The sequence below is a fragment of the Tiliqua scincoides genome, chromosome 6 (assembly GCF_035046505.1).
Source record: "Tiliqua scincoides isolate rTilSci1 chromosome 6, rTilSci1.hap2, whole genome shotgun sequence".
NCBI lineage: Eukaryota > Metazoa > Chordata > Lepidosauria > Squamata > Scincidae > Tiliqua > Tiliqua scincoides.
This window is the reverse complement of record NC_089826.1, coordinates 16,159,661-16,303,839: the sequence shown is the minus strand read 5'-3', so window position 1 is coordinate 16,303,839 and position 144,179 is coordinate 16,159,661. Positions and strand designations below refer to the sequence as shown.

The 144,179-nt window shown below is 43.4% G+C and overlaps 1 protein-coding gene across 2 annotated transcripts; it reads right to left on the bottom strand.

Annotated features, from left to right (window-relative positions):
• Positions 1 to 24,494: 24,494 nt before the first annotated feature.
• On the bottom strand, positions 24,495 to 98,545 carry SMARCAD1 (SWI/SNF-related, matrix-associated actin-dependent regulator of chromatin, subfamily a, containing DEAD/H box 1). 2 transcript variants are annotated; one of them, XM_066631684.1, is made up of 25 exons: positions 98,311 to 98,545; positions 92,046 to 92,390; positions 91,803 to 91,901; positions 76,306 to 76,480; positions 66,833 to 66,992; positions 65,519 to 65,582; positions 61,041 to 61,132; positions 58,950 to 59,033; positions 58,506 to 58,590; positions 56,473 to 56,867; positions 47,595 to 47,797; positions 45,882 to 45,972; positions 44,581 to 44,680; positions 43,629 to 43,688; positions 43,398 to 43,473; positions 42,142 to 42,277; positions 40,007 to 40,147; positions 39,240 to 39,335; positions 38,940 to 39,057; positions 38,649 to 38,770; positions 35,411 to 35,599; positions 33,903 to 34,021; positions 28,999 to 29,181; positions 26,872 to 26,981; positions 24,495 to 25,075 (listed from the first exon to the last, which is right to left on the bottom strand). In XM_066631684.1, the coding sequence occupies exons 2-25, from the start codon at positions 92,299 to 92,301 to the stop codon at positions 25,014 to 25,016; spliced, it is 3,216 nt and encodes a 1,071-aa protein (XP_066487781.1). In that variant the 5' UTR covers positions 92,302 to 92,390; positions 98,311 to 98,545; the 3' UTR covers positions 24,495 to 25,013. The 2 variants fall into 2 exon arrangements, with proteins under 2 accessions (XP_066487781.1, XP_066487782.1); XM_066631685.1 differs by lacking the exons at positions 56,473 to 56,867; positions 58,506 to 58,590; positions 58,950 to 59,033; ... (5 more) ...; positions 92,046 to 92,390; positions 98,311 to 98,545 and adding an exon at positions 55,815 to 55,879.
• Positions 98,546 to 144,179: the final 45,634 nt, after the last annotated feature.

The window sequence follows — 144,179 nt, the reverse complement described above, 5'->3', positions numbered from 1 at the left end:
TGTGGCTGCATGGCTGCTGGAAAATTGGATAGGATTGGGCCGCTACTTACCTACTTACTAAAGATATCTTTTACTTAACTCTAAGTAGCCTGGATGCCAGTGCATCATCTCCTTGGAGCCATCTCAGCTATTTTGCACATATAAATCTGAGAAAAGGAAGTGTTGGGCTGGAAAAATTGGGATTGGATCCTAGCAAACACTGTTGCTGATGAGATCCATCCTCTACTACCCCTGAACCACCCTTGCCCTGCCCTCCTCACCCCGAACCTTCTCCAAATGGCCCACGACCCTCTCTAGACCTGCCCTTACCAACACTTTACCTGCTCTGGCATGGGCTGGATCTGTCAGTGGCAGGCACACGGAGCTGCTAGCTATTTGCACTGTTGGTTCCAACATGCACTCAGCAGCAGCACACAATTTACAGTGCTGCTGAGACCTTTCAACAGCAGAATGCAAGATCTGCTGTCATAAAGTGCCCCCTAGGATTGGGTTGTAAGTTTGGCCATGGAGCTGGTGAGGACCTCTGGGGTTGGGGATCCTTCTTTTGTGTTGCTGACAACTTCTTCCCAAGTCAGGACAATCCTGGGAGACAACTTTTTTTCCCCTCAGGGTTAAATGTGCTGTGTGAGCAAGGTGTGGTCAGTCACCAATGGAGTTTCCCAAGGAGCAGGCAAGGTTCTATCCAAGCCAGTCTGGTTTGCATTAGCTATCAAAATTGTGCCCTTCCTCTAGGCCTGTGAATCTGAGGCCTCTTGCCATCAGTCCTGTTGTTGGAACCATGTCACTGACCTGGATTCTGCTCCTTTAGCAGGCACCCAAGCACCATGTACACATGCATGCTTCAAATAAAAAAGGCTGTGAGCAAAAGGGGTGGTGAGCATAGAGAGGAGGGTGAGGTGGGGTCAGGATTCTGATTTGACAATATTTACAGGACTATTGAGAAAGAAGGCTGTACGCAACTGCGCCATGATTTACTGATCCAATAATAGCCCTCCAAACCGGACATCTGCCGAACTAAATCTTGGATTTAATTTTAATCCATCTGACTTCCTCTGGATTTAGTTGGTGCTTTCAAATAAATAGGAGAGCCTCAGAATTCATCAAGAAAGTATGCCATTTAATTAATGTTCTCATCTGCTTTGATGTAGCCTTCCTTTACATTCTCTCCCCCTCCCCCTACAAAAATGTGAACTAGCAGCGACTGTAGCAAAATCTTCCCCACACCAGTGGCTGTCTGCACAGCAGTAACCGTAGCATAAGGAAAATATGTATGCATTGCATTGTCTCAGCAAAAAGAAAATGTATACATCATGCTCTGTTTTACTGGAGTGTTTGGAAATATCATTAAAAGCAAATGACAATTGATTCAAGCACTCATACTAAGAGTGGCAGCACCTGAAAAAATATATGGGATGGGGAACACAGGGTGGAAAGTGCATTTTGGGGGAGGGCTAGCTTTCTCCCACATTTCTGAAAAAGGAATACCAGCAATATTTTACATCAGTGCTCCTCAACGTACTGGGATCTAGTTTGTTATTCTTTGTAAAGTAAATAGCACTTAATAAAATACAATAACAACATACTGATGCTCTGTATTATTTTGATAGATGTTAAGAAAGAAAAGCACTCTCTGTGTGAAAATTTCCTTTCCTTCAAAGAACTGTAAGAGGTTATTTGAAGATAGTAATGTGTATAGGGTGAGCTACACTCATTTCCCACTCTGGTGCTACCTAAATTATTATTATTATTAACAGTATTTATATACCACTTTTCAACTAAAAGTTCACAAAGCGGTTTACAGAGAAAAATCAAAACTAAATGGCTTCCTGTCCCAAAAGGGCTCACAATCTAAAAAGATGCAAAAAGAACACCAGCATACAGCCACTAGAAAAGACACTGCTGGGGTGAGGTGGGCCAGTCACTCTCCCCCTGCTAAAAAGAGGAGCACCCACTTGAAAAAGTGCCTCTTACCCAGTTAGCAGGGGTTTCTTACCCAATTAGCAGGGGTTAACCAACTAAACCAACTAAAACAGCAGCTGCTGCACACTGCTGACTCATGTTCATCTTGTGATCCACTGCAGTTCCAAGAGCTCTCTCACATGTTGTGCTGTCAAGCCAGGTATCTCCCATTTTATAACTGCGTCTTTTGTTATTTTTGCCTAAGTGTAGAATCTTGCATTGGTCCCTGTAAAACTTCATCTTATTCATTTCAAGCCAGTACAGACAAGGCAATCTTAGTTCAAATCTTGCCTGTGCCATGAATCCTGTAGGTCAGTGGTTCTCAAACATTTAGCACCGGGACCCGCTTTTTAGAATGAGAATCTGTCAGGACCCACCCGAAGTGACATCATCAAGCAGGAACATTTTTTAACAATCCTAAACTGCAATCCTACCCACACTTACCCAGGAGTAAGTCCCATTTACTATCATGGTTAAAAGCATATACATTGTAGCCTATTAAAGGTACAGATGTGTCACATTTCCGCAAATGCAGTCACATATCATGGTAGCATCAAGTCAAATATATTAAAAATAAAATATTGAAATGAATGGGGACCCACCTGACAATGACTCGTGACCCACTTGGGTCAGAAATCTGCAGAAAGGAGATAACCCTTGCATCAACCCTGTGAGACAGGTGACTGTTATGTCTGAGATAATCTGTGTGCACACTTTATAATCTGTGTTTTTAACCTAAATAACTAATGTTTGTTTTAAGCTTAAATAATCTAAATTGCAATCCTATACAGTAGATTTTTTTATAAGTCTCCCTGTCATACATTTCCCTACAGAGATGTCTTCAACTTTTTGAGGACGTTGAGTAAACATTCCTTGACTTAAGTCCTCCATGTCTGCCAAGCTCTCACCACACTTGCGCAGTGCTGTTGCCAAAGTGTTCCCCCCAAAGTGTTGCCAAGGTGTCGACACCTGCCACGGGATACCCCTTTCTGTTATGAGCAGCCTATGTTGTGAGCAGTGGCAGGTTGGGCCCTGGTACACAAGTGTGGTACACAAGTGTGCATGGCACACAAGTATGAGGCACAGTATCCAGAAATTGTTTGGCAGTAACATGACGACATCAGTGCATCATTGCACCACTGCCAATTGCTTCTGGGGTGCTGTGAGTTCCGGCCATTAGGAAGCTAGGGCAGGCAGGAGGGCCCATCCACCACCAAACATGGCACAGAGTTCCTCTCAGCAGGGGCTTAGGTGGCATGCCTGTCACCTTCACACTGACCCAGGGCGTGGCACCTGAGAGCGGTCTGCCTCACACACGCACCCTCAGTGACACTAGTGCCTGCACACTCTTCTCCCTCCACCAGCAGGAAAAGAAATAGGGAACCCTTGTGGGACAAGTCTTAATTTTGCTAGGGTGCAATCCAGCTTTCCAGCACTGACATAAGGGCAATGCAGCTCTGAGGTAAGGGAACAAACGTTTCCTTACTTTGAGGAGGCCTGAATGAGTGACACCCAACGGCAGGATGCAACACATGTCCCATTGGCACCGCTATGCCAGTGATGGAAAGCACTGACTTAAGGGGTAAGGATTGCACCCTTAATTTGTTTAATGTACAGTATTGGGGGATGGTGTTTATATGGGATAGGGCTCAAATACTTTTATCTGGAACACATCCAGGAATGGCCAACGTATCTGGGCACAGCTGGCAAGACATTTGACTTGCTGCTGACCTCTGCTCCTTCCGATCTGCCTTCAAACATTTGTACTGCCATGAATCACAGTAGCCTACAAAGGCTGGGTGACAGAAGCTCCTGTCCTGGATGCAGGCCAGACCTGGTGGGGAAACACACAAAACTGTAGCCAAAGATTGTGTTGATACACAAAAGTAGTTACTAATGGAATAACTAAGGATGTTTTCCAAGACAATTAATGGAAAGCCACATAATAGGTTGCTCAGAGGTTTAGTGAAGACAGCAAGCCAGGCAGAATGGCATGATTGCCGTGCTTTTCACTGGCCTGGTCTGCAGCCTCCTAACACATTAGAGCACATTCAACCAGTGAGCACTTTGGTGTGGGGTGGGAGGCATAGAAGGAGATGAGCAGAGTCGGGTTAAAATGAACAGTAGCAGCTGGTAAGATTTTTGCCTAACCATTTCTGAGCTCTGAATTTCAATATGCAAATTGGCCATAATTATTAAAGCACAGCAAGGACAAGAAAGCTATACTGCATAATTGGAATGAATTATTCCTCCTGCAAAACGGAAGTGCTTTGTGCCTGCTTTTAGCAAATGTTCCAAGCCTCGAGGAGCGCTGTGTAGAGCTGCGCAGGGCTCCCTGCACTCCCTGCAGCCTGCTGCAGCCCTGCCTTCTTGAAGTAAGTGCAAAGCACCCCCCTCGCCCCCCCCCACTTGCCTCCCCTTTCCCCACCCCTTAAAGGAACGGGGAAGCGTTACAGGAACTGGTGGGTCACGACCCACCAGTTTGAGAACCACTGCTCTAGTTAATAGCGTACTGGATTCCTAAATACTGGATTCCTAAAACTGAAATAATTTTTCTTACAAGTTGAAAAACCAAAGAACTTTTTTTCATGTTTTTATACCACCCTTCCTCCATGGAGCTCAGGGCAGCACACATGCCACAGATACTCGCCTATATGCAGATCAATTATGCTAAATCTAAGATAATGATATTTGCTAACAGATGGAAAGCTTTTAAATGGTCTTGTAATGGCAACAAAATGGAACAGGTTAAGCATTTCAAGTACCTGGGTGTCAACTTCCATTACAGGCTCACATGGGCTTTTCATCGCAAGGCAGTGCAGAACGCATCCAAACTAGCTTCCTCAGCCATTTCCCGTCTCTTTTTTTTACCTGCAGCAATGGTTATGTTCCAGCCGCTCTGGAGGCATTTAAGGGAAATGTTCTTTCCCAGGTTCTTTATGGCTCTCCTGTCTGGTATAAGGTTATTAATCAACCATTAGAACGCATCCAAGCCTCCTTTTTACGGAAGATTTTGGGTTTACCCAGGTGCATTCCCTACTCGGTTCTGTGTCTCGAGGTGGGGTTAATTCGATTAAGGACTACTGCATGGTTAAGACAACTGAAATTTTGGTTTAGGATTTTATTTAACCCTACCTCCTCTGGTCTAATGCACCAATTATCCAGTCCTGCCTTTAGAGATCACTGATCTTCTAACTAAAATTAAGTCAATAGGGCTGGACACTGCAGAGTTAGGTATGATTGGCTGTGACGCAGCTTACAAAACCGTCAAAGAAAGAATTCTTGATATCGAACAAGAGCTGTTTAGTGCCGCCAGAACCACATGCTCTCCACTCCATCTCCATATTCCAGTCAGTTTTGGGAAACTGGCCTCCTTCTTTTACCACCTGGTGTGCCCGCAGGCTCGGAGAGCTTTCACACTTTGTAACTTTGCAAGATGTAACGCTCTTCCATCAGCCTTGTTAATGGGCAGGTTCAGTGGTATTCCCTACTCAGAGAGGAAATGCAAGTGTGGTAGGGATTGCATTGAGACTCTAATGCATACCTTTTTCTACTGCCCGCTACATGATGCGTCACACAAGAAATATCTAGGCCCATTGTTAGCTAGGATGCAGGGCTGGGAGGATTCAATCTTGCTTCAGTCTCTCCTTTCCACACCTGATTCTGAGACCCTGGATAATGTTGCTTCCTTTTTATCTGGGGTAATAGCCAGGCAGAGCCCTGGGACTCTGGGCAGTATGTGAGGAGAAGACTGATGTTTATGTTGTGTTGTCTTTGTATATTTTTTGTTTTGTTTTTTCTTTCTCTGTATTTTATGCCAATAAAGATCTTACTGAACTGAACTGAACTACTCGCCTATAAGTCGATCTCACAGATAAGTTGAGTGCAGGTCTTGAACCAAAAATCATGGAATTTTTATTCATTAACTTTTTAAATTATGGTCTTTGCAACCTTTTTGTAAACATTGTCAGAGTAAGTGCACTGTAAACAACATACCAGTAGAACCATTACTCAAATCCTTCTTTAAGGTGCCTGGTGTGTTAAGCCAGAGGCTCTACATATAACATATAACGCATAACTGGGAATGTGCAATTCAGTTCACAGTGGAGAGACAAGCAACAAGGGATGACTGTGAGCAAGTGCAGCTACACATAGTTGCAACCCTATTTACTCAGAAGTAGACCCCATTGCTTTCTATGGGTGTTATTCTTAAGTAATGGTGCTCTGAATTGTAGCCTGGGACTTTGTTTCAATTGGAAATGATGATCACCGCAGTCACTCGCCTATAAGTCGCCCCACAGATAAGTCGAGGCCAGGTCTTGAGCCAACAATCATGGAATTTTCTATGACTCTCGGATAAGTCGGGGGTTAAACTTAGAGGAGTGTCTGACTATAGTTTTGTCTGATTTTACCCCAGGCCAGATCCTGAAAAATAACCTACCACTAATTGTTACCTAAGAACTGTAGCCTCTAATTTATTAAAAACATAGTAAAAGATCTATTGGCAACCTTCAGTCTCGAAAGACTATGGTATCGCGCTCTGAAAGGTGGTTCTGGCACAGCATCTAGTGTGGCTGAAAAGGCCAATCCGGGAGTGACAATCCCTTCCACACCAGGAGCAAGTGCAGTCTGTCCCTGGTCTGTCTCCCTGGCTATGGGCCTTCCTTCTTTGCCTCTTAGCCTCAGACTGTTGGTAAAGTGTCTCTTCAAACTGGGAAAGGCCATGCTGCACAGCCTGCCTCCAAGCGGGCCGCTCAGAGGCCAGGGTTTCCCACTTGTTGAGGTCCATCCCTAAGGCCTTCAGATCCCTCTTGCAGATGTCCCTCTTGCAGATCCCTCTTGCAGATGTCTTGCAGTAAAAGATCATAAGATACATTTTTATTCTTTTTAAATTCTGGTCTTCACCACCTTTTTGTAAACACTATCAGAGTAAGTGCAACATACCAGTAGAACAGTGGTTCCCAACCTGGTATTCATGTACTCCCAGGGACACGCAACAGGACCTTTAGGGGTACTTGAAAAAGAATGGAATAATGATAGAAAAAGGCAGGTCATGCTCCAGAATGCCTTGCAAGGACCAGCAAGGCAGGAAGGGAGGTAGCTAGCTGGCTTTGAAAGCCCCACCAACAGCTAGTTTTTGGTCATCAGTTCATGTATGAATGAGAGATTGAAAACCAGCACAGTAAAAAAGCTGAAACATAATATGGAAAATGATCAATCACCCAGAATTTCTCAGCACACTTCTGCTGCAAAACAGTGCAAAGTCAGAGTCTTCTGTTCCTCAAACAGATAAAAAGAGAAAACACTGTGATGAATACATGAAGTCTGGGTTTTCATAGAGAGGAGATGAGGGCTTGTATTATTACAAACATTTTGCTAATATGAAGGGTACAATTTATTATTGCCAAGGGATATGCAAGTGAAAAAGATTGGGAACCACTGCAGGAGAACCATGAATCAAATCCACCTTTAAGGTGTCTGGTGTGTTAAGTTAGAAACTCTACATGCAACAGACAATCCATAACACATAACTGAAAGTGTGCAATTCAATTCACAGCAGAGAGATGCAGCTGCATATATTTGCAACCCTTTTTACTCAGAAGTAGACCCACTGCTTTCCATGGGTGTTAAGAATAAGTAATTCTTAACATTAAGTAATGCTTAAGAACATTAACATTCTTAAGCATTACTTAAGAATAATGCTGCATTGAATTGTAGCTTCAAATGGAAAGGGGATCCCATCCTGGTGTTGGGGGGAAAAAAAGACCTCTGCCAAATGCAAAGCCTTTGCAAAAGGGAATCGGGTTGCAGCAGCAAAAGGGAACGGAGGGGAATAAAAGGTTAACTTTGGCTGGAATGTCCCAGGAAAGTAACTATAGCAACTAACCAGCTGCCTGCCTAAGCTTAGCAGAGAAACCAAACTGTTCAGAGTTGAAAGACTCTGCCCTCTAATTGACCCAGAGATAAGGTGAAGTGAGAATTGGAGCTTGATTACTTGGCAAAAATTTCACGTACTATACCTGAGTATCTACAGTACATCCGGGTGTTTAAAAAACCAGACTTCTACCAAGCATTTGCAAAATGGAATGTAGAAGGGTCTGCTAAAGAGAAGGAGGCTTGCTTGATTTAAATGGAAGCCAGGAGGAGAATAAAAGGTTAACTTTGGCTGCAGCTTGCCTTGAAGCCTGTTCCCATGGAGATTGATGGTCCTGTCATTATTTTTGCAGGATGTGCCTGAAACAGCCCTGATCCCTGAGTGACCTCACAGATAGGGTAAGGGGATGCTTTACACTTGATTTATTGGCAGAAATTTCTTGCCTTATAGGCGAGTATCTACGGTAGATCCTCCCCTGCTTTTGTCCTCACAACAGCCCTTTGAGGTAGATTAGGCTGAGAGATAGTGACTGTCCCAAAGTAACCCAGGAAGCTTAATGGCTGAGTGGGATTTGAAGCTGGTCTAAATTTAACTCCCAAACCAGTACACCATCCTGGCATAGTCAAGCAATGAACTTATTTTGGCTTAACATCTTTTAATAATTATTTCTCACACCCTAAGCATGTCAAACACCCCCGCACTTCAGCCTGAGGCAGATAGTTATAGAGATTGAAAAGGAGAGCACTGTGCTGTCTTGTTTGATATGGTGAAGCAGCCTGTGTTTTTTTTCACAAAACGTTAGAAATGCTCCTTTGATTTGCTTCTGAAACCCTTCAAGCAATTTCTAACATTTGCTTACTACTCTCATAATACTGCCACAGACCACAGAGAAGGATGTTAGGCTGAGATCAACAGTGACTTCCCTCCGGCCACCCAGTTGGCTCCATAGCCAAGGGCCCATTCACACTTGACTGCTGCTACCACAACTAGTCATTTCCCCACCTATGGCAGGCTCCTAATTTTATACCACCCCACAGGGACTGGCATCAGGGAGAGTAAAGAATGACTGTGGACTTTTAAGACAATGGCTGGTGAAATTCAAAGTTCTTGTATAAATATATACTTATTTTAACATGTTTGGTGCGCACTGAGGTTGTAAATTATGTTGTAAATTATGCAGTGTGTAAATTATGCAGAATCATATGGGGACAGATCTTTTTTTCCCCAATTGCTCCCCACCAGTCCCTGCTAGTTTGCTACAAACCAGTGCCTGCTAGTTGCTCCCAAGGCAGGTCCCCAGTTCCTCCCCAACTCATCCAGTTACCCCTCCCTGCCCACGAACTCCCCTCCCCCCACAAACTGCACCAAAAAACTGCACTTGAAAATGCCCCACTGCCTTAAATCAGGTGAAAAGATTGGGCTGCTGGTTTATGAAACAGCAGAAATTTGCTTTGTGGGAACAGCAGCAAATGAGAACTTGTCCATCCCTTACTTCTTTGGCAGAAAGACAATTGCCATGAGTACCATATTACAGATACCCGGAGAGATTAGTAAGAAAAAAAGATAGTCATTAACCTGCATTGAATCTGTTGTCTGCCAACAGTCCAGTAATCATGTCTGAAATAAGGAGGAATCCAGTCATTGAACAAAGCTGCTTTAAGAGAAAATGAGATGGTCATGGTTATCCTAAGTAAGTAATGATTTCAGTCTTTGACATCAGTTTGAGAGATATGTAAAGTGTTTGATTTTTTTCCAAAGCAATACCAAACTGGCTATACAAGTTGGATGGCTGGTCAGCATCATTTTAACATGAAGCAAACTGTTTCAGCAAAATGTGTAATTGCTAATCACATAGATTCCTATATGCCAAATGAATTTATGTTGGAAAAAACCGATAGGCAGCCCAGTCCTAACCTGTGCTGGAACAGGCAGGTCAAGTGGTCTGCTCTGTATCCTGTGCAGATTAGGAGGTGGCTGCTGTGCAACTTGGAGTAAGGGGATATTTACCCCCTAACCCCAAGTAATGTCCCAGCCACCCCTATGGGGCTACTTGGATCTGTGCCAGCCTCTTGCTGTGCCAGTCTCTTGTAGAAACAGCTGGTGAAAATCAGAGCAGCCCGGTGTAATACCAGGCTGGCTGGAAAAGGGGTTAGGATCCAGCCTGAGTCACCGAGTTCAGTTCCAGGCCCAGGCCATCACCAACCCTCCCTCTCCCACCATTCCCCACCTCCAAACGCTGCCCTCCCACTGCCCTCTCCAACCACCCTTGCTGGTTGCCCTCAGCCAGTGCAAACTTATCCCCGCCAGGCTAGGATTTGGCACGAGAAGGCCAGTGCATGTTCTTGCCTGTGCCAGCCTCCCCAACTCCTGAATAGTCCCAGGCCAGCACAAGGGACCTACTCTGGCCAAGTGCAGAGTCAGGATTACTTAGGGCCCGATCCTGTCCAACTTTCCAGCAATGCAGCCCCAGGGTAAGGAAACAAATGTTCCCATACCTTGAGGAGGCCTCTGGGACTGCCTCCCCACTGCAGGATGCAGCACAGGCCCCATTGGCACAGCTGCAGCACCACTGGAAAATTGGATAGGATTGGGCCCTTAATTACAATATAGATTTTAATAAAAAGACAAATAGAATAAATTTCTTTCTTCTTCTTGCTCCAAACAGATAACCTTTTCTATGGCATGCACTCTGGGAAAAAGCAGCCCTTGGCTTCTTTTAACACTTAGGGAATATTTGTTTCTAATGGTGGCTGCAGCATAAATAAATATGGTCTGTAAGAATCAATTTGTAAGAGTGGAAAATGCAATTAAAGGTGACATTTTAACCTTAAGGGCTACCCCCAGCTATGGAGAAATAAACAGAGAGAGCTGAATCAGCAATGCCCACCTTTTCTCTATAGCCTAAGGAAGAGTCTGGCTGTCTTCTTAAATCTTCTTTTCTGTTGTTAATAAGAAGTTAATTAGCGTGTTATTTTTTGTTGTAGAGCAAGCACTACTCACCCTTCTATTTCTGTGTGAGGTGCCCTGGATTGAAGAATATTTTCTGGTGTGCCCTGAAGGTTGACAAGCTACATTTGTAAGACCCTACGCAGGCCTGCCTTGGACGGAACATGAACACGAAACATTCATGTTCTCCATCGTGGGAGGCTGTAATCAGGACCACCCAGATTGCCCAAGCATGTCACTTGATGGGGCAGTATTTTAGGAAACATTAATGAAGTGGTGTACCATCTGAGAGAAGCGTTTTCTTGTCGTGTCACCCACAGAAGGTGCTAGGATGCACCCCCCTGGATTGTGAAATTTCAAACTATCAGCACTCATAGTGTTTGCAGGGTATGAAAAGCTGCATCTGCTCATGCTCTTCACAAATGTTAAGAGCTATGTCCTCTATTGCGTTTGGTCATTCTGTTTTGGAATGGAATTTCTAGGACTTTGTATTTCAAGCAGCCATGACCAGCCCAAGACCTCCTGACACCTGAAGCAGCAATGCTAAATACTGCCCCCTTTATTTATTTATTTATTTATTTATTTATTTATTTATTAGATTTGTATTCCGCCTTTCTCCCCGAAGGGCACCCAAGGCGGCTAACAATCAAGTTAAAAAATACAAGGCAAATAAACATTATTATTATTATTATTATTATTATTATTATTATTATTATTATTATTATTATTAACAACAGTATTTATATACCGCTTTTCAACTAAAAGTTCACAAAGCGGTTTACAGAGAAAAATCAAATAACTAAATGGCTCCCTGTCCCAAAAGGGCTCACAATCTAAAAAGATGCAAATGAATACCAGCAGACAGCCACTAGAACAGACACTGCTGGGGTGAGGTGGGCCGGTTACTCTCCCCCTGCTAAAAAAAGGAGCACCCACTTGAAAAAGTGCCTCTTACCCAATTAGCAGGGGTCTTACCCAATTAGCAGGGGTTTTTAATTTTGTATTAAAAATACACTTAAAAACAATAAAAACAAGATAAAATACATAGCAGCAGACTGAAATCACGCAGTGAAAGACATAAGTTATAAATTTATAAAAACAGCCCTTATAGTGCCTCGAAGGCTTTCCTGAATAAAAAAGTCTTCAGGCCCCGCCGGAACATTAATAATGAGGAAGCTGCTCTCAATTCAAAGGGGAGGGAATTCCATAGTGCAGGTGCCACCACCGAACAGGCCCTGTTTCTGGCCGCCATTCCCTTCACCACTCTCAATGACGGCACAACCAACAGGGCCCCTTCTGATGACCTGAGAGAATGGACCGGATTATATGGAAGAAGGCGGTCTCTCAAATACACTGGCCCAAGCCGTTTAGGGCTTTAAAGGTCATAACCTTGAATTCAGCCCAGAAACAAACAGCCAGTGCAGCCAGTGCAGCTGCCAGAGTAGCGGCATGATGGAGTCAAACCGCCGACCCCCAGCAACTACCCGAGCCGCTGCATTCTGCACTAGTTGTAGCTTCCGAACCGTCTTCAGGGGCAGCCCCACGTAGAGCGCGTTACAATAATCTAATCTTGATGTCACTATGGCATGGACCACCGTGGCCAGATCCGCCCGAGACAGGTACGGCCGCAGCTGGTGCACCAGCCGGGCAAAGGCACCCCTGGCCACAGCTGACACCTGGACATCCAGGAGGAGCTGCGAGTCCAGGAGAACCCCCAAGCTGCCAAGCTTTACCCAATGATGTGCCAGTCTCTCCTCTTCCCAGTGTCCACTGTTCAAGCTCAGCATTCTCCTCCCCTCCACATTTCCTCTCTTTACCCTCCTTTTCTAATTCAGAGAATGAATGGGGAAGGTGGAGCAGTGGAGGCAAGAAGATGGGCACCCCCTACCATTCTGCTGCCTCAGCTGACCGCATGAATGGACCAGTCTTGCATGTAGCTGTTCTTCATTTTGCTGCTATATCCAGGAAGTCTGCAAAGTGCTACAAGCCATCTACTTTGAGGCCTTTTGGTTACCAGCAGTAGTGTTCTGATCCTGCTGTTTGCTCTTGTTGGACTGGCATCCTTTGTTCAATAGCAGGCAGGAGGTGTTGTCTGGAGGCTGAGCTGTGATCCTGCCTAAGCTAAGTAGCAGTACCTCTGGTTGTGTCTTGGATGGGAGACCGAAGCAGCTGTCAAGCCACTGTGGGAGAACAGAGATGTGATAACCCATTGGAAAGGAAGAGTTTTATGAGTGTTTCCTAGAACAATAATTGCAAAACTTCCATTTGTAAAACAATGGGTTTGGTGATAGTCTGCCTATGTGAACTGTGTGATAATAATAATAATTTGGTTGGCCTCCCTTGGACGACTCTGGTATCGCACTCTGAATGGTGGTTCTGGAACAGCGTCTAGTGTGGCTGAAAAGGCCAATTTGGGAGTGACAATCCCTTCCACACTGGGAGCAAGTGCAGTCTGTCTCTGGTCTGTCTCCCTGGCTATTGGCCTTCCTTCTTTGCCTCTTTGCCTCAGTCTGTTGGCCAAGTGTCTCTTCAAATTGGGAGAGGCCATGCTGCACAGCCTGCCTCTAAGCGGGACGCTCAGGAGCCAAGTTTTCCCTTCTGTTGTCCATCCCTATAATAATAATAATAATAATAATAGGTTCTCTGGCCAATAGGTTCTTTGGCCATGTCTTTCTAGAGTGTGATACTAACTTATTGTGACCTTTTTGAGCAGAGAGTAGATAAAAGAGTTATGTGATTAATAAATAAAATTTAGTTACCGTTTCAGCATGGAAACCTTTTGGACAAAGAATGAATCTTTCTAAAGATCTCAGAGATACACTTTTGGATCCACATTGTTAAATTTGTGTTGATCTAAATTATACGAGTTATTGATGGACATATTGTTAAAAGTGCTCTCTTTTCCTATATTATTGCAACTAGAAATTACACCTAACATACACACACAATACCATGTTTTCTGTGAACACGAATGGACACATAATTGATATATTCTGGGCTCTCCATGTATTTCAAAATATTATCCCCACAAAAATGGCTTTTAAATAACAACCTTATGTACTCTCTAACGGCCTTTTGACACTCTCTCCACCCCTCAGAGGAATTTTCGCTAACCATAGGTGAACACCTAGATCATCAGTGCCTGCCAAATTTCAAGTGGTCAAAATGGCCAAACTGAAAAGAAGGGAGTTTCATGCTGTTTAAGGAATGGACTGTACCAAACCCATGATTATTGTTTTTAATAAGAATATATAGTGCGTGTGTGGTTATGTGTGGTGGGGGGGAGAGGGTGCATGTGTGCCCATGTGCTTGTTTTAATTCTGCAGGAGAAAGACAAGGCTTTCACCAAGATTCAGCAGTGAGAAGGGTTGTTCTTTCCCGAATAAAGTTGCTGCTATCAGTGTGGAGGGAAGTAAACCAGTTACCACTACCACCACTTTAATTCCCCATGCTAACAACAGCAGAAATACTTGACTCTAACAGTTCTTGTTAGCATGAAACATTGATATGCAGGTGGAGGTAGTGATGGTAGTGACACCAGGCACCAGTAAACAGAAACATAAATCTTGTCAACATTTATTCAATGGCCATTCTACTTTTGGTTTGTGCACAGATGGGATTTTTGTCCCTGAAGCGTTGCTCCTGCAAACTAGAATCAAATGGCCATGTTGTACAATACAGCAATCATCAACTGGTGGTTAATCTTCAATATGCTGTTTAGCTCTGCTGAGGCTACTGGTTTGCTACTGAAAGTACCTTCGTAACAAAGGACATGTATGTCCAGGCACTGAGATATAACTCTGAGCCCCTGCTGTACGAAGAATGCAGGGCTGGCCCAAGACCTCCTGGTGTCTGAGGCATTGTATCAAATGCTGCCCCCCCCTTCGGTAGTGTCTGCCAGTGAAGTGCTGTGAGGTCCAATGCTGGGATGCACTCTGTTTGGAGCTTGGTAACCTGGAAGTATAACATTACCACCAAACTTCCAGGTCACTGAGCTTCCACATTTACTGGGGAGGCTCAGCTCTTGTCTGACTCAGCACTAGTCCAGCGGCAATTAGGTCTCCCCTCTTCACATGCAACCCCTCTGAAGGGGGGTGGAGTGTGCACAATCACAGGCAAGACTGAGACTTGGGAGGCTCTGCCTCCCCTGACCACATGTCTTTGGTGCCTTCTCCTCCTGTTCTCTGGATTGGAGGAGGAAAACAGAACAGAAGAGGAAGTGTGGAGGAGAGATATGGGCTAGACTAGAGCATCTCGCCCATCACTCTCCTCTTCTCTACATTTCATCTCCTTCTCCATCCCCCCTCTTCCTTTTCCAATCCAGGGAGTGGGCGGAGGAGCAGCAACAGCTGAGATCAGCAGGAGGACAGAGGTAGGTGCCCCTCAGCATCATGAATGGGCCAGCCCAAGAAGTATGGCAGGTGGGCACAAGAGAAAGGGCCTTTCTATGGTGGCACCTAGAACTAGGAACACCCTCCTGACAGAAGTGTGTCTGACTCCATTGCTTTCTTGGCACCAGCTATGGCTTTTCTCTTTCTGTTGATTTCTTCTGAAAGTCTCCTTTTAAAAATGACCTCTGACTGCTGTTGTGCCTTACTAAATAATCCCTAACTGGTTGTTTTAGATTCCTTTTTAATGGTGCTCATGTGAGCTAATGGCTTTAATTGTCGTATTTTATAATATTACTCTTTGCCACCTTTAAGTATTCCAACAGGCCTGATATAAATGTTTGAGACAAAGACGTAACCAAATTGGGTCTTCTTCCCTGTGCAGATTGAGAAACAGAGCGCTCAATATTCTAGAAGTTTACAATAGCTGAACTTTTTTTTTCCTCCTTCTTCAAGTTTTGAACTGCAATTTGCCTTGGCAATAAAATTGCCGATAGTGATAATGTCTCGTATTCACACTTTGTGGCTGTTAAAATGGTACACTCCCAAAGGCCCACTCTGTACCTGAGACTGGCCTGAAAATGAAAAAAGGAGACATAGGAAATGTCCCTTGAAGGCCCAGTAGACTTAGCTAGAGGGAGGCAGAAACAGAATGGATATAAAGAAGGAAGTGCATTGGGCAGTCAGTCACCAGGGGCATGAAAATGGCTAAAATAGAACATATTTCCTAGAGAAAGTGGTATGGGACCTTCTGAAGGTTATTGTCCTCTCTTGTCTTTTCTTCTAATAGCTCTAAGTTTGTACTGTATATAGTCTACAAAACCATAGAATGGAAAGGGAAAGAACTTTCCAGTATGCTTAATTCTGGAAATTCTGGAAGCATTTTAGAAACAGTATCCAAGGGCTTCTTTCCTGTCCTTGCCTGTGTGGGATCCCTTCAGTTTTAAATCTTACCATTCCCAGGAAATGTGAAAAGGATGCCAAGTGTGTTTGCTATGCCTACAAGCAAATCGCTGAAAGCAGTGATGATCGTGGCAGCAGTTCATTCCGCCTTAGTGAAAAACAGGCAGAGCTTCAGGGATTTAAGCATCTGACACCAAGCTAAATAAATCAATAATCAAGCTCCTCAGGAAACCGTCTTCCTTTTCCCACTGGAAAAGAAAAAGAAACCTCCATCCTGACAGCTTCAATCCCAATGATTTCAGTATGTTCCATCTTTCAGTTTTGCCTAAAAGAAGGAATGAATGAGGATGGCTCACGGAATTATGATGTATATGAAATAGATTCAGTTAACAGACCATTTTGTGGCAATCCTATACATTCTTGCCAATGGGATTTATTTCTGAGTAGACATGCATAGGATGGCACTATGTCAATATATTTCATTATTTTGGTATATGCCAAACATTGGGAAGGGTGAAAATGGCACGTATGTAAGCATCTGGGTTAGGGAGCCCACTCCCAAGTTAGGAGTTCAAAACTCCCAAGTTGAAAGAAGACCTGCTTGCATCCCTAATGCAGATGAGGCCTATCAGCCCAAAATCCTTCTGGAACAGCATGTTTGGTTCTTTGTGACCACAGCCGCCTCCCTAGACTCCTGAGTTTGGAAAAAACTTTTGTGAAAGGAAGGAGAAGCTTCACACCTCCAACAGTTGTACTGTTGTACAACTCCACTGTTGTACTGGGTGCGGAGGTCAAGGGGGGTAAAGCCACACCTGTGGGGGCACTGCTGCCTTCCTTGAACCCCCACCACCTTTCTCTGCCCTGTATGGAGGCCTTCCCTGGCCCATCGAAGGCCCTGGATGCAAAGGTTGGGAGACAGCATTTGCAGTCCTGGCCCCGGTCGGCAGAGGGACTAGGATCGCCAGTGGAGCTCCAATTTAGGAATGATTCCACAATCCTCCACTTAACTTCCGCATCCTCAACTGGGTGGAAGAACAAAGGCAGCAGGGGCCTGCAACTTAACAATAGAGGATCCTTGATTGAATCACCCTACTTAAGAATCCTATAGAATTCTATGGGGCTAAAATCTATACAAACTCTGAGAGCTAGAGCTTTGCGTTCTTTGCTTCCCCATTCACTTCCTGCTGTTCTACCTTGTTGTGTCCATTTGTGGAGCTTTAACCAGCTGGTGTTGCATAAAATCACCCCCCCTTCCAGCCTCCATCAGAGAACCACCATGCTAGCTGGCATGCAGGACAGTAACACCCCATAACCCCAATTCCTTTCCAACTTTCACTGTCCATTTTCTGAAGCCACTGAGCCAGCAGTGGTGGTCAGCTAACCTCATGGCCTGCTTCCCTCCCTCCATTCATGGCCTGCTTCTTGGCACATCCCTTGCCTGTAACCCTCAGTTTGAACTACAGAGAGCCACCTCTAACTTTTTGCCATGACGTGAACCACTGGAACCATTCTCCTTTCTTTTCCACTGAACTCTTCACAGTCCTTCCTTTCTCCCTCATTCCCTGCACCCCCAAACTTCCACTTCCTCCTCTTGGGTCCCTCTGGGAAGCCGATCTTGTCTCTCTATGCCCCTTCCCTCCCCATGTTTTCCCCTCTTCCCTCTGCCTCTTCTCCTTCTAAGGCATTCCCTTCCCCTCCTCTAACCTTTTCCTTTAGGGCTGTGGTTCTTAACCTTTTACAATTACAGACCCCCAAAAGGATTCCCAACCTGTCCCCATGCCCCCTTCACCAGCCTATCAAAATCTTCATCACCTGTCCTGTTAGGTACCAGTATGACTTTAGAAGATATCAATAGCTTAGTTTTAACTTTACATACGGATAGCTAGGAACAGAATGCCTCAATCCATATTGATAAAGGTGATAGTTAAATCTAACAACATTTTTTTAAATGTTCAGAGATTGAGTCCCGTACTGCCCGTCATTTGCTTCCCATACCTCCAAGGAGTATGGATACTCCCGGTTATGAATTCCTGCTTTAGGACTCTATTGTGCATGAATGATAGCCATTGAATCCCTGCGTCGACAGCAAAATGTGAGTGAACTTTATTAGTTAAGCCCAGTTTGAACCCCATTTTGGTTTTTGACCACTAAACACTTTTGCACCTACACCTTTTCTGTGTTTTCCTTTTCCCACCAAATTATACAGCCATGTCATTGGTCAGTACCAATGACCAAAACAGTACCAGTCAAAGGTCCCATTACACAGTGCGCATGTGCTGTTATTTTGCATAGCTTGGAATTCAAACATTCCAACTCAGAAGTCAAAACAGAATGAAGACTTGCATCCTTCTTCAGCACAGCTCTCCCCCCTTTCCAGCATCCCATCTATTCAGGGCAAAGCGCCATGCCTCTCTCCCACCGGGAGTCCACCTTGCCCAGCAGCTCTGTACCCTATATTTTCTGCTTTGTATTTTCAATGGCAGCTGAGTTAGGCGCTATGTGACCCACTTGAAATTGGCTTGCTACCCATCTAGTGGGTCCTGACCCACAGTTTGAGAAATGCTGTTATAGAGTAAGCATGTACATATTTAAGCTAAATACAGAGAAGTGCTTTATTACTGGTTTGTACATTTTCAAAGGAAAAGAATATATTCCCATTTACTGACCAGCCCCTAAAGGGCTTTGCTTACCTTGAAATATTATGAAGTTTGCAACCTACTTAAGGACTGCTTCACATATTAGAAAATTTCTGCATAGAAAGCGCTGTTGAGTAGGAATTAATGTTAAGTCCACATGTACATTATTATTTGAGACACTCACATAATTTTACTTTTTTTAAACTGCACACTTGTCAGACACAGGGAAGCCAAGACAATTTCCATTTTTCTGTGCATGTGTATATGGAGAGAGAAAAACAGCATTCTTTCAACAGGCTATTACTATAAAAAATGCACTCTTAACTCAACAGTTTCTTTACAAGCCTGCTTGGATTGTGCCATTAGTGAATGAGGCTTTGAGGTCCACGTATTTTATCACTGACCTCTACTGGCTTAACCTCCGCCAGCACTACTAAACAGCTTTAATGGAGACAAAAGGGGAGTGGGGCAGCACAGTGACTCACATCAGGAGGCAGAGAGGATCAAAGACCCACAAACTGCAAGCAGGTTGGAAGGGAGGGAAACGCTGGTAAACTGGGACACAGGACCGGAAGAAAATGGCCATCCTCAAGGAAATTGAAATAAACGTGTTTGCGTTTGTGACAATTGCTCCACGATGGATGCCAAGAGTGATACCTGTACAAAAGTGATACCTGTACATCACTTTTACTGCTGCCTTCCACTGATAAGACCCCAAAGGTATACTTAGCTAGGACCAGTGCAGCCTCTCACTACTGAACTACTCCAAGGATGCCATCTAGCTATATTTTAACCCTGAATGGGAACCAATATTACAAAATCCTAAGTTTTTTTTCACGCATTGCCCAAATGGTTTACACAATTTTTAATCTTTCCAGTTATTTCTACAGCTCCTTGGAACACTGCAGGTCTCAATCAAAAAACTGACCAGGCTAGCACTGCTCAGCATGGGCAAAGAAGCCAGCTCATATTCACACTCATACCTAACTCTGCAAGGAGACAGCTGTTCCCCAGGCTACTATTACTGCCTGTTTTGTCCCTGGCCAACAGCCATTCCCATTGCGCTGTATCCCCCACTGGTCCCACAATGTTGAAACTGACACGTGCTGAGCCAAACCCACAAGAGGCTTCATCTTGGCCTCTATAAGAAATTGCCATGGTGTGCTATGATTAATGTAACTCCTATTGGTAGTAATATCCCTTCAATGGTAAGAGGACCTTTTCCCTTGAGAGATGCTGGATGCCAATTCTGTTTTACTGGGCTTTGTTTTTAGTTTGCGATGACACTGTTAGTTCTGGGAAGCTTTCTTGAAAGCTGGAAAAAAATGCCACTGTAAATAAATACATAAAATGAGCCTTAGAATTGTTTAAATCAGGGGGAAGCCAACATTTAACCAGATGTTTGTATGCTACACCTCCTGCTGCTGGCCATGTGGTTGCTGGCCAAGGGCCCAATCCTATCCAATTTTCCTGCACCGGTGCAACTGCAATGAAGCCCAAGGTAAGGGAACAAATGTTCCTATATCTCAAGGAGGCCTCTGTGACTGCTGCCCCACCACAAGATGCAGTGCATGCCCCATTGGCACAGATGCACCTGCACTAGAAAATTGAATAGGATTGGCCCCCAAGTCAACAGCAGATCAAGAATCAGTTCTGCCATATCTGGAAACACAGATGGTTTGTGAATGACAGAGAGAGGTATAAAATCTGAAGAATGAGCCAAGAGGCATTTTTGCATGGTGAAAAACTCAATTCATTAACTAAGCTGACAAAAAGGTTATGATTAATAAGTACTACACCCATGCACCCCCCATTAAATAATAAATAAACTTTATTTTTTCTGTTTTGTTTTTAAACAAAAATGAGAAGTACAGGAAGTGGAGTTATGTGTTTTTATTTCATTATCATTTTTTTCTCATATCTTTACTTACAACTTGCAAAGAGAGCCAGTATGATGCTGAGTACCCAAGCTCTGTAAGAGGGTAAATTCTAGTCTCTGTGGACCACCCACCTGGTACCCTTTTTCTACCAACTGGCTTACACTGTATCAGAATAAGCAGTAACTGGTTTGGCCCCTTTAAAACAAACACAAAAGCAAAACTACTTGCACTTTACTTTAAAAATTTTTTTTTAAAAAAATTGCTACTGTCCGTCATTCATCTCGTTTTTCTTTCAGTTCTAATGCTGCCACCTTGTGGGAGAAGTGAAAGTCATCACCCCAAAGCCACAATATATCACCATCTTTATTAGGTCATCTTTATTGTTTTTCATTTATTCTGCCATGTAAACTGTTTTGCAAGTTTCTTGCTGAAAACTGGCATATAATAGTCATGATGTATGAGTATTATGCATGAGTATTGCAATGATAAGTTTGAAGGTTTTGAGACACATTTACGGCAGATTGACTGTTCTTATTCTATTAAGGGTGCAATCCTACCCTGTGCTGGAACAGGCAAGCCTCCGAAGGTAGCCCAAGTCCAAGGAGAGCAGAGCGGAACTCCCTGGAAACAGGGGTTGGGATCTGGCATAACTGCCAGACCCCAGCCCCAACTCCTGCTCCCTACCCAACCCCAAGGGACTTGCCCTGTTCCAAGTGCAGCTTAGGATTGCATTGTAAGTTGTTTCTTGTTGGTTAAAGTTGCCTCTTGTTGGCTACTTGTTTTTCATTCATTGCTGCTATATTTTTTGCTGTTGAAGGTTTTTATTCATTATATTATTGTTTTATAATGCTATATAAGCCAACTTGATCTACCTATGTAAGTCAAATGGCAGACAATTTTAAATGTATATGTTCCTCTGGGATGAATAACATGTTATTTTTCTTTTAATTATTTATTTAAAATATTTATATCCTGGTATTTCTCTTTTCCATTGGGAGGTGCCCAAAGTGGTTGCTTGTATTTTTTCTCTCTTCATACTAAAATTCTCATAACAAATGAAATAAGATGAAATCTGTCAGGAACCTTGATACGTGACTGCAAAATATTAGTGAGGGGAGGAAGAGATGAGAAAAAACAGTGAAATGACAGGCAATAGAACTTGATCTTTATATATAATTTATACAGCACCTAGTTCCCCCCCCAAACACTTCCAATATTGTCTACTCCCAGAAAACTCACAAGAAACTCTGTCCATAAGAACCACAAACATCAAAAATATACAATTGATTGTCTGATTGTATACATCTCAAAAGACTATGGTATCGCGCTCTGAAAGGCGGTTCTGGCACAGCGTCTAGTGTGGCTGAAAAGGCTAATCCGGGAGTGACAATCCCTTCCACATCAGGAGCAAGTGCAGTCTGTCCCTGGTCTGTCTCCCTGACTATAGGCCTTCCTTCTTTGCCTCTTTGCCCCAGCCTGTTGGCCAAGTGTCTCTTCAAACTGGGAAAGGCCATGCTGCACAGTCTGCCTCCAAGCAGGCTGCTCAGAGGCCAGGGTTTCCCACTTGTTGAGGTCCATTCCTAAGGCCTTCAGATCCCTCTTGCAGATGTCCTTGTATCGCAGCTGTGGTCTACCTGTAGGGCACTTTCCTTGCACGAGTTCTCCATAGAGGAGATCCTTTGGGATCCGGCCATCATCCATTCTCACGACATGACTGAGCCAACGCAGGCATCTCTGTTTCAGCAGTGCATACATGCTAGGGATTCCACCATGTTCCAGGACTGTGTTGTTAGGAACTTTGTCCTGCCAGGTGATGCCGAGAATGCGTTGGAGGCAGTGCATGTGGAAAGCGTTCAGTTTCCTCTCCTGTTGTGAGCGGAGAGTCCATGACTCGCTGCAGTACAGAAGTGTACTCAGGACACAAGCTCTGTAGACCTGGATCTTGGTATGTTCCGTCAGCTTCTTGTTGGACCAGACTCTCTTTGTGAGTCTGGAAAACGTGGTAGCTGCTTTACCGACGCGTTTGTTTAGCTCGGTATCGAGAGAAAGAGTGTCGGAGATCGTTGAGCCAAGGTACACAAAGTCATGGACAACCTCCAGTTCATGCGCAGAGATTGTAATGCAGGGAGGTGAGTCCACATCCTGAACCATGACCTGTGTTTTCTTTAAGCTGATCGTCAGTCCAAAATCTTGGCAGGCCTTGCTAAAACGATCCATGAGCTGCTGGAGATCTTTGGCAGAGTGGGCAGTGATAGCTGCATCGTCGGCAAAGAGGAAATCACGCAGACATTTCAGCTGGACTTTGGACTTTGCTCTCAGTCTGGAGAGGTTGAAGAGCTTTCCATCAGATCTGGTCCGGAGATAGAAGCCTTCTGTTGCAGTTCCAAAGGCCTGCTTCAGCATGACAGCGAAGAAAATCCCAAACAAGGTTAGTGCAAGAACACAGCCCTGCTTCACGCCACTTCGGATGTCAAAGGGGTCTGATGTGGAGCCATCGAAGACAACAGTGCCCTTCATGTCCTTGTGGAAGGATCTGATGATGCTGAGGAGCCTGGGTGGACATCCGATCTTGGGGAGAATCTTGAAGAGGCCGTCCCTGCTGACCAGGTCGAAAGCCTTTGTGAGATCTATGAAGGCTATAAAGAGTGGCTGTCGTTGTTCCCTGCATTTCTCCTGCAGTTGTCTAAGGGAGAATACCATATCAGTGGTGGACCTGTTGGCTCGGAATCCTCACTGCGATTCTGGATAGACGCTCTTTGCAAGTACCTGGAGCCTCTTTAGTGCAACTCGGGCAAACAACTTTCCTACAACGCTAAGGAGAGAGATGCCACGGTAGTTGTTGCAGTCACCCCTGTCGCCTTTGTTCTTGTACAGCGTGATGATGTTTGGATCCCTCATGTCTTGAGGTACTCCACCTTCTCTCCAGCAGAGGATTTCATGCAGCTCAGTGACGATGATCTCTTTGCAGCACTTTAGGACTTCAGCAGGGATGCTGTCTTTTCCAGGTGCCTTGCCAAAGGCAAGGGAGTCCAGGGCCACATGAAGTTCTTCTAGGGTTGGTTCACTGTCAAGCTCCTCCAGCACAGGCAGGCACTCAATGTTGTTCAGCGCTTCTTCGGTGACTACATTTTCTCTGGAATATAGCTCAGAGTAGTGCTGCACCCAGCGTTCCATCTGCTGCGCCCGATCCTGGATGACCTCGCCTGCTGCAGACTTCAGAGGGGCAATTTTCTTCTGTGTTGGACCTAGGGCCTGCTTGATACCATCATACATCCCCTTGATGTTGCCCGTGTCAGCTGCTATCTGTATCTGGGAACAGAGCTGGAGCCAGTAGTCGTTAGCACATCTCCTGGCAGCCTGCTGGACTTTGCTGCAAGCAGCTCAGAGGACCTGCAGGTTGCGCTCACTGGGACAGGCCTTGTATGCTGCTTGAGTTCTCCTCTTTTCCTCAGTGACTGGTGTCAACTCCTCAGAGTGGGCTTCAAACCAGTCTGCCGTCTTGTTGGTCCTCTTGCCGAATATGGACAAGGCTTTTTATTGTATACAATAAAAGCCATCAAAGTCAAGATTAGGTATTGTAATCTTTATATGCTGTATGCTCTAGACTTGGTCATTGAAAAGGGATTACAATAGGAGAGAATCAAACAACCTATATAGGTTGCTTTATAGGTCTGTAAAGTTTTTGCAAAACAGAGCTTCTTTCAATCTCCTGCTAAATTCCATCAAATGTGAGTTCAGCAAGTCCTTGTGCAAAGAACTGGGCCACCATCAAGGCAGTTCAGTGCAGGGCTGGCAAATTAAAATTAAAACAAAGAAACCAAAAAACCCTAATCTACATTTCTTAAATGTTTGTGACCAGGTCTGCTTTGTTTATTCTGCTCTTCCAATTGGTACTACCACGCCCCTACAAGGTTTCCAAATAGGTATTCAGTGGAACACAAAATTTTCAAGGTTCAGCTTTTATTATGTGAACAATTTGATACAAAACATTACAGTACTTCAAATAAAAACAAGCAAATAGACAACAAATATGGGCATTGCAAATAAGGCACATGTAAAAAACCACACATCCAGTGAAATAGACAGATTCTATATATATATTTGGAGGTAGAAATAATTACAAAAATATGGAACAATTTTAAGCAGGAGCAGTTCAGTTAAGACTAAGGTCCCCATTTTAAAACTGCCTTTGTAACATAGCTTATGTGGCATTTTATGCACTACATTTTGTGGCATCTCCATATTTTACCTCCGAGTACCAGCCGTGGTGGTGGGGAATCTATGCCATGAGTAATACAACAAGGAAATTACAAAAAGTTATAAATGTTCATACAAATGCATTGTAACAACATAAAAAGATTCTTGAAGCACCACATTTTTTTCCTCAAATAAAAAAAATCTACAATGCTCTTCTTTACAATTATCATTAGAGACCTAAAGATGCTTTTAATAGTGTTGCAATATCTAGTGGAATGGCTCCTTCTTCTCCTGTGGAATAAAAAGAATGTGTGAGAGAAACATTTTATGCAGCACAAGCAACTACAAAAGCATGTGAACCCCAGAACTAAATAAGTGGTTGTGCAGTCTTGTACTTTAACATATGGCAAAATCAATTGCATGCAGAGGTTGCATTCATATAAAAGAGGGAATATGGGATACAATGATCACTGGGCTTCTTACAAACCATTTACGCACACCTGATCTATGTGCTCAAGTGTGCTCCCAGGTGTCTGGTTTCTGAGCAACAGTAGCCATAAGCCCAAAAGTAAAACCTGAAGTTCCTCATAGAAGAGGTACCCGCTGCAACAGGGACTAGAAATCCCACTGCTAGTGCTTGTCATGCTTGTGCTGATCTGAGAAGCTGTAAACCAACAAGGAGGACAGGGCCACTTGTTGCCTGGCCTGCAGGTATCTGACAGGTCAACTGCTCAAGCACTAGGGACTGCTGAAGAAAGTTAATATGTGGAAACCCCCTATTTAAGGATGCTGGTGCTCTGAAGTCCACCTGCTTGTGACTTGCTAGATACTTTGGCCTAGTTCTCACTGAAGCAATAACTGTGTAGGATGGACAATTTCAGAGTGCGGGTCTGGGGAGGGGGGTCACATGACTGAATGTTCTTCCGCATAGAAAATGAGATGCCAGGAAGAAGGGTTATAGCCTAGCCTTTCCTCCAACATGCTACTCTTCTACATGGAGGAATCTTTTTTCTATTTTTTTGCACAGGGGAGCATTATATCACGTCACCCTCACCAACAATCTTTAGTGACTCAGCCCAGACATATTTATCACCCCAGTGAGAACTAGACTTTTAGCAGCAGAAAGCTAATAAAAGTAATAAAAAGTAAGAAGGAATCTTATGGCTTCCATTACCATATACCAGTGTTATTCAAACTGTGAGGCGCAGCTATTTAGGGCGGCGCCAGGAACTCAAAGGGGAGGCGCGGGATGTCCTCTTGCAGCGATACAGTCACACCCCTGGGCAGAATATGAGCCAGACTTCTGCACATCGTCTGTGCTTTTTTTTAAAGCAGAAGAAATGGGAGTTGCTCAGCTGCGAGTGGCTGCTACTGCCCTGCCCTTTTCCGAGCATGCTCGACTTGCAGTCCTTAACCCTTGCTGATCCTTGCCTGGTTGGTTTCTTGTTCCCAGCCTGGGACCGCTTCTCATCAAAGTGAAATCTCTCTTTTCAACCTCCTCCCTCTTCCACTCCCCCCTTTCGATCTCCGAACCTTCCCGCTGCATTAAATTAATAAAGGGTTCAATCCTATCCAAGGAGAACGGGAGAAATGACTAGTTGGATTGGGGTCCACAGGGGTGTGTGTGTGTAATGTTGATCAGACTGGTTGTTCACAAAGTTCATTTGATAAAACAATTCTATTGGTATGCTTACAAAGTTTAAAAAAATTAGTCCTCCTGGACCAGACAAAATCTACCTACTCCAGCATCCTGTTTCCAACAGTGATCAGCAGCTGATCATTTATAAAGCATGTATATTGCTGTGTATTAATAATATATTTTTAAGATCTGTATTTAATTAATGATAGGATTAATATAATTAATATTAATATAAATATATATTTAATATAATATTATAATAAATATAATATTATATTTAATCTAGTTAATATTTCTGGCCACTTCCTGTTTAACGATGTCACTTCCAGCCCTCAGGAACATGATGGGGAGTCATGGCCAACAGCCACGGGGGTCAAGGGAGCCACTGGCTGGAAAAGTTTGAGTACTACTGCCATATACAGACACTGCTTAACTTGTTAGCACTTACCTGCATCTGCTGCTGTCATATCTTGTTCTAGTTTTAATTTCTGCTGACTGATTCTGAGCATGGATTCCTCTATAGTCCCTTTACTTATGAGCCGTATAACTTTCACTTCTCTTGAAATAAAATAAAAAAATTAAGTTTTATTGTTCAACATGTGTTATTTATTCATAGGAATATATTCTTAGATTTATAGCATAATCCTAACTTGCGCTGGAATAGGCAGGCTGGTGGGCCTGCGCTGTATCCAGCGCAAGTTTGGGGCTGTCTGAGCCAAGAGAAAACTTTTCCCCTTACCCTGGAGACAACCACAGCAGCCCCGATGGGTCTCCTTGGAGCTGTGCCTTCTGATGAGGTGTCACAAACCTGAACAGCCTGGGACTGCTCTGGGTTGCCCGGGAACAAGGTCAGGATCTGGCATAACTGCCAGATCCTGTCCCTGTCTCCCAATCCCTGCTTATCCACACCCAGGAACACCCGGAAACACCCACCACCCATCCTGAAATGCCTCCCTCCCACCTCCTCTCCACGCCCCTGTGCTGGCTGAGCTTGGCCGACGCATACTTACAAGGGCCCAGGGCTCACATTGGCACGGGGAGGCCAGTGCACATTTGTGCACCCCTCAGAGTGGCGCAGAAGTGCTTGACAGCACTTTTGCGACACTTCTGGGCTTGAAAGGGACCTGTGTCAACCCAAGGGTGCTTCTGGATTGCACCCTTAACCTCTGTGACTCTTTCCTCAAATGTTTCTCTTCCAATCTGTCTAATCACTCTTATGTTCTTAAAAAAAAAACTTAAGAAATCTCTCTTAAGAAACAGAAGTTCTTCTGTTGGGAACAGGGCTCTGTTCTTTGCCCCCACTATTGTCTCTACCACACTGTTCTTGGACACTTCATTAATTCCACGCTTTCAGTACCACTGTATATAGATGACATGCAGTTCAACTAATTTCTATACTAGAATTTGGCCTGCCATCCAATGTCAACTATCTGTGACATTTCAGCCTGCAGGATTCATCATCTCAAGCTCAAAGTGTCCAAAACTAAACTGCTAATTTTTCTTCCCAAGACCCTCTCTCTTTGAACTCTGCTCCTCATCCATTGACAATGGCATTGTCCACCCTACTGAACAGGTTCCAAACTTTGGGTTTATCTTTGACTTAGTCTCTCTTCCTTATTCCCTATATTCACAGCCTATCACCAAATCATACCACTTTTCCCTTTATACTACTGCAAGAACACAGTCCTTCCTCTCTGCCCCCTTGGCAAAAACTATAGCTCACAACCTATGGTCAGTCTCTTTGTCTACTGTATTCTCCTCATCTATGGTCCTCCGTTGCCTCAGAACCCCCATCTCCAGTCAGCATTGTTGCCAAAATCATTCATCTCTGATATTGCTCTCTGTCACCCTCACTTTAGATCCCTTTACTAGTTACCTGTCTGTTCCTCAATTCAGCACAAGTTCCTTGTCTTTACTTTCAAAGACCTCCTCTCACATCTCACTATACTCCTGCCCATAACCTTCCCTCCTCCAGTTTCACCATTCTCAGCAGTCTGAAAGTCTCCTCTTTCCTCTGTTCCTTCTCTGTTGTTGCCTCCTTTATCCCCTGGAACTTGCCTCTGTGTGATCTCTCTCTCTCTCATACTTCTGAAACTCTGTTTCCTTCTGAAACTCACTATTTTTCGGAACCCTTTGGTCCAGCACCTTAGGTCTTTTTTCTTTACTCTAAGTATAGGCAAGGGAGACTGTCTCTTATTAATTTTTCATATTTTTATACAGCTCTTTCTCCAAGGAGCTCAGAGTGGTGTGCTTTAGTACAGTTTCACTACAGTGCTGTTTGTCCTGGTTGTGAATGACATCTATTCTAGCAGTGGAAGCAGTGCATTCTGGATTGGGTGAGGCCAATCAATACCAGTTTCCTGCCTCACAGATGCCATTGAGCTCCTATAGAGTTGTTTCACACACTGCTTGACTTTTAGGAAGAGTTTCCCCTGTGCTAGATACTATGGCCAGTATAAGAAAAAAGTTCCTTACCAGCCTTTGTTTCAAAACAGCATGTAATTTGTAAGCATAAGAAAATGTTCATCATATAAAACCATTGACATTTGCCCTCAATTAAAAAAAAAAAACCTACCTAGTTTGTCCTACTCTGTGGCATCGGTCTTCAGCTTGCTTGTCATTGTAAGGATTACAATCAATGTCATGAAGTATAACCACATTGGCTGAAGTCAAGTTAATCCCAAGACCCCCAGCTTTAGTGGAAAGCAAGAAGATGAAGATACCCATATCTGAATTGAACTCGTCTATTAGATGAATTCTACCAACAAGAGAGAGAAACAAATTAGTTTTTTTCCTTCATGGTATGCCCATAACAAACAGGCAAGGCTCTCAAACTGTGGGTCCATGGCCCATTAGTGGGTCACATCCCAATTTTTGGTGTTTTGTGAAACTGACAGGGTAGATTAGGCTATATGTATTAGCAGTTAAACAACCAGCTACTTGGGGAAGCACTGCTGCCCAGTCACCATTATAGCCACAGAGGCCTGAGTGGATGGTAAAGTGAAACTTTTTCAGGTTGGACTGATACTAAAAAGTTTGGGAACCACTGGGCTAGGGCATTGAATATTCTCTCACTGACTAACATTAACATCTCACAACATAGAAATAATTTTCATATTACCTGCAACACAAAGGTTTTCGATAGAGATGCAAGTGATGCAGATCTCACACCATTTTCCAGGCATCACAAGCAGCGAATCAAGTGATGCATATGAATTTGTGAACCAGCTCAAAGTTTATGAAATCATTTTAGTTTTTATCCTCAAACGGCAACTGTAGTTACATTATCTTATTTTAAGTTTTACGGCTATATGTATGGTTCCTTTCATGTGTACACATCATGCGAAAAGGAGAAATTACATTTGGAAATTATATAAAATTATCCAACATAAAAATATTTAGAACAGCATGGAGCTTCTCATTAACAAAAATTCTTTATTTAAATTCTTCTCTGATTATATACAAAGGGTGGCACCCAAACCTTTAGCACAGCAGTGTGTGATTAGAAGCTCCTTTCACTTGTAGAAGGACCCCATAACTCAAATGCAACTCAGCTTCCATTTGTAGGAGGAGTTTTGAGTGACGGCACAAGGCTTAGCCAAAGATTGGCTCTTCGCCTAGTGGATTAAGACCAAGCAGCCTGACTGAAGAACCACGGCAATAGCTAGCAGTCTATTACTTGAGTCCAACGTTGCCCTGTCCTTGGCCTGGTCTGCACCCTTCAGTGAATGTTATGGGTTGGTGCCCCCACCTCCCTTGTCTTATATTCAAGTCCTGATGCAGGAGTAAGAGAGGAGTAGGGCTGCCCCTGTGAGAGAGGGGAGCTGGAAGGTGGGTGAGATTGCACCGCTGTGAGAGAGGGGTGGGGAATGATGTGGTGCACTGCTATCGGGACTGGATTGGACAAGAGAGGTGGTTTTGGGAGTGGGTTGTTGGACCTTGCAGACTAGGGCCTTTCCTCACTCCCCCCCTCCAAATCTCTGGCTTTTAACTGTGGGTGTGGACTTTTTTTAGTGTCAAATTTTTAATCTGAGCAGGTGCATTGTTATAGTGGCTTTTAGGGCAGGCCTCGCCGGTAAGTTGTATGTTTATCTTCTGAGGGGAGCTATGTGGAGGGGAATAGTGGCACCATCAACAGAGTGACGGGCCATGGAAGATATGGTGGTGGGGCGAGGGCTGGCCGTTCCAGGGTAAGGAGGGTCCATCTTAGACAGATCGTCCCTATTTCCAGCCTTCCCTCCAGCTCTCTGGGGGCCTTGGCAGTAGTGCCCTGGGTCTGAAACTGCTGCTCTTAAATGCCAGATCAGTCAATAATAAAACCTGTCTCATCCAGGATTTAATCCTGGGTGAGGGTGCTGATCTGTCTTGTATTACGGAGACATGGTTGGATGAAGCGGGAGGAGTGAATCTTTCCCAGCTTTGTCCCCCAGATTTCCGGGTAGTGCAGCAGCCACGACTGCAGGGACAGGGAGGGGAGGTCGCGATAGTCTATTGGGAGTCCATCTCCCTTGCCAGGAGCCCTGTCCGGCAATTCACTGGGTTTGAGTGTCTATATGACTTGTTGGAAGGGCGGGACAGGATTGGGATTCTGTTGGTGTACCGTCCGCTTTGCTGCCCAACAGTTTATCTGCCTGAGCTGACTGGGTTGATCTCGGATGCTGCATTGGAAGCCCCCTGCCTATTGGTGTTGAGCGACTTCAATGTGCACGCCGAGGCCCCAGAGGTAGGTGCAGCTCAGGATTTCATGGCCACCATGGGCCTGTCACTAAAGATCTCTACCCCAACCCATGAGGCTGGACACATGCTAGACCTGGTGTTTTTGTCTGGGCAAAGGGATGGTGATCTGGATGGGGAGGAGATCGACATCACTCCGTTGTCATGATCACTTCCTGGTAAGGTTTAGACTTGTTGAGGCCTCCTGTCTCCGCAGAGGAGGTGGAGGACCTTACTGTATGGTTGGCCCCCATAGACTGATGGATCCGAATGGTTTCCTGAGGGCTCTGGGGGATTTTCCTGCTGCTAAGGCCAGTGACTCATCTGAGGCTCTGGTTGATCTCTGGAACAAGGAGATGGACAGGGCTGTGGATGAGATTGCTCCTGAGCGGCGCCTCCCAGCCAGCAGTCAAAGTGGCTCCTTGGTTTACCAAGGAGCTTCGAATGATAAAGCGGCAGGGTAGGCGTCTTAAGCGACGGTGGAGGAAGACTCGTGACAGATCCGACCGGACACAGGCTAAGGCCCACTACAGGGCCTACTCTATGGCGATAGTGGCAGCGAAGCACTTCTTCATCTTCTCTGCCACTATTGCATCCGCACATAGCCAGCCAGCAGAACTGTTCCGTGTGGTGCGGAGTCTCTTCCATCAGTGGATCAGGAGGACCACAAGGAGGTCCCTGCAACACCTTTGCTAGGCACTTTGCGGATAAAATCGCTTGGATTCAACCACAACTTGGACTCCAAGATGACAATGTCTAGTGATGTCCCCGTGGCACCTGTCAATCCTGTTTTGTGGGATTCTTTTCAGCTTGTAGAACCTGAGGATGTGGACAGGATCCTTTGGAGTGTGAGGCCATCCGCCTGCCCGCTGGATCTGTGCCCAGCATGGCTGATTAGATCTGCCCAGGAGGGACTGGCTGAGTGGACAGAGAGGGTAGTAAATTCATCTTTGAGGGAGGGGGTGGTGCCGCTGGCATTAAAGCAAGCAGTGGTTCGCCCCCTCCTGAAAAAGCCCTCTCTGGACCCCTCTATGTTGGATAATTATTGGCCAGTCTTGAACCTCCCATTTCTGGGCAAAGTGATCAAGCGGGTGGTGGCGTCTCAGCTCCAGAGGATCCTGAATGAAATGGATTATCTGGATCCCTTTCAATCTTGCTTCAGGCCTGGTTTCAGGGCAGAGACGGCCTTGGTAGCCTTGGTGGATGACCTACGCCAAGGGCTGGATGGAGGGAGTGCGTCCTTGCTAATCCTTTTGGACTGCTCGGTGGCTTTCGACACCATTGACCATGGTGTCCTTCTGGGACGGTTGGCCGAGGTGGGGATCAGGGGCACTGTTTTGCAGTGGTTCCGGCCCTTCTTGGCCAACAGGTCCCAGATGGTGGTATTAGGGGACTCTGGCACCCTGGCCCTTGAGGTATGGGGTGCCACAGGGTTCTATATTGTCCCCCATGTTGTTTAACATCTACATGAAACCGCTGGGAGACATCGTCCGGGGATTTGGAGTTGGGTGCCATCAGTATGCTGATGACACTCAGCTCTATCTCTCCTTTCCACCTGACACCAGGGTGGCTGTCTCTGTCCTGGAGCACTGCCTGGAGGCAGTTGGGATCTGGATGAGGGCGAACAAGCTGAGATTAAATCTGGACAAGACAGAGGTCCTCCTGGTGCAGAAATCCATAATGCGGGTGCTGGACTATCGCCCTGCTCTGAATGGGGTTGCACTCCCCCTGAAAGAGCAGGTTCGCAGCTTAGGGGTTCTCCTGGACTTGCAGCTCCTCCTGGATGTCCAGGTGTCGACTGTGGCCAGGGGTGCCTTTGCCCAGCTTCGGCTGGTGCGCCAGCTGCGGCTGTACCTGTCTCGGGCGGATCTGGCCATGGTGGTCCATGCCATAGTGACATCAAGATTAGATTATTGTAACACGCTCTACGTGGGGCTGCCCCTGAAGACAGTGCGGAAGCTACAACTAGTGCAGAATGCGGTGGCTCGGGTAGTTGCTGGGGGTCGGCGGTTTGACTCTGTCACACCGCTACTCCGGCGCCTGCACTGGCTGCCCATTTGTTTCCGGGCTGAATTCAAGGTGCTGGTTATGACCTTTAAAGCCCTAAACGGCTTGGGCCAGCGTATTTGAGAGACCGCCTTCTTTCGTATAATCCGGTCTGTTCTCTAAGGTCATCAGAAGGGGCCCTATTGGTTTTGCCATCATTGAGAGTGGTGAAGGGAATGGCGGCCAGAAACAGGGCTTGTTCGGTGGTGGCACCTGCACTATGGAATTCCCTCCCCTTTGAACTGAGAGCGGCTTCCTCATTATTAACGTTCCGGCGGGGCCTGAAGACTTTTTTATTCAGGAAAGCCTTCGAGGCACTATAAGGGCTGTTTTTATAAATTTATAACTTATGTCTTTTACTGCATGCTTTCAATCTGCTGCTATGTATTTTATCTTGTTTTAATTGTTTTTAAGTGTTTTGTATTTTTAATGTTGATCTGTTGTCTTGCATTTTAACTTGATTGTTAGCAGCCTTGGGTGCCCTTCGGGAGAAAGGCGGAATACAAATCTAATAAATAAATAAAATAAATAAATTGGGTGCAACCTAGAGAACATGATGTTAAACAAAATTCTTTAAATACAGTTTTTGTTAACTTGAATTTTCAAAGGCTTATTTTCTTTCTCCCCAGTATTTAGAGCCGGATACAAACATGTGCAAAAAAAAGCCACTGGTTGGACCTAATAAAGCTGTTAGTGTGTCATTTAAAAAGTCTTACCTACCTATCAGAAATCTGCGTCTTTCCGTCCAGCCTAAGGTAACGGTGTTGCTGTTGTTTCAGAAGAACCTCTAGAATGTCCAGCATCATAGTAAATTGGCTAAAGAGTACAACTCTATCACCCTAATGGAGGGGAAAACACACCCACAAACATCATTTAAGAAAAATCATTTAGAAACAGAAACATGCTTTAGAAACAGAAATAGAGATGTATGTCACTTAATGATGGGGATATGTTCTCCATTCTGTTGTTATGCAATTAGGTTAAGTGAACATTCAGCCCAATCTTGTGCCTTTGTTGCGTAAAAAGATACTCCCTACCAGACACTAGCTTGCTGCACACGCTACTGGAGATAGATTGCCTCCAACACTCTGACTGACACTCTGCTGCAGGCTATGGGAGATCTGACTGCCTCATTAAGAGCCTTTTTGTTGTGCTCTGACCACTGTCTATATACAGTCCTTCGTTAAGTGGACGGTTGTTAAGCAACATACGCCTGTACACAGAAATGGTTTATATAGATCTCGCAACTGGATACATAACTTAGGCACTTGAATAAGATCTATCTGAACATCATGAGTCAAAATTCTGAGGGTCTCCAATATATCTATCAAGCAGGTCTACTACATCACCTTCCATGCCACGAGATAATTCACATATGCATCCTCAACCAGATCAAGAGCAACATTGCATTTGCCTATGCTGGCACTACTGGTAATTTATAAGTGGGGTGCAAGGTGAGCAACTACAGTGTACTACTAATATAATACAGAGATGTTCTGTATTATGTCTCTCTCTCTCTCTCACACACACACACACACACACACACACACAGAGAGAGAGAGAGAGCAAGCAAAACTGCCCCAGAATTAAAACAGATTCATATTGCACTTCTATGTAATTTAAGCCAATGTGTACACAAGAGCCAAATTCTAGCAGATCAGACCCAGTCTCAATCATTGTAATCCTAATTTAAGACATTTTTAAAACAAAGCTTTACATTCAGATTTGAGTACTCGGCAGAAAAACAGTAAAATATTCAATGTGTGCTGTTTGTTTTTATTTTTGCTACATATGGATACTATTTCTCCTTTTATCCAAACCTGAGAGTTTCAAATTTAGCCTAACAAATATGAGACCATGAAGGATAAATGGCTAAATTCTTTTGTAGACATTATACTACCAAGGGGTGAACTGGGATAGGAAATGTTAACATGGTTAATGGCAAACTTAGGTAGATGGAAAGGAATGGACGACTGAACATTTCCCACCATCCTCTTCTATCAACTCACACATGATACAGTAAGTATGGTTAGCATCACAATGACTCTCGACTCCAAAGATGTTCATGGCCAGGAGGCGGGTGTATAGATTTCCCATATCCAAGCTCAACACAATACTGGTTTTCTACAGGCTTCCATAGTAACGGAATAATCTACAATCAAGATTAGCTTATTTACATACAAGATGTGCATATTGTGGTATGTCCAAAATATACTTGTAGAGCAAACCTTTTCTTTGAAGTCAGATAAAATACATTTCAGTGTTTTAAATTTTCCAGAATCCAAAATCAGATCCATATCAAGCTTAAAATCATGGACGCTTGCATATTGTGTACATAGCAGATGTAATTCATAATCTGTCATCACAGACATATCTTCAAATATAAGGTCAGGGTTTGCTTCACAGTGTGTAGGCTCCTACAACAAAAAAGTACCAAAAGAAACAAGGTTTAAGAATTACTAAGAACATTAAAATGTAATTTCACCTGTTTTGTACAGGATAACACAATCCTGCCAAACACAAAATGTGATTAACATTAGTACAATTAACTCTTCAAAACTTGTTTCTCACTAGATTAATAAAACTTTACAGCACAATCCAAAAGTGGTGTTGAGCTGGTGTGGCTGTAAGGTACGTTTGCCTGCTCAGGAGCTAGCTGGGCTGGTGCGAATGTCCGCACTGGCCCAGCAGCACCAAATTCCATCCAAGCACCAGCCAGCCAAGGTAAGTTCTTTTTTTTTTTTTAATTAATACTTTTAAATTTTATTACACACACACACACACACACACACACACACAATTAAAAAAACACATTACAAGTTTTATGGCAAATGTGGAGATATCAAGCAACATTTCTTGTTCTACTACAAAATCCTACAAAAAATTATCAAACTTTAAAACAGTCTACACCTATTATAAAATACCTTTTCCACACAAATAGAAAAATAAAAAAAACATAGAAGTTAACTCCTATCTACTCATCAGCCAGCCAAGATAAGTTCGTGACAGGCGGTGCAGGGGTGGGAGGGAGGGTGATAAGAGGGTGGTCTGGAGGTGGTCTAGGGAGGGGCTTTTTTGGATGGGAGGAGGGTGGAACAATGGGAGAATAGGTCCTCGAAGGGAGTGGGATTAGTGGCAGCACATGCCACATCCTAACCCCCTCACGGCCCACCTGGTGTTACACTGGGCTTCCCAATCTGCACCAGCTAAATAGCTGGCATGGATCCAAGAAGCCCCATTGGGGTGGCTGGGGCTTTACTTGGGTAAGGGGAAAATATATCCCCTCACCCCAAGGAGACCTCCAGCTGGCTCCTAAACTGCACTGGATGAAGTTCAGTTCATGTGGCCTGGCTGCACCAGCACAGTTTAGGATTGGGCTTGCCCATCTGATTTGGTATGTTAGCTGAATCTGACTTTGGGGAAAAAAGTCAATATTAAAACATTTAAGATTAAGGGCCCAGTCCTATACAGTGTGCGCACTGTAGCAAGAACCGGTCCAGCTAGCGCCAGTGAACTGCCGCTGCTCCGCAATCGCACGGACCACTGGGCAGGAGAGAGGTAGATGGGGGCATGGGGGGCATGGGGGGAGGGGGGAGAATGCACCCCAGCACTGTCTGTTCTAGTGGCTGTCTGCTGGTATTCATTTGCATCTTTTTAGATTGTGAGCCCTTTTGGGACAGGGAGCCATTTAGTTATTTGATTTTTCTCTGTAAACCGCTTTGTGAACTTTTAGTTGAAAAGCGGTATATAAATACAGTTAATAATAATGCGTTCTGGGGTGAGGGGAGGCAGAGGGAGGGCGGGGAGGAGGTGTGTCAGGGGTAGGAGGGCTGCTCCACCAGATCCTGAGACTCCATGTCGGGCTGCTGGCCCGACATGAAGGCTCTTGATTCTACGGTGACCCTTGGGTGGTCATAGAATCAAATAGCCCCACTGCAGGGCTACTTGCCTTACCTAGAGGAAGGGGACAAAAGTCTCCTTCCCCCTAGGAACTGCTGGTGCTGCCCAGGTTGCACTGAGGATATAGCGGCAGCCATTTTCGGCAACGCTACAGCCCTGGGCGTCAGGCAGCTCAGGATTGGGCTGTAAGACACTTAAGTATTCATATTACACTTGTGTCTTGAAAGTAGTCTTGCAATATCAATAATTATCCAGATAGTAGTGCGCAGGTGGAGACCAAAGGCCAATGACAACTATGTTGCAAGGTGGCAGTGGTGGTACAAGAAAAAGAGGATACATAACTTCATTTCTCTTCCTTTACCTACCTAATCAACTGCACATCAATTAAATTGCTCTTCCTTACAGATTCAATGTGAGGAGAGAACAAGAGAGTGAATGAAGGCAGTAGTTCAGTTTGATCAGGACTGGAGTCAAGGGAAAAAATATATTACCAATGGGGCTTACTCTTAGGTGAGCACACTTACAATTGCAGCCAAAATCTATGTGATACATGTACCTAGGCTTAGTTTCATCAGTAGGGGATGAGAAATGAGGAGATATATTTCTCATTGGCCTGACTTATAACAGACAAGTCTATTTAACTATGGACATGGGTTTATGTAGTTTTTGCCCTTAGAAATCATTTCTGGTCTCCCCCCCCTGCTCCCGTTTTAGGGACCTTACAGTACAATTCTAAACATGTTTACTCAGAAATAAGTAAATAAGAAATAAGTTCACTGAATTCAAAGGAACTTGCTCCCAGGCACACATACATAGGTTGGAAAACCAAATAGCTGATTTTAGGATGGTTGATTTTTAGGTTTGAGCATCTATAATCGCTTTATTATAGGTTCACATAGGGACGGGGAAGAAAGAAAAAGAGACTTGACCTTACCAACGGTTTCATTTGGGTCACACTTTACTTAATGACTTCTAGTACAAATACTATATGTTTTCTGTATACTGGGGGTGGGGCTCTGTATCTGTGGATCATGTATCCACAGATCTGACTCATCACAGGTCCCCAGACCTGTGTTCAGCCCGACTTGGCCCAACCTGAGCCTTCTGGAGGCGACCACAGCTGTGCTCCAGTTGGCTTTGGAGGCTTTAAGGGGCTAAAACAGCAGATTTCCTTATCTGGTATCCACAGTGGAGTCCAAGAATGGATCTCCCGCAGATACCGAGGCCCCACCTGTCTATCCCATTTAAGGTAACAGACAACATATTTTTGTATGTGTATCTTGCATGATCACTCCCATGGTTTCCTGACCATTCATTATAATTAGTTCCACCATGTACATTTCACAGAATTTAAGATCTTTTACCTTATTTTATCCCACAGCCTTTAATCCATTTTCAAAACCTAGGATGTTTTCCTAAGAAAGGTCTTCTCCATTTAAACAGTTGACTTCAAACTTTAAATGCAGTAATTGCCACAGTTGCTATCTTGTGAAGTTACTGTATTAATTCTGTCATGAATTCTGTAAGCAACCGCTTGTTGCATTTTATTTAAATCCAGCTTCTTACCTTGAGCATAAGTGTTGACATCGCCTTAAGTTTCTCAGTTGTATAGTACTGGCGATGTAGGAGTGGGTGATTGGCCATCTTTCTTAGCTGCATCATAACGTTGCCCATTTCTGAACTTTTTCCTACGGTCAAACAAAAGGAAACAGTATAAAACTTACTCACCGATTGAGTATTAGCTGCAAGTGTATTCAAGGCAGATTTTGCATGTATGAAAAAGCAAACAGAGTTTACTATTTCTGCTCTGTACTACATGAGATAACTAGTGGAGGAAAAATCAAAACATTTGCATACCTTGATTATCAATAGATTTCTTTAAGCAGCGAAACAGATCTTGATATAGTTGTTCCTGTTTCTCAGACATTTCACACAATTCAATTATATCCTTTTTGGGAGGTAGTTGTTTGAGGACCTGGTGGGCCAAAACAAGATTCTGATTTATTTGCTAAGGATTAAAAGTACAAATTTACAGACTGCTCCTAAAACACATTTGCTTAGAAGCAAATTGTATTCAGGAGAACTTATGTCCAGCAATTACAGTCCGCATTGCAGCTAAAAGCAAGTGTCGCAAGTTAAAATGAAAAGGGGATATACCTCTTCTTTTACTCTTCTTAAGATGAATGGTTTTATTATCTGCTTGGCATGTGCAATTCTCTCCTTTTCATATATACTGTGCTCCTCAGTTGCTTTCTAGAAAGAAAACAATGTCAAAAGCAGAAAGTGCAGGTCATACAGAGTGTGCAGTCAATGTATGCTATTACACAGGCCAACACACATTTTGCTTCCTTAAATGTTACACCAATTCCTGGGTATATTTTGGGTGCTGGTTCCAAAAATGGCATCCGTTTTGCCCTATCACGTCTAGTTTTGAAGATATAGTATAGCCTCTTTAGTGAATGGTTCAAGCAGCTTCCTCATGAGGAAGCCTACACCATGGCTTCCTCATGAGGAAGCTGCTTGAACCATTCACTAAAGAGGCTATACTATATCTTCAAAACTAGATGTGATAGGGCAAAACGGATGCCATTTTTGGAATCAGCACCCCAAATTCATATCAAACCACCATAAAGTTTGGAAAAAACTTTTCTGACCCTCAGTTTTGTAGGCCTGTGTTATCAGTGAGTGTTTCATCATTTACTTCATACGAAAGTGATTGCTCTCATTTGAATATTCTAACTCAAGAAATTCTCATATTCACAGTTGAAGCCTCCAAAACATACTGTAATATGCACCTCCCCTACAGTCATAAGTGGATTTATTCTGGAGCTGCAATTTTGAAGACTACATGGTGAATGGGCACTATGAAGAATGGACATAATCTACATTTCTGAGCAATAAACATGCATTCAAAGAATACTTACTGTTTTAGTAGAGGAGAACATCCTCCGAATTTCACTGGTACTACTACTAAACATGTGCGGCATGACAAAATTCAAAAGGGACATAAGTTCTAAAAGATTGTTTTGAACTGGAGTTCCTGTTAGCAGCAAGCGACTTTTTGCCTATGGCCATTATAAAAACAAAGAATTACAACCATCAGTTGTTATAATAGTAAATGACTAAAATATCTCTAAAAGAGACATTACAACAACAGGAGGATCATCTCACAGTTGAAGAATTTAATTCTTTCATCAAGCAACATAGTAAGAAAATAATTCTGCTTTTTCCTGGGGGTATTATAATCTAGTCTTATTGAATTCAAAGAGCAGCTTCAGTCAGGACAATAAGGGAGGGTATCAGGAAACTCCAACTATTTCCATGCTTTTCTGTATGTTCTGAAACAGAGCTTCCATGTCCCTCCATCAGAAAGAAAATATTCTATTTTAGATGAGATGGTGAAAAGCAGAGATCACGTCACATGTATTTCCTGCTATTGTGACATCAATATAATATCAGAAACCATTTTAAAAATGGCTATTTTGACACTCTTTAAAAGAGTCAGTCAAGTTATGGCGACTAGTTAACAAACTATGTACAGACTTGTTCAATATCAAAACACAGAAGACTTTCTCCTTCCTCAGTTGTGAAAGTGGCCCTATAATGATCATGAAGTTGTCCAAGTGGCAGATTTAGATTTCGATTTAAACCTTGTTTCTAAGCACACTCTGATTCTTGGTTCTTTTTAACATTTTTACTGAAAAGTTTCAAATAATCTGACCTAGGCTGCAATCCTAACGCACTTTCCTGAGAGTAAGACCCATTGAACAAAATAGAACTTACTTCTGAGTAGACCTGGTTAGGATTGTGCCCCTAGTCAACTTATTTTGTAAGATAAGAATCAGAATACAACTCACTGCAGACACTCGTCTATAAGTCGATCTCACAGGTAAGTCAAAGGCAGGTTTTGAGCCCCAAATCATGGAATTTTCTATGACCCTTGGATAAGTTGGGGGTTAAACTTGGGGGGGGGGGGTCTGACTATAATTTTGTCTGATTTTACCTGAAGCCAGATCCTGAAAAATAACCTTCCATTAATTGTTACCTAAAAACTAGTTTCTAATTTATTAAAAATACAATAAAGATCATAAGATGCATTTTTGTTCATTAACTTTTAAAATTCTGGTCTTCACAACATTTGTGTAAACACTGTCAGAGTAAGTGCCTGTAAACAACATACCAGTAGAACCATTAATCAAATCCTTCTTTAAGGTGCCTGGTGTGTGAAGCCAGAGACTCTACATATAACATGCAACATAAAACATGTAATTGGGAGCGTGCAGTTCAGTTCACAGCAGGGAGATAAGCAACAACGACTGAGCTGCGCACAGTTGCAACCTGATTTACTCAGAAGCAAACCCAGTGCTTTCCATGGGTATTATTCTTAAGTAACGGTGCATTGTAGCCTAGGCGTTTCAGAGGAAAATGAGGATCACATCCTGGGGTTTTAAAAACCAGACCCCCAAACTTGTGTGTGTGTGTGTGTGTGTGTGTGTGAAATTCTTTGCAAATGACTTGCCAGGAATGTTCAGAAGCAGCGGCAAAAGAAGAAGAGGAGGCATTTCCCTTCTTCTCCAAACTGGAAGGGAGACAAAGGGAATTGCGGGTAGGCTTTGTGGGAGTATGTGCTGCACTTACATAGCAGCAGCCCATACAGACTACAATTCCCAGAAGTGCCTTCAATTCTCTTCCTGTCTGGAGAAGAGGCTAAAATGGCTGCCTCTGAATACTGTAATTACTGGTAAAAATTCTCCTTTTTTTCCACCTGCTTCCTGCTTCTCAGCCCATTTCCACACCCTCCCCACTTCACCAGACAGCTGCTGAGCTTCCATAAGCTTCCCAGAAGCTCCCAGAGGACTATGCTCCACTTACTGCATTGACCCGGGTATAAGTCGACCCAGGATCTCAGGCTCCATTTTTAGGCATATTTTTTTCAACCAATAGGTGAGTACATACGGTATGAATAACATATTTAACTTTGTTAGGGAATAACAAACTTAAAAGCAACTAAACAAACTGCTTGAGAGAAGGTGTCAAAAGCAAGGAGACAAAGTCTTACATTAATTGTCATCAAGTGTTGATAGCGTACTGAACCCATGTTCTTTAACATGTGACCTTCATCAAATATTGCATAATTAAGTTTCATCCGTCGGAACAGACTACGGTCTTCTGGACTGCTAATAGCACAATTATACCTATCAAAAGAGCAAACTATGAGCAAATACCAGTCTATATACAAATACAGTCCATACTGATATTTGAAGGGTTGAGAGGCACCTGTAATAACTAATATTTATAGAGTCCCATCTATGTGATAAAGATAAAGAGAAAACAGCTCCTATGTTCCGAAAGTCTTACAATCAAAAACAAAGAGAGCCAACAGAGGAAAAGGAGGGGAGGAGTACAAGGAAGAATATTCTATTACAGGGGTGTCAAACTTGTTTCATACAGTGGGCCGAATAGCATTCATGATGCCTGCTGAGGGCTGGAGATGATGTCATTAGGCAAGAAGTGATGTCATTAAGCAGGTCATAACCAGAAATAAGCACTTTTTTCTCACTTAGGAATACATTAGCTGCAAAATGACAGAAGAGAAAATATGCAAATCTTGATCATATTTCAAGATATGGGAGAGCCAAATTATCATGCAGGTTGCCCTTTCAGCAGTGCCACCTCAGCACTGCTCAACAGTTGAGAGCTTGAGGGCCAGATAAAATGCTTCAGCGGGCTGCATCCGGCCCCGGGCCTTATGTTTGACACCCCTGTTCTAGTAACCATGCTTAGGTTTAAATCCTCTAAAAAGTTTGGTAACCACTGCCCTACTTATTTCTCCACTCCAGAAAGAGTCTCTCCTCTCTCCCCAATACTAAGTCATGTAGTGACACTTATTCAGGCCTGGCAAAATATCAGGGACTATTAGTGTAGACTGACTGGTGGCAGGGAAGGTGGGGACTGGTGGAGGAATGACTTGTATGACTTGTATAATCCCTGGTGGGTGCAGTGCTACTGTACATGTTCTGTATGCAGACATAGTGAGCCCCTCATGATAAGTGATAAGAATTCCCTTGTATAAGACAAAAGGGAAGGGGTGCACTTGAGGATATCACTGGAGAAGCAAGATCTTTGCCCTCAGTGATACCAGACATTGAGAACCAAACTTATTTCTATTTGCATTCATGTTTCTTGCACTTGCTAGAGTGTACTGAAATGTTAGCAAGCAAATGGGTTATGATTCAACCTCAGATGAAAGACTGTAACGAAGTGCTTTGTTAGGTAACAGGAAGTGGCTAAATGCTACATAATTCTTGTACTTACGTTGTCACAATCACATTAAAATCTACAACTTTATTATGGATATCCATTCTAAGATGCCTTCTGTCTTCCTGAGATCCTAGAAAAAAATATAAGATTTTTTTTTTGTGCCTCTAGAGAACCCTTTTCTAAAAATTCCCATCAATTTTATGATAGTTCACAACATTTAATTTTTAAAGATCACATTCCCAGTTCAGCTATAGATGTTTTATTCCAAAACATATAATTTCTTACCATAATAAAATAAGACTTGGAGTTCAGGACACCACACGTTAACTTCTCTTATCCAGTTATCTATTACAGAACACACTTGAAATTATTATAGAAGCATTTTATAAATGAACACACAGATCAGTATTAGTCCAGGCTTTCTTTTCATTGATCTGTCACGCTGCTGCTCCAGTGGCTGCACTGGCTGCCAGTTCGTTCCTAGGCCCAATTCAAGGTGCTGGTTTTGACCTTTAAAGTCTTAAATGGCTTACGACCAGTGTACTTGAGAGACTGCTTTCTCCTGTACAATCTGGTCTGTTCTCTGAGGCCATCAGAAGGGGACCTGTTGGTTGTGCTGCCATCGAGAGAGGTTGGTGAGGATGGCGACCAGAAACAGGGCCTTCTTGGTGTTTGCACATGTGTTATGGAATTCTCTCCCCTTTGAGCTTAGGACAGCTTCCTCTTTATTAATTTTCCAGCGAGGCCTGAAGACATTTTATTTAGGAAAGGCTTTGAAGTCTTATAATGGCTGCTTTCAGAATGCTATAATGTTTTCTACTGACGTGTTTTATTGCTGGCTGCTTTGCTTTTATCATTGTTTTTATAGTTTTATCTGCATTTTTTTACTTTTTGTACTATGTATTTTATGTATTGACTGTCACCTGCCTTGGGTACCCTTCGGGGAGAAAGGCGGATTACAAATCCAACAAATAAACTACTATTTTGGTTAGTGTGGTTGTGGATTGGATAGTGGACTTGGTCTTAGAAAACCTAGGTTCAAAACCCTGCTCAGCCATGAAGATCACTGGATGACATAGGCTCAGTCAGTATCTCTCCATCTAACTTTCCTTAAAAGGCTAAGGGGATAAAATGAGATAACCCATGTGAGTGCTGCTCTGACATCTTTGGAGATGTCACTAAATCAATATCACTAAATAAGATCTAAAAAAAATAATTAATGAAATTCCTTACATACCTATTGTTGATGCTGGCACTACAATCAAATGTGGACCAACGTCACCCACTTGATAAAGATATGCCAAAAATGCAATTGCCTGAATTGTTTTTCCTAAACCCTAGATAAACAATGGAGGAATACAGAACAGAATTATCTTAGCAGTAATGCTACTGTGGATTAACTCATCAGTGTTTAATGTTATTTTGCAACTTGTTTCTGGTTTTAAGATCGTGAAATGGATAGTAATACTTTAAATAATACATTTAATAAATATTTAAAAAGTAAGGTGTTATCACATTCTGCTGTTTATTTGCTAAATGGGACTAACCATGTTAAAAATAGCTTCCTTATTGTTACTATAAGAAAATGCATTGCATAAGCCTTAACATCCTTTACAAGCACTCAAAGACATTTTCTATATCTGACTCCTTAGCTACAGAGCTACAACAGAAACTGGACTTACTGGCTTGACCAGCTGTCACTCACTCCCTCTTGGTGAATTTTGATCCCCAGACCATGAGAGGTGGTGGCTAATCCCCAACCTATGCTTTTTTGTCTACTGCCTTTCAGGGCTGCCTTCTTTTTTTTAAAAAAATTTTTTTTGAAACCCCAGCTAAAATGGTATCAACTACTTCCCAGCTCCCAAAGGGCAGCTGCTGGTCACCTATCAGTACATGCCTCTGTTAACACGCACAAGCCAGGAGCCACTGGACGGAATATTACTGAATATTCTGGGAATTCCTCCTGCTTTTCATCAGCCATTCTGAACCTTTCTATGGCTATCGCCCCTTAGGAGCTCTACTCTGGTTCCAGGGCCCCCTGGAACAAACAAGGATACAATATGAACAGATAAACATAAAATCACCTTCTTACAGTTTTCAGTTTGTGACCCTTTCAAATGTGTCAGGGCTTCCCAGGGGGCCACATGGCTCACGTTGAGAATGGCTGATCTAGAGAACTTGAAGGATATCCCTCTAGTGGTGCAGCCTGTTCAATCCTGTGAACATGAGTAATTACTACCATAACTCCCTCCTCATTAGTCTGTTGGTTCACCTACTAGAACTATTGAATAGCTACATGATGCAGCTTGGTCAAACTCTCCATCCCCCATTTCGGTTACTGGAGTAGTACAAGCATATGCACCAAGACCTACTGGAAGATAACTCCCCTCCCATGTTCTACTGCACTGAATATAGTCCTAAATAAGAAACACTAAACCTAAGCAGTTTGCTTAATGTTGATCATGCAATTAGGAATGGTAAAGTAAAAACAGAAGAGAGCACAACAATATTATTTTCTGAAAGAGATTTTCAACTTACCATTTCATCAGCTAAAATGCCATTCAGCGAATGCTTGTGCAGCAGGGCTAGCCAATTCAAACCAATCTTCTGATATGGCTTGAGCTCCATACTAACAACAGAACAGAGTACACCCCATGAAAACTAGTGATCAGCAATTCATCAAACACTTGACATACCATAGTTTAGGGTACAAGCTCAACAACTGTTAAGCTCCACTAATTTTTTTTCCTGCAGCAAACAAGTAAAATATAGAATTTGCGTATGTATATACATTTGGGAAACGTGGCAGACATTCAAAGACAGGTATACATGCATGTATTACTTCCAACTTTTGCAAAAACATAAACAAAGGAGTAACATTGGGGTTACCTGCCCAAATCACAATATGGAGCAATGGGTTATGGAAGTTAATCGTCATGGGGAAAAATATATGTACCTATAGTCATACGCCACTTAATGACGGTGATTGGTACCACAATCCCATTGTCAAGCAGTGCTTGATGTAATGCGAACCCTCCACAGGGAAGGGGATGCTTTGCTCCCCTCCCCTCTGGATGGTTGTCTGAGCCTACCAGAGGCAGCGCACATCCAAGTCACTGTCTCTGCGAGGCTCAGACTGAAGGAAAGTGCGCCTCTCGTATGACCTCTGGTTTCACAGAGGAAACGGGAAATTGCATGAGAGGCACGATTTCCCTCAGTTTGAGCTTTGCAGAGGCAGTGCTCAGATGTGTGCTGCCACTGGGAGGCTTAGACAACCCTCCAGAGGCAAGGGGAGCAGAGCGGAGGGTGGGGTTGTGTGCCCCCAATGACCATGTGACCACACATGGTCGTCGCATATGCGATCCTGGTGTAAACCGGTAGGTCACTAAGGGGCACACACCTGTATATGTACACTATTCATTTCCATGGGATTAAATATGCTCAGTGATTACAATACAAGGATTTCTGCAAGTTTACCTAAAAGCACTAGTCCACTCTAAAGGTGAATGAAAAGGAATGTAAGACATTTCAATACAGATAAGTATCCTCCCAAAGTAGCAGTGGAAGCCTAAGAGCGCAATCCAAAGGATGTACTTGGCCGGTGCAAGTCCTCTGTGCCTAGGAAGGTTGCAAACGTGCCAAAAAGCATGTTTGAACCTTCATGTGAGTCAGCTGGGCTGGTGTAGGGAAGCATGCTGGACTGTGGAGGCCAGATCCAGCCTCCACACCATCCAAGCTCGGTAGGTTTGTGCCAGCCAAGTTCAGCTGGCACAAGGATCTGGGTGTGTGTGTGGGGGGGGGGAGTGGGGCCCGGATCTGGCAGTTATGCTTGATCCTAGCCCTGTTCCCAGGTGGCATGGAGCAGCTCTGAGCTGCTTTGTTCTACTCTGATCTGCACCACGTCTTTAGGAGGTGCAGATCCAAGTAGACCCATTGGGGCTGCTGCAGCTCTCCCTGGGGTAAGGGGAATTTTTCTCCTTGCCTTGGGCCAAGCCACAGCTAATCCAAAATTTGCACAGGACACAGCACAGGCTCGCCAGTCTGCCTGTTCCAGCGCAAGTTAGGATTGCACTGCCTGTCAATAACCTAAGATGAACTGCACAGGAACATTCCTCAAGAACTAGTGCAGGCTTTTTCTGGGTAACTGGCTACTTGACAGAAGTCAGTTAGATTTGAAACTCTCAACTATCTGAACATAGCTCTCATTTTTTCTGTACATATAATATTTTCTAAAGAGCAATTCTACCAAACCTTTGATTCAGAATGGACGGTTGCTCAATGTTCCATCCACCTCCACCATCTCCGGTGATCCTGGTCACTTGTTTAGTCAGTTTATTCGAGATCTCTTCACATTTGTTCATAAGTTTTAACACTACATCTCTTTCTCTTAATAATGTTTTGCAGTTCCATATAATATCTTCTGACAAGCCGTTCGTCTTACACATTTTAGTGAACTATGAAAGAAAAAAAAATCTGCTAGTTTTAACTCAAGGAAAACATCAAACCAAGCCTGAACAAACTCAGAAATAGCTTAGTGCTCCATCCTATCCTTTCCTTGAGATATGCTATCATATCTCCATGAACTCTGGTGCAACGAAAGCCCCACCTGCGTAGAAGTCCATCTGCTGATGGATGTGCTGCAGACACCAATGCAACACTGAAAAAATGTAGTATGGACACTGGCAGAGACCAAAACAGAGAGGAGATTAAGGCAGGATAAGGGGAGTTGGTGCACACCAATCCCAAGCCTCTTTTAGATGATGGACATAGTCCCGACATCGGAAAGCACTACACCAAAGACAGACCTGATTGCAGGTACGAGTAAGCCTACAGCAAGCAATGGGGAAATCTCATCTCCCACACCCCCAGTCTCACCCACCTCCCTACAAAAGAGCATAGGATGCAGATTGCATTTGACAGCCAATCACAGAACTCCTGCCACAGCTTAGGCAAGAAAACAGGCAGCACATGCTATACCTCTCTGGTAAGTCAAAAGGTAGCTTTGGTGATAGGAACCATGGTGAAAGGGTACTTGGTGCACAAAGGGAGCAACTTTGCACAGACAACTTAATGTCACTCACAAGTATGGCAAGCTATTACGCTAACTTGTCTTTTCAGAATTCTACGTTTTCCTCTTTCATCAGATTTCATCCAACATTACACGACATTCGTCAATGTTCTTTTATTTCTCTTATTTCTGTTTAAGTTTCACGTATATTCACATGTGTTATATAGTTATTTATATTTTTCACTGGCCAAAATAAATTGGCAAGCTAAACATGACTATGTTTTGATATTCATTCATTTCTGACTCTCTTGCATGCGCTGGTTCCTAAACAGACAAAAGTGCAAGGTATTGCTGTATAAGAAAGGGGAAAGTCTGATGAAGTTTACAAGGACAGTAGTAGAGTGTGGGTTGGATTGGCTTTGTTTAACTAAAATACAAGTGGTATAACACATAATCTCCACGTTCTCGCCCATCCTCTGGATATCAGCACTTCTGCTGTTGAGAGCTCTTTCCATGAATGATGCTCCTTCTGCAGAAGCCATTAGCAAAGATGCTACCCACAACTATACAAACTGTACAAACGTGAAAGGTCAGGGAAGCACTCGTGCCTCCTTAGGGAGAACTAGGATCACACTGAAAATCACTATCATAAATTGTTAAGAACTGGTAAGTTTTAAGTTGCCAGATCTAGATCAAGGTTGTTGAAATTTTATGATTCAACAACAGAGGGCACTGTTGCATTTGTAAACAAGTTAGAATACGCTTGCAAGTTTACTTTTAATTTTTTTTCTTTTAGTTTACTTGTCTGAACTGCAAACGCAAAATAATACCATTTATCTTCCAAAGAGAACATTCTTATGCAATTACAAGAAAGAGAAGAATAATGTGCTATTTGGTCTACATATTGATATTAGAGGATTTGATTTCTATAGCTACCCAAAACTTTTGTATTACAAGAAGTATTATTTACCTTTTGTACAGTACAGTAATTGAACTCGGAGCACAACAGAAACAGATTCATTTAATTTCTTACAATTGAACACATTAAATAGTAATTATTTAAATATTTAAGAACTATTAATATGTTCATGTAATATGTACAGAACCCAAGTAGTGATATGGCCAAAGTATGTATGAGTAAATAAGGAAGGCCTATGGTCAAATCTCCATTTAGAAATATTAAGACAATTTAGCGGCTTCATACAATCAAAAATGAACCACATTTCTGGGAAATACTCCAGATCTACTGGGAGCTGTGTAACCATTTTGAAGTGGTTGGATCATCGCAGAAAAGGCCACAATATACAGCAACATCATTTCCAAAGACAGACACGAACAGTCATGGTCTTTGTGTTCCTACACCTCCCACATCGAAAGGGGGAAAATGCATTTTCAAAGCCAAGACAATCAACATGGACATACTTGTCAGCAACCTGGCCACTTTTCTCAGACCGCCTCCAGCACCAGAGAACCACCCTTTCTCACTTGTTTTAACAGAGAAGTGATTCAAGGATACAAGAAATAGAATTCAAAACAAGCTAATATTTTCCTAATCCCAAGGCTGTCAAAAGTCTTTTGTTGCACCCATTATTGCAAATAGGTATGAGATAGCATCTATTTTATTTCTAAAGAAGTTAATGGTACCCACTATATATGGGATTAACAGGTCTTTTTGCTTTGTTAGGGTGTAGATTCATAATGAGGCTTTGCCTTATTGCCCTTGAATGTAACTCAGAAAAAAAAATCTTCAAAAGTTAAGAAGGGACTCTCCTTGAATATTAACCTTGTACTAAGAGAGTAGTCTGTTCTATACAAGAGAAGGGAGAACGCCCTGAATCTGGCATTCAGAGATAACCTCTTATCTCTGAATGCCAGATGTTAGGGAGTGGCAACAAGATACAGGTATCTTGTAGCATAATGCACTCCATGAAGCACCTGGTGGGCCACTATCTCACAGCATGTCTGATCCAGCATGTCTCTTCAGAAGTGGATTGAACTCTATCAGGCTGTAGATTGAGGATTCACACTTTACTGCTATTTATTTATTTTATTTGCTGTATTTCTATCTCTTGAGGGAGCATCGCACTGGCCAATTGCTGGACTTGCATGTGATTCAGGGCTACTACCCATCTGCAGTGCCCTACCCATCTAGACACACTCATATACACCTTGTATCCTTTGCATCATTGTTGATATCTGCTGGCATGACTGTCAAGAGGCCGCTCTCTCTGTTCCCCTGCAACTGTCCGCCTTAGATAGCATGGCAGAAGGGGGCTCATGACCACTGAAGAGTTCCCCACCAGCACCACTGGAACCCAAGTGAGGATTCTTGCAGACCTGGAGAACAGAGAGGCCCTTCCCCTGGAGAGTGTCACCCTGAGGCCAGCTGTGGTGAAAAATAACTATGTCAGGGAAGAAGGAATTCCTAACTACTAACAGAAGAGACAACAACTGTGATCAGGCCAAAGTTTTAATGGCACAGTCCCAAAGACAGAATAGCATGTGAAAGAGAAACACACAGGAGTGATTACCATCTCCTCCTAGCAAGGCTGTTGTGCCAATGCAAGCTGTCTGACAGAAAAGCAAAGAACAGAAACCAGTGAGGTCTAGCTGCAACTGTTGGTTCACAGTCTATGATGGAGACTGCAAAGCCACAGGGCCTGACTGGAAACAGCAGGTCAGCAACCTCACTGAGTAGCAGCTGGGCTCAGACTGATCACTGTGGGCAAGTAGGCAGTAGGCTTCCTCTTAGTGTCAAAGTGCCTCTGCCTATGGGACAGCTGTTTGTGGAGAGCAAGGAGAAACACAGAGAAAGTAACAAGGAGCAGCCAGCAACATGAGTAACACGTGTTCTGGATTGAGATGCGTGCTTGGTGTTTGTGCTACCACTGGGGTGCACATGCAATAGTACCCTGTTAGTACCCCCCCCCCCACGGTTGAGCATTCCACTGGAACTCTGTGAGAAATGAATATGAATATCCTGGCCCACATGGAAATAGTATTGTTCTGAAAGGGCTCCAGGTGTTTGTGCAGACAGCAATGGTTGGAGTACTTGGCATTCACTATCATCTGTTGCAGAAGGAAGGGTATCATGAGGGAGGGTGCCCGGGATAAGAACAGCCCCACATAAGAACAGGCCATAGGCCCATCTAGTCCAGCTTCCTGTATCTCACAGTGGCCCACCAAATGCCCCAGGGAGCACACCAGACAACAAGAGACCTGCATCTTGGTGCCCTCCCTTGCATCTGGCATTCTGACATAGCCCATTTCTAAAATCAGGAGGTTGCACATACACATCATGGCTTGTAAGCCCTAATGGATTTTTCCTCCAGAAACCTGTCCAATCCCCTTTTAAAGGCATCCAGGTCAGATGCCATCACCACATCCTGCGGCAAGGAGTTTCACAGACTGACCACACACTGAGTAAAGAAATATTTTCTTTTGTCTGTCCTAACTCTCCCAACACTCAATTTTAGTGGATGTCCCCTGGTTCTGGTGTTATGTGAGAGTGTAAAGAGCATCTCTCTATCCACTTTATCTTTCCCATGCATAATTTTGTATGTCTCAATCATGTCCCCCCTCAGGCGTCTCTTTTCTAGGCTGAAGAGGCCCAAACGCCATAGCCTTTCCTCGTAAGGAAGGTGCCCCAGCCCAGTAATCATCTTAGTCACTCTCTTTTGCACCTTTTCCATTTCCACTATTGTCCTTTTTGAGATGTGGCGACCAGAACTGGACACAATACTCCAGGTGCGGCCTTACCATTGATTTGTACAACGGCATTATAATATTAGCTGTTTTGTTCTCAATACCTTTTCTAATGATCCCAAGCATAGAATTGGCCTTCTTTACTGCCGCCGCACATTGGGTAGACACTTTCATCGACCTGTCCACCACCACCCCAAGATCTCTCTCCTGATCTGTCACAGACAGCCCAGAACCCATTAGCCTATATGTGAAGTTTTGATTTTTTGTCCAATGTGTATGACTTTACACTTACTTACATTGAAACGCATCTACCATTTTGCTATCCATTCTGCCAGTTTGGAGAGATCCTTCTGGAGCTCCTCACAATCACTTCTGGTCTTCACCACTCGGAAAAGTTTGGTGTCGTCTGCAAACTTAGCCACCTTACTGCTCACCCCGTCTCCAGGTCATTTATGAAGAGGTTGAAGAGCACCGGTCCCAGGACAGATCCTTGGGGCACACCGCTTTTCACTTCTCTCCATTGTGAAAATTGCCCATTGACACCCACTCTCTGTTTCCTGGTCTTCAACCAGTTCTCAATCCATGAGAGGACCTGTCCTCTAATTCCCTGACTGTGCAGTTTTTTCAGTAGCCTTTGGAAATGGCATATGTTAGCTTCTCTTCATCTTGCCCACATCCCATTTACATCTCCACCCCAATTTTTGCCAGCTGTTGCGCCAGTGGGGCTGTCAGTGTGCCAACATCTGCTGACATACAACACTGCATACCTACACTCAGACCTGTGCTGCTTCACTATAGGAGTGGGCTGCAGGTATAACTTTGATTCAGCAATTTTGGTGAAGCCCTTTGGAAAATGTTTAAACATTTACAAAATAATTTAATTTTTAAGAGCATAGCCATCAAGAGCAGAAAGTTTTTTTAAACTCACAAAGATACTTTTAATACCACATTAGAAAATTTTAATTATTATTCCAGATGCCTAAAGCTCTTGTTGGCATGAAGATAAAGCTTGTCATTTTTAAATAATACACCTGAAGTGAACCCATCTGTTACAAAAAAAACCACCCATTCTATTTCATGTCAGATTGTTAACATCCACATCCAAGTTGCAACAAGAAGTACCTTCAGCAGTTTTCCAGCACGAGCCTCATGAATAGTAAGATATATCTGGTTTATACTCAAGCAGCTCAGATTTAACCCATTTCTGCCCAGCCCCCAGGTGTACACATTTTATCCCTGTTGCGTATGTGCAACATTGGGCAGGAATAGCATAGTATGTATGTTTCAACTGGGACATATGGCTGATATCCAGCCAAAGTGAAATGCTTTTATGTTTCAGTAACTAAAACTTTCTTCCATTTAAAAAAAATCAATAGAACTGAAAGTGCTCAACTATGAACATAAGAAACTTTCCTATACAAAGGTGGACCTCTGGTCCATCTAGCCCAGCAGGGATGGTATCAAGCAACATCAAGGTAAAGCCACTGAAGGGCCCACCTAGCCGACCCCTGAAGCTCCAATATCCAGTGCCAGCAGCAGCCCTCAGGGGTGGGTGGGTCCATGGGTGGGCTTTGTCTAAAGGCCCACCACAAATGGTACCAGTCCTATATACTGTCTAAACCAAATGGCACTGGCACTTCGAGGTCCCATGCAAACCCTTTCCTAACACTGCAATCTGAATTATTTTTCTTTAATTGGGCATGTAGGAAACTGAACCTCCAATGCAAAGGAGGAGCTCTACCAGCCACAGTGCTTTTCCCATCTGTAACTGGTTTGAACTGTTATGTTTTAAAAAGCCTGAGTGCATCTCAGAAGGCCATGGATCGGAGCTTCACAACCAAGTTCCATTCATTCCTATCAGATTTGGCCTTTTGAGGAGGTAATGGATTTGTGTATGAATTTCAACTCTACCGTCATGGGATCTCAACAAAACTTCAACTCCTGCATGCATTGTCCTATCACATATTCATCATGAATCTGAAAGCTACAGCATACATATCAGTCTCACATTCCTGAAGTGGTATTTAAGCAACAGTAACCATTCATATTCAAGGGACTTCTGCTTCTAGATTTCATGTATTTAACAAAAGCTACTAAAAGCTTAGCCCAGTTTTAAAAGATTTTCATTCATAAGCTGCACTGCTTTGTTCTTAGCACCAATGCCACTTGAAAAATTTCTGGACACATCTTCTCCACCCCACAACAAATTGGGGAGTAGAAAAAAAAAAGAAAACAAATGTCATCACCAAAATCAGTGAGACACGTCAGTAGCTAACATAAGTCACATTCATTTCAATGATGCTTAGACAGAATATAACTCAGTACAACCTCTAAGTTAGTGACTTTTCTAATCAGTGAGGGTTTCTTTCTATTATTTAACTATTTAAAATAACTTTTTTTTAAACACAAAATTGCTATAGTAGACACCCTACCAACATAAGCTTGAGGTTATATTGTACTTTAGAGATACTATCCCAAGAAGACTTTGTTAGCAAATTTTATTGTATAAGTGCACTGTTGATGCAGCAGAACTACTAATCACAGTATACAAGCCTATGTAAATAAAATTATTAATTCATTTTCATCCTGCTTTGCAATATTTATTCTCTTAACAGCACTGGGAGCTGTTTAAAAAATTCTTTGTAATGCTCAGTAAGTTTTGGTTATTTTTAGCATTATTCTAAATGTGAGAAAAAGAAGTTGAGAAATAAAATTAAAGATTTCTAACATGCCTCTACAGAAAACAGGCTGGAATTCTTTAATTATGACTTTTGCCAAATAAGACTGGAATTAAAATTTGAAGTAAAAAACTATGTTAGTAGTAAAAATGTTGGGCTGCAATATAATTTGCCTTAAGCACATTTAGCTGCTACTCCTTCTTAAAACCTGCAAAATCTCTTATTTGTTGCATTTTATTAATACTGTGGGAATATAATTACAGCAGCTATGTAGATCTTAAGAGGTTGACAAAAGCCCCTTTCATGAAAGGGAATTTCAATCTTAACAGGCCCACACAACTTAATTCTATAAAACCATTGCAGAGGGCGGGAGCCCTTTAGCAAATACTTTTGCAAAGAATCCGTTTAGACAAAGCTCAACATGTTTAGAAAGGGGCAGATGTTCTGTTCGAAGTGAAAGGCTTCAGGCAAAACCGTCTGCAGCCACGTCCCTGTAAACTTGTACTTTTGTGTTTTTCACTTAACACTTTTTCAAATACACATGGCTAGTATTTTTTCTTTCCAAAAATCTGACCAAGGAATCTTATGGTCTAATACGAGAAAATGGTTACATAGATAAACAGTGCAGCATGATTAAAATATATAAAATTTTTAAAATGGTAACAGTAATGTTTTTAAAAGATATAAGAAATGCAACTTTCCCCCTACTTTCTTATTTTTTGCAAAAAAGCACACATCAGAATAGCTAACTGGGTAAAAGTTAACTGGCCCATCTACTGCTGTTTCTCTAAAATCACACATTAAACAAAAAAGCCCCACACAGAATGAGAAAATTGGAATTTTACAGACTTTCCATTTCTTATTTCTAATTTCTATTTTCTTTCTTAATTCTTTCTTTCTATTCTATCTATCTCTTTCTTTCTATTTCTATTTCTTTCTTATTTCTAATCACAAAGTCACACAACTCAGTCTTGAGCCTGTTCACTTTCCGGAACACAGACAGCTTGAAGGACTTAATAATGAAAAACATTTCTAAAAACAAAAGGTACTGAAATTTGGGACAGTACTCCAAGTACTCACCAGTAGCTATGCTCTCTCTTTTCATTCATATATCTTAAGGTTTCCTGATGCTTTGCTTTTGAAAATAAAAGTTATTGTACTCTATAAAATGGCCACGTTGCTTAGCAAAACCAAGGTTAAGACACACGATAGAATGATTTCAAGAAGAAATAGCAGCAGAAACAAAAAGAAACCTTAGGTTTCTTCAAATGGTGGAACAAAGTATTCATCCTTGTGTCTTCAATCATGGAGTAACCCTGGAAGTTGGTTGCTGATTCTCTTAAACTATTGCAGGAAACGTTCTGCCACATTCTTGCTTTCTGCATGGTTTTTCAGCTACAGCAGATCAGAACAGGTTAGCAAACAACAGCTTCCCAAATGAAAGTTCCAAGTTCCTCTTCTGCAGTGAAATGAACCAAGTTTCGGTGCTCAACAGTGAGTGACAGTAATGCCAGCCAATCAGCTTGAGTTTTTCAGGAAAATCACCCCTTAATTCATTCAGAATTAGGTCATCTGACACTATTTGAAATGCTATTGGCTTAGAATAAGCATAGTGTTTTAGCCTAATCAGGAAAAGGCCACCCATGATTGCCTTCTTGAATTTAAGTCATCCTTGACTATATTACATGCTGGGGATAATAATAATATAAAAAACCCACACACTTGAATGCAGACTTACCAGAGTTTCCCAGCTATTAAATGGACGGAGTTCTATTATCCTCTGAGCCTTTTTCTGAGAACACTGTGGGATCAACATGAGTTCACCCAGGGAAGCATCCTGCAAGAAGCTAAGTATTTTAGCTCTGTAACCATCCTCCATCACTTCATCACCACTGCTGTAGTCCTCATCAAGGGAGCTACCGGCTTCTGAAGCAGACTCGTATTCCACATCTTGCATGTCTTTCTTAGTACTCCAAATTTTTTTCTTTTTATCTTTTTTTCTGAAACCATTCTGAGATTTTGTGGAAGATTTCTGTCTGAACTTCATATTAGTGTCATTCTGGTGATGATTGGTGTTATTTATGGACAGTTCCTTTCCATTTGAAACTTCACTTTTGGAAGGATATTGTGTCTCTGCACATAAAAAAGTTACAGAGAACTTACAAATAGAAAGGATTAGGGGGGAAAATTGCAAGATACTCATTCCTATCTTTGAAATACACTTCCATTTTCTCACTTTGAAACAGTTTATCCAGTATTTGGCAGTTTTCCCATAACCACACTGTACCACTAGGATATTTAACAAAACCACTCACTACAAACCATTGTACAATCCCAATTAAAAAACATAAATGTCATTCTCAGAATTCCATAAAGACAGGGACCTGAGTTCTAAAACCAGAAATAGATATCTGCCTTCCATATTAATTTTATCTAGTTAAAGCAGAGTATTAACTAGCCTTTTAAAAAAAATTACACGTGAATTAATTCTAGTATCTTGTCCCCAAGGATATTTGTTGACAGTTTAATCATAAAAAAGTTATTCTGCACTTATTACCAAAATCTGTGCTAATATAGTTATCACATAGCACAATTCAGCAACAGCAAAACATGCTGCTGTTATGAGTTATTTGAAGCACCTTCTGGTTTTATTCATTGTGGTTATTAGGAAATTTCAGTACATCAATACACAACTTTTAATGTGCATGTTGTTTTCAGCTTTCCCTCCCTCTGATTATTTATTTACCGACAAGTCCTTTGACAGTTCTGACATATCACAGGAGCAATAAATATCATTTAGAAATTGTTTAGGCAGTTTAGAAATTTCACCATTTCCTACAGTATGAATAGTATTTTTTTTTAATCTCTCTTGGAAGGATACTATTGAGCATTTGAATCTGTATGGAGGACTACAAAAAATAAAAAAGAAAAGTCCCTGCCAGAACAGTTTACAATCTAGATGATTTTAGCAGTTATAGTATTATGGCAGTAATAATAATAGGAACGGACAGAGGTAGAAAGAAAGGCATTAAACAGAGCCAGCTGATTCCAATAAAAAGAACACCCACACTGCTGTACTTGTTTTGTACATCTGTGGAGGACAGAAAGACCAGAAGAAACATGACAAGGAATGGCTATGATCCAGAGAGCCATTACAGTTGCTATGACATGCACAGGAACTTACTGGGTTCTCCCTATGCATGTTCTGAGGGTTAAGGAACACTCCAGGGTGGCATTTGATACAGTGTGGGGAGGGGGGCTGCAGACAGAGGGGAAAACTGAAGAAATAGGTTGCATGGATAAGTCCCTGCCCAAAGAGAATGAAAGCAAAACCCACAGGATTCTATGGTGCTCACTCAATAGTACAACCCATGAGAGACTGAATGGTGCAAAGCAGAATTACAAAAGCTCTGGCAACATAAGCCAGACAACTTTCACTCAACCTTTTAAGTGTTTTTTTAGGCTGCAATCCTATGCACACTTTCCTGGGAGTGAGTTCTACTGAATACAATGGGACTTACTTCTGAGAAGACATGCATAGGATTGCACTGTTAGTTCCTCTTCTTTTACACTTCCACCACAAAATCCCTAATGGTAAAGAATGCATGTGTTTCCACATTACTATTCCCAAATAAATTTTACAATAAGATGCAACTGATCAGGACAGATAATGCTTACTAGGACAGGGAAAAAAGGATTTGAACTTCTTAAGATATAATTAAACTATCTACTAAAGAAAATAAAATATTTTAATGTTAAGCCTATCTTTACCCTCTTGGTCTTCCATAAATACTTTTAAGGACTCCAGAGCTTCTTGAAATATCCAGTTGTGTTCCCGAAGCACGTCTCGCAGTTCCTAGTTGAGAAAAATGCAAAAGAAATCCTGTATAGTCACAGAATTAGTAAATTGCATGATTGTATCACAACTGTGCACAAGTCAACATCTACGGGCAGAAACCAGAGCAGTTTACTCCAGAGGAAAGTACTCAATGTTTGGCAGATGTCCCAATAGGGAGACACACTTTGGTTACAATCCCAAGCACACTTACCCAGAAGTAAGTCCCACTGAACTCAGATGGGGCTAACTTCCGAGGAGACATACTTGAATTCTTGTACAAAGGAGAGGCTGTTTATAATTGTGGCTATGATTAAGACTATTTATGTTTTTGCATGACAGTTATATGAAGTAGGTATTTTGTGACAAGTGCAACGTACCTCTTTATCCAAGCTGGGAAATTCTCTGTGCAGCTTGCTTACCAAATTTTCACGCTTTCCCCACTCGTTTTCTGGACTCTGCAACTATGGTTTAGAAATTACACATCTATTTTAGCATTCATCTCACACCACACATTAGAAGATCACCAAGTAGAAAAAGACAGTACTATAGACATCACTATTCATATCCTTGTGCCTTGAATAAGAAAAACAAAGTGCAGAAACCACAGTTGTGCAGCCAAGTATGGCCTAACATTTCTAACATGCTAATGAAACAGGATTTTAAGTACTGGAAAATAGAAGCCCATTCCTGTTAGGAGGCTCCTGAAACGAGCCTCCTAACCATCTGCAGTGATTTTTCAGGGGGCTTTGGTAGGAAAATTGGCTCATGCAAGTTGCAAAAGTGTAAACTGTGTATGCAAACCTGAGTTAGCTTGATATTCATAGCTGTCTGCTAGTCCTAGGCAATGTCCTTGTTTAGACATCAAAACCAAACCATTATTTGGCTATCAGAAACATGCTCCAGACTCATGGGCTCCCTCCTTCACTTTCTGGTTAATGGCATTTGAATGAGGCACACCTTGCTACCCACAATTTGTCGCCAATCAAAATTGCAAACCATGGTTTAAAGAGGATATCCAGTTTGGTTTGGAGGCCATCTATGATTTACAGTAAATAAGTTTGCTCCCAAACTAGTAGGGCATTCCCAAAGACCAAGCTGTAATACTGAACTGGCCAACGAAGGGTATGGGAGTTAATCTTAAAAGGTCATTTTTTTCCCAAGGTGTAACCTTATATAGCTAACAAATATAAAGTACAAATTACAAGAAGTAGGTAATATGAAAGCCTGTATATACAAACACCAGCACATTTGTGAATCTTATGAATAAGTACTTTCCTTTTTTATATATCACCTTTCAGAGAATTAGGTACTTATAGTAAAAATCTAAAAGAACTTAACTAAATCTGTGAGAATTTAACTTTGAAGGGGACAATAGTGCTCTCTACTTCCTGTATACTTAATGAAAGACCTTCTGTTTATACAAAAAGTATGGCAGCTCTTTGGAAGTTTTGGAACCCACAGCTGACAGACTTATGATGGGTTCAAACATAACACAAAACCATGGCTTCATGTTATACCTGAAATCAAGCTTACCCACAAACTGGAGTTTTTAGGGGGCAACAAACCAGGTTATGAGATTGGTCTGGTTGCACAATGCTGGGAATAACTGTAATTTCTTATCTTGTTTGAAATTCAAAGACACTGATAAATCACTGTTGGGTTCATTTCACCACCTAAAGATGCTGTTGTACCATGAAAACAGGAATCAACTTATGAAGTCAAATCCTCGGTAGAGGGAAAGAAAAAAGCAAAAAAGTGCCTCAGGTTTGTCTGCTGACCATCCGGAAGCTCAAACCATGATGTGGGTTATTTATACTTAACACAGGGCCCAATCCTATCCAACTTTCCAGAGCCAGTGCAGCTACAGTGCAGCCTGGAGGTAAGGGAACAAACATTTGAGGCCTCCATAACTACCCTCCCACCACAGGATGCATTACACACCCCATTGGCACGGCTATATCAGGGGAGGAAGGTTGGATAGGATTTGGCCCACAAACCATCATTTCACATTATGCCTAAATCCAGCCTTGGGTTCAGCAATGAAAAGGATTGCTGGGAAAATATTCATGTACTGTCAAAGAAAAATTATATTACCAAGGTGTACATATATTTCTAATAATGTCAGTTTTTTCAGTGCACATGAGGTTTGGAAACCTTGTCTTTTTTCAAATAAAATGTTTTAAACTAATAGAAAAAAGCTTAGATGACTGAAGCTGCCAAACCGTCCCCCCCCCCCCCATGAACTAACTTGGAGATGTGGCTTCAAAACTGGGCATCAAAGCAAAATTTATGTATATAAGGTTAGGACACACTGAGGATGACTGCCTCATGTTTTATTTTTATAACTCCAGAGGTAATCTCATATACAATTCACTCAGAAGGTAAATACAGCGGAGATGCCTGACAGTTCCTCAGTAAAGCAATGAAAATTGGTCTTGCATGTACGAAGTGTATGGCCCACAACTTACAGGATCAGGCCTCTTCTTTTTTAAACTTTGGTCATCACTACCTTCAGGATCATCTCTAGCACTTTCTGCAAGTTTCCTCTTTTTAGATCCACCTGAAAAACAAAAAAAGTAGGGGGATATAAAAACCAAAATGGAAACTCTATATGACAAAGCACTTCCTGTTGTTTTGGCAATTAGTCAAAATTATTATATAAAATAATAATTATTATAAAATAATTTTGACTAGACTCTGTCAAAATTAGCTAAGAACGCGCAAATCCCACAGACTTAACTTCTGGATCTAAAACAAGCACTTTTATGCACTGGACATTGGAGAAATTAACCCACAATGGTTTAAAATCCATTAAAATCACATTCATAGTACAATACAGCTTATGGCTGTAAACTCTCTTCGTCTGTTCTACTAGAGATGTAAAATTTCCAAAAAATTTTGGAAGCTATGGAGAAAAAATTAGAAGTATTGTAGAAACTGAGATACGTGATATTTATTTTCTTATAAGACTTAAATTTGATTTACTTCTTGTAGCGTATAAAATACATTATGTAAAACTTAGCTCATACACTTGTACTCATAGAATTTGGTATAATTATTCAATGCGCAGTGCAATCCAACCTGCACGTAAGGCACATTTGCGTCTCCTTGCGAGTCGGCTAGGAGGCTGGCATAAGGCGCCAACGGAGGCGCCGAGTCTTGCGTCGGCCAAGCTTGGCCAATACAAGACTCTGGAGTGGGTGGGGAGGAGGTGTTCCAGGGTGGGTGGAGGGAGGGCAATGGGCGGCCCCTGGGGCAGGCGGGGAGCGGGAGGTGGGGCTGGGAGACCATTCCTGGGGAGCTCGGAGAGGCTTCTAGCTGCTCCACTCTCCTCAGACTTGCGCCACCTCAGGAGGTGGCACAAATCCAAGGAGATGCATAGGAGCCAGGGTGCCTTACCAGGAAAGTTTCCCCTTACCTCTGGTTGAGCCACTTTGGGCCCCTATCCTGAGCGGGATACAGCACAAGCCCCTTGGTTTGCCTTTTCCAGCACAGGATAGGATTGCGACCTTAAAAATATAAATCCTATGAAGTGCCACCCTATACATGTTTATTCAGAAACCAGCCCTGTTAAGTCCAACAGAATGTATCTCCATGTACATTTGTATAGGATTTGTATAGGATTACAGTCATTGCTTTACTCAGACAATAAATACCATTATAGCCTGAATTAGAGATGAAGTAGCCAGGTGCTGCAGCCAAAGGTATATAAATTTCTTGCTTCTTAGTTTTCTTAGCCAGTTATAAAAAATTTGAAAAAAAAAATACTGCTGGATCAGGTCAAAGGCTTAATGGTCCATCATCCTATAGCGGCAGATCAGTTGGCTCTAGATCAGTGGTTCTTGTACATTTAGCACCAGGATGCACTTTTTAGAATGAGAATCTGTCAGGACCCACCAGAAGTGTTGTCATGACCAGAAGTGACATCATCAAGCAAGAACATTTTTAACTATCCTAGGCTGCAATACTACCCACACTTACCAAGGAGTAAGTCCCATTGACTAATATTGTTAAAAGAATATATGTAGTAGCTTGTTAAAAGTACAGGTCTGTAACATTTTCCCAAATGCAGTCACAGACCATGGAAGCATCAAGTCTAATATATTAAAAATAAGATAATGACATGAATGGGGACCCACCTGAAATTGGCTCGCAACCCACCTAGTGGGTCCCAACCCACAGTTTGAGAAACACTGCTCTAGATAATCTACAACAGAAGAGGAAGGCATACTCCTCTCCCACAACTGCCCCCTGCAACTAATATTCAGTGGCATACTGCCACTCAACATCCAGGTAGCACACATACACTGGGACTAGTAGCCATTGCTAGACCTGGGCTCTATTTTTGTCTCATCCGCCTTTAAAATGATACAACCTAGTGGCTATCACTACATCTTGTGGAAAAAAATTACATAGACTAATTACATGCTATGTGAAGAAGTACCTCCTTTTGTCAGACCTAAACCTTCTGTCAGTCAGTTTCATTGGATGTCCCCCTAGTTCACATATTGTGAAAGAGGAAGAAAACTGAAAACAGAAATCATCATCTGTGTTGGAAACACAAAAAAGGGGTTTTTTTTGGTTATGTTTTGAATCATCTAGACCAGGGGTGTCTAAACTTTTGGGCATGAGGGCCACGTCATCTCTCTGACACTGTGTCAGGGGGGGGGGAAGGGAAAAAAAGAATTAATTTACATTTCAAATTTGAATAAATTTACATAAATGTATTGAAACTTATATGAATGAATGGAGATCATGCAATAGCTCAAGACCTATAAAAGGCCTTGCACAAAGCAAGGCCAGCCTTTCCTTTGCTGCCACTGCTGCATCACAGATGTGAAACAGCAAGCAGTGGAGGGAGCCCTCGTTTCACAGCTCACACGAGAGGCTGAGCAGTTGGCTGTCATGCTGAGAGCAGCTGCATCAGGCCAGCGCGGACTCCAGCAAGTCTCCGGAGGGCCAGAGGTTCATTGGAGACTGGGGGCTCCCTGAGGCCACAATGGGAGTCCTCGAGGGCCGCAAGTGGCCCCAGGGCTGGGGTTTGGGCACTCCTGATCTAGACCACTGCTGCTCAAACTGGTGGGTCGCAACCCACCACTGAAGCATAAAAGGGGTACTTTCCCCTTAAGGAAAGAGACACAGAAATGGATGCCCTGACAGTGCTGGAAGGTCCTGGAGGCTTGCAGCCCCCTCGGAGAGCTTCTTCTCTGCAGTGGTGAGCTCTGATCTACAGTCGGAGCCCACTTCCGATTTACAGTCAAAGCTCTAGAGCAAAGCTTCCAAAACTGGAAGTGGAGCTCACTGCTGCAGAGGGGAGGCTTGCTGAGGGGGCTGCGAGCCTCCAGGACTCTCTGGGAGGCTGCATAATCGCTCTGGGTATGTGAAAATGCTCCTGGGTGCCCGTGGCACCGCAATCACTGCAGCGCCATTGGGGCACCCCCCATCCCAGTCCCCGCCCCTGAAAGCACTTACCAGCTGTTCTCAGACTCCCGGAGAGTTTGAGAACCACTGATCTAGACTTAAAACAAGTCTCCAGTGCATACTAAGATGTCAGTATTGGCTAGAAACTGAAAGACCAATGCAAAAACCAGCAACACCTGTTAACCATTGGCATCAGTGGAATGAGTGCATACACCACAAACCACCATTTCCATTTCAAACTGCTTTCAACTCTCTGGAAAATACATGTACCATTTGCTTAACAGATCACAGTGTTAAAAGCTATCAGTAAAGATTGATGTTAAGGGACAAATGTATCTCTCCAAAAATAATTTTTCTCACCTGCTGCAAAAGACAGAGGAAGATGAAGCAAGTGAGAAGAACTGAGAATTGCACTTGCCTGCAATAAACCAGAATTGTGGTTGCCCAATACTATAGTCTTAGATAGTTGTTAGGAAGCATTACCAATGTTTCCTGTACTGGGGGAGAGGGAATAGAATAGAACCCTATTTCTTCCCAATTTTTCCACATTTTTCTTGGTCTTCAAATCACTATGCATTACTGCTCCATACATAAATGATATTTTCTAGCAGTAGTGTAGTCTAAAATTCTTGTGCTGAAGTCTTATGGCAGAACACTTCTTTTAAAAAAAAGTTTATACCACAAAATAGCCTTAGAGTGCAATCCTATGCACACTTACTTGGATATAAGTCTCACTGAACTCAATAGAACTTACTTCTGAGTAGATGTGCATAGGAATTCACTTAAAGGTACTCAGAGCTATCTGAAGTATCCCATAAAGTATGTATCATAAATTGAATCTATTGTCCTTCTATGGTCTTCAGCCAAATACCTTTTTCAGAGGTACAATCTTACGCATGTCTACACAGAAGTAAGTCTCACTGGGTCCAATGGGGCTTACTCCAAGGGAAAAAAAATATCTAGGATTTCAGCCTGCTTGAGTTAAAGCAGGGGTGCCCAAACCCCAGCCCTGGGGCCACTTGCGGCCCTCAAGGACTCCCAATGCGGCCCTCAAAGAGTTCCCAGTCTCCAATGAGCCTCTGGCCCTCTGGAGATTGGTTGGAGCCCGCACTGGCCCAACACAACTGCTCTCAGCGTGAGGGCAACTGTTTGACCTCTCACGTGAGCTGCGGGATGAGGGCTCCCTCCACTGCTTGCTGTTTCATGTCTGTGATGCAGTAGCGGCAGCAAAGGAAAGGTCAGCCTTGCTTTGTGCAAGGCCTTTTATAGGCCTTGAGCTATTGCAAGACTTTCATTCATTCATATAAGTTCATCTTTAATATATTAAGAACATAACAACATAAGAACAGTAAAACTTATGTAAATTTATTCAAATTTTAAATGTAAATTAATTCTTTTTTCCCCCTGGCCCCCGACACAGTGTCAGAGAAATGATGTGGCCCTCCTGCCAAAAACTTTGGACACCCCGGAGTTAAAGCCAAGGTCCCTTTTGAACTGAAGCAGTTAATAAAAACTTATTATATACCTTCCTCAGGCAACTTCAGGCCAGCAGCTATAGCTTCATCCATCGTATCAGTTGATTCTATGAGCTATATTTAAAGAAAGAAATAGCAATATTTATTTGGTATGGTATCCCCAGTATTGTACTGTCACGGCGTGTGCTAGCATAAGCCACCTCTCCAACACCTTACTTGCTGCCAAAGTCTAATGCTAAATCACTTTTAAGGATCAGGGATGTAGTATAGGGGGAGAGAAAGCAGAGAAAAGGAAGAATAAGTGATATAGCAGTAGGGGGCAGAGGAGGAGGGGAGAGTAAGTGGAATCTACACAGAGAATAAATAGCGGGAGCATGGTCTATTAACTGTTCCCTTCAAGGTCTCCAGTTATTCTACACTTCCCCACACTGCATCCCAGGCTGTTATTGTTGAAGGTCCTTCAACTGGGTTTCAGTAAAGAGGAGTGAGGAAAGTGGTTTATACGCGTGCATGTTGTGCACACTACAAATACCAGCCTTTTCATGTTTAAAAAAAATTCTACTTTTATTAACATACTGCATAATCCTACATACGATTACTCGAAAGCAAATCCCACCGTGTTCAAATTCTGTGCCAAAAAGTGGAATCCTGATTACACAACTGAACAAATTTGCATATCTAGTCACAAATAAGGAGGAAGCACTATCAGCAGCATTGAAGTCCTGTCTCCGACTACTGCCAGTTTTATTCATCCATCTCTTTGAAGTGTCAGAAGGTGTTGACTACTCATTCTCAAATATACTTCATTTTAAAAACCACCCTCCCAAAAAACAAAACAAAAAACCCTCCCACCAAAAAAAAAAAAAAAAATCCAGAATGCTCAGGAAGCTGCTTTCTGAGCTCAATAATACCCTCTGTGCTTTTCCTGTGTACCCACAGACTCATACCAAACACATGGAGCCCCAATAATAATACTTGGCATTTATATACACCACACTTTGAGTGGATCTTTACATACATCATCTCAGCAATCCTTGCAACTATCATACAAGGTATGAGTTATACAGGAATAAGAGAGTGGCTTCCTTATCACCTTATTAGCTTGAGAAAGATGCAGACTTTTAACCAGGGACTTCCTGGTTCACCTTGCAATATTATTTATTATACTATGCTATTAATATGTGAGTGGATTTGAAAAGGGGTGATTGTTCAGCCTCTTCTATATATTAAAAAGTCATTTGTTCTGCAAGCAGACTAAATAAACCAATAAGTCATAACCATGACAACATTTTTGGGAATGACTGCAAATGTACAAGAGATCCGCAAACAGGAAATAAGTTCAACCCCAAATTATATTACTCTACTTGTAATAACTCTTGGTCGCTTTTCTGTGGAAAGAGTTCCTTTAGTGTTTGGAGTTTACACTCATTCAGATCCTCCTCGTTCTCTTCACTTGAAGACAGGATTGGACCATTTCTGTGCACAGATTCATCTTCACCCTGTTCACTATCAGAAGGTTCAGAGCTGTCATACGTAGATAAAAAACATTAAGACCATTTTAGTCTAGAGCTATAAAACTGCATTTTTAAAAACACACATGAACTAGAATAACATCTGTAACACAATATAACTTTTACAAACCAACTGTTCATTCAGCAGTTCTTGGGGAACAAGTCTCTTAGTTCCAGTATCACTAGAAAATCCTACTAGACATAACAATTGTTCAGATCAGTAGTTCTCACACATTTGGCACCGGGACCCACTTTTAGAATAAGAATCTGTCAGGGCCCACCAAAACTGATGTTATGACCGGAAGTGACATCATCAAGCAGTAACATTTTTAACAAGCCTAGGCTGCAATCCTACTCACACTTACCCAGGAGTAAGCCCCATTTACTATCATTGTTAAAAGAATATACATAGTAGCTTGTAGCACAGGTCTGTAACATTGGGGAACCAAATGCAGTCACATCCCATGTCTATTAAAAATAAAATACTGAAATGGGAACACACACGAAATTGGCTCACAACCCACCTAGTGGGTCCTTGACCCTGAGGGTGTTGTAATGATTATAGAACACTCTTTGGGGAAGGGGGGTAAAGAAAACATTAAAAAAATTAGGATCCTCTGCCCCCTTTCCTTGTGTTTTTCAATACCGACATATTAGGGAGAAAGAGAAAACTCTGCAATTTATTAACAAAGCACCAAGTTGCATCTAAGATCTCCAAAGAGTTGCTAAATACAGGTTGAGTTTCATTATTCACGTGGGTTCTCTTCCCAGAAATGTGGATGGCAAAAATTGCACTCTAGCAAATCAATTAAAAAAAACAAAGTCCCATTGCTCAGGTGATTTAAAAACAGCCTTCTGACCTTTGTGATGTTAAGATAGAGTCATTAAGACAACAATCCAACAATCAGTCTCTCTCCAGGCCTTAGAAAGGATTATCTTTCTTTTAGGTGTTCAGGGGGAAGGGAGGGGTTCCCATGGAGAGAGAATGATTGATGGATTGTCAGCCAGCTGCCCTCTATTGTAAAGGACTGTTTTCCTTTAATTTAAAGGGCCCTTCTCATCATGTTGAGATAAAAACCTCTATAACAGTCAGAAAAGCATTTTAAAGGAGTGCATTTTCCCCTTTCTCCAGGGATCAGCACATTCCTTCTCATTTGCAGTGGCCATTCCTGTTGAGTCAAATCCCTGTATAACAAAGTTGGACCTGTATATAAATAAATGGTTATATTCTATTCCAGATGACTTCTACCAGGGAGTCTTGAGAGTGCTGCCACCACCAACACCACTTTGTTACAGCCCGCCTCCCAAATTAGTATATGTATGGTCATGTGTGGCACTGATGCCCAATTGGTCAGGGCCAACTCTCTGATTTCCTGGGACAGAAAAATCTGCTAATGCAGCTCTGTGCATACAGAGAGTAGCAGAAGTATGCACAGATGACTGCCCATTATTGCTGAGCTATGGTACGGCACATTATATGTTGTCAGAACTGCAAGTCATCGCTGTGCTTGGCTCTCCACAGTGGATCCCTGACTTTTTCCTCCTAACATCTAGTTCCACATAACATCTAGTGTGCAGAATGGCATGCACCAGGGTCTCCATGTAGCATTCCCCTTCTCTGCTCTGTGCAGAAAAACCAAGGGCACTGGCATCCCTTTCTCCCCTCGCTAGCTTCAACTCAACTCCTGATTGGCTCAGTGATTTTATTTTATTATTGCTCTTCCTCCTCCATCTTCAGGTTGGCCAGAACTGGACAGGGCAGTGGCAACAGAGTGAGTCAGAGGAACTGTCTTTTCTTGACAAGAAAAACTGGATGAGGAAGGACCTGGAGAACTACTGTCCTAACTTTAAAAACAGGGATGTGTGTATACATTTTATTTACTGATGTCTGGATGACAAAGACATCAATTACTAAAAGAGAAGATGTGTAGAGATGGAGGATTGTGAAGATAAATAAATCATATGCACATCTGGGCAAAAGAGAAAGTGTGCACTTGTGCTTTCTGTACCAGAGTCTATGGAGCAAGAACAAATGCTTATAGGGTGAAGGACAGACCTGCAGAGCTGAATAAAATAGGATAACTTGAAAAACAGAAGTTTAGTGAGGGCACTTTATTTACTGTTTTGCCTGTATATGTGCATATTTTCTCTCTGTGTAGGATTCTCTCAAGAGGATGCGTTCATGGACTCCTAGTGTTTTATACATGGTTTCTAATTTTGAATTAGTTTTGGATTTGGATCTAGTTTTGGATTTAGAGTTTAAAGATTTACATTTACTAAAGCTTGCTTGGTTTAAAATGAACTATTTGATGTGGTGCTGCCAGTGATATATCTCCCTCATGGTCTTTGGGTAAGAGCCCAAAACGTTTTCGTTCCATCTTGTGTTTGGGTGATGTGTTGCTGTCTGTCCCCTGAGCCTCTATAGCAGCCCTTCGGTGATAAATAGTTGCCCTCCTCCAATTTGTTGTACTATCCTTATTATGTTTTCATTTGTTTTATATATTGCATTTTTTAAGTCTTAAATTGCAAATGTCTTGGGCATTTGCTCCAGTATAAATAAGGCAGAGTATCAATCTTTTAAACAAACAAACAACACAAGTCCAGCCTTGTTACACACAGATTTGACTCAACATGAATTGCCACTGCAAATGAGAAGGAATGTGCTGATCCCTGGAGAAGGGGAAAAATGCATCCCTTTAAAATCAGTTTAAAAAACTGAACAGTCCTTTAACAATAGCCGCATTGATGGGGGGGGGGGGCAGCTGGCTGACAATCCATCAATCCTTCTCACTCCATCCATTTCTCCATCTCTTCTCCATCCATTTGAGTGATTGGAATGGAACCCACGCAAATAATGAGGCTTAACCTATACTGTTAAGCGGGATTATGATACATCGTTATGTTTTTATCTGTTTTTAAATTATGTTTTAAAATTTGTTTTAACCTTGTTTGTAAGCCGCCTTGAGTCCCTCCGGGGAGAAAGGCGGGGTAAAAATAATAATAATAATAATAATAATAATAATAATAATAATAATAATAATAATTTGAGAGTTTTTGTCCATGTACTGATTATTCCTCTGTGCATCTATGGCAGTGGGAATTATGCCCTGAGTATAGATGACAAAAGAACTCATGGTAGAGAAAACTTGCTGGTGAAGTTGCTCTAAGTCTGGTCTGTGCCTGTATGGGATGCAGCTGGGAAGTCCAGTTAAGTTGCCTTTAGCAGGGGATGAAAGAGGAATGGATGAAATGCAAAAGTAGGTATGTGGTAAAAATCCTTGATTTTTCTCTTATTTTTTTACCTTTCCAGCACTATTACAGAAGAACCAAATGTTATGGTAGTCAAGTCACAGTGTGGATTTGCTGTATTGTTGTTTGGCTTTCCTATGAGCAATAGATCCTAGCCAGCCATCCGGCTAGGGTTGGATTGTACTAGTAAATCAGGCAATCCAGCCCAGCTGAGGCAGACTGAGGCACAGACAGAGATGCCCAGGTAGTTGTAAATAAACCCATGACATCACCAACTCTGAGTTTTATAAGTTAACACTCAGAGATACTTGTATTATCCCATCTGTCACTGAAAACAGCTACAGACACATCTGGTCACTGCACAACTGCGGGGAATAAATAGCTGGAAGGGCAATAGAAGGAATACGGCAAAGGTATTCAGTTATTTGCACCATTGTTTTATGTTTATTTTGCTTCCCTTTCAACCACTGTGCACACCTTAACCAGCAACTCTCCTTTGTTTTGCATCTCCAGGTTGCTGTTGAACTGTATTCAATTTCCCTCCCCCATCGTTTTTTTCCCCATTCATTGTTGTGTTATCCCAGCTCTTTCAATAAATTACTATTTTTTGATTACATGACTAGTATTACTTCACTAGGGAAGGGGCAGATTGTCACACTTAACAGTTTCACTACTGTTTAAAGAGTGACACTTTGGATTTTAAGGGCTCCTCAGCTATCCTAGGACAGGGGCTTTTGCAAGGTGGGATCTTTCTGTCCAATCTTGAATAGTAGAAGCCAAATACTACCAAGTTCTCATTAGCCCCAGTTTGACTAGAAAGAAGCCAACAGCAAGGGAGTTAACAGTCATTGTAAGATAATTTTGCTGTCCCTTCTTCAAGCACAGGGACACACTGAGAACAGCCTTAGAAATTTTGTTGTTTAGGGCTAATGAGAATGGAAGATTCACATGTTTGAACACCTGCATATCTACCATTATTTTACATCATGTAGAAATGAGGTGGTGACAGAGTAGGCAGAGGAGAGAAAAAAAGACATAAATAAAGGTAACAAAAGTGAGAGTAAAAGAAATTGAGAGGACAGATAGAAAGGAAATAAGACAGAATGGTGACGGAAGATGGAAAAGTAAAAGCAACACGCAAAGGCAACAAATAGAAACAGGAAGTGACAGAGGGTTGCTTTTGTGATAAGAAAGCCCAAACATACATATGATGATGATCATAAGCCCTCTTGATCAATGCCAACCACAGCCTTCCATGTCTGCATGGGTTTTGAGTTATGCATTGTTCTCTTGGCATCAGTGTTCCCATATGTAAAATGGATAAATCGTTTTCCAGAATGTCTTCAGGCATAATTCTTTGATAATATGCTGAACATGTGCAGGTTTACACATGTACAACCACTCTCAACTGGTTTACACGCTGAATTCTTCTTTTGTGTTTGTGAGGCAACTGCAGTTTGGATTGTGTAAAGATAATGTATCGGCTGGTGTCATATCTTGCTTGGTAGTAGGGAATTTGTATACACATAGAATAACTGTAAATTTTAAAACTAATTTTTTTGCACTTTGGGCTCCAACCCTTTCTTGTGGGGTTATGCCCTGTTGTCCTAAGATACAGGCTGGCATTCCAAGAGGGTCCCAGTTTGAAGATGGCCAATGTTTTAAATATTTTTCCATCTTAATTCTGTTGGTTTTGAAGGCAGCATTTATTCATGAGGTGATGTGGAGAGCATCTTGTCTTATAAATTTCACACATAAATAACCAAGCCCATCAATCAAATGCTAAGGACCAGATGCCTGACATACATATCCCCATGTTTTCCAATTGTAATTGTACCTATTGCACCTAATTGTGTACCTAAGCATTTTTGTAAGCTGCTTAGGAAGCCAGTCTTGGCTGAAAAGCAGGGTATACATAAAATTTTAAAAGAAAGTACTCAGCAATGCCCAACACAATACATAGCAGGCATACACAAAGCTTTAAGAACAACCCAAAAACATTTCATGAACCAACAAAATGATGGTGGTGGTTTAGCAGTCAGCATGTTTAGCAGACCAGTACAGGATAGATCTTGGTTCAAATCCTCACTGAATCATGAAGTTCAACAGGTTGCCGGGGCATCTCACTATCACACGGGGTGTTGCAAAGATAAGGGCAAGGTAGAGAAGTGCCTTGCATAGTGCCTTCCTGGAGGAAGAGCATAACATAAAAGCTACAAAAAAAGATAAAACAGTATATGGTAATATTTTTAGGTAGGAATAGTTTGGCCTTGCAAATTAAATTTGCAAATTAAATCTACAAATGTTATTCGCATATTAGCTTTGATCTTAACACAAATTGGGAGGAAGGGGAAAAACTCATTTTCATCCAATTTACAAAGTTTCTGGGAAGGTATAGGCATCCCCCAGTATACATGGATCTAGTAATATTCAGTTCCCCCAGTGGCATATTAAACAAACATTATGAGATGAGCAGGCAGTCTCCCTTCTAGGTTGCAGACTAAGAGCAATAGGAAGCAAATGTTCGCTCTTAGTCTCCCTTCCGGGCTGCAGGTTGATTACCTGCTCATCTGGCTATAAGTTTTTTGCTTATAGCATTTGTTCAAGCAATACACCTTATCACTTCAGGGGAATGTAATCAACATAAACAAAGAGGCCAAGGAGACAGGGTCCCTCCGTATCCATGGTTTCCAGTATTTTCAGGGGGCCTGGGATGTATTTCCTGTGGGTACAGGGGGATATCGTAACTGGTAAATGGTAAACAGCCATTTACAAAAGTTATTTCTCTTATTCACACAAAAAAGGCCCAAAATACACTGAGAAGGCACAGAATGAGAAATTAAAGTGCGCAAGATTCATAGAAAGGTAACCAGAAATAACACAGAAAGGTAACACAGGGAAAAAAATAGTTTCTTTCCAACTCTACCTAGTTTGCATGCTCAAGCACAATGTAATGTACAATACATAATGAAACAAAGGAGAGGCTTTTAAGAGAAGGTGTGAAATCCTTGTCAATATGACACAAATTTACCCAAGAATAAAAATATTAATATTTGCATTAAATGCAAAGATAAAATGTAATTTTAAAACCTTCTCAGTTCACAAGACATTTTTATAATATTAACTGCTTGAGGGCATTTTAAAACGGTAATTACCAAATTGTTATAATCAGTGCTTTTTTTGTAAAAAAATAGGTGCAGGAACTTTTTATTTATTTATTTATTTTTAAACCAATTTTTATACATGCGTGCATGCGCGCGCGCGCACACACACACACACGCGCGCGCGTCCATCCCATGTGAGATCCCTGGTAGCAAAAGCACTCCTGCCACAGCTGGAGTGAATCACCCCATTTTTTTTTAGGTGGGGAGGTGCTCCATTGGGCTATAGGAAACTCTCTCCATTGGGCTATAGGAAAGCCTATACAGTAGTTAAAGTGTTCAGAACAAATATATAAGGTCTTCAGCCCAGCTGGTGGCCATCAGTGCCTCAAGTGTTAGTTCCAAACACTTTGAATGTAAGACCTCTGACCTCTTTGAATGTAAGACCTTTTTTTTTTTTTTTTTAAGTTCCAGTTAGGACTTAACCCACAGTTAAGCTCCTGGAGTGAGCCCCCTGCTGGAGGCTGTGGGTTAAGTCCTACCTGGTACTTAAAAAAAAAAAAAAGTTAAAAAAAGAGCCTGCCTGGGACTGAACTTTGAGGAGTTTTGCAGCCTCAACTGGCCCCCCTTTTGGCAACTAGCAACCAACCTTTATATTTTGCAGCCATGGAGCACCTTCCCACCTTAAAAAAAAATAAATTATTCCTCAGTGGGATTTGAACCCCAAGCCTCTGGCTCCAAAGACCTATAATTTAACCACTGAACCACCAGAGGTCTTACATTCAAAGTGTTTGGCACTAACACTTGAGGCACTGATAGCCACCAGCTGGGCTGAAGACCTTATATATTAGTTCTGAACACTTTGACAACAGGCTTTCCTATAGCCTAATGGAGAGAGTGCTGGGCTGTGGAGCACAAGGTTGGAGGTTCGAATCCCTCCCTAGCCAGCAGTGCAGAGCAGCGTGGTGCAGGCAGGGGAAAAAAAGGTTGGGGGCAAGGAGGAGGGAAAAAAGGGGGCGGGGTGGTGCAGGCAGGGGGGGGAAAGGTGGGGGCAGAGAGGAGGGGGAAAAAAGCTGCCGGAACGCCGTTCCGGTGCGTTCCATTACAAAAAAAGCCCTGGTTATAATCTTTTTCATCTTTCATCATTATAATCTTTCAAATTTTTTAAAAAATGATAATCTTTTTTGAATAGAACAATTAAATTTAATTCTTAAAATTAGAATTAAAAGAACTTAAAATTAGCAAACACAATTCAAGGTCTATGGAAATATAATTAAGGACACACAGAGCGCAATCCAAGCTCCCCATTAAGAGAGACTAAGTCCCTTGCACCAGCCCAGGAGGGCCGCAAATGTGCCTTAATGGGTTGATGCAGGGATGTGCAGCGGCCCATGGAAGCTGCATCCAGCCGCCGCGCCAATCTGGGGAAGAAGGGTTGCATCAGCTGAGTTTGGCCGACGCAGGGGTCTGGGGAGGGAGGGGAGGAGATGGGAGGGAGGCATTCTGGGGCAGGGGGAGAGTGTGTGGAGGGTTTCCAGGGGACAGGTGGTCGAGGAGAAGGAGGCAGGGCTGAGACCCAGCAGTTATGCCAGAACCCGACTCTATTCCCCGAGCAACACAGAGCGGGAATGAAGTCACTCCATTCTCCTTGGACTTGTGCCATCTCCGAAAAGGTGGCACAAGTCCAAAAAGACCCACTGAGGTCATGTGGCTTACCTAGGGGTAAGAGGAAGAGTCTCCCCTAGCCTCCAGCTCAGCCACTTCTGACCCCAGTCTTGTGCTGGATACAGAGCAGGCCTCATGGCCTGCCTGTTCCAGAGCAAAATAAGATTATGCTGTCAGTTTATCATATAATGATAATGTTTTTCCAGAATGACTTCATGAACACATTAAGGAAAGACTGGTTTCAAAATTCAGATGGCAAAGTATTTGCATCTCTAATTGTGCAGCTCTAATATTCTGAAGTGGATGGACAACAGCTGTTTCATTAAATTCACCACATTGCTCTCAACAGTATGCAGTTGATAAGATATCTGACAGATAATGCAATGGTCTTAATTACAGTAATATTTCTATGATCTCCTCCAAGAACCCTTACATTGGAAGTCCTGTCAATGTGCTACTGGATGTGCTGCTCTGCTATCTTGGGATAAAAAAATGCAAGAACAAAAGATTGAATTTAGAAAGAGTGGCAGTAAACATCTGTTCTGCCATAAATGCAGGGAGTACATCCTAGCCTAGAAGGTTTTGACCAAAACACTTTTGTAGTGATGAAACTGTCTGAATGGAAAGGACTGAATTATGCATGACAGAGCAATTTGGGGATTTGGGCACCTTTCTCCCAAAAGAGTCATATGGTCTGTTTCCCACATCTACCAAATTCCAAACAAGTCAAACTGGAGATAAGTCATTGTGTTTGCCTCTCTCCATTGAATTTCTGATACCGATATATCAGATATATAATAATAATGAAATAATGATATATCTGATATATCATTGAAATAGATACTTCTATTTATAACCCAGAAGTTCCTAGATTCTAAACTGGTTGCTCCATGCATTATTCTCTATATGGGAGTTGGAGAGGAGAGTACACCTGTGATCCAGGTATTTCTGGTTTCATGGCAAACAGCAGTGTCTACAAGGAAGAAAGTTTGAAGGGGAAGGACTGTAACTTAGTAGTACAGCATATGCTTTACACGCATAAGGTCAAAGGTTCAATTCCCAGGATCTCTAGCTAAAAAGTTTTCAGGCAGCTGAACTTGGCAAAAACTTTTGCCTAAGATCTCATCCAAAGTTACTGATTCCAGCATCAGTAGTTTTTAATACTAAAAACTTGGTATTCTCTAGTTAAGGAAGCAATCACAAACATGGACTTGATAATCACCTTTTGAGCCTAACTAATAACCACAAAACCCAGTTTTGTCAAATTTATACTTGAGCATGGATTTTGTAGAAGATGGTATAAATACTTACATTATAATCACATCCTTCTTTGGGACAGTCGATTGCTCTGTAAGAGAATTTTTCGATGGCACTTCCTCCTCATCACTTTCCGATGACGACAATTCAATTACATCTCTCCGATACTTAAAAAAAGATAGGTTTGTGATCCTCTTTGCTTCAGGGGTTTCTGGAACACTGGAGTCATCTTAAAAAGAATATCGAAAAAGAAAATATATATTACATACAGAGTATCTCTTACAGCAGTGGTTGCCAAACTGTGCACAAGCGCAAACTCAGGAGTGCTGTGGAATGTCCTCAGCGACCTCTTTTTCCTAGCTCTCTTGGGCATCACTGTGAAGGAAATCAGACCACAATCCTTTATGGCTGGGTAATCTTTTTATTACCCTCAGGGTGATCGAGTAGCCATAAACCCTTATGGTCACTGAGCACCCGCAGATCTCTCCAAGACCGATTGCCAAATAGCTCCTAAACCGCAGAGCTTCCACTCCTGATAGCCAGGATAAATTTGGGGAACTCTCCCCTTGAATCATACTCCAGCTTACACCCCCTTGGGCTCAGCTTGACAAAAGGAGTAGACTCCCGTACAGGGTCTCCAGGGTCCACCCCGGTCACACTGGATTGCCTCCCACAACCAGTCCCTGTGCCCTCTTCCAATCCCAATAATCCAGTCATTTGTAATAAGTAGGATTTATTGAATAAAGGTTTAAAACAGGGTTATACAGACAGCACTGCATACGTCTAAAATTTAGGAATTTAGGCAAACAGTACAGCAATGCAATACAACACTCAGTCTAATAAAACAATAACAACTACCTCCTAACTCTAACTATCAGTCACCAAAGTCTTAGCATTCCAAAACCCGATCTAGCCCATCTTGCTGCAGTCAAGTTGGGGTCACTCCTGCCAAGGTGGTCCTCAGGCCCCCTCAGCCAGAGACAAAGTCAGCCAGAGCATAAGCTTCCTTCCCTCACCTTTATAGGTCGCCTGACCCATCCACCAATCAGAACTCGGTGCCAGCCGAACATTCTAGGGGTGAACGTGCCACAAGCCTCCTTACTCATGGTGGAATCCCCCCTCCCATCCCGAGACACTCACAGCTGAACCCCGTTGTAAATCAAGCTGGCCTTGGAGCCCACTTGGTACGATATCAGAGGGCCCTGTGAAGCGACCTCCTCCACAGTTCTCCCAGGTGTTTTATGCACTAATTAAAGTTGGATACAGCTGGGGTCTGACATTGGGGCCTACCAGCATGGCTACAAGCAGATCTTCCTTTATTCAGATGTTACCTGGTCCTGGATTTCCCTTTTTTTTGTCACAATCACCATCTTGGATCTCATGTGATCCAAGATGGCGGTGCCCAAGACAGCCAGGAAGGCCAATGCAAAAGGGCACCATGACCATGGTAAATGGGGGAACAGCTGTCTTAGCATAATTGAAGTCTCACCAGAAATAACATCGTGGAAATAAACTTCTACACAGAACTTGAGAGTGTCCATAGGCTCAATACACATTTGGATTGAGGTATTAATTGTGTTTATTATGTTTTCTTCTTCAGAACTGTTATATTAAGCAGTTCTACAATTTAACATATGCAACTTTCAATAGTAACATTGCATGTAACTAACTCTCCTGGGAAACATCTTAAAAGCCCATATTAAAATGTAGTAAATTAAAATAATCTGGCATGAACTTGCAGCATCTTGAGAACTTCAACCAAGTTAAAACATAAATTCAAATCTAAACCTCATGGACACAGAGAAAATTCTAAGCACAGGTAGGCCAAATAATGGCCATATTATGTTCAAACTATATCATGTTCAAACTATAGGTCACCCAATATCCACAACAATGGATATCAGTGTACTGCACAGCTTTTATAATACTATAAATGGCTGACAGCGTTAACTGACACACATGTTGAGAAGAAGAGAGACTACCATTTACAAACAAAACAAATACAAAGAAAGGTATGGTTTCTTTCAGAACTAGAAATATTCTGACCCTGAAGGCATGCAAGGCTGAATGGGAAAAAGGGTAGTACACATAGAAGAGCAGCAGCTGCAGAACGGCATTGCTTCTGGACATAAATTTACAGGAAATGCATTTAAAATAATCAGAACATGCTAAAAACATGCTCAGAACATGCTTGATGGGAAATTCCAATAAATCGTGAGCTTTTACAACCTCAAGCAATGTACTGACACTGGAAGCTATTACACAGTGCAAACTTTGAAACTGGGAGGGGCGACAAGCCCCCTGAATTGGAGTCAAAGCATATTGCCAAATGGTAGCAAGAACATACAATTGGAGAGATTTACTGGAGTAAGTGGATAGAAATCAAGAAAGAACTTACAACTCGAACTGCAGTTCATTCTAAATTAGAACTATTCAGGTAACAGACACTACCTGCTTTAGTAAAGGGAAGTCATAAGAACATAAGAAGAGCCCTGCAGGATCAGGCCAAAGGCCCATTTAGTCCATCTTCCTGTATCGCACAGTGGCCCACCAAATGCCCCAGGGAGCCAATTATTAGATCTGCACAGACCTCTGACATTTTATAACACGGGTGGCCAACCATGAAGCTTTCAGATTACGTGAGACATGCCAACCATAAGCAGAGTAAGAAACAGTTCAATCAGGTACAAAGTAGAATGCAATACACTGCGACATGTATAAGGGCTTGGGGGAAGTTTGACAAGCATGTTATCAATATCTGGAGTGTAATTTGGTTTTCACCAACAAAGAGGAAATACATTATGAGCTGATTCTTGTTTCAACCAGGTGGATAAACCAACTGTTTCTTCATGTTCATTCATGAGAAGTTCTTTGATAGAGCAACACAAACTGTGCTCTGTACAGTGACCATTTTATATATTCTAAAATGAAGCACATTGTCTGAACCACAAACTGACATGTAATCTTTGGGAAACTTTTCATAGTTGGTACCAGCCTTGAGCTATTCAATTGTGCAGAGAGCTTGAAAACACATTTGCAATTTTTTTCTAGGGGTCATGTAACAAAATAGTCAGATAACCACTTGTTCAGTAAACACTAGAACTAGTGAACAAACTAGTCACTGCCAAGGAAAAAATAATTCCTCAGATTCTGAGTGTCCCATCTAGAAGACACTGAGAACTGCCAGTGACTCAAAAAACTGAAGTGTTCCCAAAGCAAAGACAAGGGTTTCACTCTTTCAAGTCTTGTGAACCAGTCAAGGTCTTCAAGGCAAGACTCCAGTAGAAAGAGACAGTTGTGTCAAGGGATGAAAACAAACAAATGCAGATACTATATCCACAGGTTATGGGGTCAGAATAGTCTTCAGCCAGCATACTGCTCCACATTGAGTTAAATTATTCTCTGTTGTATTTCTTAAGTAAAAGGGAATCACCAATCTCACTGTAAACTACCAGACTAGGCTCTTTAAACCTAAGAGATTAGTTGCTAGGAACAGATACAATAATCTGACAGTTTCTATGGAGACGACTTTAAATTATTTTTAAGCTGACTTTCACAAAGATTCACTGCATATTTTTATAATTTGCATTCATATATTCTATAAAAAGGATATTTGACTACATAGACAAGCATTCCATCTACATTATTTTTAGTCTGGGGGTAGCAGTGAGGAACGTACTCTATATCACTGTTGGTCTGTAGCTCTCAAAGCTAGATGCATAAGCAAAATCAACACAGGATAGTAATGACAACTTGATAGCTACTTAAGCTACTTATTGCTTTTCTACCAATATTGCTTCAATGAATCATGATAAAGTGTTGTTGAAAGCACATAAAAAATAATTGTAGTAGGCAGATAGCATTAAGAGTTACCCATCAGTATTGTCTTGCAAGTTCTTGATTAGCCCAGGCTTTCTGAACATCTGAACATCTTGATTAGCCCAGGCTTTCTGAAGGCACAAGAGTTTAGCATCTGGGCGAGGAGAAGGCAAGGAGACCTCTGAGTTTTGGAGAAGGAGAGGAGGAGGAGCAGGAGCAGGAGCAGGAGGTAAGTGTACTCATTCTAACGCTTTGTCTTTCTAACTCCCTGTCTTCTAACCTTAACCTTACCTTTAAAGCAACCTTAAATCAAAATTGAAAGTTAGCACCTAAGGGAGGTACATAGGGCTACTCTGAGCAGGAGCAGAGTCCTACTCGTGAGTAAGTGCCCAAGGGTCAGGCATTTAAATCAAAATTGAAAGTTAGCTGCACCTAAGGTAGCACTTAATCGAAGGAAGGGAGGAGGATAAAGTGAAAAGCAGGTTTTCTACTTATTTAAATTAAACCTATACTTAACCCAGGTTAAACCTAATCTAAGTTAGAACATAACCTAAACAGGTCAGTAAATTGGGACACAGGATCTAGAGAGCAATAAATAATTAAACAAACCCAAATAAAAACTAGCTTGAGGTTACAAAAACAGTCCAGCCTAAGAGAACAGAACTAGGAGGGAAAGGACCTAGGAAGGGCCAATTCCCAACCCATTAAGAGCCCCATTAGGCTAATCCAAGCAGTCCATTCAGGAGCCTGCAGAGTAGGTCACACCCATCAGCAGCCATTTGCCTTCCTGAGCTTTTGTAAACTCACCTGGGAAGGCCAGCCCCCTTTCAATCAGGAAGGAAGGAGGGGGGAGGAGCCAGCCAGGAGTATAAAGCTAGGCGGGCCATCGCGTGAGGCTCTCTGCAGACGCGTGTGGCCTCTGGGAACCCAGTGCCTCTGGGAACTAAGTGCCAGGTAAGGCACAAGAGTTTAGCATCTGGGCGAGTTCAGCAGCAGGGCGAGGAGGCCAGGGCCCCATACACTGCCCTTCCTCTTCCCTTGAGAAGAGGGCTGCTATCCAGTGTACGGTTTTTAAAAGGACCCCTAAATAAAACAACAACAACAAAAAAGCTATGCAGTCAGACAGCCAGCAGCAGGGTGGGGGCTATCCAGTGTTCTGCATCGAGTGCCACATGTATGATTATATGCCTCTGGGGCATAAGTCATGGGTGTGTCCTCGGTGCAAGGAGCTCCAGGCTCTCAGGGAACGCGTCCGCTCCCTTGAAGCCTTGGTGGCCGACCTGGAGAAGCGCAGGCAGCCAGAGGAGGACCGTGGGGAGACTTCTGGGGACGATCAGGCTTCGTCCCAACCTCAGGCGTGCAGCTCCTCGGCTGCCCGGGTGGGAAGTCTCGGGACTGGAGGACGTCATCCTGGAGAGGAGGGAAACAATCCCCCAGGGGGGATCCCTTCTCCAGGGGATGGGCCCGTATCCGAGCGCACTCGGGATACTCCTCGGCGGGAGGGGGGTCGGGGGCTTCTTGTAGTGGGGGATTCGATTATTAGAAACATAGAGAGGGGGGTTTGCGACGGATGTGAGGACCGCATGGTGACTTGCCTGCCTGGTGCGAAGGTTGCGGACATCACTTCTCGTCTAGACAGGCTGGTAGACAGTGCTGGGGGAGAGGTAGCGGCTGTGGTGCATGTTGGCACCAACGACGTGGGCAAGTGTAGCTGGGAGGTCCTGGAGGCCAAATTTAGGCTTTTAGGCAGGAAGCTGAAAGCCAGGACCTCAAAGGTAGCGTTCTCTGAAGTGCTACCTGTTCCACGCGCAGGGCCAGCTAGGCAGGCGGAGATCAGGGGTCTCAATGCGTGGATGAGACGGTGGTGTAGGGAGGAGGGGTTTAGATTCGTTAGGCACTGGGGAACGTTTTGGGACAAGCGGGGCCTGTACAAGAGGGACGGGCTCCATTTGAACCAGAATGAACCAGAATGGAATAGCGTTCTCTGAAGTGCTACCTGTTCCACGCGCAGGGCCAGCTAGGCAGGCGGAGATCAGGGGTCTCAATGCGTGGATGAGACGGTGGTGTAGGGAGGAGGGGTTTAGATTCGTTAGGCACTGGGGAACGTTTTGGGACAAGCGGGGCCTGTACAAGAGGGACGGGCTCCATTTGAACCAGAATGGAACCAGACTGCTGGCACATAACATTAAAAAGGTGGCAGAGCAGCTTTTAAACTGATCCCTAGGGGAAGGCCGACAGGAGCCGAGGGGCATCCGGTTCGGGACTCCTCATCCCTATGGGATGAGGATGGGGAGGTTAGAGAACAACAAGACAAAGGCAGGGTAGGAGAAGAAATTGGGAAAGGTAGGGAGATGGGATGTGATAGACGGTTTGGCACAATGAGAGGATGCGGGGACAAAGGAGCGAATAAGCAGCCCATCCTGGGGCATTCCGTGTATAATTGCTTTTATGCGAATGCCCGAAGTCTACGAGCAAAGGTGGGAGAACTAGAATGTCTGGTGACAAGGGAAAATATTGACATAGTGGGCATAACGGAAACCTGGTGGAATGCGGAGAATCAGTGGGATACCGCAATCCCGGGCTATAAACTCTACAGGAGGGACAGGCAGGAGCGTGTTGGAGGTGGGGTGGCCCTTTATGTTAAGGAAGGGATAGAATCCAGCAAAGTAGAGATTGAAGGTGGGTCCGACTCCACCGTAGAATCTCTGTGGGTTAAATTACCAGGCTTGAGCAGCGATGTAATACTGGGGGTGTGCTATCGTCCTCCAGACCAGAAATCTGATGGGGACCTTGAAATGAGGAAACAGATCAGGGAGGTGACAAGGAAGGACAGGGTTGTAATCATGGGGGACTTCAATTATCCTCATATTGACTGGGTCAATTTGTGTTCTGGTCACGATAAGGAAACCGGATTTCTTGACGTGCTAAATGACTGTGGCTTAGATCAGCTAGTCACGGAGCCCACCAGAGGACAGGTGACTCTGGATTTAATTTTGTGCGGTACGCAGGACCTGGTTAGAGATGTAAACGTTACTGAGCCATTGGGGAACAGTGATCATGCTGCGATCCGTTTTGACGTGCACGTTGGGGGAGGAATACCAGGCAAATCTCTAACAAAAACCCTTGACTTCCGACGGGCGGACTTCCCTCAAATGAGGAGGCTGGTTAGAAGGAGGCTGAAAGGGAGGGTAGAAAGAGTCCAGTCTCTCCAGAGTGCATGGAGGCTGCTTAAAACAACAGTAATAGAGGCCCAGCAGAGGTGTATACAGCAAAGAAAGAAGGGTTCCACTAAATCCAGGAGAGTGCCCGCATGGCTAACCAGCCAAGTTAGGGAGGCTGTGAAGGGCAAGGAAGCTTCCTTCCGTAAATGGAAGTCTTGCCCTAATGAAGAGAATAAAAAGGAACATAAACTGTGGCAAAAGAAATGTAAGAAGGTGATAGGGGAGGCCAAGCGAGACTATGAGGAACGCATGGCCAGCAACATTAAGGGGAATAATAAAAGCTTCTTCAAATATGTTAGAAGCAGGAAACCCGCCAGAGAAGCGGTTGGCCCTCTGGATGGTGAGGGAGGGAAAGGGGAGATAAAAGGAGACTTAGAGATGGCAGAGAAATTAAATGAGTTCTTTGCATCTGTCTTCACGGCAGAAGACCTCGGGCAGATACCGCTGCCCGAACGGCCCCTTCTGACCGAGGATTTAAGTCAGATAGAGGTTAAAAGAGAAGATGTTTCAGACCTCATTGATAAATTAAAGATCAATAAGTCACCGGGCCCTGATGGCATACACCCAAGGGTTATTAAGGAATTGAAGAATGAAGTTGCAGATCTCTTGACTAAGGTATGCAACTTGTCTCTCAAAACGGCCACAGTGCCAGAAGATTGGAGGATAGCAAATGTCACGCCTATTTTTAAAAAGGGAAAGAGGGGGGACCCGGGAAACTATAGGCCGGTCAGCCTAACATCTATACCGGGTAAGATGGTGGAATGCCTCATCAAAGATAGGATCTCAAAACACATAGACGAACAGGCCTTGCTGAGGGAGAGTCAGCATGGCTTCTGTAAGGGTAAGTCTTGCCTCACAAACCTTATAGAATTCTTTGAAAAGGTCAACAGGCATGTGGATGCGGGAGAACCCGTGGACATTATATATCTGGACTTTCAGAAGGCGTTTGACACGGTCCCTCACCAAAGGTTACTGAAAAAACTCCACAGTCAGGGAATTAGAGGACAGGTCCTCTCGTGGATTGAGAACTGGTTGGAGGCCAGGAAGCAGAGAGTGGGTGTCAATGGGCAATTTTCACAATGGAGAGAGGTGAAAAGCGGTGTGCCCCAAGGATCTGTCCTGGGACCGGTGCTTTTCAACCTCTTCATAAATGACCTGGAGACAGGGTTGAGCAGTGAAGTGGCTAAGTTTGCAGATGACACCAAACTTTTCCGAGTGGTAAAGACCAGAAGTGATTGTGAGGAGCTCCAGAAGGATCTCTCCAGACTGGCAGAATGGGCAGCAAAATGGCAGATGCGCTTCAATGTCAGTAAGTGTAAAGTCATGCACATTGGGGCAAAAAATCAAAACTTCACATATAGGCTGATGGGTTCTGAGCTGTCTGTGACAGATCAGGAGAGAGATCTTGGGGTGGTGGTGGACAGGTCGATGAAAGTGTCGACCCAATGTGCGGCGGCAGTGAAGAAGGCCAATTCTATGCTTGGGATCATTAGGAAGGGTATTGAGAACAAAACGGTTAGTATTATAATGCCATTGTACAAATCTATGGTAAGGCCACACCTGGAGTATTGTGTCCAGTTCTGGTCGCCGCATCTCAAAAAAGACATAGTGGAAATGGAAAAGGTGCAAAAGAGAGCGACTAAGATGATTACGGGGCTGGGGCACCTTCCTTATGAGGAAAGGCTACGGCGTTTGGGCCTCTTCAGCCTAGAAAAGAGACGCTTGAGGGGGGACATGATTGAGACATACAAAATTATGCAGGGGATGGACAGAGTGGATAGGGAGATGCTCTTTACACTCTCACATAATACCAGAACCAGGGGACATCCACTAAAATTGAGTGTTGGGCGGGTTAGGACAGACAAAAGAAAATATTTCTTTACTCAGCGCGTGGTCGGTCTGTGGAACTCCTTGCCACAGGATGTGGTGCTGGCGTCTAGCCTAGACGCCTTTAAAAGGGGATTGGACGAGTTTCTGGAGGAAAAATTCATTATGGGGTACAAGCCATGATGTGTATGCGCAACCTCCTGATTTTAGGAATGGGTTAAGTCAGAATGCCAGATGTAGGGGAGAGCACCAGGATGAGGTCTCTTGTTATCTGGTGTGCTCCCTGGGGCATTTGGTGGGCCGCTGTGAGATACAGGAAGCTGGACTAGATGGGCCTATGGCCTGATCCAGTGGGGCTGTTCTTATGTTCTTATGTTCTTATCTCTCAACACACACTATTTGAACAGAGCACCAGTGCAATCCTATGTATGCTTAGAAGTTCTGCTGTGTTGCAGCCCCAGGGAATACGTAGTCCATCCACTAGGCATATTCTGCACACAACGGACAGGCTTAAACAATGATCTAGAACAGGGGTGCCCAAAGTTTTTGGCAGGAGGGCCACATCATCTCTCTGACACTGTGTCGGGGCCAGGGGGGAAAAAGGATTAATTTACATTTAAAATTTGAATAAATTTACATATGTTTACATAAATGTATATATTAAAGATGAACTTCTATGAATGAATGACGGTCTTGCAGTAGCTCAAGGCCTATAAAAGGCCTTGCACAAAGTAAGGCTGGCCTTTCCTTTGTTGCTGTTACTGCATCACAGATGTGAAACAGCAAGCAGCGGAGGAAGCGCTCATCCCACAGCTCACACAAGAGGTCAAACAGTCGCCCTCACGCTGAGTGCAGTTGCATCGGGCCAGTGTGGGCTCCAGCAAATCTCTGGAGGGCCAGAGCCTCATTGGAGAGTAGAGGCTCCCTGAGGGCTGCATTGGGAGTCCTTGAGGGCCGCAAGTAGCCCCAGGACTGGGGTTTGGGTACCCCTGATCTAGAACAGGGGTCTCCAAACGTTTTGGCCAGAGGGCCACATCAAATACCTGGCAAGGTGTTGAGGGCTAAAAAAAAATTTAAATATAACCCTCCAGACACAACCAGAGCATAGTTCCTGTCACGTTCAGCCAAGTGGGCTAGAGGCTTTGAGGAGACAAGAGGCTTGCCGTGGGCCGGATAGAGGCTTGCTGCGGGCTGCATCTGGCCCCCGGGCCGGGGTTTGGAGACCCCTGATCTAGAAGAGCTTTTGGAAATGTGAAAGATTCAAAATTTTATTTTTATATATAAGTGTGGTTAGAATACTTTATGCACAATATTGGAAAACTCCAGACATTCCGTTGATAGAAAAATGGTGGACGAACGTTATGGACTTTGCAGAAATGGACAAACTTATGACTTTACTTAACAGACTTTACTTAACAGAGAAATCAACGGACAATTTTATGAAGAACTGGAAAACAATTATTGACTTTCTGCATGAGAGAGAGAGAGAGAATAATGAGTTAATAAGTTGTGGATTTGAAGATTAGAGTGAAAGGAATAGAGAACATTAACCTGAAATAATTTGAAATGGAATACTTATAATGAGAATGTAAGAGGAGCTGTTGGAGTATATATGGGTGGAAATTCAGATTATTAAGGTAGAGCTGTAAGTAATTAGAACTTTGCCCTTGCTAGATTGTTAGAGGTATTCTTTGTATTTTTAATAGTTTTTTTTAATGTATAGTTAATGTTGTCTTTTTCTTTTTTCCTTCTTTCCTTTACAATAAATAAATGAAATTTTGAAGAAAAAAAGGAAATGGGTCTGTCATACAGAACTGCAGGAAACATTGTATTCTGAAGCTACCACACTTCTACAGTTACACTATCCAGTCATATGAGCTTGGACCAAACACCAAGCTATTAACGTGAATACTGCATACACATTCTCAGAAACAAGAACAATACTCAAAGGTAACCAAGTCCCAAGAAGTTGCTATTAAGAAACTATCCCTCCACAGTCATACATCTTTCAGCTTTGTAATATGTATGGTTATTCAAATCTCCACAAAAGCACACACAGAAGTCCAGGAGAGAAAATAGCACATACCAATAATAGGCCATTAAAGCCAGATTTTGAAAAAAATGTTTGGCTCAATACTGCAAATCCTTGGCAAGATTAAAAGGACTCCAATAAAAAGCAACCACCACCAAAAATAATACAATGGGAGCTTGACCTATAAAAGCATATTATGAACATTAAGAACATATGAACAGCCCCATTGGATCAGGCCATAGGCCCATCTAGTCCAGCTTCCTGTATCTCACAACGGCCCACCAAATGCCCCAGGGAGCACAGCAGGTAACAAAAGACCTGCATCCTGGTGCCCTTCCTTGCATCTGACGTACCCATTTCTAAAATCAGGAAGTTGCACATACGCATATGTATTGGCAACCTTCAGTCTCGAAAGACTATGGTATCGCGCTCTGAAAGGTGGTTCTGGCACAGCGTCTAGTGTGGCTGAAAAGGCCAATCCGGGAGTGACAATCCCTTCCACACCGGGAGCAAGTGCAGTCTGTCCCTGGTCTGTCTCCCTGGCTATGGGCCTTCCTTCTTTGCCTCTTAGCCTCAGACTGTTGGCCAAGTGTCTCTTCAAACTGGGAAAGGCCATGCTGCACAGCCTGCCTCCAAGCAGGCCGCTCAGAGGCCAGGGTTTCCCACTTATTGAGGTCCATCCCTAAGGCCTTCAGATCCCTCTTGCAGATGTCCTTGTATCGCAGCTGTGGTCTACCTGTAGGGCGCTTTCCTTGCATGAGTTCTCCATAGAGGAGATCCTTTGGGATCCGGCCATCATCCATTCTCACGACATGACCGAGCCAACGCAGGCGTCTGTTTCAGCAGTGCATACATGCTAGGGATTCCAGCACGTTCCAGGACTGTGTTGTTAGGAACTTTGTCCTGCCAGGTGATGCCGAGTATGCGTCGGAGGCAGCGCATGTGGAAAGCGTTCAGTTTCCTCTCCTGTTGTGAGTGGAAACTCCATGACTCGCTGCAGTACAGAAGTGTACTCAGGACACAAGCTCTGTAGACCTGGATCTTGGTATGTTCCGTCAGCTTCTTGTTGGACCAGACTCTCTTTGTGAGTCTGGAAAACATGGTAGCTGCTTTACTGAAGCGTTTGTTTAGCTCAGTATCGAGAGAAAGAGTGTCGGAGATCGTTGAGCCAAGGTACACAAAGTCATGGACAACCTCCAGTTCATGCGCAGAGATTGTAATTCAGGGAGGTGAGTCCACATCCTGAACCATGACCTGTGTTTTCTTTAGGCTGATCGTCAGTCCAAAATCTTGGCAGGCCTTGCTAAAACGATCCATGAGCTGCTGGAGATCTTTGGCAGAGTGGGTAGTGACAGCTGCATCGTCGGCAAAGAGGAAGTCACAAAGACATTTCAGCTGGACTTTGGACTTTGCTCTCAGTCTGGAGAGGTTGAAGAGCTTTCCATCTGATCTGGTCCGGAGATAGATGCCTTCTGTTGCAGTTCCAAAGGGCTTCTTCAGCAGGACAGCAAAGAAAATCCCAAACAAGGTTGGTGCAAGAACACAGCCCTGCTTCACGCCGCTTCGGATGTCAAAGGGGTCTGATGTGGAGCCATCGAAGACAACAGTGCCCTTCATGTCCTTGTGGAAGGATCTGATGATGCTGAGGAGCCTGGGTGGACATCCGATCTTGGGGAGAATCTTGAAGAGGCCATCCCTGCTGACCAGGTCGAAAGCCTTTGTGAGATCTATGAAGGCTATAAAGAGTGGCTGTCGTTGTTCCCTGCATTTCTCCTGCAGTTGTCTAAGGGAGAATACCATATCAGTGGTGGACCTTCTGGCTCGGAATCCGCACTGTGATTCTGGATAAACGCTTTCTGCGTTTGCCCGAGTTGCACTAAAGAGGCTCCAGGTACTTACCTGGAGCCTCTTTAGTGCAACTCGGGCAAACAACTTTCCTACAACGCTAAGGAGAGAAATGCCACGGTAGTTGTTGCAGTCACCCCTGTCACCTTTGTTCTTGTACAGCGTGATGATGTTTGCAACCCTCATGTCTTGAGGTACTCCACCTTCTCTCCAGCAGAGACAGAGGATTTCATGCAGCTCAGTGACGATGATCTCTTTGCAGCACTTTAGGACTTCAGCAGGGATGCTATCTTTTCCAGGTGCCTTGCCAAAGGCAAGGGAGTCCAGGGCCACATGAAGTTCTTCTAGGGTTGGTTCACTGTCAAGCTCCTCCAGCAAAGGCAGGCACTCAATGTTGTTCAGCGCTTCTTCGGTGACTACATTTTCTCTGGAATATAGCTCAGAGTAGTGCTGCACCCAGCGTTCCATCTGCTGCGCCCGATCCTGGATGACCTCGCCTGTGGGTCATCCAGGATCCACATACACATCCAGGTACCACATACACATCCAGGATCCACATACAGGATCCACATACACATCCAGGATCCACATACACATCCAGGTACCACATACACATCATGGCTTGTAAACCATAATGGATTTTTCCTCCAGAAACTTGTCCAATCCCCTGTTAAAGGCGTCCAGGCCAGATGCCGTCACCACATCCTGTGGCAAGGAGCTCCACAGACCAACCACATGCTGAGTAAAGAAATATTTTATTTTGTATGTCCTAACCCCCCCAACACTCAATTTCAGTGGATGTCCCCTGGTTCTGGTGCTACGTGAGAGTGTAAAGAGCATCTCTCTATTCACTCTGTCCATCCCCTGCATAATTTTGTATGTCTCAATCATGTCCCTCTTGACATGGCGTCTCTTCTCTAGGCTAAAGAGGCCCAAACACAGTAGCCTTTCCTCACAAGGAAGGTGCCCCAGCCCAGCAATCATCTTAGTCACTCTCTTTTGCACCTTTTCCATTTCCACTATGTCCTTTTTGAGATGCAGCGACCAGAACTGGATGCAATACTCCACGTGTGGCCTTACCATTGATTTATACAATGGCATTAAAATGTTAGCTGTTTTGTTCTCAATACCTCTTCTAATGATCCCAAGCATAGAATTGGCCTTCTTCACTGCCGCTGCACATGGGGTCGACACTTTCATCGACCTGTCCACCACCATCCCGAGATCCCACTAGCCTATATGTGAAATTATGATTTTTTTGCCCCTATGTGCATGACTTTACACTTACTTACATTGAAACGCATCTGCCATTTTGCTGCCCATTCTGCCAGTTTGGAGAGATCCTTTTGGAGCTCCTCACAATCACTTCTGGTCTTCACCACTCGGAAAGGTTTGGTGTCGTCTGCAAATTTAGCCACCTCACTGCTCACCCCTGTCTTCAGGTCATTTATGAAGAGGTTGAAGAGCACCGGTCCAAGGACAGATCCTTGGGACACACCGCTTTTCACCTCCCTCCATTGCCCATTGACACCCACTCACTGTTTCCTGGTCTTCAACCAGTTCCCAATCCATGAGAGGACCTGCCCTCTAATTCCCCAACTTTGGAGTTTTTTCTGTAGCCTTTAGTGAGGGACCGTGTTGAATGCCTTCTGAAAGTCCAGATATATAATGTTCATGGGTTCTCCTGCATCCACATGCCTGCTGACCTTTTCAAAGAATTCTAAAAGGTTCGCGAGCCAAGACTTAACCTTACAGAAGCCATGCTGATTCTATCTTTGATGAGTCATTCCACCATCTTACCCGGTATAGATGTTAGGCTGACCGGCCTATGGTTTCCTGGGTCCCCCTTCCTTCCCTTTTTAAAATCAGTGTGACATTTGCTATTCTCCAATCCTCTAGCACGGTGGTCGTCTTGAGCGACAAGTTGCGTATTTTAGTCAAGAGATCAGCAACTTCATTCTTCAATTCCTTAATAACTCTTGGGTGGATGCCATCAGGGCCCGGTGACTTATTGATCTTTAATCAATTAGGTCTGAAACCTCTTTTATCCTCTATCTGACTTAATTCCTTGGTAAGGAGTGGTTGTTTGGGCAGCAGTATCTGCCCGAGGTCTTCTGCTGTGAAGACAGATGCAAAAGACATTGCATCAACCCAAAAAATCCCCTGCTGAAGTGAATACTTGAGATAATCAGATTCTTCTTAAAATACATCTCCCTTTCACTCCACTTTGCAGACCTCACAATCTATTCAAACAGAACAGAAAATACAGTTGTAAATAAGCATAGTTGTACATTACAGAACTTTCACACACCTAGACAATAAGTTTGAAGTCACTGTCAAATCAAGCCTAAATTATCACTATCCTCTTCGTGTAAGTAAACTCACTATTCAGACTTCCCACCATTTTGTGTTTACATTTATACACAAGTAGAAGAAAATGATTCAGTTACAGTAATACAAAGAAGAATTTACATTACTTGAGCATACCATTCTTTGTAATTTTGAGGAAGTCACTGACAAGAAATACTCCAAAACAGAAATATCAAGTATTAAAGCTGCAATTCTATGCATACCTACCTGGAAATAAGCCCCACTAAAATCAGTGGGACTTATTTCTAAGTAGACATGCATAGGCGTGTGCTATAAATATAATAGTAATCTCAAATTCAAAGAACTTTATGGAAGTCATTGTGAATGAAAAATATATGGACAATGAGGATTTAATCAAAGCTAGACACCAACTTTCTACTCACTTATTTAGAGGGAAAGGTAGGATAAAAATAATTTAAAGACATAAAGAAACTTACCAGTTTTATCTGACACAGCAGATGCTGGAGTGGCTGGTCTGCTACTATGATCAGTAACATCATCTTCCTCTTCAATAGCAGCAGCACGTTCTTCTGAAGCTGAAGGAGGAAGGGTAGTGTCCTTAATTACAGCAACCAAAGACAGAAGAAGAAGCCTCCTCTTCTTCTTTCCTCCAACTTTCTACTCACTTATTTAGAGGGAAAGGTAGGATAAAAATAATTTAAAGACATAAAGAAACTTACCAGTTTTATCTGACACAGCAGATGCTGGAGTGGCTGGTCTGCTACTATGATCAGTAACATCATCTTCCTCTTCAATAGCAGCAGCACGTTCTTCTGAAGTTGAAGGAGGGAGGGTAGTGTCCTTAATTACAGCATCCAAAGACACAGAAGAAGAAGCCTTCTCTTCATCTGCAGGAGAACTAGGAGAAGAAACAGTCTCTTCATCTGCGTTTTTCTTCTTTTCAAAGCGAAAGCGGTCCAGATTAAACAGACTCATGGTTATGGTCCTTCACTTCTGCCACAGTTTATGAAGTTCAACTTTGCAATCCTTGGGAATGGTTATAGCACCATGCAAGTCAGGAGTATCTGCAGAAACAAAACAGGCAGAGGATGGAAAAGCCATGATGGAGTCATAAAATGACATAACTATAGCTAGAAGATCCTGAGATATCAGTCAATATACTTCTTATTTCATATTAACTATTTATACCCCACAAAAGGCTTACATGTCCTAATACTTGCAACTTTGCTTGATGATAACTTAGAGTTGTACAAACTTATCCTATTTCTTTCTCTAATGTTTGATACAAGGCTGACCTGTCAGTCAAATAAAGGTGTCAAATACATTCCATGAGGGGAGCGATCCAAGATAGTGGTGATGGCTGCTCACCATACAATGGGATCCTTCCCTAAGGGAAAGGACATTTTACAGAGAATGTCCTCTTCCTGTTCAAAGTGTATATTAAGTCACTAGGCAAGACTAACAGGAGTCTCTAGAAACATTTTCAGTAGACAAATAACATACAGATCAACATATTCCATAAGCTCATGTTCTGTAGCTTCATTGTTAGCCTAGGGTGTGGGTATAGCAGGAGAGCAGATGAAAGATCAAATGAAGTTGCATTCAAAACACACATACAGGCTGTAGCCCTACACAAAAATACCTGGGAGTAAGGTTCATTGAACACAGTGGGATTAACTTCCAAGTGAACATGCACAGGACTGAACTGTACTGTAAGTCATGATTGGTGACTTAAGAGGAATAGAAACACCTAATATATATTCCAAAGGGATAACTATGTTAGCCTGCTGCAGCAAACACAACTAAGGGCGCAATCCTAACCCCTTATGTCAGTGCTTTCCAGCACTGGCACAGTGGGGCCAATGGCATGTGTGCTGCATCCTGCAGTTGGGTGTCACTCACGGAGGCCTCCTCAAAGCAAGGGAATGTTTGTCCCCTTACCTCAGAGCTGCATTGCTCTTATGTCAGTACTAGAAAGCACTGACATAAGGGGTTAGGATTGTGTCCTAAGAGTCCCAAGACACCTTAAAAACATAAATATACTGTGGCATAAGTTCTCATGAGTCAGAATCAATGTATTCAGATACATAAAGAAATATTCATTATATTTCCATTATATAATAAGCATTATCTATTCTAAACAAGGGATGTCAAACTCATTTCATGTAGTGGGCCGAATAGCATTCATGGCATCTGCTGAGGGCAGAAGTGACATACAGATGATGACCAACAATAAGCTGTGTTGCACATAGAAACTAATTAGCTGCAAGTGACAGAAGACAAAATGTGCAAATCTTGTTTATAATTTCAAGATATGAGAGCGCCCAATTATCACACTGGGACAGCCCTATTATAAAAGCGACCAGATTAATTGCTTCCAGGGGCCACATCCAACCCACAAGCTATGAGTTTGGGACTGTGTTCTAAATCTTTTCATATCACTCTGGATTGCATTTTTGGAAATGTTACTGGATGAATGTTATTGTTGCGTAGGTTACACAATGGCAAGGAACAGATTGTTCTGGTAAGACAACTGCAAACTGTTCAAGTCAGATGTAGCAATTATTAGCTACACTTTTGTAAAGTCAAAACTAGATTATTACAATGGATGTTTAACTGAGTTTCTCACACTGTGGGTTGGGACTTGAAGCTACCATGGCACGTGATTGTATTTGGAGAAATGTTACAGATCTATACTTTTAACAGGCTACTATATATATGCTTTTAACAATGATAGTAAATGGGACTTACTCCTGGGTAAGTCCTGCTTGATGATGTCACTTCAGGTCATGACATCACTTCTGTTGGATCCTGACAGATTCTCATTCTAAGAAGTGGGTCCCGGCACTAAAAGTTTGAGAACACAAGAACATAAAAAGAGTCCCAATGGGTCAGGACAAAGACCCATCTAGTCCAGCTTCCTGTATCTTACAGTGGCCCACCTGATGCCTCAGGCAGCACAAAAGTCTTCCCTGTGCCACTCCCTTGCAACTGGCACTCTGATGTAGCCTACCTTCTACAAATAGGGGGTTGCACATGCCCATCATGGCTGGTAACCTGTGATGGACTTTTCTTCCAGAAATGTGTCTAATCCCCTTTTAAAGGCATCTACGCCAGATGCAGTCACCACTTCCTGTGGCGAGGAGTTCCACAGACTAATTACATGCTAGGTAAAGAAATAGAAGATTGCCAGTATAATGGTTAAGAGGTTTCACCTAGTATAGAACACAGTGGAATGCTACAGAATGTACAGAAGGGATAGAGGAGAAGAGAGATGCTTATATCTTCACTAGCTATTACTCTCTGTACATAACTGAAGCTGTTTGTTTTGAACTATAGAGCATAGATGTCTTGGATCCAACATTTCTTAGCAACCATCATAATTGCACTACATCAACATATTTAAGATCAGCTTCCTCTTGACTATACAGCACTGTACTATTTTTATGCCCTTGTAGAACAGATCAAGTCATTCTTGGCCACTGTTCCAACAGCTATGCAACTTCATTCCCTATAGACCCACTATAGCCTGAACATTTTAAAAAAGTAAAAACAGTAGAACCTTCTCATCTGAATTGCCTTTCAATTCCTGGACTTCTGCAGCTACAGATGGCTATTTTAAAAAGTATTTTCCATGTTCTCTCAGAGGAAGTATACCACTGTTCGTTTTTTGACAACTGACAAAGCACACCATTCACTCTGCTATGAGATATAGGAAGCTAGATTAGATTGGTCCTGGGCCTTCTTATGTTCTTATGTCAGTTGCAGAGGGATGAGCTAGCAATTCAGCATATATTTTGGCAAGTATCTAGGTTGGGCTGTATTTTTACACACATCCCCCCCATGCATGTTATTTTTACAACCTGCACACCACTTGGCCACAAGAAGACCCCTATGAGATGAACATGAAAACTGTAGCAACAAAATGAGAGCGTCCATCTATCCACCAGCACTTCCCCCTTCCCACTAAAAACAACCCACTTTCCCCCTCATTCTCCTCCCATAATTCAGTCAGCCTCATTGAAGAAGCAATTTCTTTTACCAGAATTTGGAACTGTAAGAATGCATTACGTTATACTGACAAAACAATGAATGGCAAGTGAAATTAAGTACACAGTATTCTCAGTTTAATGCCTCCCAGGGCCCAATCCTATCCAATTTTCCAGCACTGATGCAGCTGTGCCCTTAGGGTGTGTGATGCATCCTACTGTGGAGGGGGGTAGTTACAGAGGCATCTTGAAGGTAAGGGAAATGATTGTTAGGAACATAAGACGACCCCCGCTGGATCAGGCCAAAGGCTCATCTAGTTCAGCTTCCTGTATCTCACAGATGCTTCAGGAAGCACACAAGAGACCTGCATCCTGGTACCATTCCCTTACATCGGGAATTCAGAGGTAGCCTACTTCTAGAACCAGGAGGTTGCATATACTCATCACTGCTTGTAACCTGTGATGACTTGTAACCTCACTCCTATGCTTTAGAACTGCTCACAGTGCTGGTCCAGCTTGGAAGAACTATCTCACCGAGCCAGTTCAGATAACACTTTTGTCATACACCTGCCTGCAGATATTAAAAAACATGTGCACTGAAGGATTACACATGTGCTATTCCCTGTCAACACCTCTCCACTGGGTTTACTTGGGATAGGCCTAAGAGCACAAGAAGAGCCCTGCTGGATCAGGCCAAAAGCCCATCTAGTCCAGTTTCCTGTATCTCACAGTGTATCCTGTATCTCATCAGATGCCTCAGGGAGCACACAAGACAACAAGAGAACTGAATCCTGGTGCTCTCCCTCACATCGGGCATTCTGAGGTAACCTACTTCTAAAATCAGCTTGCAACCTGTGATGGACTTTTCCTCCAGAAATCTGTCCAACCCCCTTTTAAAGGTCTCTAGACCAGCTGCAATCGCCACATTCTGTGGGCAGGAGGTCTGGTCTAGAGGGTAGAGCCTCCGTTTGCCTGAAGATAACATCCGCAGGTCGCCAGTTCGAGGCCACCGGCACCGTGAATGGTGAGACCTTGAAGCAGCTGCTGAGCGGAGTTAATCCACCTGCTCTTTGGTGTGAGCGAAGAAGCATCTTGGCTGCCTTCTATGTGAGAGAGGAAGGAGCTGCTTGTCAGCTTGCGTGGGAGGAAACTGGAGGCCAGAATGTGATACCAGATCAGAAAGATCCATCTGAAATGTTGTGGTTCTTGAAAGATAGAACCTTTCTTCAATTGTAAAAATCCCTATGGGGATTTAGAACAGCCTGCCTTTGTAAACCACCTTGAATAAAGTCTGAGGAGAAATCTGACGACTAAGAAAGGTGGTATATAAATACCTGTATTATTATTATTATTAGGAAGTTATTATTTTATTTATTCGATTATTCGAAGGGCACCCAAGGTGGCTATTATTAACAGTATTTTAACAGTATTTATATACCGCTTTTCAACAAAAAGTTCACAAAGCGGTTTACAGAGAAAATCAAATAACTAATGGCTCCCTGTCCCAATAGGGCTCACAATCTAAAAGATGCAAAAGAACACTAGCAGGCAGCCACTAGAAAAGACACTGCTGGGGTGAGGAGGTGCTGGGGTGCTCTCCCCCTGATAAAAAAAGAGGAGCACCCACTTGAAAAAGTGCCTCTTACTCAGTTAGCAGAGGCTCCACAGATTACACTCTGGGTCTCTTCCAACCCTCAATTTTAGTGGATGTCCCCTGGTTCTGGTGTTATGTGAGAGGGAAAAGAACAACCCACACTATACATCTCATACATGATCCATCCCCTTACTAAATCTATTCAATTCCCTTTTAAAGGCATCTAGGTCAGATGCCATCACCACCATTCTGTGGCAAGGAGTTCTTTTTTTTACCTTGGGGCTACACTGAAGTTGCACCAATGCTGGAAAGTTGGACAGAATTGAGGAGCCCACCCCACCCGAAATCACCACATCATGCCTTGAGGAGTTTAGGCTTAAATAATCCACCATCCCTTCCCTCCCCAATAGGCTTAGAAAATCCACGCCCTCTCCATTCCCCTCTTCCCACTCCATATATAATCACACAGAATAGTTCTCTCTCCACATCCTTCCACCATCTTCCCCCACTTCCTGATCCTCCATCATTTCCCCTTTGGAAGGGGCATGCCATCACCAAATCCTGTGGCAAGCAGTTCCTCAGACCCAGGGGACTTCCCTTCTCCCTCTCCATATATAATTCTCTCTCCTTATCCTTCTACATCTTTCCTCATTTCCTGATTCTCCATCATCTCTCCTTTGGAAGGGGCATACCATCACCACAACTTTTGACAAGAAGTTCCACAGGCCAAAGGGAGTTCCTTTCCTCTCCTTCTCCCTCACCATATATAAACACGCACAAGAGCTCTCTCTTTTCATCCTTCCGCAATTTTCCCTTGTTTATTGATCCTCCATCATCTAGCTTTGGAAGGGACATGCCATCACCACATCTTGTGGCAAGAAGTCCCACAAACCCTAGGAAGTTCCCTTCCCCTCCTCCTCCTCCTCCCTCTCCATATATAATCACACAAAATAGTTCTCTCTCCTCATCCTTCCACCATCTTTCCCCACTTCCGGAGCCTCAGCACCACATCTTGTGGCAAGGAGTTCCACAGACCCAGTGGAGTCCCTTTCCCCTCCTCCCTCTCCATATATAGTTCTCTCTCCTCATCCTTCCACATCTTCCCTCATTTCCTGAGCCTCCATCACCTCCCCTTTGGAAGGGGCGCCCCAGCACCACATCTTGTGGCAAGGAGTTCCCTCCTCTTCCTGTAAGTGTAAGTGGCCATCTTCCCTGGCCCTCCATCATGTCTCTTTGGAAGGAGCAGCCCCCTCCCGTCAGCCTGCCCAGCTTCTCCACGGGCTTCACCCACCCAGCCGTGGAGGTTGAAGCAGAGCCGGGTGGGGGAGGGGACAGCTGCAGACAAAGCGAAGGACAGAACGCGCGCGGCTTAACCCCTCCCGCCCCCCGTCCTCTCCTTACCCCGCCCCCACTGCGATGAGGCGAAAGCCTTCAGAGTGACCACACCGGCCAGCTGAGGGGACAAGAGCGCGCGCCGGGGGAGGAGGCTCGACGATGGTGACGACAACAAGCCCCGCCCCTTCTGGTCAGCAAGCAGCAGCAGACTAAAGCCACCCCTGAGGCGGCTTCCACCACAGAGAGGGGCGCCTACGGATGACGTCACTGAACGCGTCTGTGCGGGTTTTTCCCCAGCATGCCCTCCTTCCCGGCTTTCTTCTTTCCTTGCTTCCCGCTTGTGTGGTGTAAGTGGCTTTTGGGTGGGGAGGGGCCTCTCTCCTGTCTGGATGCGCGCGCAATCGCCGGCTAAGGGAGCTTGCCGCGCGCGGTCTTCATAAGCTGTGAGACGGCCACCTTAGGCGCATGCGCAGTAGTGCGCTGGCAGGCGCAGGGTCCGTGCTGCTATCTGGATGCGCGCGCAATCACCGGCCAAGGGAGCCGCTGGGTGCGATGCGCCAATGCGCGACGGCTTAGCCCAGCTGTGAGAAGAGGCTGGAAAGACGCATGCCTCTGCGCTTAGGCGCATGCGCAGTAGTTGCCTGGCTGTTGAGCATGGGGGCTCTGCATGGCCTGTTCAGAGCTTCCTTGTCTGTTCTGCTCCAGGGGCTCTCAGACCTCTGAGCCTCTTCAGGACCCCCTTCTGGGAAAGACCCTCTGGGGGGACACCCACTCAGAGTGGGAGGTAGGGCAGGCAAGGGGAGCATCTCTTCACCCACCACACGCTTGACCTGTGGAAGTCCCTGCCACAGGGTGTGAAGATGGTGATGGATAATGGGGTGCTATTTTCCCTCTCACACAGGACCAGGGGACACCCACTAAGACTGAATGTCGGGAGAGTTGGGTTAGACAAAAGAAAATATTTATTTCCCCAGTGTGTCATTAGTCTGTGGAACTCCTTGCCACAGGATGTGGCATTAAATACTGTTAATGTTAATAATAATAATGTGCTGATGTACCTGAGGGCCTAGATGCCTTTGAAGGGGATTGGACAAATTTTTGGAGGAAAAGTCCATCACAGGTTACAAGCCCCAATGACTGTATGCATCAGTCTTGGGTTTGTTCATGCATCATAAACTGGGTTTTAGAGGTAGCCTATATCTGAATGCCAACTGTGAGGGAGGGCACAAGGATACATGTCTCTTGTTGTCTTATGTGCTCCCTGAGGCATCTGGTGGTCCACTGTGAGATACAGAAAGCTGGACTAGATGGGCCTTTGGTCTGAGCCAACCGGACACTTCTTATGTTCTTATGAGTAAAGGAAAAGCGGTATAGAAACCTTTTAAATAAAGTTTTTAAAGTTCAGCAGGAGCCCAGACTGTGGCAACACCAAACCAAAATGCTAAGGAGAGGGCCCAGGCATGGGGGCCACATGCACTTCCTGGATGGCTAACCTTGTCCCACTCCTTAGATTTCTGAAAGAAACATAAGGCTATGTTGCCAGTTCATGCCCTCATTGTAGCATGGAGAAGTGTGCCTGATGTTATTTTTTATATTGTTGTAGGATAACAAAATAAAAACAGCCTTGAATGTGCCTTAAGTTAACCCAGGAGGGTGGTAATGGAAAGTGGGGGCAGGGTGGAGGCTAGTTAATAGTTGGGGAAGCACTGGCCCTTGCTGATGCCGTTGCCCATAGAAAGAAATTGATGAAGAAAGGACCTTTTTGGTATGCAGTGAGGGAATAGGACAAACCACAATGTAATGAGAAAGTGTGTGTGTGTGGGGGGGGGGTTACTTGTAACTGTAAGATGCTAGGGAAGAGGATGACATCTACATAGAGAACATAAGAAGAGCCCTGCTAGATTAGATGAAAAGGCCCATTAGTCAATCATCTATTTTTCACATTGGCCAACCAAATGCCTTCTGGGAAGTCCATCAGACGATGTGAAGGCAGTAGCCCTCCCTTGCTGTTTGCCCCAGCAGCTGGCATTCAGGTTCCATACTACCTCTAGGCATGGATGGTAACTTCCTCCATGTGATCATCATAACTCACAGCCAGTGACAGAATGTGTTGTCCATGAATTTGTTTCATACGCTTGGAGAAATGTATGTAGCTCAGTGGGAGAAAATACATTGGCAATTGACTTGTGGATGATTCAATCTCTGGCATCTACAAGTTGGCTCAGAGACCCCCAACTTTGAGAGCTACTGTCTACAATGCTGAGCTAGATGGATCCAGGGCCTGACTCAGTATAAAACAACTGCAAGTGTTCCCTTTTAAATAAAGGCCGTCACTGTATCTTATGACTATGAACTCCATCAGTTATGTGTAGAGTGAGAAGTGAAGTAGCAGTTCGTGTCCAACCTGCTTCACAGTTCTCCTGTCACAGAATATTTAAAGCAGAGTTCTAATTTTGAGAATAGGTGTGGACTTTGGACTGCAGAGAGTGGAGTACAGTATATAAGTCTTGTTCCTCTCTGTGCATCACTGAAATGCCCTTTGCTCAATAGCTGAGCACATGCTTTGCATACAGGAGGTCCTGGTGTAATTTCTGGGCATCTCCAGTCGGTGGTGTCACAAGGGTTTGCGTCACCGCCATGATGGACCTCCTCCCATGCAGTGGGCAGGGCAATGATCCAGGTGGTGTGTGTGGTGATGTACCATTCCCTAGCCCTGCTGATTTTTTGCCTATACCTTTTGATAGAACACAAAATATTTCAGCGTGGTTTTTTCATTGCATTCTACTGTAAATTATGCATCGGATGGTATATAACATGATGGTATATTATTCCTACAAATAGTGATTTTAGGTCCACAATCTGGAATAAGCATTACAAGTGGTGGTGGTATGTTATTATTGAACTTACTATTTCACTGAGCGGGGGTTGGACTCACTAGATGGTCTCTAGGGATTCTTCCTTCTCTTAAGTGACAAATATTTTGATACTTAGGCTGAGCCTGAAGTACTCCAGCAGGAATTGACCAAATGGCAAGAGTTTATTTGCTACTTTGAGGGCCACAGTCAAGTTCCATGACTTGAACTCCTAATTCCTTTTTCAAAAAGCATGGCATGGAAACATAGCGCCTGGGGAGGAGGAAAAGCCTTTGCTCTCCCACTGATTTTCTCATTTAAGTTCTCCCTTGGAGACAGGAATATTAATGAAAAAAAGAGGGATTTGATTTAGATACAGCCTGTCATAGTAGTAAAAGGATGAGGAAAGTGCACATGTGGAAATGCTCTCTTGTACTACACTGTTAGAGGAGAAATGGGTAGACTACTATTAGAAGAATACCAGTAATCACTGTTACCTGCAGAGGGTAAAACTTGTGGGTGAGGCTGTTGCATAGGGAAGAGGGTATGACAGCAAACCCTACAGCTGCAACTGCTAACTTGCTACATCAGTGTTTCTTAACCAGTGGTATGGGTACCACCAGTGATACTCGATGTGGTGTCTGGTGGTACTTGTGGAACCTCTGGACTCCTGCTGCCTGGCAGCAAGACCAGGAAAGTGATACAACAAACAGCAGTAGGAGGCTCGGCTTGGTGGGCAGAACTCCAAAGCATGCGTTTCCATGCTCAGATAAAGCACTTCTATCTATTCTGAGCCTCTTACTGGAGTTTTTTGTATCGCATTTGACTTCCCAATCTAGAATCCCAACAGTGATGTCATCACCAGTTACTTGTGGTGGTACTTCAGATAAGTGGACCACGTGAAATGGTACTGTGGAGGACAAATGTTGAGAAACTCTGTGCTACATTGTTCTATCACTAGATGGAAAAGCAGGCAGCTCATATAATTCTATAATAAGAATTACTGAGCGTTCAGCACCACCCATGGAAGCCAGAAGCTGTGAAGGAACGTGGCAGGATATTGGAACACTGTCTAGGTGAAAGGTAAAGAAAGCAAGGAAAATGGAAGACATGAGATTAAATTAAGAAAAGACAAATACAGACTATGTACCAGGCAAAGCATATTATTAAGACCACACAGTCAGTGGAAGTTTGGAAAAGATTGTGCTTGATGGATCAACGTTTTACAGTGTTTGAATTTGTAAAGACAGTATAATTGTTCAGTATTATGATTGTGATAGTTATAATCCATAGTGACTTTCTGCCAAAGGCAGAGTTCCAAAGGCAGTGGGCAGAGAATCAATTCAAAGGATAGTGTGCCAGGCAAGGACTTGCTTTCTGAAACACTGAGAAACTGTGTTGTTGCTAATGTAAAGTTGCAAATCTAACTGCTAGGATGTATAGCTCTTATATAATCCTTTATAGCAGCTTTTCTCAAACTTGGGTTGGACCCACGAGCTGGGTCGTGAACCAATTTCAGATGATGATGATGATAATGATGATGATGATAATTAACAGTATTTATATGTTTTTCAGATTATATGTTTATAAAGATTTTCAACGAAAAGTTCAAAAGAGAAAAATCAGATGGTCCCCATTCATTTCAATATTTCATTTTTAATATATTAGACTTGATGTTACCATGATATGTGACTGCATCTGGGGAAATGCTACAGATCTGTACTTTAACTGCTATGTATAAGCTTTTAACAATGATAGTAAATGGAACTTCCTGCTCGGTAAGTGTGGGTAGGATTGCAGCCTAGGGTTGTTAAAAATTTTCTTGTTTGATGATGTCACTTCCGGTTATGACATCATTTCTGCTGGGTCCTGACAGATTCTCATTCTAAAAAGTGGGTCCCGGTGCTAAAAATTTGAGAACCAATGTTTTAGCAAAAGAGCTGTAATTGAAGGGGAGGATGCTCATGTTGATCAGCAGAAGAGTGTGGTATATAATATTGGAAGATTTGCTAATTTGCTGACTTTTAAAAACTATTCTGTTCACAAACCACAGAAGCCAGTGCACAGCACGTAGTTTTTCTCATTGATATAGGGTGCATTCCACACCCTTTATAAATTGGGTGCTACTCACGTCAGTATGATTTCAGAAGCTGAGTCCTGCAGAGCTGTAGCCTGCCATTGTGTTGTTGTTTTTTAAAATCTGCAAAGTGCTTTGCAAGATTTATCCTGTGAACCCTGAGAACAGCTCTGTAGGATGGATCATGATTACAGTACTCTGATTAGATCAGGGGAGGGCAAACCTGAGGGCCGAATCCAGCGTCTGTGCAGATCCGTCAGCCTGGTGAGAGAACCTTTTGGTTCAGCATGGCTGTCATGCAATGTCCTCCCTGGACATTGCTCTGGGCAATCGCATCTTCTTGGATGTCCTGTTGCACTGGCATTCTGGGATGCTGGGCAGATGATGCGACCTCCGAGAGCATCCTTGTCCTCCAAATGGGGAGGACATCACATGGTGGCTGCGCAGAACACTTGAATGTGATCAGATGGGGACAGCATTCTGGGCCTGCTGCACTTGAACGTTTGAGCAGCGCTGTTGTAGATGAAGGTCCGAGGCCAGGGATTTCCTTATGACTGCATGAATAGTCCGTGGCAAAAGTACAATTTCAACTTAGCTGTCCCAGATTGAAGTGTAACTCCTGAGCCACTGAACCTCAGGCAAACAGATCTGACAAAACATATTGACTGTGTATATTAAGAAATTTTTACCCCCACCTTTCTGCCAGAAAGCCTTCAAGGTGGCTTACAAACGCCTAGAAAACAACAAGAATATAACAAAGATGTAAAAGAATTCAAAGATGAAAGCGATTACAGCAAAGACCTTTTAATATTATTAAAAGACTGGGCGAAACAGGATGGATTTTGCCTGGTACTTAAAAGATAGCAATGATGAGGCCAGGCAAACATGGCTAGAGAGAGAAATCCTAAAAGTTGCCTTATATTTTATTTATTTAGAATATTTATATATTGCTTGTTATGTATCTTGAATGTGCATAAATAAATCTTCAGTTAGGTAGAATCACCAGTCACTTAGTAGCTGGTTATGTTGAATCTGTAGTTCTGTTGTATCTATTAGCTTTACATACTGTGTTTGTTACTCAGTAGAATGCCAAGTTATTATAGAATGCAAAGTTATTATAGAATGCCAAGTAACTTATACCGCTGTAGCAAATGAATAAGGAGACAGTTCCCTATACCAGAAAGATACAGGGTTACCCTGTAACAGAGTAAAGAGGGAGGCAGAGAAAACTAGGGGAAGACTATGCAAATATGTGACTTTTTGATATTCATATACTGAGTATCAGACTAGTCCTTGCCAGGTCAATGGAAGGTGCCCCCCCCCCCCGTCTTGCTTCTTTCTTGTCTGCAGGATGATATAGTGTGTGAATGGGTGGGTGGATGGGTGGGGGACAAGCAAATAGCAGTTGTCCTTGCCTGGCCAAGGGAGAGGACCCTGCTGTCCTGCTTCTCCTTCTGTTGCTGCAAGATGAAAGGAAAATGACTGAGGCTGCAATCCTATCCACACTTACCTAGGAGTAAGCCCCATTGACTACAATGGAATGTACTTCTGAGTAGATATGGATAGGACTGGGCCCTGAGGGAGCAATCCTAACCCCTTATGTCAGTGCTTTCCAGCACTGGCATAGCGGTGCCAATGGGATGTGTGCTGCATCCTACAGTTGGGGGGCACTCACAGAGGCTTCCTCAAAGTAAGGGAATGTTTGTTCCCTTACCTCAGAGCTGCATTGCCCTTATGTCAGTGCTGGAAAGCACAGGCATAAGGGGTTAGGATTGCGCCCTCAGTCTACTAACTGACGGACAGTCCAAGCTTAACAAAAGTCCTGTACTGCGATCCAGCAGGACTAGTGCTGCCTTCACTGCATCCAGCATGGGAGCAGATGTTGTTGGAGGTCTCCTCGGGTTAGGGGACATTCATCCCCATACCCCAGATAAAACCCCAGCAGCCTCTTTACTTGGATCCATGCCAGCAATATTGCTGGTTGCAATCTGAGTTGCCCCTTGTCAGGCTTTCAGGTCTGGAAGGGTGGATATGATGCAGTAGTAGCTGCAGCTGCCGTCCTTGCCCCCTCCTGGGCCTGTTATAGTTCTCCCCACCTTGTAACAACTTCCCCACCCCTGCCCAGCAGAGAGCCTACCAGCTCTGGTGGGCTCAGGCAGTGGCAGGCAGGCAGGTGCAGACTTTGTGCCAGTTCTGCGAGCCTCCGTGCTGCAACAATGTTCCTTACAGCACATTTGTGACACTGTGCATCCCTGTTTCTCCGGTGCTAGCCGGCATAGGTTTGGGCCGTGAGGTTACACACTGGTAAATTCCTGTGGTGGAAATACGATCGGTTGACCCTGGGCACCATGCCATAAAATGCTAGCGAAAGAGCCTTGCGGATTCATTCTTCTCATCTACCCTTGTCATTAAAATATATCAGCAGCATTTCACCTGCACCCGATGATGGGACATAGCACTGAAAAGTTCTTCCTGGAGATTGGTCAGTGACCCAAAGGAAATCATGTTCACACTCAGTAGTGATCAACAGCAATACTTATATTCTTCCAATGCTTGTTTCTTTTTTGGATAACTATTTTTCCGTGCAGCTACCCAGTATATGTCAGCATGCCCTTCTGTAAAGTGAGAAGAATCATCTTGTTTGCTTGAGTTTTGAACTGCTCTGAAGCCAATTAATGTGGGAAAGTAACCTGCAGCACTGGGTCTTCTACAGACTCTGCAAGTGCACGTTGGGACCTGCTGTCAAATCTTGTATAGAATTGGTGGGAGGTACTGTGTTTCTAGTGTGTAAATTGTGAGCAATAAGACAAGCTGTCAGCGGCAGATGGGCACGTACGTGATTGCCAATTTAAAAAACACAAAGATGTTTAAACTAGTTCACACATCTGTAATTGGCGAAGTGGTGAGCAATCCTTGTTTGTAGAACATGAGGTTGCTATGGCAACCTCACCATACTTTAATCATAGACTTCCACAATGTTTTGAAAGCTGCTCTTGGCGAGGGCAGAGCATGCCCTTGGGCTGGACTGCCCCAGTGCTGTCTCCTTCCTTTCAAGAGTTTTTCTTTTAACATTCTCTTGAAAACTATTACTTACAAGTCAGTAACCACCAGGAACATCCTTTGGATGAGTCAAGCTGACACCACTCTGGCCATACGGGAAGGAGTGCAGCAGACAGAACTGCACGTGCTAACTGTTTGACCATGTGGTTGGGGGAAAAATATTTTAAGTTGCTGAGGACTGGATAAAATCTTGTGGTGAGCCAGATGTGGCCCCCAGGCCATAGTTTGGAGACCCCTGCCCTAGCAGATATATGCCAGCAAAATAGCTGAGATCTAGTAGTCTCATAGGGGACCGGGAGTGATGGAGAAAGTAAGTAAACATTTACTTACCTCTCCTGGCTGACCTGATCCCCAGCTGGCCCACAGGATGCAGTGGGCCATCCTGAATACTGAATACATCCTGAATACATACTGAATACTGTGTCAGTATTCCTGCAATGTGCAGGCCAGCCCTGAATAGGATTGGATCTTAATTTAAGGGCAGTGGTGTTACTAAGGTTTGCATCACCCAGTGAGGGAGGCCAGCGCGTCACTCCTACACAGCAGGCAGGGCAATGCCCTGGGCAGCGAGCATGGTGATGAACCATTGTCCCACCCAGGTTGGTTTCTTGGCTGTAACTTTTCATAGAATAGAGATATTTCAATGTGGTTTGTTTCATTGCATTCTGCATGAAATTCCACATCAAATGATATATAACATAATAATATTATTCAAATATTATGTGTCGTGTCAATATTATGTGTCATGTGCATAATTTCATTGCATAATTTCATTGCATTCTGCATGAAATTCCACATCAAATGATATATAACATAATAATATTATTCAAATATTATGTGTCATGTGTCAATATTATGTGTCATGTGTCACCTGGTGTGGCCCGCACCCCCCAGCAACACTGCTTTTTAAGGGATCAAATAGGTTATTTTCAGACTATCTTATCCCTGAAGTATGCATTGATCAGAGGTGATTGTCCTCAATCTTGAAGTCTAAAACTTACCATGCCAAGATCAATGCAAGCTGTACAATAATCACAGTCGGCATCCCAGGATGCTACGGAAGAAAAACATACCTGCATGTTCTGAAGTGAGTTTCCTTGTTCCTGTTTGGGCATAATACTGCCCAACTCAAAGACTACGGGAAACTGCCACATAAACATGTTCTAGGAGAATGCCTAATAACTGTCTTAAAATCATGTTGCAATTTAGAGGAAGAAGATAAAGTTTTAATTAGTGGAATCTGTCCAGTGAAAATAATAAGAGTTTGCTTGCTATTCATAAAGTTAGGCTAGGTACCTGTGTGGTTTGCTGTACCAACAAAGATCCATGCCACTTTCTTTTCATTCTACCTGGAACCACACCTAGAGATAATATCATCTGTTTTATTTCTTAATGTTCTATAGAATGAATGATTACTAGCCTGAACTAGCCCCCAAGCCATTGATTAAATGCTTATCTTCTCAGAATACACTTTTAGTTAGAGGTATGTGCCAGTGGTCTTAAGAACAATGTCTCTAGGCCTCATCTTCAACAGTTCATTTTTAGGAGGAAAAACACCAGCTGGAGTTTCAACTAATATCCTGACAGTACCCAATAAGTGCAGGATACAACCCAGGGAGACCTTCTTCTGCTCCAGCTCCATAAAAAGGATGGCCAGTTTGTTGGAAAGTAGTACAATGTCAACTGCCAGGCACAAGGGGGCAGTGTTATCAGAGGTGTAACGTCCTGCCCTGGCACCTGGGGCAGTGACAGCATGATGTTGCAAGATGTCATTTCTGGGCTCTCGCCAAAGAGGTACTGGCAGCATGCAGGGTGGGGGCTGCTCTTCCTCCGGGAAAAGCTTGGAAGAGTCTGCCTTCATGCCAAGACAGAACCCAATGAGCCATCTGTGGCTGTGAAAGTAACTCGGAGGGGTCTTCTCTGCTCTCTCCTTCCTGAATGGCTTGGAAGCCAAGGGGGAGGGCCACTTTACATGGGTGTCCTGGCACCTGAAGAAACTTACAGCTTTGCCCCCCTCCAGGAACACCAGTGGAAGAGACACCAGCAACAGCCACTGGAAAAGATGCCATGCTGGTGTGAAGAGGGACTGTTGCTCTCACCCTGCTAAATATAAGAGGGCACCAATTTGCCTCTTTGCCCAGTTAGCAAGGTTGTTTCTTGTTCCTATTCATGAATAAAACTTTATACTTGATTATTAAGTCTTCTTGCTTCCATCTCCAGGCCCACATGTGACGGGTCTGGGGTGTGACCTTTTCCTAACAAAGGGGTTAGGTCAATGACTTGGGTGGGTTTTGAGGAGGAACTTGCAGGAAGAAAGAGAGTTAACACTATATAGATGAGCTGTCCTACTCCTTTATCTTACAACTTTTTATTTGATAATTATTCCTATTGTTATAGGTAGAAGCTACTTCTTATGTTGTGACAAATGATGAGCCCAGTTGTCTTGCTGAGGATCAATGGAAGCTTTGCCTCTGTTAGAAGGGCAGGAGCGGGCCCTCAAGCTCTGTCTGTTTCAACATATAAACTGTTCATATTAATGTCCACCAGGGGGAGAACATTTGTTGATTCCAGTTTGTATCCTGGTCTCCTGCAATGTAATTTCCATCTTGCAATGCTTCTGTAGTTTGTAGAATTAGATGTAGGCAGTTTTTGGGATTAAGAAATGACATTAGAATAACATGCTAGTTCAGCATATGCAGGAAAGTGGTTTTTCTTTGCTGTTGGACCGTGTTGCTCTGCAGACTGCAACTCCCAGTCGCATAGAACACCTGTGGTTTGTAGACTGGGGCTTTGCCCATACATAGGCCTGTTTGGCGCAAGCAGAGAAGAGGTGGTGGAGTCATGATGTGACAGAATGGAATTTTGTACTTTCGACTGTCGTAGGAGGATCACATTTTTAAATTTTTGTCATTTAAAAAAAACCAGAAAAGAAACAACCCCTTGCATGTAGAAAAACAGCATACAGGCTGAATTAGAACCGTTGTTCTTTTTTCTTTCTCTTTTTTTTTTATCAAGCAGAGAATTTATAGTAGGGGATCATTCAGAAATGGAATCCTCCACCTGCAGTCTGAAGGGGCACAGTCAATGACCATGCATGTGTAGATAAAGACTCAGAGCCCAATCCTATGCAGAAGTAAGTTCCATTAGAGTCAATGGGGCTTATTCATGGGAAGGTATGGATAGGAGTGTACCCTCAGTTAACTGCATGCTAAGAATCAGTGTATGAGATTAATTTATCTGAGAAGATTAGGAAAGGAAAAAAACCCAAATGTTAAATTTCAATCTATTTTTAAATAAATGTCAGCACTGTCCAGCCTGGATGCAGCTGTTTAATTTCAGAACACTAAAAACTAGACAAAATGCCTTTGACGTATTCAAAGTTATATTGATTTTCTTCTGTTCTGTGCAACATTCCAGTGGTTCTTTATTCAAGAGTGGCATATTTGTGACACAGCAACTAAACGTCCACTAGATGCCAGGCTTCCTTTGCACAGAACAGCAGTACCGGAACTTAATGACGGTACAGACTAAAAATAAACTTTCTGGAGACAGTTTTGGAGCAGGCCTCTGTAATCAAAACTGCATATACTCCAAGCAAAAGATTAAAATTCTGAACCTACGAATTTCTCATTCCCATCTGTCCAACTGAATGCTGTGACTACAACCTGCCCCTGAATTATGATAATTGAACACATTTCTGTAATCTTTCTTATTTTTGAATAATTTGTTTTTCAGTTCTTGCTATTTTACATAATGGGCATGTCAATTCTAAGCTGTGCTGGTGCAACGGGGCCGCATGGCCTCCAATATTTCCAGTGCAGCTTAGGAGAAACTGGTGGTCTTCTTGGGATAATGCTGAGGTATTCAATCTGTGCGTCCCGCCTCCCTAGTGAGGCATGGCTAGCCTCCAGGGGCGTTGCCAGGCATCAAGGGGAGGGGCTGGGCTGGGCTGCTCTGCTCCACCTGCTGCCTGCTGATTTGCTGCTTTTCTGCAGCTGTGAACAAGGTGGGTGGGGCAGTGTGAGGCTGGGAGGTCTGTGAAACATGGGGGGAGGTGGGAGAGAAGGCTGGCTGGGCAGGCAGAGGTCTCATCATGGAGCTCTCTCTGTGTGCACCCTTGCCCCAAGGACTACATTTCCCAGTGTGCCACTCGCCCTGGGCATCCTGGGATTGCTCAAGGCTGGAGGAGAGAAGAGTACGGAGGTGCTGCATCTCGGGGAGCACATGCTGCTTTCTGATTTGCTGCTTTTCCGAGGCTGAGAGCAAGGTGGGTGGGTTAGTGTGAAACATGGTGGGGGAGGTGGGAGAGAAGGGTGGCTGGGCAGGCAGAGGTGCCACATCTCATCATGGAGCTCTCTCTATGTGCACGCTCACCCCAAGGACTACATTTCCCAGTGTGCCTCTCGCCCTGGGCATCCTGGTCAAGGCTGCTTGGGAAGGAAGGAACCAGGCTGCTGCTAGTGGGGGGGTGTCCAAATGCCCCAGCCTGCATCCCTCCATCTTGCCTGGGGGAACGAGTGTCATCTGCATGTTGGGTGTGTGAGCAGCCCCCATCTACTTGGGGTGAGTTGTAATCTTGCTGGGTGTGGCTGCAATCCTTTCCACACTTTCCTGGGAGTAAGCCCCATTGACTCAAATGGGGCTTGCTTCTGAGAAGACCTACATAGGCTTGGGGTCTGTGTCAAAGGACCCTCACCTTTCTTTTTCTTCCCCCTTCAAAAAAGGAAAAAAACTCTTGATGGCTTTGTCTCCAAAAATTGATTAAAAATAAAAATACCCATTCTTTTTTAGCCATTCCCCTTTTTCCTCCTGCCTCCTTTGGGGGGGGGGTACTCTGTTGGCTGCTATTGTAAGACAAAATGCACAATCCTAGCTAGGTCTACTCAGAAGTAAGTCCTATTGTGTTCAATGGGATTTACTCCCAGGAAAGTGGGGTTAGGATTCCAGCCAAACAGTCTCTAGGTCTCAGTTTGCATCAGTTTGCGATAAGCAGATACACACAAAACAAAGTCTTCCCCTCCCCCAGCAAATTCATCACTTCCCCCCTTCCTTTCCAAAACCCTCCAGGTGTGCTGCTAACAAACTCAGGGCACAATCCTAAGTAGGTCTACTGAGAAGTAAGTCCTATTTTGTTCAAAGGGGCTTACTCTCAGGTAAGTGTGGTTAGGATTGCAGCCTCAGAGTGTTGGCAGCTGTTTTTTTGTTTCTAGTGTATAATTATAACACCTTCATCCCCATTTTGGGGGTGAGTGAGGTGAGGTGAGGTGTTGTAATGGGGAGCTGTGGCCAATGGCTACAAGGATCAGGGGAGGTGCAAGCCGGAAAAGTTCAAGAACCCCTGGGATAAGGGGATATTTTTCCCCTTACCTTGAGTAACACTCCCAATCTGGCTACTTGGATCTGTGTCAGCTAGTTTGCTGGTTCAAGTCCGAGCAGGCTCTTATAAGGTGTTCAGGCCCAGGGGAGAGGATAGGATATAGTGGAGACTTCCTCCACCGATTATACCCCCCTCCTGGCCTGATTCATCCCTGGTTCTGTCCTCTCCCTGCCCAGAAACATCCCCTCCCTGCATCTGTTTCATCCTCCTGCCACTCCTCCACGCCCAGCGCTTCTCTGATATCAACCAGTTCTCTGGATATATCATTGGTGAAGCAGCATGGGCCTGCACCAAGGACAATTCAGCCCTTCCTGCAACTGCTGCAAAATTTACTCAGCCACTGTGGAGTTTTAATATTTCAGTCAGATCTCTTTCTAGCATACCTTCACTGTCATGGGGACGAGTAACCTGCTTTTAAAAGTGAAAGCCAAGATTCTCTAGTAGTGGAAATTCTACACCTACCATCACCTTCTACATACTGTCTGCATTCCTGCCGTGGCACACGCGCAACTCCGCTTATAGCCTAATTCTAGCTTGATAAAAAGAAGTTGATTTTATGAAGCTTTGAACTTAAAAATATTAATATGCATGAAAATGCACACATTATACAATGGAAACATCACTTCATTTGTTTTCATGTTCTAGAACTTAACTTTTTTTTAAAGTTACACATCCTCTTCTAGAAGAGGCCTAGTACTTAATTTTGGCAGACAACTTGAAGGAAGGAAGGACAGATGGACAGACAGAAACAGAGGCGTCACTAGGGTTTATGTCACCCAGTGCAAGAGCGCACTGTGTCATCCCCATGATGGACTTCTTCCCATACCAAATCATATAGAATAAATTACAATATGGAATCACTAAGATTGGTGTAACCCCTGTTAACTTTATTTAACCTATAACAGTACAGGCCCCGAAACAAATCAGCAACGAACAAAAAAACAGTGACCAACTTGATGACACACACACACACACACACACACAAAACTGAATAAGAGTTCTAGTATTAGCTGTGATCCATGGAGATGAGAGCTGACTCATTCTAACACCTTACTGGTGTCATAATAACATCATCGGCTCTCGGAACAATCAGTCTCATTGGTCAGTTTTGCGTTAAGGAAACTGACTTTTTGTTACATGTGTGTTTTCTTTTTCTGGTTAATTGGCTATAATGTTTGATTGAAGACAGATATTTCATTACATTCTGCATAAAATTACTGTTCCAATGTTATATACGATGATGGTATTATCCATAAATACAAATTTTCCAAAATTTTGGCCACTAGTGGTGTCACCCCCCTGAGGGTGTCACCCAACCGCAGACCTCCGCAGCCCCGCGCCTGGGACAAAGCTCTGCGATGGCACTGCCCTGTGGGCTATTGCCACCCCCCTACTCACCAGAGGTTCGCAGAGCCTCGGGTGATCTCCGCCCATGCTGGGAAACCCCTATGAAGTTCCCCAGCACTATAAGCTGTGCTTCAGGAAAGCTTCCGGCAAACCGGAAGCACAGTTTCCTCCGCTGCCAGCCGGTGCCTGGGGCATTTGCCCCAGGGAAGTCTATGGGGGGTATGCAATTGGTGTCACCAAATGTGGGCCACACATCCTGCACCCCCCAGTGAGGTTACTGGACAGAAAATCAGAGAAAAGCCAATGTAAATACCTTTCTGAGTGATTGTGCAGTTTGCTGGTCTCCTGGAGAATACTACCAGCTAGCCACAGAGGTCGTAATGGGATAGATAGAATGACTTAAGTATTGACCTATGAGAAGAGCAACTCATGCTAGATTTTTTCTAATGATGTAAGTATTTCTCACTGAAAGGCTCACTGCAGAAGAAATTAAACTGGTGACATATCTACAGTTATGAGGTCTATCTAGTTTTTGATTCATTGATTCATAACCTATTTTAAAATAATACAGTCAGTGGTGTCACTAGGGTTTATGTTACCCAGTACAGGAGGCCAGCACATCTCCCCTATGATGGACCTCTTCCCTTGCAGTGGGCAGGGCAAAACCTCTGGCAGTGGGCATAGTGATATACCATTGCCCCACCCCTGCTATAACTTTTTGATATAACCTTTTTGGCTATAATTTTTGATAGAATAGAGATATTTCAGTGTGGTTTGTTTCATTGCATTCTGCATGCAATTATGCATCAAATGATGTATAACATGAAGATATTATTCAAAAATACCAAGATTTAAAAAATTTTGGCCAGTAGTGGTGTCACCCCCCCCCGTCACCTGGTGTGGCTTGCACCCCCTTAGCAATGCCACTTTATAAAGTATTTTTCAAGTATTTACTACTTCCGCTAAAGAACAAAGCCCCTCCTGTCTTTTAAATCAGTTGAAGATGGCCAGTTCTGGAGTCAATGAATGCAGCATACAGAAGATGGAGCAGAGCCTTCCTCAACATGTAATCCTAGTGAGGGAAATCCAGGTAATATGAGGACTGGCAAGTCACAAGGTATGTCTCTATTTCCATTTATGAAATGTCACAGGTGAGAAAAGGAAGTTGTGTCTTCACTACTAGGGAGATGAGAAGCTGTTCCAAGCAGAAGGAACATGTGGCAGAAGGAAAAAGGTAAGAATGCGAGAGGGAAAGTAACAATGGAGGAGAAGGAGCGAAGTGAGTGAGAAGGCTGTAAGGGGGGTCAAGGGAAGAGATACAGTCAGGGGCAGAGAGAAGGAGAATAATGGTGTATTCTGATAATGTGGACTCCGAAGTTCTCATTTAAGGCAGAGAAGAATTCATAGCACCTGGTAACAGCTGTGTGACCTGAGTATGCTTTTACCTTTTTAGTATATTATTATTTGCAATGGTCATTATGGTGATTTCCTGGAAAATAAAATTATGGGAAATAAAAATAAAACCTCCCTTTTCCCCTTGCATTTTTTCCAGCTGTGAATTGGGCTGTGAAAAGGGGACATTCTGACTCAAACCTAGTTTTAAGTGCCTGCCCCAACCTTCCCAAAGGAGGCATTCCATAATTTTGGTGATACCATAGAAAAGGCCCTGTCACTTTTATTCATGTGCCATGTCACTAACTGCAGTGGGACACACAGCAGGGACACAGGAGCTGATCATAGGGCATGGGCAGGTTGATATGTATGAAGTAGAACTACAGTAAGGTATTGCTACCCTTAATATCTCTCAGTTGAACTATGCCACTGTCCCTTCCAAAGCTTGATTTGAGCCAGTGCTCAGCCCTAGAACCTGTTTTGAATACAGTTGAGCTCCTCTGGGGAGGCACCACCTCAAGATGGCCACCTGGTAGAATCCCTGCTATTGTGCTCCTGTTATATGCCCTGATATTTCTCTTCAGTTGGATCCATTGACTCTTTTTCCTCCTCTGGATGCTTCCTGAATCCTGGTAGAGCAAAGCAACACTACCAGTTGTTTCCAGTCTGCACCCTTGTCTTTGGATTACAGTGGATTCTAAAAAGCTGCTCCAATGGGAAAGAGGAGAAGGCATATACACTCCCCTGGACAGGGCAACTCTCCTACCAAGTCAGCCAAGCAGCTACGCCTGGAGGATCTCCCAGCATGGTCAGACACAGTAGGTGAGCTCATGAATCTCGCTTCTCCCAACAGATATGAAGCTCTTCATGTTTCCGAATCAGAGGCAGAGAGGAACTACCAGTCTCCTTCCAGTCATATTGGCATAGCTTCAGCCTGCCCTCCTTCACCCACCCCTTCAGCTCCCTCTCCACAGGACAAGCAGTCATTATCTCAGGAGAATGGTCTCAACAACTGTTTTTTGTCCTTGTTGGGTGATTACAACATTATTATTGGAAACACGGTTCTTTTAGTATGTAAACAGCTTAATACTATTCTTGCCCAGCTAGACTCACTTCACAAGGCCATTCAACCGCCTTTACCTTCCCTCTCTGCTCAAGCTCTGGGTTTGAATAACAAGCCAGGGGAAGCTGAACTGCTGGGGCTGCGTGAGAATCTGGATTGTGGTAAAACTGCCTATTGCTTGTTGAAAAATCAGATACTGCTGGAATTCCAGGACTCCCCTATTCATAAGGGGCACTGGGCCAACAAATTGAGGGCGAAAGACTCTCTATGCAGATTATTATACCTTGATCCATCTCAGGCTGACTGTGTTGATCTGCAGGAAATCATAAAACTCCTTTGGATTCCCCAGTCTCCAAATTGGACCTGGCTTCTTTTGAAGTTTGGCACCTCTAGAATCCTGCGCCAGCTGCCTGGGAAGAGTTGGTTTCTTCAGTCCTTTGGCATCTTCTTGCGGAGAGTATTTGCTGACATGATTATTAAACCTCTGCTCCCAAGGCATAGAATATAGCCTCCTGCTCCCCTCCTTCCATCAACCTTGAAGCCTGCACAGGCTGGCTCTGTGCCCAGTCTCTGGAGGAGAGATAACTGTCCTCAGAGCGTGGGAGTTGCCAATTTCTTTTCTCCTGGTTCAAGTCCTTTGGTGCTGCCTAATGTTAATGAGTTAAAGGCTGCCACTGATTCTTTAGGAAATGCTTTGCTTCTGTTAAAATCTTCACTGCATAAGACACAAGCTTCTGCTTTCTCCCAGCCAGTTAATTTAACAACTGGCTGTTCAACTAGTGCAGCTTCTAATAGCGAATGGCAAGCTCAGCCTTTTGGCACTAGCACCAAACCTCAAGCACCAGACCAGGCACATTCTTCGTTGATATCTGAGATGGCGGGAGCTCAGTCACCTTCCGTCTGCAAACCCCCCCTAACTGGAGCAGTTGAGCCTATGGATAGCTCTTCTTCTGAAGCCTTTAAGCCTGTGGTGATGAATGAATCGCCCAGTGAGGTGGACTATCTCAATGGGGTGGGTTTGCTGTGCCATTCGACTAACTTGGAGGAGGCCTTGCATCATGTTGTGGCTATCCAACAATTGCCTAGAGACTCAGCCCAAGTCTTGTTGTCTTCCCCAAGACCATCACGGCCTAATATGAATTCCTTGTCTAAAGCCCTTGATGGGATGCCATCGGGGGCAGCGTCTGCTGTTCCATGTGATGAAGAGTTAGAATCAGCTCGAGTCCTGTAAAGCTTTGCCAGAGACTCCTGGTTTCCACCTACCCTCCAGGTCCCTTGTGGACGCAGAAGTGGATGGTCAAAATTCAGGATCAATTAACTCAATAACTACTGACCTCCCAATGCATTTACCTACTGATGACCATTCACTCATTGCAAGGGCGCTCCCAGCCCCCAAAGATCCTTTGTCAGCAGAACAAGGTTTTAGGGCAGATCCTCCTGCATTGGTGGCTAAAGATCTGATAATGGAATTACAGCTGGAGGGGGATGACATTGTGGAGGGTGCCATCAGTGCCTTTAAGGAACTCACAAGACCCGAACAACCAAATATTATCAGATCCCTGGACAGGGTTAAAGCAGAACTTCTCAATTATAACATGGAAACTTTGACCTATGAAATCCATCCTCTGACCCTTCCAGTGCAAGCATCTGCTCATCAATCTGTTCCAGAAGTAGCCACAGAGGCAATTCCCTCCCCTCATTCCAGGGATTTTACACCATCTTCTGTGGCCAACTTAGCCCCGAGTAGCTGCGTGTCTCATGATCCTTCTGGTAATGAATGTCCATCAGGAAGAAAAGATTGACTAATTAATGCTTCTCCAGCCCCTACTACTTCTTCCCATCTAAGAATTCTTTCCTAGAACATTGCAGGATGGAAGAACAAGAAAAATGACAGCGGCTTCTTAAGCTATCTTAGAACCTTTGACATTATTCTGTTGCAGGAGACATGGGTTTTGGACCATCTGTATATCCCTGGCTACAAACCCACCTCTCATGGTCGTCCTTTGGTGGGTTTAGCCAGCCTTGTACTGAAGCAGTTTAAGTCATGCCCTTTAGACTTCATTCCAGGTTGTTGTAAGATACAAGCATTGAGGGTGTCTTTTGCAGACGTTGACTTAATCTGCGTCAACACTCACCGCAGATACTCGCCTACAAGTCGACCCCACAGATAAGTTGAGGGCAGGTTTTGAGCCAACAATCATGGAATTTTCTATGACCCTCAGATAAGTCGGGGGTTTAAGTTTAACTTAATTAAAATTAAGGGGTGTCTGACTATAGTTTTGTCTGATTTTACCCCAGGCCAGATCCTGAAAAATAACCTACCACTAATTGTTACCTAAGAACTGTAGCCTCTAATTTATTAAAAACATAGTAAAAGATCATAAGATACATTTTTATTCTTTTTAAATTCTGGTCTTCACCACCTTTTTGTAAACACTATCAGAGTAAGTGCACTGTAAACAACATACCAGTAAATCAGTGGTTCCCATCCTGGTAAAACCAATCATACTTCATAAAATATATTTCATATACAGTACATTGAAATGTAATCATTTTCTAAGTGCCAATTCACATCTTCAGAGTTTCTCCACTTATCTATTCTATATCTCCAATAAAGACTATATGATTTCAAGTTATCTGACAGGAAGACATGCTTGGCATTGAGATAGAATGAATGTGTGCTGAGGAACTACAATTGGCTACAACTCCCTAGCACATGATGTTCTTGTTGTTAATATTTATATACCACCTTACCATGGTTTACATAGCACAATAAAGTAATAAATTGTTCCTTTTCTCAGATGACTCACAATCTTTAAAAAAAAAAAAAAGTTTCAAAAGAGACATCAGTAAGAGTCACTGGAAAAGACGCCATGCTGGGGTAAAGAGCCACAGTTGCTCTTCCCCTGCTAAATATCAGAGGACACCACTTTAAAAGTTGCCTCTGCCCAGTTAGCAGGGCATATCCCCTTTACATTTACAGATATGGGCCACCCTTTCAAATGTAATGATAGACACGGTCACAGACAACATAGTCACTGGGAGACAGTTTGTCTGCCATGCAAAATATGAATCGGCACTTAATAGCAACCATCATACTTTCTATTGAAGACGTTAGCAGAGATGTTTTATTCTCAGATCCGTCATTTGTTGTCTATTTTACAATGGTGCCATCTTTAGACGATAGAGACATTTCTTATTCATGCTTCCCAGTAAGTGGTAAATGAGTCATGCTTGCCCAAGTTGTTTTGAATGGAAATTAGTCTAATTAGTCCATCCAGCTAAAGAATAATGGTTATATTCCAGGATGGAGCAAATTTGCTGTAGCTAGGGATTAACTCTGATACTCTATGGCCAAAGTTATGCTTCAGTTTTATAGTAAGATTTCAAGGAGCAAAAATGTGGAAGAAAGTTGGCACTGTAATTTCAAGTGTGTAACTATGGAGTCAGTTTTGAATCTGGCAATTACTTTTGTAGAATTTGGTACCTTTGACAGAGGGTTATTTTCAAGCAGTGTTTTTAAGATGGAAATGTTTGTTAGTCTACTTTATGCTTTAAGAGAGACTTGTTGACATTTTCCCTATTGGAATGGCAAGGAAGTTATTTATTGCTCTAAGCTCAGCATACAATTTCCACCTAATATACTATTTTAATTTTGATATTGTCCATGCTGTTGTCTCAATGTCAAATTGTAATATTTTCATGTATGAGGTGCGTTGTCTCACATTATAATAGCCTAATAAGGACAAATAGCCAAATAAGGACAAATAACTTGATTTGAACTGGTAGCATGAAAGAATTTTTACACACAGCTACTTGGATGATTTGCAAAAAAAGAAAAGATTTCTAGTGAGCATTTTGGTTAAAGAAAACAAATCAGTCTCCTGATTTAAGCACTGTGATTTCCTCAACTTCTCTCCCCCCCCCTGCATATATAATATCAGATACTGATGAATCTTTAAATTGATAAGAATCACATCCCGTAATGAATTTACATTCTCTGACTGAACAATTCAACCCTTGACGCCAACCTCTGAGGGAGAATATTGTGGTCATGGTGTCTGAACAGTGCGGTAGCTATGGCTACCTATATAATTCTTAGCAATGAAAAAAAAAGTGACAATGACATTAAATTTAATCAGGTTCCCCTTTTCGGTGGTTCCCACTGGGATGAGCCACTAGTGTCCTGCCTTAAATATTCAAAGGCTTCACACTTTGCATGTGTTTTGATGCTCGGACAATATCCTGCTAATAGAGAACAATGGATCTGTCATGTATTTCTCCTATGAGTGGTCGTAAGTCTGGATTTCATTGGTATAGGGATATTATGATTGCATCTTTAGCAATTGTCCTTATGTTAGTCTTCCCCTAGGAAGGAAAAGAAAAAGAAGGACTGTGATGAAATGTAGGTACCTAAATAGAATACGCCTGGCTGTTTTGCTTTTGGAATATAGATCAGAGAGGACTCTGCCCTTTTTAGAAGATGGAGCTTTATTTCCAGTCACACTTCATCTGATATAAATGAACCACTGCAAAATATCACATGGTTGATTGCATTTGGAAACACAATCTACCATATCTTCAGGAAAAGGAGGCTGAGATGCATGTCCTTGCAAACCAAAAAACATTGTCCTTAGAATAATTTACCACAAGAGTTATGATGTTCCACTGTCAAGGAGTTGTTGAAAGAGTTCTTAGTAGTAGGGTTTGTTTTTTTTTAGTTGCATGAGTTATCCCAAACAAAATTCTTCTCAGCAGAACAGGCAAGAGTGCATAATTTTTTCCCCATAACATTTTATTATTTAGAAATGTGACTTTCTTTCATGAGCATTCAGAGGTACATTTACAAACGCTAATCATAAAAGGAGGCTGTTCAAATGATCCAAAGGGGAAGGCAAAACTAATTATTTTCTTTTAAAGCTAGGCTTCACATACATAAAACTGTTCAAAGGGTGAAATACGCTGTAGTTTCAGCATCATGTTGTAGAAGAGTTGTGAGGTGTCTGAATTGACTTTCAATAAGGACAGCAACATTTAGCTGAATATTCCATGAGATTAATCCATTTAAACAGTTTGATTTACTAAAACCGTGCTTGCAATTTATGGGGAAGTCAGTTTTCCAACCCATTTTTGCCCTGCCCACATGTGTGCACATTTGAGCCCTGTTGCGTATATGCAATGTTGGGCAGAAATGGTTAAAAAAAATTTTTTTTAATGCAAATATGTATAAAAACTGCAGGTGACAAGCATCGACTTTCAGGATGAAAGTTCCCTTCACTATTCTCCAGAATATCCCACCTCCCCTAATTTAGCAATAAAACAAAAAATGCTCAGGTTTGGGACTGACCCTCTAGCAGTATATATCCCATCAGGGGAAGGCTCAAGAGTGAGGGAAAGAAAAAAAATGTCCTTTCCCCCTTTCCTCCTCCTGATGAGGCCTTAACAGCACCACAGGGCTCTTTTCAGACTAACTGGAGGGCTGAACAGGAGCACTCTTCCAAGGGCCTAAGGATGCACTGTAATATTTGTTCCACTTTCTACTTGTATATATTGAAAATTGAATAACTTGGGAGTTATTGCTCTTTACTGAATGCATTCTACCAATGCATTTAATTGTTCCCTTTTAAGCAATTATGGTCAACTACTTAAAAAAAACAACAGGCTTTTATTTGTGTGTGTCTTCATTAAACAGCATGTTTCTTACTTACCCCAACCAGAAATTTATACACTCCTGTTGCAAGCAATAATTTTGTGCCATACATATTCTCTTATTAGTATCTTGGTTTTACTTTGTGTGCAGTTCTAACAAATCATAGCAGCAATTTCATATGGAGAGCATCCTCTGCTTTCCCCCCAAACTGGTAGAAATTCCTGGAGTCTGGCAGAACAGACTCCTAAAGACATTTAGCTGGAAGTAGGTTGCTTAACGTATTATTTGTTTCCTACAAGTAAAGTATTCATCTGTAGAAAACAAAGTATGAAACCTTTGGGTGGAGGTCCAGTTTGACAATTGCACACACATTTATGTGCATGTGAGTGCAATCCTGAGTGCTCTATGAGCCCTTGCACCAGCCCAGTACATGCAACCCCTCTGGAGTTGGCAAGGTTGGCGCAAGGCTACATCCAGCCTCTGTGCTGCCTGAAAGTGGTAAGGTTGTGCCTACTGAGGGTGTTTTCGAGTAGGGAAGGGCAGACTGGCCTGGGGAGGGGTGTGTGACAGCTCTCTGGCACTTAGAGAGTTGGGTTGGCCCAACCCAGGCTACTTGGATTTGCATTAGTGATTTCGCTGTGCAAATCCAAGTAGTTCCATAGAGATGGCTGCGTGACACAGGGTAAGCGGAGTTGATTCACCTTACTCCGACTTGCACAACAGCCAGCTGTGCACAACTACCTGTGTAGTACACAAGCTGTAAAACTTTGGACAGAGCTGTACACAAGCTATAAAACTGGCTTTCCAACAGGTGTCCACAAGGGGTTTGATTTTATGCACCTGGAAGTTCTTACCACATGGAAAAGTGTGTGGTGTGAAACTATATGTCCATAGGAATAGTGTGGTTTAGGATATGTGCCTATTATCTTTTTAAAGAGAAATCTTCTCTAAAATTACCTTTTAAGAAAAGTTTTTAGGGGGAAAAAGAAACAAAAACAGTGCAGTAGTTCTAGAAATCTTTCCTTAAGAATCCCAGTAAAGAAAGAAGTGGAAGGCATTCAGTGTGTTACACTAATGAAAAAGAAAATCAGATGAAAATTTTAAACATAGATGGATGTATAATCCATGAGGTGGAAGTTTTGTTGTGTTCTGTTAACATGGGCGATTCCAAAGTGGAATCATTCTGGGATGAATTTACCAGGTGCTTTTTCTGATGTTGCCTCTCAGTGAAATATGTGGGAAAGCACAGCTGTGCTTTCTTATAGGATTCAATCTTATGTCTCTTATCTCTGCTGCTGGAACTGTTAGGTACTTGGCTGATTGCAAACAATGCAGGCAGAAGTGGTGATGTGTCAATTAGTTTTCTTTTCCTGACGGCTTATCATATCAAGCCACCAGAATACATACTCATGCATTTTATCTTAACACACTTCACCCCACGGGTGACTTACACAACTTCTTTGACTCTGTTATGAAAATCCTTTTTTGCTCTGTAATGTAACATCCCCCAGTGCTGACAGTGTTGTTGGCATACAATCCCTAATGTCAATACAAATGGAAGAGTGAGGATCATTGCTGGCACCAGATTGCTATACACCCTGGGGCAAATCCCAGCCTTGAGCCTGCCAGTCACCATGGCTACAAGGTACTGGGGCTTCAGAAGTTAGTAAGGTGGGCTCTCTGATGGGTGTGGGCCCTCAACCAGTGGCTCACTTGGCCAACCCCTGACCAGATGATAAATGATGCTCTTTAATGGTGCCCATAAACTGCTATCTAAAGCAACTACAGTACTATGACTTCACTGTGCCTAATGGTATGCCCTCATCCTGCCTTAACAGGTTGGTGCTGGGTGGGGCATAGAGTGGAAGCAAGGAAAAGTCTACCTTCTAGGACAGTCAAGAGACAAAGAAACTAATCTGAAACATGGCAGGAATGAAGAAAAGTGTGGTAATATGAGAAGAGCCTATCTGAATTAAAGCAAAAGCACATCAGTTCCAACATCTTTTTCTCACAGTAGCCAACCAGATACTTTTGACAAACCCTCTGGGCGTTTTGGTCCCTTCAACCCATTCTGGGGGATGTCAGCTCCATGTTGTAGTGTGAGGGGAATAACATGGTAAGGGGACAGAGATTGGAGGTTCGAGCTTGGATGCTATCCGATGGTTTAGTGGAGGAAATGTTTGCAGAGGGAGCAAGGGTCCAGTTGTAGTTTAGCCTTCACAGAATTCTAAGGGACTTCCCATGACCTGTCTCATGACAATGCCCTTTGTTGTTTTGTTTGGGCATTTTTACCTCAGGGTTCTTTTGCCCTCCCCACAGTGTAAACAATAATTACAAATCCTCAGGGGAAAAAAAGCAGGAAAGATGGGTATAGAATCCTAGGACCAGAGGGAGTACTCACATTGTCAGGCCCAGTGGCAAAGGCCTTATATGGGAAAGCATCTAGAATAGTGTTTCTCAGAATGTGGGTCAGGATCCACTAGGTGGGTTGTGAGCCAATTTCAGGTGGATCCCCATTCATTTTAATATTTTAATTTTCATATATTAGACTTGATGCTCCCATGGTATGTGGCTGCATTTGGGAAAATGTTACAGATCTGTACTTTGAACAGGCTACTATGTATATTCTTTTAACAATGATAGTAAATGAAGCCCACTCTGAGGAGTTGACACCAGTCATTGAGGAAAAGAGGAGAGTTCAAGCAGCACACAAGGCCTGCAGGTCCTCCGAGCTGCTCGCAGCAAAGTCCAACAGACTGCCAGGAGATGTGCTAACGACTACTGGCTTCAGCTCTGCTCCCAGATACAGATAGCAGCTGATACAGGCAACATCAAGGGGATGTATGACGGTATCAAGCAGGCCCTAGGTCCAACACAGAAGAAAATTGCCCCTCTGAAGTCTGCCACAGGCGAGGTTATCCAGGATCGGGTGCAGCAGATGGAATGCTGGGTGCAGCACTACTCTGAGCTATATTCCAGAGAAAATGTAGTCACCGAAGAAGCGCTGAACAACATTGAGTGCCTGCCTTTGCTGGAGGAGCTTGACAGTGAACCAACCCTAGAAGAACTTCACGTGGCCCTGGACTCCCTTGCCTTTGGCAAGGCACCTGGAAAAGACAGCATCCCTGCTGAAGTCCTAAAGTGCTGCAAAGAGATCATCGCTACTGAGCTGCATGAAATCCTCTGTCTCTGCTGGAGAGAAGGTGAAGTACCTCAAGACATGAGGGATGCAAACATCATCACGCTGTACAAGAACAAAGGTGACAGGGGTGACTGCAACAACTACCGTGGCATCTCTCTCCTTAGCGTTGTAGGAAAGTTGTTTGCCTGAGTTGCACTAAAGAGGCTCCAGGTACTTGCAGAGAGCATTTATCCAGAATCACAGTGCGGATTCCGAGCCAGCAGGTCCACCACTGATATGGTATTCTCCCTTAGACAACTGCAGGAGAAATGCAGGGAACAACGACAGCCACTCTTTATAGCCTTCATAGATCTCACAAAGGCTTTCGACCTGGTCAGCAGGGACGGCCTCTTCAAGATTATCCCCAAGATCAGATGTCCACCCAGGCTCCTCAGCATCATCAGATCCTTGGACATGAAGGACATGAAGGGCACTGTTGTCTTCAATGGCTCCACATCAGATCCCTTTGACATCCGAAGCGGAGTGAAGCAGGGTTGTGTTCTTGCACCAACCTTGTTTGGGATTTTCTTTGCTGTCCTGCTGAAGAAGGCCTTTGGAACTGCAACAGAAGGCATCTATCTCCGGACCAGATCAGATGGAAAGCTCTTTCAACCTCTCCAGACTGAGAGCCAAATCCAAAGTCCAGCTGAAATGTCTTTGTGACTTCCTCTTTGCTGACGGTGCAGCTGTCACTACCCACTCTGCCAAAGATCTCCAGCAGCTCATGAATCGTTTTAGCAAGGCCTGCCAAGATTTTGGACTGACGATCAGCCTAAAGAAAACACAGGTCATGGTTCAGGATGTGGACTCACCTCCCTGCATCACAATCTCTGCGCATGAACTGGAGGTTGTCCATTACTTTGTGTACCTTGGCTCAACTATCTCCGACACTCTTTCTCTCGATACTGAGCTAAACAAACGCATTGGTAAAGCAGCTACCACGTTTTCCAGACTCACAAAGAGAGTCTGGTCCAACAAGAAGCTGACAGAACATACCATGATCCAGGTCTACAGAGCTTGCGTCCTGAGTACACTTCTGTATTGCAGCGAGTCATGGACTCTCCGTTCACAACAGGAGAGGAAACTGAACGCTTTCCACATGCGCTGCCTCCGACGCATACTCGGCATCACCTGGCAGGACAAAGTTCCTAACAACACAGTCCTGGAACGTGCTGGAATCCCTAGGATGTATGCACTGCTGAAACAGAGACACCTGCGTTGGCTCAGTCATGTCGTGAGAATGGATGATGGGCGGATCCCAAAGGATATCCTCTATGGTGAACTCGTGCAGGGAAAGTGCCCTGCAGGTAGACCACAGCTGCGATACAAGGACATCTGCAAGAGGGATCTGAAGGCCTTAGGAGTGGACCTCAACAGGTGGGAAACGCTGGTGGCCTCTGAGCGGCCTGCTTGGAGGCAGGCTGTGCAGCATGGCCTCTCCCAGTTTGAAGAGACACTTGGCCAACAGTCTGAGGCAAAGAGGCAAAGAAGGAAGGCCCATAGCCAGGGAGACAGGCCAGGGACAGACTACACTTGCTCCCAGTGTGGAAGGGATTGTCACTCCCAAATCGGCCTTTTCAGCCACACTAGACGCTGGTCCAGAGCCACCTTTCAGAGCGCGATACCATAATCTTTTGAGACTGAAGGTTGCCAACAACAATAGATCAGCGTTTCTCAAATTGTGGGTCAGGACCCACTTGGTGGATCCGGACGTGATTTCTGGTGGGTCTTGCAGAACCTCCACTGAAAACAGGGGTGATGGAAAGATCAGATAAGTAATTGCTTTGAGCCCCATGGCTATTTAAAAATCGGATAGCTGCTAACTGCCCTGCAAAGAGCCAAGCTCCTGCAGTTTGCAAGTTTGTATAAATATAGGGAGATAAATTTCTGAGCATCTTTTTTCTGGTGTGCTTTTCCCCCCAAGTCCATTAATGACAAGTCCACTAACGATAGCAGGGTCAGGTGAAGGCTGGGTCACATCACTAAGCCCCAAGCCTTGAGGCTATTCATTAGGGCTACCTCCTTATGAGAAATGACTAGGAGCCAGCAACAGACAGAAGTTATCTCCAGGTTCAGCAGCAGAACTCTGAATGCTGTTTGTAAGGAAGCAAGAGTGAAAGTAGGGAGCACCCTTCAGCTACTTGCAGGCTTTCGTTGGGGCTGCAGTGGAAACGGGAAGCTGGACAAGATGAGCCTTTGGGCCTGATCCAGTAGCCAGGCTCTCCCAGTATGTACTGTATCTGAAAGCAGCAATGGGAGACTGTGCCACAACACACCTGTCCCAGGGCAGCCAAGAGACACCCTTTCATCATCGTTGCAAGGGAAGAGGGACTCTTCCTCAGCATCACAGTTCAGAGTCATCCCCCCATTATTGATGAGAAACACTGATTTTCAGTCAGCTGCCCCTGCTGGGTACTTCTTATCAGGTGGGGAAAGGTTTTTGAACAGCAACAGCAGCAGATCAACTCCCACTCACTGCCACTGGAGTTTTTTGCATTTGAGTCTTTCCCCCTCTGCAACTTCTCCCTCCAACCTTCTCCACCTCTCTTCCTTTCCTTCTCTGTGACCTCCTTCTGCTTCACCTTGTTCACCTCTCCTCCATTCTGCTTTTCCAGGCCTTCTCTCCCACTTCCATCCTCACTGTAGCTTTCCGTTCTCAGGTCTCCAGGCCTTCCATTCCATCTGTTCCTTGCTCCACTCCTTCCTTTTTAAAACCATCTAAGCTAATGGTTATCATTGCAATGTGAAATAAACCTTTTCTTTTTGTTCTGAATCTACTGCCAGGCCATTTCAATTGGATGATCCTGAGTTCTAGGTTCTGGTAACAATTCTTCTGCTCCCTTCTTTAAGTCTTAGACCACATTACGGTCTTCGTCACTCATGGCATTCAAAGTGCTTGAACAGCTCTCATACTTCTTGTAAACATAATTATTCACACAAGCTGGGATCAAGGAAAACAGACAATGTACATTCTAGTCAGCTGAATATTATGTCTGAACTGCAACAAGTGAAACAGGAAAAAGAAAAAGTAAGATTTACATGTCATGCCAGTTTGAAGGAGTGAATTATTAATGCATGTTAACAAATGCAGTAAGTAGTGGAACCTAAGAAATGTACAGGCAAAACTGTTTAATTTAGCCTGCTGTATGTTTTCCATGAAACAGCAAGTCTTGGTGGCAGAAAAAAATGCATATATGTTCATGGTTAGCTGGTTAGCTTTTGGTTAAACAAATGAGACCAAAGATAATTTTGCAAAGTGAAGTTAGAAACTGTATACTTCTTTATTGTCTCATCACAAAAATGTTCAGTCTAAATGAACCTTAGATCTCTGGGCACTTTGTCATGGTAATGGTAACCTAATGCACTTGATTTGCTTAAACCTTTTCTCCATCCCTTTCAGCAAGGTCGCACCTGAAAGCGCCTCCTATGTTGTGCAGATAAATGCGATCTCTTCTGCAGTTCTCTCTACAGAGGCACCAGATTTATTTCTTTGGAGGTCTTTGTCAGGCTGCCTTTTGCAGCCCTGTTCAAATACTGGAATTCTGGACACACATTATATTAAGCTGGTTCACATGTTACCTCTGACTGGCATTTTTTTCCCCACTCATGTGAGGATGATTTGATTGCATGATAACTGTGATGCATGATCTGCTCTGTACAGGTAAGGGTGCAATCCTAACTTTGTGTTAGGCCTGAGCAAGTCCCTTGCACCAGCCCAGGAGGGTCACAAACATGCTGTACAGCATGTTTGCATCTCTTCATGTATCAGCTAGGCCAGTGCAGGGATGCATGCCAGCCCGTGTAGGCATCCAACCTCTGCGTCAACCTGGGGAGGGAAGGTTGCGTCGGCCGAGCTCAGCCGACACAGGGGTCTGGGGAGGAGGTGGGAGGGAGGTGTTCTGGGGTGGGGGGAGGGCAGGCAGAGGGCGTTCCAGGGGGCGGGTGGGTGGGGAGCGGGAGTGGGGCTGGGACCCAACAGTTATGCCGGATCCCAACCCTGTTCCCCAAGCAGCACAGAGCAGCTCCAAGCCACTCCATTCTTCTCAGACTTGGGCCACCTCCTTGGGCAGGAGGTCTGGTCTAGAGGGTAGAGCCTCCATTTGCCTGAAGATTAACATCCACAAGGTCGCCAGTTCGAGGCCACCGGCACCGTGCGACCTTGAAGCAGCCGGCAAGCTGCAGCTGAGCTGTTCCATCTGCTCAGAGCGTGGGAGGAAGGAGGCCAGAATGTTAAACCAGATCGGAGTGTAACATCTTGAATGTGGTGGTTCTTGAAAGAGAGAACCTTCTTTCAATTTGTAAAAATCCCTGCGTGGATTTAATAAGCCTGCCTGTGTAAACCGCCTTGAATAAAGTCTTGAATAAAGACCAAGAAAGGCGGTATATAAATACTGTATATTATTATTATTATTATTATTATTATTATTATTATGGTGCAGGTCCAAGAAAGACCCATTGGGACTGTGGTGGCTTACCTGGGGATACGGGAAAGAGTTTCCCTTGCCTCTGGCTGAGGCACTTCTGATCCCAATCTTGTGCTGAATACACAGCGAAGGCCTCCTGGCCTGTCTGTTCCAGAGCAAGTTAGGATTTTGCTGTGCATCTGTGATTACAAATGCAACATTTCTTTGCAGTACAGCTGGAGTGGCTTCAGGTAAGACCTGTGAATTCAAATTTACATGTTGTGTTGCTCATGCAAGCAGATAGCGCTATTAACTGGAAAAGCACATCTAAGCAGTAGCCTCTCTCAATGTAACCTTAGCATGCTTGGTTTCTCCCCCCCCCCCCCCGTTTACTGTAAAATTGAAGACAGCGGTGTACCTAGCCCATCTGTCACCCAGGGCAAACTAACATTTTGGTGCCCCCCTATGATTTAATTAATTAATTAAATTTATTATTATTACTGTATTATATTCACCTGGGGGCTGGGGATAAGAATAGGCCCTCAGTTTGGCTGTACTTGTCATAAGAGGTGACTAAATAGCCATCAGGTAGATGGGACTCGTTAGCCTGGGAAGGCAGCTCATCTGAGAGAAGGAAAATCTGAGAGAAGGAAAACTCTGATCCCAATCCTCCACTGCCTTGTGCCTACATCCAGTTATGGAAAAGGCTTCAGGAGTCAACCTTGAGGCAATATCCAGAGCTGGAGTCCCTGAGGCAGTTCATGGCTGAACACAGTCACGTTCTGGCAACTCCTGCGACGCCGCTGGAACCAACCGTATTGGCCTCTGCCTTTCCATTGAACCATTTCAGCGACATGGAGAGGGGGGATTTGCTGCATGGGAAACAGTCTATCCTCTATATCTACTTTACCCAGGCTTTGCACACTGGAGAGGACACTGTTCCAGAACCATCATTCAGAGTGCGATACCATAGTCTTCCGAGACTGAAGGATGCCAACAACAACTGCATTATAGAAGACAGCAATGTAAAATGGTAGATGAAATAACTTTAGCTTACAAAAACTTGTGCCACATTACTTTGTTAGGGCACAATACTAAGCAAGGATCAGACATAAAACAAAGGTGCAGCTAATCAGTTACAAACACACTCAAGCAGCTTTGATTGGCAGAGTGGCCACAATTCCGAAAATGTACACAGCACTCATGAAATTGGCAGGAAACTCCAGGGCTAGCCCAGCCTAGGAGACAAAGAATGCAATCCTAACCATATGTTCCTGAGAGTAAGCCCCATTGAACAAAATAGGACTTACTTTTGAGTAGCCCTGGTTAGGATTGTGCCCAAACAGGATCATTTAGCCATATTTCTGCTTCTCCAGCAAGGCCATACCACACTTACTGTGGGGGGCTGTTTTGGGTCCCATCCCCACGTCTCCTATGCCTTTAACAGTGATGTTCTATGGGGGTGGGGCCAGAGGCAACTGAATGGCTGTGCTTTTCTGAGCTCTTGAAAGCTCTTGGGAAAGCATGCTATTTCCTGCCAAAAAACCATGGGTCTGATGAGATCCGAGGATCTGTGATTAGGAGACATTCGATCCTACAGATGGTGTACGGTTTCAGAGAGGAAGGCTCCAGCCAGGGGCTGTTTTTCTCCAAGGGAACCCAGCCATCAATGTTGGTGTTGGTGAGGATTCATGTTGAAACTAAGCAGAAGGAAGAACTAAGCCAGAAGAACTTAGTGAGTGTTGTTCTGCTGTGTGTGTCTGGCATTGATTGATTAATTGACTGCCTGATTAAGCCTTTGCTGGAGGGAAGAAGAAGGAGGGGCAGGTTTTCCCCCTCTGGGAAGAGGAGGGGGGGACTTTCTTCGCTCATTTGTTTGCTTGTGTGAGAAAAAGCTTTGGAGGAGACCTGCCGAGCTTGTTATGGAAATATGAGAGCATAACTCTAACTTTACAAATCCAAAACTGTTTGGATTACAAATTAATTCTTTTGGAATATAAACTTTGCTTTGAAACTTTCAGTTTCGTTTTCCTGTGGCGATCTTGGAGTGCCTGTGGAAAGGGCTGGAGATCTGCATTTCTTTGTTTTGCAAAAGTGGTTTCATTGTTTTGAATTCCTCTGACTATCTCCTGGAATGGAATGGGGTTAATGTAGCAACAAACATAAGCAAAAGAACCAAGATAACAGAATAAGAAGAATAGAACATCGGGGACATCTAGTGGATTTAAAAAGACATTGCAAGGATAAGAACAGGACTTGACAAGTGAAGTAAGGAGGACAATACCCTGAAGACATCTAGTGGCATTAAAAAACATTGCAAAGCAAAGGTTTATTTGATTTAAAATTTCCCTGTGTTGGTTTTTATGGGTGAACAATTGAATTTTTTTTGATAATGTGATGTAATGTATGGGTAACTGATACTGATATATGTGATAACCGATATTTAAGTTTTACAGGAAAGAAAATATAAGAAGGAAGAAAAAGGATGACAGGAAAAGGAGCGAAAGTTAGGGGCTCTCCCGCCCTGGAGTCAAGCTTGGGAAAACTAACACAAGAGGAACTGAAAGGGAAAGATTGGAAGCAGACATTGCAAGACAATATAGAAAAATTAGTGATGATGGGACAGCAGCACACAAATCAATTTTTGCAGGTTCAAGCTAGTCTGGATGTTTTAACTACACAGCAAAATGATCTTAGTGTGCAACTTAAAGCCATTAAAGACCAAGCAGATGAGAATACACAAAAGATTAGAAAATTAGAAAAAAGACAACAAAAGATCAATCTAGAATACTGGAGATAGAACAAAACCAATATGATGGAGAGGCAACTTTAATGGAAATTCAGATGGAGAGTGCAGCTCAAGTGGTGAGAATACAAAATGTTCCAGAACAGAAAGGGGAAGATACACGATGTCTGATTGGTGATTTAATATCAGAGTGAATCGACATGCCAACAGAGGAGATACTCATGGATCGGATTCAGCAAGAAGAGTGAGCACTTTCTATCTAAGAAAACATGAACTACCAAGAGAAATCCATGTAAAATTCATAATAACTTTTTACAGAGATAAAATATTGAAGATCTCACAGGAAAAGGAATGGATGATGGAGGGTAGCAAAGTGAAAATTTTGAGACATGTCCCATGGAGAGTGAGAAAGAAGGGAAAAGAATATGAAGAGCTAGTAAAATTTATAAGAGGAAAGTAAATACCATATACCATACTTCTCCCAGAAAGTATGTTTTTTTTCAATTCCAGTCAAAGAGATATAAATTCAACAATGAAAGCAGAAAATTTTTTGAGAACAGTGATGAAAGGTGAGACGAGAAATGAAGAAAATGAGGAAGAGGAATTGAGAAGAAAAGAACTAGAAAGTGTAGAAATGGAACTAGAAGAAAAGATGATTCAGAGACAATTGAGGAATCAGAGAAGGAAGAAACTAGAGGGGCAAGGAGGCACTCATTGACAGCAACAAGAAGAAGACAAAAAGAGAAGGTGAATAGTAAAAAGAAACGTGATGGAGGCAGGATGGAGTATTTACTCTGTCAACTTAAATGGCTTAAATTCACCTCAGAAACGAAAGGAAGTCTTCCTTCAATTGCAAAAGTTATTTGCGTAATATTATCTTACATATTATAGATTAAGAAATATTATATAATAAAGATATTATAGATAAAGAAAATGATGTGTATTTAGTTATTATGATATTAACTGCTATAAGAATTTTATATGCTAGATACTGGAAAGTTATTAAAATTCCAATGAAAGATGAATTAATAGAGAAAATAATGAATGTGGCGGAAATGTACGGGCTTACAGAAACTTTGGATCAACAGCATAAACCAACACAGATAGAGCAATGAAGATCATTTTATGCTTGGTTGAAAATGAAGTTGTAGATGTACAAGATAGGGCATTTAGATGAATATATTGTATACTTGATATATTATACAAGATATGATATGACAGATAAATGATATTTAGAGGCTAAGCTAGAAGAACAAGATTAGAAGATATGTATCGATTGATTAGATATCTTGATATATGATTGCCTGCACCCTCTAACCGTGTGTGTTGTGTGTTGTGTTTATGTGTTTGTTTATATTTGTTGTTTGTTTTTATTTTGGAAAATAAAAAATAAATTTAAAAAAAAAACAGTGACATTCTAGGACAGTCAAGAATTCAGTTGTTCTTTTTGCATCAGGAAGAAGCTATGGGAATCTAATTAAGTTCAAGGTTGGAGAGAGTGGGATTCTCTCGTGTAAAAGCAACAGAAGAGAAGTTGAAGAGCTGCCTCTGTTCTCTCCTCCCCCCAGCAGTTTCACCATGAAGCATCCTTTAATTTTCCTCACCCACCACCACTTTTTTTGGTGCTTAACATTAAACATGATGATGAACTGAAAAGGAATGTTTGTTCACGCTTTAGTTCTAATGTGTATCAGTTGTGTATGTGTGTGTGTTGGGGGAGGGTGCCTAACAGCTTTCCACTGTGCCAGGGACTTCTCAAAAAGTCACCCCAGACTACCCACCCATTTTTGCCCAGGCTTTGCCTGGGGTGGGCTCCTTTCCACGCAGCTAAGACCCCCAAGCCCCTCCTTCCAGAGGATGCACACTTCTAGTGGGAAGAAAAAGTTCTTAATGAAAGGAGCTGACTTTCAGGCTGCAATGCTCTATGTCAGTGGTTCTTGAACTTTTGTGGCTTTTCTGGCTCCCCTGATCCTTGTGGCCATTGACCACAGCTCCCCATTACAACACCTCACCTCAGTCACCCCCAAAATGGGGATGAAGGTGTTATACACTAGAAACAAAAAAACAGCTGCCAACACTCTGAGGCTGCAATCCTAACCACACTTACCTGAGAGTAAGCCCCATTGAAAAAAAAGGACTTACTTCTGAGTAGACCTGTTTAGGATTGTTGCCTGAGTTTGTTAGCAGCACACCTGGAGGGTTTTGAAAAGGGAGGGGGGAAGAAGTGATGAATTTGCTGGGGGAGGGGAAGACTTTGTTTTGTGTGTATCTGCTAATTGCAAACTGAGACTCAGAAACGGACTGCAATCCTAACCTCACTTTCCTGGGAGTAAGTCCCACTGAACACAATAGGACTTACTTCTGAGTAGACCTGGTTAGGATCGTGCCTATTGTCTTACAGTAGCAGCCAACATGAGAAGTACCCCCCAAGAAGGCAGGAGGAAAAAGGGGATGGCTGAAAAGGAATTTTTATTTTTTAATCAATTTTTGGAGAAAAAACCATCAAGAGTGCCTTTTTTTTCTTTTTTGTAGGGGGAGGAAAAAGAGAAAGGTGTCAAATCTTTTGACAGCCTATGTAGGTCTACTCAGAAGTAAGTCCCATTTGAGTCAGTGGGGCTTACTCCCAGGAAAGTGTGGAAAGGATTGCAGCCACACAGAGCAGGATTATAGCTCACCTCATAGTAGATGGGGGCTGCTCACACACAGCAGATGCCACCCCTATTCCTCCCAGGCAAGACGGAGGAATGCAGACTGTGGCATTTGGACACCCCCCCTCCAAGAGCAGGCTGGGCTCCCTCCTTCCCAAGCAGAGGAAAGCACTGCGCTGCCTGTAAGTGCCTGAAAGCACTTACTCTTCCCTCCCAGTTTGAAGCCTGCCAGGAGCATGCCCTGTGCTGATGAGATGCAGCACCTCTTTGCTGCCCAGCCAGCCTTCTCTCCCACCTCCCCCCACCTCACAATGCCCCCCACCTCATTCACAGCCACAGAAAAGCAGCAAGTAGGGAGGCAACAGGTGCAGCTGAGCTGAGCAGCTACAGCCACCTCTCTCCCCCAGATGCCTCAGAATGCCCTGGGAGCTAGCCAGGAGAGGGAGGCCCCACCACAGATTGAATACCTCAGCTCTATGTAGTTATCTTAGAGCAGGGGTGCTCACACTTTTTTGGCTCGAGAGCTACTTTGAAACCCAGCAAGGCCCGGAGATCTACCAGAGTATTTTTTACAATGTTCACGCTATCATAACATATAACATTTATGTGTACAATGTATGTTGGTGTACCTTGAGCCCCACTGAGTATAACAGGACTTCCTCCTGTCTAGACATGCCTAGGATTAGGCTGTGAGGCTGCAATCCTAGCCACACTTACCTGGGAGTAAGCCCCATTGAGTACAATGGGCCTTACTTCCGGCGTTTCCTCCCAGAGGCACCTGAAGGGGGGGGTCAGCACTCCGCATCTCCGCCCATTTGCCCCACCCTAGGTCCACCAGTAATTGAAAACCAAAGCAAACATACCCTTTTATGGAAAAAGAGATTTTGATGACATCACGACCCACAATAGAAGTCTTGGATTCAGTTCCTCAGAATGCCAGGTGCAAGGGAGGGCGCCAGGATGCAGGTCTCTTGTTCTCTTATATGCTCCCTGAGGACTCAATCCTATCCAGTTTTCCAGTGCCAGTGCAGCAATGCCAATGGGGCGTGCACTGCATCCTGTGGTGAGAAGGCAGTGGTGGGCTCTTCTTATGTTATGTAATAGCTATTGCCCCAATAAATAAACTCCCCCAATGGGGCATATCTGGAGACGGAGGAGTAGTGTGGGAGGTGAAATAATAGGTGGCAATACACATGAAAACTGAGGCCAGCTGAATCCAGAAGCTTAAACTGCTGAGTTGAGGTCGCTTTCTATTCAACTATGGATTTGTGATAGTGGTTACACAATAGTAAAAAAGATATAAAAATTAATATACAAAAGAGCTACACATCCTATTTCCGCCATGATTAAAACAGTGTACTCAAGCTGTTTATAATGAAGGTTGCTGATTATGTGCTGATATGACAAGACGTTGACAGGTGGGGACCCACGAAAATAATTTCTGGATGGGAGAGAAGAGGTGCAAAACACAGAGGAGGACATTTCTGTCTCTTTCACGTGCCCTCTTCACTTACAACTATGCTTCTCCACCCTGAGGACTTGAGGAGATCTGGAACTGAGAGCAGCTCCTTCTTTAGAGCCCTTTTGGTGGGGGCTTAAGACCTTTTTATTTAAAGAAGCCTTTTAATGCTGACACAAGGGGGCATAGCTTTTTTTAAAATTTATTTTAATTTTGGGTTCAAGTTTTATTGTGTTTTATTGTTTTTAAATGTTTTAATTTTTTACATATTTATATATTTATGTTTTTATATTATTTCTTTTGTAAGCTGTGGCTACTATGGCCATGATTCAGCGCCATTCTGGGCTATCCCCACTTCTCTCCTCTTTTATAGGAGGCCAGAGTGGCAGCCCAGAGCAGCAACCCAGGACCACCTCTGAGGGGAATGGAGCCCTCAGTCAGCCTCATGGCCACCTGGCCCAAGGGGTCTCAGGGGAATATGTATGCTTTCTCAAATGTCAATTCTTTCCCCACCCAATCTAGCCCTTTAAGCTGCAAAAGCACACTTCTCCTTGCAGTTTAAAAGATCTTAGGGTGTGTGAATGTGCTTAGAGCTCATGTGCCTGAAGAGGTGTTGTCTTCTGAGTCCAGTACCATCGCACATGAAGCTTCAGACTGAAGGGAAGTGAACTGTGTGAGATTTGCAACGTACTCCAGTGACTGAGGCCAGCTGATGTGTGCTGTTCTTTATTACCACAGAAAGCAGCAAATGGTAGTGTGTGCACAGCACCCACTGTGCACCCACTGGCTTTTGGGCTTGAGGGGAACAGGAGTGGGTTCCTACATACCAGGGGACCCCCTGTGCCTCAGGAGGTCCCCTGGTATGTAGGAACCCACTACTGGCCTTTCCTTTTCCTCTTTTTCCTGCCCATTATACCCTTCCACAGGATACCTAGTTACTAGGAGTGATAGAAAAGGAGCAGAGAGATATAAATCAAACAATAAAGCAGACTTTCTTCTCCAAGCTAAGGTGCTTGTGTCTTTGTAGTAGGCTTCTGACCACCACAATAACTGACTTTGTTGCAGTTGCAACTAAGAGACCTTGACTCCCACCTTTGGCTCAAGAAACATAACTCAGAATATAGCCAATTATCCTGTCATCAGGTTCACAATGCCGACACCCTTGATGGAAAGTGTCCTTGCCATCAGAAAGTGAACTATAAATGTAACAATGGGGATTCCCTTAATCTACCAACACATGTGGTCACTTTTCATCTTCAAAACATACAGAAAATCCATCCTTACTTGTTTCTAAATTAGAATAACCTTTGTTTGTCGCAGATCAATTAATGACTGGTCAATCGATCGGTCGGTCGGTCAATCAATCGATCTGTCTGTCTGTCTGTCTGTCTGTCTGTCTGTCTGTCTGTCTGTCTGTCTGTCTCCTTATAAACATGCAACTAGTTCCTAGCTCATAAAATAAATGCAACCAGAACACAAGCCCTGCTAGAAATCAGGCCCTCAGACCTGGAAGCTTCATCCTCTCTAAACTCAGAAATGGGCAGAGAATTGGTTGTGGTCATGGAATGGCTTTTGGTACTATGAGGAGTACTTTTTAAACTTAATTCACACATCTCACATATGAGTCCTGCAACTGAAAAATTATTCCAGGTTTAAGCTTTGGTGTGCCCAAATTAAACCCTCTGCTTGCTACTGCTGGGTAGATAGCATTGAACTTCTCTATAGCCATGTTGGTTCCAGGCTTCTCACTGAAAGAAGAATATTTCAGCAAAATATTTAACTTTCTTGGTCGGCTGATTGCTACTCACTTTTCCTATGGCCATAATATATATAATACTAGATATTTTAATATCTGTAATTACTCACTTATATCACAAGGTGCTTCACTATTTACTGGAATTTTTCCTTTCAAGCCTCCATTAAAATGTGTAGGATTTGCTCAATATGACAAAGATTTATTTATTTTTCGAATTTTTATACTGTCCTTCCTCCAAGGAGCCCAGGGTGATATGTATATATCCCTCCCATTGTTCTCACAACAGCCCTCTGAAGTAGGTTAGGCTAACAGATAGTGACTGGCCCAAGGTCACCCAGGAAGCTTCATGGGTGAGTAGAGATTTAAACATGAATCTTTCAGGTCCATCATCAGAAGCACTGCACAATCTTGGCTCTTGTATCTAAAATGGATATGAATGTTCAGGTGTCCTGTCCTTTTTCTAGATATACATGGTAAGAATTCATATAGGGCAGCAAAGCTATAGTGGCAAATCATCTGTTTTGTATGTCTTAAAGGTCCTTGTTTCCATCCCTGACATCTCCAGGTAGGGAAGACCCCTAACTGAAACTGTCAGTTGATCTGGATAATACTGGGTTAGATTGACCAATAATATGTATTATCATTATTATTTAGAATATGTGTATATCATGTTTCAACTAAAAAGTTCACAAAGCAGTTTACATAGTATGGATTGTTTTTATAGTGCTATGTATGTTCCTTTTTAAACAACTAGTAGATCATTTTAAACAACTAGTAGATCCAATAAATTATATTCTTTCACCTCTTCTGCTTCTCACTGTGTACTACATCATATTTTGGCTCGGCATATTTTATTACAAAGTAAAATTCTGTATTAACTGGCACTGTGCAAAATAGTAGTGTCCAAAGTGCCACATGTTTAAGCAATTTGCCACAGTAACAGTGATGGATATTCTGTTGGTTGCTCTGGTGCCACTTTAAAAACACAATTGTTTTTAAAACACACAGTTTTTAAAATTGTGTAAACGCACAGTTGTTAGTCATTATGGGAGAGCCAGCCATCTTTTCCAAAGCTTGCACTACTATTGGAGGAGATTCATACTTTCTCTAACTGTTCAAAAATACTAATGCCTCAACTGCAGTGTAGAATACAGTGGTGTGAGTGTTGTGGGCACTTAGTGGGTAATATCTGAGAGAGCACAACTGCTAAACCACCCAACTTCATCGCCACAGGCACCTTGCCTGGTCATTTGCAGCTCAACCCGATGTTTGCTTGCTTGGAAGAAATTCCTACTGAGTTAAATGGGGCTTAATGTCAGATAAGTGTGCTTTGAATTGCTGCATTAGTGCAGGGGTCTCTAAACCCTGGCCCAGGGTCTACATCCAGCCCTCCAGAAGATTTTATCTGGCCCGCAGCTCATGATGGGGAAGCTTGAATGCAAGTCACAGCCATGGTTATAATGTCAGAACGCCAGGTGCAAGGGAGGACACCAGGATGCAGGTCTCTTGTTGTCTGGTGTGCTCCCTGGGGCATTTGGTGGATTGCTGTGAGATACAGGAAGCTGGACTAGATGGGCCTATGGCCTGATCCAGCGGGGCTGTTCTTATGGTTGCTGTGATACTTGTGGCCTGCTTGGAGCCTGGCTGCTGGCTTGCAGACATCTGCTAACAAAAAAAAGCTCAGCAATGAGCTTTGTAGGTGAATGCCTGGGATTTGCAAGTGGCAGGTGGCTGTGTGATTCCAAGAACTACAGTCAGTACTTTGCGCAGGTGTGGTTACCACCATTCTTCTGTGCAGGCACATTCAGGCTCCCTGCCCACCCGTGCATCGCTGCAGCCACGGGAATATTTTTCTAAAGTAGAGCAAAGAGAGACCTTGGTCCAGCACGTGGGATTTGTTCATGAAAAACCTTGAGTCTCTGAGCAGGAGATATCAAGTTCCCTGGAGTGGGGGGGACCTCGCACGCCTCTAGGATCGTGCCAAAGCCTCCCTGAGGCTCCCGATGCAGTTGGAAACTGTGTTTCTGGTTTGCCGGAAGCACTGTTTAAAATGTCGGGGAAACTTCAGGAGGCTTCCCTGACACCTAGAATCGCACGAGACTCCATGCGCTCCAGGTAAGTGGGGGGGATTTGCACGTGAGGGGGCACAGCAGCATCCCACGGATCATGGAACTTTGCCCCGGGGTCCGCTACTGACTATAAAGCGTGTGTACATTTTCTTGAGGTGCCCTGTACTTTCCAAAAGAAAAAGAAGGGCATGCATTTGCAAGGAATAGCCCCTCCACTGTGCAGTAATGCTCTTGCATGTCAAGGTGTTTTTTTTTCTTTTCCCCCTTTTCCTCCTTTAGGAAGTCTGGAGGCTTCTCCATGAATAACTTATTTTGGGAGGGCGGGGGGGTGTCCAGCACTATGTTGGCATCACAGCGAATCTGGTTCTAAACACTTCTTTTGAAGCCTTCTGTGTGCATTTGAAAAAGAAAGAAATGAATGAATATACATCTGTTGCTATAAGCATTTTTAACATTGCCCCACAAAAAGCAGTTCTTCCGCACATACATTGCCCAGTTAGAACAGTTTTTGTCTTTCTTCTAAAGCTGAGTGAACCATTGTACTTGTGGATCAGTAGCTATGGTTGCTGACACTCGATATGTTTATTCCACCTGAAAATCTTTGACCTTTGCATTACCTGTGTAAGAAGAAGAATAGAGCATTGGAAATACATTGAGACAAGATTCTCTCTTTACTTGCAAGACAGCTATAGACATGGGGAATTTGAATTAGAATAGACCAGCATGCCCTTTGGGATCCAACTACAGTTCCTTCTAGTTTTCTGATTTCAAAGGCAATTGTTCCCTGCCCCCCCCCCCAACCCTGGCTCTTGCTGTCCAAGTCACCGATTACATTAACCTGGCCATTGGCAAATTCATCCTGTCTTCTCTCCTCTGAGACAAGGAGGAAAGTTTGAGGGTTTTCCCCCCTTGTTTTTGTAATGGCTCTTTTCTTAGCCGAAGAGGGAGTGAGAGAGCCTCTAAGCCACCTGAGTTGTGTCTCCCTTGGATAGTGACAAATGGCCCGTTGAAGTGCAAAGATCAAGTGCTGGGAGAACAAGGTCAGATGCTTTACATGACACCTAATGGGACTGTCATTTCTCAGGCTCACTGGACCAATGGGGATGCGGCGACACAACCTACCAGTCACTAAGGTTCCATGTCTGGCATCCCAATTGAGAGCGTTAATTCCAGCCGGGCCAAATGATTACAGATCTAATTGCAGTTGTCTAATGCATTCTTTTATGTTGCATATTGTGTTTGTGCATGTATATATGGGTGAGAGCTGAGTATGGCAACAGCCGGTTGCCTGCATTGCAGTCGCTTTCTTGTGTTCTCGTTTGAGAACACATTCTCATGAATTAATAAAAGGCATCAGATAGATACATCTATAAATAATGGAAAGCACAATACTGTTTTTATTGGAGGTATTTTCCAAGGTTCTGCTCTGGGGAGTAGAATAGGGTATTGTCTGTTGGAAAATCCATCCTCATACTTACAAATGTGTTATTCATATAACCTCCTGAGATGTTTCAAATCCTTTAAAATGCATTAACAGAGGTTTTTTATTTTCTTTGATTAAAACCCCAGTCTTATCCCCCAGCAAGTTACATGATGCAGCAACACAGAGCATGTATTGCATGTAATGGTGTGTGTGTGTGTGACCAGATGGCCCAGGAAAGGTAAGTAGAAATCTTTTTACTTACCTTCAACTAGGCCACTTACCCACCAATGAGTGTCCTCCTACCTACACCAGCTATTTAGGTGTAGCCTAAATAGGTCAGGGAGCCTCAGGGGTCAGGTCTGGGACGGGAAAGGGGGTTAGAATACTGGTGTATGCTGCTGCTGCCCAAATCTACTCCTGAAGTGTCTCGGGTTTGGCTAGCTCCCTGTCCAGATCCTCCCCCAGACCACCCCTAAACTGCCCCCTCTGCCACTTAGCTGGCAGAGCAACTGGGAGCCACTGGCATGCAAGCTGAGCCTCCAACGGTTTGTGCTGGTGGCTCCACAGTGCATGATGATGGCATTGTGATGGCTCCGCAGCATTCACAACAGTGAATTGGAAGATCTAGCGCCACAAGAGCCCAATCTATGAGAAGTGTTTCAGGGGTCAATCTGAAACCTGGTGTCTACAGTTTGTCTTTTGATTAGATTATGTTTCTATCATAAATGAAATTGTTTATGTATAATTTACAGCCCAATGTTTCCTAAATCTGTCCCCACTAATGCAGCTGTACCACCATAGCACGTGCTGCATTGCATGGGGACATTTTAGGTCCTGAAAGCCTCCTACAGGTAAGGGAACATTTGTTTCCTTGTCTGGGGGTAAACCTCCACTTTCTGAACTGGTCTACTTGGACCTGCACCAGCTACTTTGCTGGCACATCTGAATGGACTGGGTAAGGCGGATCAAAGCCAGAAAAGGGAATAGGATGTCAGTGGTGCAGCCACCATTGAAACCACTCCTTTCCATGCCTTGATCTGTCCCCTCTGCTCCAGTCCACACCCGGTTCCTCCCTCCAGCCACCCCAATCTGCCCACCCTGCCACCGGTAGTAATTTTCTACCATTTTCATCTCACTGTACACTGACAAGGCACTAAAATTGCCAAGGCATCAGGTTTTTGACAACTGACAAGGCACACCATGCTGCTGGTGGGGGGTTCACATCCTCCATTGGCCCAACTTATATAATAATAATAATAATAATAATAATAATAATAATAATAATAATAATAATAATAATAATAATACAGGTATTTATATACCGCCTTTCTTGGTCTTTAGTCAAGACTTTATTCAAGGCGGTTTACATAGGCAGGCTAATTTAAATCTCCATAGGGATTTTTACAATTGAAAGAAGGCTCTATCTTTCAAGAGCCACAACAATTCAGATGTTTCGTTCTGATCTGGCCTCCATCCTGGCCTCCATCCTTCCACGCTCAGAGCAGATGGAAATAGCTTGGCTCAGCTTGTCAGCTGCTTCAAGGTCGCAGTGCCGGTGGCCTCGAACTGGTGACCTTGTGGATGTTATCTTCAGGCAAATGGAGGCTCTACCCTCTAGACCAGACCTCCTGCCCTTCCCCCAAATTCCTGTGGCACACCCATGGACCACTAGTGGCACACCAGTGTGCCATGGCACAGTGGTTAAAAATGGCTGCCCTGCACTGATTTACTGGAGCCGGGGCTCTTTCTCCAGCTGCTCAATACTTGTGACAGCGGCCTGACTATGCTGAATGGCATGTCATGTTTTGCAACAGCCATAAAGAGCCTTGAGTCACCAGAACATTATCCCTGGCAACTTAAGGCCCGTTAGGATTGGGCCATTGGCTATTGATTCTGGACAGCTCGTAAACCAACCTACTGATATGGGTTCATTTGCCTCAGTAGATGATTCATATACAGAGGTGGGTGAAAACAGTTTTATTTGTTCTTGGATTTCTGTGTTTTCAAAGTTAAAAGTGCATAAAGCAGTGTTATGTGTTTTTATTCCAAGGACACATTTTTATAAATTATAATTATAAATTATAATCACTTTTAGGTAGGTGATATAGGTGGTATAGTGTAGAAGATGCAGCCACATAAATGTAGAGGTGTTAGAGAATGGTTTTCTTTGTTCACAGATTTATTTTTTTTACAAAAATGAGAAGTGCAGAAAGCTGTGTTATGTGTTTTTACGTATTTCATTATTACTGAAAAAACCTACCTCTATTCATATACTGTTGATCCTGTTTGAGGCCACACCTGATAGAGCCCATTGAACTCAGTTATTTATTTAGAAGTAAAGTCATTCATAAAAACATAGATATACCCAGCTACAGCATCCACAGATACCCACCTCAAAGCACTGTCCCTGTGCTGGTGTGTGCTGCAACCTTACCCATCACACTTGAAAAGTTTATTTGAAGAGACAGATGCTGTATTTGGGGAGTGATACCCCGCCCAATTATCAAGAATGCTATAATATCTATGACATCACTTAACAGCCAGTGGTATAGTAGTAAATATTGAGTACAGGAGCTTGTCCTGACCCCATGGATGCACCTCCATACCCATGCTCCACTAAGACTATATAACAACAACAAAAAATCAACTTAATATTTCTTACTGTTGGAGGAAATTAAAAATAGTTTCCTCTTTGGGGGGGAAGCAGAGTAGCTTAAGCAGCAGACCCCACCCCCTTTTGGTATCACCCCAGGGAACCTCCCTCACCCGGCTGACTGCTAATCAATAAAAAAACACAAAGAGGCAATGGCTTGTTAAAAGTTGTAAAAAAGAAGTTATTTCCTTACAGTTCCATTGAGTGTATATTTACAGCATCTGATTAGGATTAGAGGTTCAGCTAACACTTAAAGTTAGCAAGGCCGTGGAGCTGCCTCGCCCTGAATGCCTTGTGCTCAAGATGGCCTGAGCACCAGACCCCTGGTGTGTGCATCTTAACAGGTTGGTGGTCAGAGGACAAGAGGAAGTGCTCAGAGGAGAAGGGAAGGGTTAGGGCCATGTCCCACAAGGATCACAGAGAGAACAGGTAGAAAGGTCAGAGTCACTGGGTCATAGCTTGACCCCTTCTGGACAGCATCCTGCCCCCTCTGGACAGCAGACAGAGTTGCACCAACTCCAACACTTACTAGAGTACTTTCTTCTGCTGCCACATATTTCTACTTTAAATTAAATATAACAAGTTTTAAAGGATTTTCTTTATTTCATCCCAGTATCTTGGAGTGGGTTGTTGTGGTTTTAAACAATTATAATAAAATTTTTAATTTGGATTTTAAAAAATCCCAAATTAATATAAAAGGTCTAGTGTGCTGGCCTATGCATGTTTTCTCATTCACGAAGGCTGCAATTCTATATCCACTTTCCTGGGAGTAAGCCCCG

Bases quoted from the DNA above. Each gene is read 5' to 3' on its own strand.
- SMARCAD1 (XM_066631684.1), bottom strand. From the start codon at position 92,301: ATGAGTCTGTTTAATCTGGACCGCTTTCGCTTTGAAAAGAAGAAAAAC. The intron at 59,034-61,040 runs GTAAGTTGTGGG...TCTAAACCATAG, and splicing joins AAAAGAAGAGGCCTGATCCT to TTGCAGAGTCCAGAAAACGA. The intron at 44,681-45,881 runs GTAAGTTGAAAA...TTGTTTATCTAG, and splicing joins GCATTTTAGCTGATGAAATG to GGTTTAGGAAAAACAATTCA.